The sequence below is a fragment of the Ochotona curzoniae genome, unplaced genomic scaffold (assembly GCF_017591425.1).
Source record: "Ochotona curzoniae isolate NIBS_2020 unplaced genomic scaffold, NIBS_Ocur_1.0 scaffold_4506, whole genome shotgun sequence".
Classification (NCBI taxonomy): domain Eukaryota; kingdom Metazoa; phylum Chordata; class Mammalia; order Lagomorpha; family Ochotonidae; genus Ochotona; species Ochotona curzoniae.
Genome location: NW_024467119.1, coordinates 48375732 through 48519910, shown reverse-complemented (window position 1 = coordinate 48519910; position 144179 = coordinate 48375732). Strand labels below are relative to the sequence as shown.

General features: G+C 37.8%; 1 protein-coding gene across 1 annotated transcript; it reads right to left on the bottom strand.

Moving 5' to 3' along the window:
* Positions 1–31774: 31774 nt before the first annotated feature.
* On the bottom strand, positions 31775–108544 carry ARSJ (arylsulfatase family member J). Its single transcript, XM_040967379.1, has 2 exons — positions 107886–108544; positions 31775–33200 (listed from the first exon to the last, which is right to left on the bottom strand). Exons 1-2 carry the CDS (start codon positions 108284–108286, stop codon positions 31775–31777), a joined length of 1827 nt encoding a protein of 608 aa, XP_040823313.1. The 5' UTR covers positions 108287–108544.
* Positions 108545–144179: the final 35635 nt, after the last annotated feature.

Below are 144179 nucleotides of genomic sequence, written 5' to 3'. Positions count from 1 at the left end.
TGCCATTAGCAGGATTTGTGCCATTGGAATCCAAACACTCTAATATGGGATGCAGGAGTCCCTAGCAGCATTTTGTTTTGTTTTACTTTATTATTTTATGATATGGGATTTCCTCCCCTCCCCTAATAACCCTCCCAGTGATTTCCCTTATATTATTACAATAGTATAGTCCCATGTCAAATACCTACTCTCCAAGCTTATTTAATGAAAATCCTACGAATAAATACTTATGGTCTATGCAAGATATTTTATAATTTTCTAATGGGTTGTGGAAATAATTACAAGTGTAAACAATTTTCAACTGAGTCAAAGAGTCAGTAATCTAAAATATATTATGAAACTTAAAAACGAGACATACGTAGATGGCATAGGACAGGACATATTTACCTGCCAATGAGGGCTATTCACGAGTACCAGAAGAACTTGGAATAGGAAAAAATTGTTTCATGCCATAAGGAATGATGGAAGGTTTGTTAACAAGACTAGAGCATGGAAGAATAAATATTTTTAAAGATACACATTTGCGCACATAAAGAATGTCCAAAGAGATAGAGTATGTAAAGACAATACAGGGGCTATAATTGTGTGCAAATCTGAAGGAAGATTTGCCAGCTGTAGATAAATGGATATTGTGTAAGCAACAATTAGTCCTTCTTACAAGATTCTGTTTAACATGCTTTTAGGAATTTCTCACATACCACACACACACACACACACACACACACACACACACACACTAAATGAGACTGTGATTGTCCCTATTAGAATCAGTTAACATAAATAAAATGCATAAAAGAAGCCTGGTACTGAGTAAGTGTTATATGCAAGCATTTGTACATAACTATAGAAAAACATAAAACTACTACATATGATAAGAGCTAGCATTTATATTATTATATATAACATGTATACTACAATAATTTATATAAAGCATGACAAATATTTCTTGTGAAATACTAATTATCGCCACTCCTCGGTTATATTTAATAATATTTTTCATCATATGGTGGTCAGTACTGAAGATTCACTGTCTAAGCTTGCTGAGTGATAGAGACAAAGATGAAAACCCGAAGCTTTGGTGCCTTAGAAAAAGGCAAAATTTACAGTGGTTCAGCAACACTTTCAGTATTGGTCCTGTAAATCACAGTGCAGGTTTCATTTTTTTTTTTTCTCAAAGTCTTGAATTTCTGAAAGTCAGCTCTGCAGCTGGGGAGATTACTTAACATTCAGGTCACCTCATGAGGCAGCATGAGCTGAGGAGTCTCTAGTTTTGTTCAGAGATGCCTTAAAAATTTAGTGGATTGAAGGAACTTTGTCATCTTTTCGTAACTGTTTTCTTCTCATTTGCATTGCTCTGTGTTTAATGAAGCAATAGCCATTTACAATGATACTTCTTTTTTTTTTTTTTTGGTCAGGCTTGCATGCAATGTTTAAAGAGAAAGAATGTTAAACATGCACTGTATATGCATTTGTCTACTAAAGTGTGAAGCAAAGCTTTTATATTTTATTTATAATTTGTCTTGATGACAGGGTGGATTCAAAATACAAAAGCAGCACCAGCGCCATGGCTCATAAAATATATCTGATTTCCTGTGATGTTTGATTCTATAAAAGAAGGCTGGCACGTTTCAAAAATACTCCTTTTGTTTTCCCTTCTTTTTAAAACCCTGATGCCTACTGAACAAGATGTTTAATTTATTGGTGAGACTTAGTTATTATTTGCACACTTTTTCACTGCCTAGTTTCTCTGGGATGGCTAACATATTATAAAACTCTTCATTCGTTCTCTCCATGTTGTCCCCGTGTATATTCACAGGAAAACCACACCTCATTTAAACCTGCAATTGCCTCATCTATTCCTCCATGTTCCTCTTATTATGCAGTACAGCATCAGTGTAGAGTTTCCACATCATTTTTGAATGTTAAATTAATGATAGCACAGTGAAGTAACCATGTGTTAATTAACTAGAATTAATGAAAATAACAAAAAGATTTCTTTCTGTGCTTCTGAGACAATTTGCATGTTAGAGATGTGTCAGAATCTTTTAGTCCAAATGCACAGGATTCATTATTTTATCTTAAATACGAAATCAAACAATTTGTTTGATTTTATTATCTCATTATTTCTGATTGTGCAAGGTTTACTTTGCCAATTATAGAAAATTTATCTTCTAGTACTAGCCAATAAGAATCTTCTGATGTTTTCTATTTAACATATTAATTTTTTCTAATGAAGTAAATTAAAAGAATAACTGGAGCCCAAACTCTTAAGTTACTTAGAGTATATTCATAAAAAATTTGACAATTTTTTGAATAAATTGAATACTATTGAAAAACAATATTTTCCTCTTGTTTCAGCATTACCACCTTGAAACCACGCTTTAGAAAAAGACTACTGGGGCCACCACAACAGCTCAGTTGGCTTATCCTGTAGGCACTGGAATCCAATATGGGCACCGTTCCCTGCTCCGCTTCCCATCCAGCTCCCTGCTTATGGCCTGAGAATGCCACAGAGATAGGTTAAAGCCTTGGGACCCTGTACCCACATGGAAGACCAGGAAGAAGTTCCTGGCTCCTGGCTTCAAATTGGCTCAGCTCCAGCTACTGTGGCTATTTGGGAAGTGAACCAGTGGATGGAAGATCTTTAACTCTGTCCCTCTTTCTCTATGTAACACTGCCTTTTAATAAAAGTAAGTCTTTAAAAGAAGAAAGAAAAGGAAGACCAACAAAATCTGATGTACAGCTTGGATAGATTGAGAAATAGGTACAAACATAGATGTATGAATTATTTGTAGAGCAAATAAATTTGTTAATGGTAAAAGTAGTTTGTGGTAATAGTTTTAATGGAATCCATGGAACTTTGTTCTTTTAAGACATCTATCAATCCACACATTGAGATTTACCTTGAAAACCAATGATCTACATTAGAAAATCCATTATTTTTCCTCCACCAACATCAAATACACGTTTATATTCAGAAATATTAAAGAAAACTTCAATGTATATTTAAAACTAGTTAAGATAGTGAATTGTTATAAATAGTTTTAAGTCTCCTGACTATATTTTGAGATCAAGATCTTACATGGAGGCTTGCACTGTTGCATGTTAAACTGTTGCTTGTGACAATACCAGCATCCCGTGTGAGCACTGGTTTCAGTCCTGAGTGCTCTAGTTCCAATCCAGCTTCCTGCTAATGCACCTGAGTAAGCCCTGCAGGATGGCCGAAGCATATGGGCCCCATGGGAGAATATGGAAGACCTGTATGAAATTCCTTGCTTCTGATTTCTGCCTCACCCAGTACAGGCCATTGTGGATATTTGGGGAGTGAATCAGAAGTAAACTATTTCCCTCCCTCTTTTTCTATCTCCTTAAAATATTCCCTCCTCTTTTGCTCTCTTTTAATTAAATAAAATATATATTTTTAAAAACAAGGAATTAAATGATAGGTGCACTATTAATATGTATGGAGTATCTTTAAAACATTTGTGAGAAATGCATTATAAAAATTGCATGAAATTAGAAAGCTTTTTTTGCACCAAAGTAAACATATTTTTAATTTTATTTTTCCACGTATTTTTACAAAATTCCTTTGTACAACCCTAAAAGTAATTTGGGGGTGGTTATTGGAAATAAAGTTTAAACTCTTTATGAGAGTTGATTCAACTACTATGATTCTATTAATATACATTTTTAACCTCTCCTAATGTGGTAAACATGTTTTTAATGGTAATTAGAATGCTAATTCATTTTCAGAAATTTTCAATTAAGTTTGCCTAAATTCGCCAAAGAATTACTATTGATGACATCTATAATCTTATGGAATCTACTTCTTACATAAAATTTGAATATTGAAACTATACCTTAATCCATGGGCCACAGAATGGCTGTTTTATTAGCAGGTAAGAAAATAACTTTTATCTCATTATACATCTCCATCAGAGTACAGTTGCACTGTTAATTTGCAGTGATATTTCAAAAGACTTTTTTCCTAAGTAACAGATCATAAGTGTTAGGTTCAAATACATAGTAACCCATGCCGTAAAAAGCTACACTATCACCCGACCTTTGTTGTTTTATCTAAAGAGCACAGTTATAGTAGATTTAGTATATTTTGTGCTGGTTCGCTTCCCAAGTGGCCTCAACAGCCAGAGCTGAGCCAGCCTAAAGCCAGGAGCCAGGAGTTTCTTCCAGGTCTCCCATGTGGGTGCAGGATCTTTTCTTGGATCTTTTTTTTTACTGCTTTCCAAGGACACAAGCAGAGAAATGAATGCAGGTAGGACACAAAGCAGCACCCATATAGAATCCTGGCAGGTGTAAGGCAAGTATTTAGCTAGTGAAGCATTGCACTAGACCAGGTTTAATATAATTCTTAATATTCTAGGATATGAAGATTAGAAACAGCATACATGCATGGTCGAAAGAGGAAAGGATAAAATGAACTGTTGTGGAGAGCAGAAAGATGGTGGTATAAGGTGAGAGCAGGTTTAAACCAACAGAGAATAATTACCCAAAGCAAAGCACAGAGGACAGGGTTCAGGAAATAGGAGCGGAAAGGCCAACACCAAAGGGGTACCTGGAGACTTAAGGACATGGGGAAGCAGTGGAGACAATGGAGAAATGTTTCAGTGGCCAGATAGCCCCTAGAGATCATCTATCAGGGATCAGTAACCAGAGCTTTACCAGTGACCAGGTGGGAAGGGGGTTTCACCAGAAGATCAGGAGGTGAACTCAGGCAAAGAACTGCTCGTCCTGCTGATTTGCTTGATCTGACTATGAGCAGAGACAGAGCAGCAGACCCAAACCTGTGGTGCAGAAACAGGGTGGCTTTCAAGGCAAAGACCCCACCAATGCAACATCAATTGCCATTTTGAGTACAGAGGCAAAGGCTGTAGTACCGGAGGGACAACAGAGAGCTGTGCATGCACTAAGCCAGGAGTGATCTCACATCTAGCTCAGCATATTTTACTGGTCCCACAGGGAAAACAGTACCAACTTGGCGTCTTACGGGTTCCAAACCAAACAGGTCCAAGTAACCCAAAAACCTACTGGCCAGCAGATTCTGGCAAGACCAGCACCTAGTGATTTAGGACAGCTCGCATCTCCTTATCTCAGGCATTACCAGGAGCAGGAGAAAGGCTGTGTGGGATCACAGAGGGTAAAGAGTGTTGAGTCAGAGCAGGGGCTACAGAAACCATAGTAGAAAGTAGGACAAGTGATTGCAAATGAAGAACCAGGTACCAAACACAATCAGTAAAATTGACCTGTGGAGCTGTGGGCAACACAGCTTATAAGCCTGTCCTAAGGAGAAGAATCTGCTAACTGGAAGTTCAGTGACCAGGAGCAAAAGAAGAGACAGAAGCATGCTGAGTATCACTGAAGTGTCTCCTGAAAAAGAGCAAAAGCTTTTGCCAAACTCAGAGTTAACTTAATACATCAAGGAAATGGGGAATAAAGAATGAAAAAAAAAAACTTGTTACAATGCTTATGAAATCTTTGCACACTACACAAATGACAGGGAACTGATATCCAAGATTTACAAATGGCTTCAAAAACTCAATAAAAAGAAAACAAACAATTGTGTAAAGATATGGGTAAAGGAAATGAGCAGACATTTTTCAAAAGAACAAATTCAAATGGCTAATAGACATGAAAAAATGTCTAGTTTCTCTAGCTCTCAGGGAAATACAAATGAAAACCACATCGGAGTTCTACCTACATCCAATGAGATTGGCCTATGTCAAAAGTCTAGCAACAGCACCTTCTGGCATGGAGGTAATGATAAAAGCACTCTCCTTCATTGTGGCAGTGTAGGTTAGTATAATCAGTATGGAACTCAGTCTGCAGCATGCTAAAAGAACTGAAAATTAATCTGCCATATGACCCAGCTATCACATTGCTGGAAATATACCCAAGGAAATGAAATCTACATATGAGAAAGCTATTTGTAACCCTATATTTATAGCAGCACAATCTGCAACAGCAAAAACATGGAAACAAACCAGATGCCTATCAAAGTGGAGAGATTAAACAAACTGTGACACATCAGCTCTATGGAATAGTACTCAGTCATTAAAATGAATGGAAGTCTACCATTTACAGCCAAATTGTCCCTACTAGAGATGATTCTGCTCAGTGAAATGTGTCATTCTTGGAAGGACAAATATCCTATGTTCTTTCTGTTATAAGGCAATATTCATGCAAAATACAAGATCAGTAGCCCTACCAATACTTCTTGCACTACATTTCAGGTGTTTCACTATTTTTGCTTTTATTTTCATTCATTCAAAATTTTTTTATTTTTTAAATTTTTTAAAGATTTATTTTATTTTTATTGCTAACTCAGACATATATAGAGAGGAGGAGACACAGAGAGGAAGATCTTGTGTCTGATGATTCACTCCCTAAGTGACCACAACTGCCGGAGCTGTGCTGATCCAAAGCCAAGAGCCAGGAGCTCTTCTGGGTCTCCCACATGGAAGCAGGATTCCAAGGCACTAGGCCGTCCTTGACTGCTTTCCCAGGCCACAGCAGGGAATTGGATGGGAAGCAGGGCTACCGGGATTAGAACCAGTACCCATATGGGATTCCAGTGCACTCAAAACGAGGACTTTGGCCACTACGCTATTGAGCCGGGCCCAAAAGTTTTAATTTTTTAATTGATTTCCTCATTTACTTATAAATTACACAACAGCATCATTTGCTTTAAGATTTTTTTTTTTCATTTTCCAGTGACACATTGATTGTTCAATAGCATGTTATTTAACTTCATGCTGCTGATAATTTTTCCATCTTTCCTTCCTGTTGTTGATTTTGTTTTATGGCTTTTCACTTAAGTGGATATATAGTAACTGTGTAATAGAAATTATCAGATCCAGATGTGACAATACAATGCAGAATGCATCTCTACTTCCAAATCAAAGATGGGCTCCCAATAAAAATTGCTAAATAAGTCTTAACACATGAATAGCAGAAAGATGGACTTCTGTTTGTGAAGGGATATACTATTGTAATAAATAGGGGGTATCAGTCAGAGGGTGGTGACTTGGGAAGGGGGAAAGGGAAATCCCAGAGCCTATGGAATTGTATCATAAAATAATAAAAATAAATCAATTTAATAAAATATCAATGAAAGTTTAAAAATACTATGCACACAGACATAAACCCACAAAGAAAGTATGGTATAACCCCTCCATGGAATACTACTTAGACATTAGAAAGAATGAAATTCTACCATTTGCAACAAAAGGTCCCAATTAAAGATCATTATGCTCAGTGAAATAAGTCAATCCAAAAAGGACAAATATCATATGTTCTCAGCCTTCATGCAAAATATAAGATAAATAGATAAACATGTATACATGTATATTCACCTGGAGTAACTGTCTAATTCATACTAGCATATCAGGAAGCAAAGATATATTGCAGTGTACAGCTCTACTCCTGAATAAAGGGAGGGCTCCCAATTAAGTATACTTTGACAGTAGTGATACTAAACTATCTACTATTGTCTATATATGCAATGTGACGTACACTAAACAGCAGAATGTTGGACTTGTGGCTACTGGTAAAGCACCACAGCATTGTAATTATATGGGGGAAAACAGTGTGGAGGGGATGAGGATATAGGAGGAATTTTGGGATCTATGGAATTGTTTCATAAAAAATATTTTTAAAAAAAATTACAAAAAGAAAAAGAAAATGAGCGCTGACTTCACTTTAAAATCTCCAGCTGCATGTAACTTTAGAAAAAGAGCCACCCTAACCCCTGATGCTTTGGGACAAGAATTGACTTCTAGCTATGAAAATCCTAGTAGGCATCTTGTTCCAATGCAAGGCTGTTTCATCTATATGGAATATCTGTTGTTTAAAGTATTCTTGTTCATCCACTGTATTAGCTGTTTTTCTGTACCCTTACTGCAACTTCTACATCAGCACTGGCTGCATTGCCTCACACCTTATACTATGGAACCTACCTCTGCAGTCATCAAACAGTTCCTCTACAGCTTCTTCACCTGAGTTCAAAAAACTGAAGAGAGTTAGGACTTTGTGGTGGGTCAGGATTTGGCTTAAGAGAATGTTGTGGCAGGCTGATCTTCTATCCAGACAACTAACATTTTCTTCCCCTCTTTCTTTCTCTCTTTCCCTATAACTCTACATTTCAAATAAAGAAAGAAATAAACAAACTTTTTTTGAAAAGCCATTTTTTGGAGCTACAATGGATCTTTTATGCTATGCTCACCAACATATCAGTAATTAAACTTGTCTACTTTGAAATTATCATAAAACTCTACCTATCAAAAGTTGTGGAGTCCTTGGCTGCTGGCTGTGACCTGGCAGGAGCCAGAAGCCAGGAGCTTCTTCTGGGTCTCCCATATGGGTGTCAGGGCCTAAGCACTCAGATCATCTTCCACGCTTTCCTAGGTTCATCAGCAGGGAGCTGGCCTGGAAGAGCAGAAGCCAGAACAGGGGCTGGCACTTTGATATGGGACTCCAGTGCTGCAAGTATTGGATTAACCTGTTGCATTGCAAAGGAAGTCCTAGTTACCCAAAGTATTATGGTTATCATTTTAATATTTTGTTTGACATTAAAAATCAAAACTCCAGGCTGGTGATTTGGTATAGAAGAGTAAGCATATGGTCATGGCTTATATCCCCTAGGTCCTGGTTTTGGATTGGTCCAGCTCTGGCTATTGTGACCATTCTATTGGATGAAAGCATTCTCTCTGTCTCTCTGCAACTCTACCTTTCAAGTAAAAAAACAAATCTTAAAATATGGAAAAAGTATAAACCATTTTTGTGGTAAAGTACATCTTTTATGTTCACCTACATATCTGTCACTAAATTGTATGCTTGGAAATTATCCAAAACCCTGCCCAGTAAAGGATGCAGTGTTTCTCGATGGGTGTTCACAATATCAAATTGAAATTGTCAAAGATTTGCCTGTGCATATGGCAAAGAGGTGGGAACTGATGCTGTCACTTGCTTACATTCACTGGTTTTGCACAAGTTGATATATTTCTGGAACTTTAATATCACTCAAAGTAGGGAAAACAGCACAAGAAATCTGATCATTTTTGATTGGCAGTTGATCCCCAGTGTTGACGGAAATCTGGCAATTATAACTTAGCAACATGGTCTAATATATTTGGATTTTTGAATTTTAATCATTCCCTAACTCAAAGGTGGATGCTCCAGTTTCAGTTCTGCAACTGACTTGCTGACTATTATTATTATAATACTGTCCTGGTTTTGTAAAGTGCAAAATTAGGTTACAATGCTCATCTTTTCTTTGTTTCTCCCTCTTTCACAGCATTTCTTATTTCCAAATTTGTTAGGTTGGAGTGTGCTCATGCAAATTATGTACCCAGAAGCAACAAAAACACTTAACTAAGAAAATCACAATCAGGAATATATTAAAAAGTAAAACAAGGAGTAGTAAACTGTTTGCCAGGAATTACTGCATTGGATATGGGCCATGGTTTTTCACTCTATTCTCTAGCCAGCAACAAGGAAAAAAGGATGGATTACACAGAAGATCATTAAGATAAAACTGACTAAATCAATAGCTATGAAAACTAAACAATGCAGCTGTTCCAGCAGGACTTAGACTCCCAGGAATTGCTTCCCAGAAAAATCTAATATAACTTATCACAGAGACATTTCTGATAAAATTCCTCAAAGTAGACCAATGAAAAAACACTATCAAACTAATCACTGATTAAGCTAAAAATGCCGGCTAGAAGTACTGACCTTTTCCCTTGAAAGTTGAATTTCAGAAAGCCAGTGCTGGACTAATTCCTCATTTACACTTCTGAATGAGATCATTAAGACTAAAAATAGTTTAAAAAACATGCAAAGTTATATTATTTTTATTATATATAAAAATGTAAGGGGATCATCTATGTAACCTAGCGGTGAAGGCGCTCATAGCCTTTATAAGAGTATCTGGATTTAATTACTCAGTTTGACTTCTACCAATACAGACCATGGGAAAATGGTGAAAGCTCAGGTAATTGGGGCACTATCACCTACATGGAAGCTCTGGATTGAGTTTTCAGCTGTTGGTTCTGACCCTGGCTCAGCTCTAAATATCGTGGGTATTTAGGATGAGCAGGTAGAAATCCTGTTTATGTCTTTGCTTCCTAAGCAAGTTAAGTCTAAAATGTTTAATTGCATGAATAAGTATTTAAGTTAAAAGAAGATGAGGAGATAGAAATCCTAAAATATAAAAACAAAGTAATGAATTTAGAGTAAAAGTGGGACTGGTATTGTGACTCTGTAGCATTACAGGTAAAGCTGCTGCCTGTGACATTGGTATCTCATATGTGCATTAGCTTGAGTCCCAGCTGTTCTGCTTCCAATTATGCTCAAACAGAAAATAAACCTATACATTGTAAAATAAATTTTTAAATATTTTAAAAATAGTTTAGTATTGAAAAGACAAGATAGATAGCCTTATATTTTAAAATCAAATTTCAGGGGCCAGCATTGTGGAGCCAGTACCATTAAGTTGCCAACTGCAAAGTGGCATCTCATATTGGAATACTGTTTTAGTCCTTCTTTCACTTCCAATCAACTCTCTACTAATGCACTTGGGAAAGCAACAGAAGATTTTCCAGGTACTTGGGCCCCCATTATTCTCAGACTAGACCTGGATATAAGCTTCTAGCTTTGTCTGGTCCAGTTCTAGCCATTTAGGCCATTTGGAAAGTGAGCCAGCAGGTGGAAGAACTATCTCTCTGTTTCTCCCCTCATGTCCATCATGCTGCCTTCCAAAACAATTTAAAAATAGATGTCAGTAACAAAATATAAAATTACAATAAAATATTAAAATGTCTCAAACAAATGAAAATTATAAAAACATTTAGTCATAAGGTTTTTTTTTCATTTTAAAAGATGTATTTAATTGACTGTCGGTGTTACAAAGAGATAGGAAAATACAGAGGGAGAGAGAAAGCAAGAGAGAGATCTTATATTCACTGGTTCACTCTCCAGATGGCTACAGTAGCCAGGGCTGGGCCAGGCCAAAGTCAGGAGCCAAGAGTTTCTTCCAGGTTGCTGGAGGCCTGCTCTGGCTGACTCGAGAGCTTGCAAAGGATGCGTGGATCAGCAAGATGATAAGAAGAGATAAAAAAAAAAGGAGGCAGAGGAAGCATGGACCATTATGGCATGATGCTCATAATGGACAACTCAGAAAAGTTGCCTTCTTTATTTATACACAAATCATCACAAGCTTTTGTACAACATCCAATTGTTTCATTTTTACTTCATTACAAAAGAATGATTACAAAATCAATCCTAAGAAACATTATTATTATTTTACTTTAGAGAAAATATTTTCAGCAAGCTATTACTCATTCAAACCTGCAGTAACCTGGCAGAAGCCAGGAAAGCCACGGTTGGCAGCACAGGTGGTTACATGGTGACAAGTGGTTTACATATATTCAAAATCAATTTTTACTAAATGCAAACTAACTAATTATGCTTAAAATATTAAGAGTACAGAGTTAAAAGTAAAGATCATAAAGGAATTTATAAAAGCATATAACATAGATTCTTTGCTAAATCTTATAATCAAATCATGCATTAATTACCGTCACCTTCATCTAGTGCTGATTCAATTGTTTTTTGTTCATAGTGTTGATTTAATTGTTTTCTTTTGTTGTTGTTGTTGTTCTTTTGTTAAAGGGCAGTGAAAGGGATCGAGGCAACTCAGCCAATCTACAAACAGAGGGTCCTTACAAGAAACTTTCTTTTATCTTTATAAACTGTTTTCTTTTCCTAAATATGAGTGCCAATATAAGGCTAAGATTTTAAGCCATTTGGGGGGGGGGTTTCACATTTGTTTCCCTTTAGAAGATGCCCCATATATTTTCCAGTTTCCGTGGTGAGAAACCAAAATGCATCATATCATGTGTTGTAACAGTTTGAAGTGCATGGTAAACAAACTCTTTGTACCGCCATGATTGTCATCTGTTCCAAGATATTATCAAGCCATTTCTTAAGGAAAACATTACTTATATTAAGACAAACTTCAGGACAAAGGTGGGCACATAACAGGATGTTTGGAGTCATTGTGGGCTCAATTGTGCTATTGTATACTTTTAGCTGTGTGTCACTGCCTTACATCGCTAAAGATGTTTTTATCATAACATGATTGATCAGTTTGAGGTGTCATACCAGTTACAGGAATCACTTCACATTAGCAGAACAACAACAACAATACTCTCAGAAGAATTCCATGAAACATCAGAGAGGTGACTGAGTGTCCATACAATGGGGTGAGGCAGCAATGAGGTGAACAGAGACATTCTGCCGGGCCTTGCCTTGCAGCCAGAAACTCGTAGCCTTGCTAACCAAGGAGCAGTGCCCATCACACACCCGTGCCATCCAACCCAACTCCACGGCTCCCCACACCAGGTCTCCTATGTGGGTGTGAAGGGCCCAAGCACTTGTCTTGTGGGTCACATTTAAACTCCTATTCTCTGTCCCTGTCATTTAATTAGAGAAGCATTCAAGTAAAGGTGCATATGTAGCACATAAAGTAAAGAAGTTATTTAAAAGGAAAACACACACACATGGATATAGTTCAGAAATAGAATGAATCAGGAAAAGGATGGAGGTGGAAGGTAGAGAGACAGTGCCTTAGTGCCCTGTGTTATCCTCTTTTGAGAAGAAGTGGGAATGGTGGAGAGAGAGAGAGAGAGAGAGAGAGAGAGAGAGAGAGAGAGAGAGAGAGAGAACGGTCCTTCTAGTTTCCAGTTTCTTTTGAGATTGCGAGCGCTATGGTTATGTGGTACCTTCTTCAGGTTCAAAATAAGGTTCTTGTTGTTGTTTTGAAGAATGATTACATGATTTATCAGGGAGGGAAGGCTGAAGGTTTAAAGAAAAATGGGTGAATTCATCACTTCCAAATTTGCTATTTCTTCTTGTTGTTCCTCGAGAAGGGGAGAGACAAAGGGAAAAACCACACAAGACTTTCCACATGTTGCAGGACTCAGAGATTATATCAGCACAGGGTCTCAATGTGTACATATTCTGAGGGTTCTGTCCAAGTGATTTGGATGGTTCTGAAATGCTGGCATTTTCACTGATCCAAGGATGATGTCACCCTCCCAATGACCAATGGCTCCATTCACCGAGATTTTTTTTGCCGTCATTGTTTGCTTGGGGTAGTTGTCCAGTTTGTTCTGTTGTCCTTCTGCTCCAGCACCAAATGTGCTGCCATATTCTGCTTTTACAACAGGGCCTGTGTGCACTGCTTCACCTTTTTTTCATTAAGTAGGACATGTTCTTACAGGCAAGTCCAAGAAACTGGGCCAGGCATTGCTGGATCCCTTTCCCCTGGGAATCACAAACCTGGCACCCACGTAGTAGGTGGGCCCCAGGACCCGAGACAGGAGATCCAAGCCACGTTGGATTTCCTACTCCTGAGGCTCATAAACCCAGCACCCACCTAGCAGGCTGGCTCCTTGGGCTAAGCAAGGTGACCTGAGTCATGCCATATCTCCCACCCCTGGGGCTCATAAATCTGGCACCCACCTAGTAGGTGGGCCCTGGGACACAGGCCAGGCAACCCAAGCCCCACCACATTCCCCACCCCTAGGGTTCACAAAACCAACATCTACCTACAAGGGAGGCCCCAGGATCTGGGCCAAGCAACTAAAACTGCACCAGTTCCCCTGTCCCTAGGGCTCAGGAACCCAGCCCTCACCACACAAGTGGGCCCTAGGACCTGAACCAAGCTATCTGAGCCCTGACAGATTCCCTGTCCCTTGGAATCACGTACCCAGCCCCTGCTGGGTCCAGGCTGGCATGACTCACCTCATCTCAGCGTTCACAATCTTATTGCACAGCCTGGCCTAGTCTAGTGTGCCCCATGTTCCAGCTCCTCTGGTGGGTGTTGCAGCTTATCTTAGCCCAGCCTGATTGCTGTCCCTGTCCTAATGTGAACTGGCTGGTATTGTGGCACAATCTGGCTCCTTTTGCCCCCTATTCTGGTTCTCAGATCTGCCAGTGGGTGTTATGTGCTGGCCCAGAATAGTCTGTCCCCAGACCTATATGCCGGCGGTTGCTGTAACCTAGCATGGTTTCAGCTACTCCTTGCCTTGCTTCTTGGGCTTACCTGCAGGGACAGCATCTCAATGAAGGAGTTCCCCAAGCTCTACCATCATGTCCCCTCCCAGTGGCAGTTCTTACACACACCAGTGCATCCTTGGCTCAGGGTAACTTTGTCCACCATCTGTCCTGACAAGAACAGTGGCGTTGCTCAACTGACCACACTCATTTGGTTCTTGTTGTTGGGTGTTGCAGCCAATGATACCTGATCCGCACTCAGACACAACTTTTACATAGTTCAGCTGGAGTCAAGACCTAGTCAAGCCAGTTCTACACCCAACCTAGCTCTAATGAGTACCAGTGGGGGTTGGAGACAAACCCAATCTGTCGCTCCACAGTCCCAGTGTACACTCGTGTGGGTGCAGTCTGTAGCCATGTACAGCTACACCTGCTGCCCTCAATCCTACTCTTGTTCTCACTAATGAGAACAGCAACTCAGCTGAAGTGCCTGCTTAACTCCCCAGCAAGGCCTAACCCCATCTACAGTTCTTGGGTGAGGCAGTAGAGATTGCAGTTCCACAGGGGTGAGCCCCACAGATTCTGTTATCAGACCCACTTCTCTGACTGTTGGTCTCCCCTCCAAAACCAATTTGGTATCAGTCCCCTACTTATATACACATGTCATAGACTTATCTATGGAAGTCCCTCAGCTGTAATTCCTAACCTGGGCATAAAAACCACAGATCATCTCTCACCACCTGTGCGATTCCATCATTCCCCTGTAAAGCAAGACCCTCTAACCCTGAGGTGTGCTGCCAGGTGTCCTGAGGGGCTTGGCTCAGTAACTTTGGCACCTGAGCCACCCGGGCTACCTGGGGCCCTCCCGGGGGAACCACATAGCCCGACGGATCAAAAAACCTAACCTCCAGGATGGAGTAGTCCTTAAGGCCCACTGAGCTTCCCTCTCCACCAAGGAGCCAGTGTGCCCAGCTGTACATACCCACACGTGATGGCTGCCCTGCAGTTTTTTCTTAAGCACCTTTTTGGTTCTTAAGAAAAAGGATATTCAGGGGACAGATAGGCAGTTTTACATGGGGTGGGAATTGGGGATATGGAGGAGCATGTAGCTCCAGCTCTTGGCCGTTGTCTAGCTAACAGCCTCATCCATATCACTTGGGTCATCTTATGCAGCCTTTTCCAGGCCATTAGCAGGATCTGTATTGGAAGTGGAACTGGCATCACAGGCAGTGGTTTTATTGACTATGCCATCATGTTAGTTCCAAAAATTTTAATGTATACATTAATGATAACTGAAATATATCATACAGTTTAAAATGTCTAGAAAATCCAATACTGACATTTGAACAGATAATACTTTAGGATTTTCTTCTTGCTTTTAATGAAGTTAACTGAAACTAATTTTTCATAAGCAAAGACATTAAACATGTATATCCAAGACTATTTCAGCAAAACGATTGTCCAGCTTAGTGAAGAAACGCCTGCAGCCTAGGGCAGAATGTCTGAAGTAATGGTTTAATTCGAAAATATTTTTAAAAATCATGGTAATTATGGCAGTAAATTAAGAAAAAGAATCAGAAAGAAAAAATAAAATGAAAACATGGCTTCAGAGGAATAAATGTGATTCATGTCAGTGTTTGCCTGGAGAGAATTTACCAGTTATTGAGCCTTGAACTTGTATTTTAATGTTGAGATGCTTCTGTTAGGGCCGCAGGCAAGCTGTTGACTCAGGGTCTACAAAAGACAAGATGAGATAACCCTAATAATTTGAGACTCTTAGAATGCAGCACCCTTAGGGACTGAATTTATGGGGAAACCCCTTTGTGATAACGACAGGTGCCAGGAATCAATATTAGAAAGATATGTCTTGCATATCAAGTAGGCTTTTATAGTTTATGATACTTTGGCCTTTTGGTGCCTCAGTAGACATGGAATAGAATAGAAAATTCCTGCGAACAGCAAGTAACTTGGCTCCTATGGGTACACATTTCATACCTAAGGCAAACAATCCCATTTCCCCCATCATTTCCTTTCCCTAATTCTTACGTGATATACCAGCATTCTCCTTGCCCTAAATCACTCCAGAACCAGGAAGCAAACATCTAGGGATTATCCCTAGGATCCAGAGTTTGCCAAACTATATTGAACTGTCCAATATGAAATGTGCATGGCCTATACTTGGTCACAGCTTTTCCTCCTGTGAAAAATGCACTAAAGACTCTGACCCATGCCTTTCTCTCACCCCATCGGCTTCCAATTGACACACGCATCCTCATAAGGTCAGTGTGGTTGGCCTAGCCTATTCTCTATTTGTGAGTAACAAACTCTGCTTTCAACCAATCCCATCCATGTCTGAAATCTTAAACATAACTGACAAAACAGTATCTTGTCTTTAGGTTGAGCAGAAAGTAAAAGGTAAAAAGGAAGTAAAAAACCAGATAACATAATGACAATAACATTACAAAGAGTTTCTAGTCAGAAGACCTTTCCTTGCTTAAATGATCAAGAAGCACATCATTGCATGACTCCAAAACCAAGACAATAATTAGTTTGATTCCAATCAATCCTGTCTCAAGATGCTGGTAAAAAGAAAACCAAATATGCTACATGGGAGGAATCTCTAAAAAATGACAGAAAAACATTTAGTATTTTAATGACTAACTTTCATAATAACATATCCATAAAAACGTGAAGAAATAAGCCAAAACTCTGGTTGGCAGAAAGAAAGCATCATGAACTAAAGACTTTAGATGCTGCAATAATCAGAAAAAGATCAAGACCTTAAGGAGAGAAAAAAAAAAGAGGGATCAATAATATGAACAAAGGTTAATATACTTTTGGCAAAAAAATAAATAGTACTAAAAGTTAAAATATAAAATTATGTAAAACACCTGATTGGTTAATAAAATAACATGTTATACTTTTGAAGAAAGAACTACTAAATGCAGAACTGATGCAAACAAATAGCCTAAAAAGAAGCAAAGAGAGAAAAGGATACACAAATAGGAAAGAATATAGGGTAGACTTTCCAGGTACACAATAATAGTTCCAGAAAATTAAAATGGAAGAAATGGATAAAGGAAAGTTTGTAGACATAATTGCTACTTCAGATATTATGAAAGTGTCAATACTAAATTCAGGAACCGCAATGAATCCAAACAAGGAAAATAAAAACAGATACAGTGAAACATAGTAGATTTGAGGCGTTAAAGATATCTATTTGTCTAAAGCATCAAAGAAAAATAGCAAGGTTACTGGCACAAAGAGATAAATCAAATTAACAGCTGATTTTTCAACAGCAGCAACTGTAGGTAGGACACCATAGAATGATTTAGTCAAAACACTGAGACAATTATTTTCACATAATTACAAATTAAGCCAGATTTTTCTTCAAAAACGAGGGGCAGACATTTGGTTTAGTGATTAAATCCTTATCTGGGACACTTGTATCCCAGAGCCTGGTGCCTGGCTTTGAGTAGACAGGAGTCTACTCTCCATAGTAGATTCCTGATAATGAATACCCTAGGAGGCAGCAGCTAGTGGCTCAAATACTTGGGTTCCTACCTGTCACCAGGGAGATACAACTTGAGTTCTAGGGTCTTATTATCACTGTCTTCTTATCTGGACACTGTGAAAATTTGGGCAAGTGAATTAGCAGACAAGAACACATTCTAATTTCCCACTCTTCCTCTGTGTGTGTGTGTGTGTGTGTATGTCTCCAGTAGCTAAGATAAGCAAGAAATTTTGAAGATTTTTTTATTTGAAAGAGTTTAAGAGAGAGAGAGAGAGAGAGAGAGAAATAATCTTCCACCTGTTGGCTCACATGCTCTGGCTGTGATGTGTTGAAGCAAGGAGCCAGGAGCATCTTCCAGGTTTTCAGGTAGGTGCAATCTGACGTGGGATGAGGGCACCTTAAGCTAAATTTAAACCACTATGCCAAAAGGTTGGCATTTTGTCCATTTTTAAATTTTCATGTCTATTATGGGAGGGGTATTCCACTTCCTCATGTGGTAAAGAATTTTCTATACTGGTACCTTGCTTCAAGAGTATTAGCAAGATACCTTTTGTTCCCTTTAAAGATTTATTTTATTTACTTGAAAGAAAGAAAGAGAGAAAGAGAGACTCTTCCACCCACTAGTTCACTTCCTAAATGGCTGCAAGGGTTGGGGCTGGGTCAGGCCAAAGCTGTGAGTCCAGAGTTCCATCTGGGTGTTACATGCCAGAGGCCAGGACCCAAGCATTTTGATCATACTCTGTGCTCCCGTTTGCATTAGCAGTGAGGTGTATCCCAGGTGGTTGCAGCCAGAACTCAAATTTGTGCTCACATGTGATGCTGGCATTGCAGGTGGCACCTTAACTCATGGCACCACAACACTGGCTCCAGATAACTAACTTAATCTGTAACCAACACACATGTTGTTCATGGAAAACATACACCCTCACCACATAACACAGTGGTTATTGAGGCAGTAGTCCCTTGCCTTTGCTCCCCCTTATCATGTCTCTTGCCCCTCTCTTCTGTTATGAAGAATTTAAGTCTAGATTCCAAGCTAAGCAATAACGCTGCATTTTGTAATGTGTCACACAAAGAATTGACATTAGTCATGATTTAGTAGATAGAGTAATGGTTCTGTCAACCTAGCTCCTGTGGGAGGAAAGAAGCTACATTGAATATTACTCCTCATTCCTCATATATGGGAGGAGTAGGAGAAGCTGTTTCACAAACTAATTCATTTTAGCAGTGACTTTCTACCTCTTGGTAATTTACATAATCCCCAAAGTGGACACATGAAGGGGTGGGAATTTGATGCTTCCAACTGTTCTGAAGCAGTGCCTCTCAGCATGTATCCGAGTAAAATGGTTGAACACAAGCTGAAGGTTTTTGATTTTGAAAATGTGACATTATACTGTGGATTCTGGCATTAAACCTGATTAAAAAAAGACATTCCCTTTGGTACTGTACATTGTCATGCTAGAGTGACATAAGCTGTCATCCAAAACAAAAAGTAATGTTTGCATAAATGTTATGTAACACCAATGAATCTCTTGTAACATATTCAGAATTAGTGTTTGTAATGAAGCAATTCAAATGTCATGGTATGGAAAACTATTATTGGAAGTAACATCAACATTTAAAAAGAAATTAGACATAAACTCTGATGGCAAACTGTATGCCACAATATATCGGTAGCAGGGTATTCTGCTTTGCACAACTGTTCTTAATGCACAGTAAATAGAAATAGTAGAATATTAATTTCCTTTACAAATTCAATATAAATGTCTGAGACTTATCCGATTCTAAACTATATTGGACTTTAAAGGAAACCTCATTCTCCTAGTCTTATTTCTATTTCCTCCTTTCTATAATCCAATCAACACAGCAATAATATAAATATTGTATGACTGTACAAAATATTATAATCGAATATTTCTGCATATTAGTATAAAAAATGGTAAGTTCTTCCCACACAACATATTGAGTTCAAAGCATAATTAAATGAAAAATCAACTGAAATTCTTCCTCCTCTGATGGCAAAATCTTAAAAGACTTATTTTCTTTAATGTTTATTTATTTATGAATTCCTGCTAATTCATACTAACAATTTATATTTGGTTTTTTGTCCATCATTATATATTGATGATGACTTGTTCAGATATCCATTAAATTTTTCAACTATAAAACCATAATATTAAAAAACAATTAAATTCTGTCAATACTCTGGCCTTTTGAGAAGTTTCTCAATATTTATAAACAAGTGAGTATTAATAACGAAATGAGGATTGATTCTGATGTAATGCTCACCAGAGAGCATATATTTATGAATGAGTTCAGTAGATTTGTAGTTAACATAATGGGAGAAACAGCAGCTCTTGGAAACAATGGCTAATGTTTACGAATGACTTGTCTGATGTAACACCTTAACTAGCTCTCTGGGGAGGAAATATATAAAAAATATCCACATCATATGAATGGCTAGTAGACAAAGTCACAGCGGTTTGTCTGTCCTTGAACTTTCTACATGAACTTAAAAGAATGGGCACTGCTTTTCAGACACACACAAAATCATACTCTGAAAAAGAGAAGTACTTCTTTTAAAGGCTATTGAATAAATGAATATTCAGGATGCATTATAGAACTTCATTTTGAAAATGCTTGCTAACTTACATATTATTCAGAAGCAAGTGTGCATCTAAATCTTTCCAGATCACTTTGACCTTTCACTTTTCCATTGAATACTTATCTAGAAAACTGATGTGACAGAAGCTTAGATTTTAGGTATTAGAGGATGATAAAAACAAAACTAGTTATTTGTTTTGTTGTAGTATGTTAATTAAAGACATAAAATTTTAGATTGTCATGTATGATCTTGGCTCCCTGACTGCCTAATTTTTACATAGCTAATTAACATGCATATAAGAAAGAAAAGGATCTCTGATTTTTCCCTAACTTACCCACTTAAAATTCTATTGTCCATAGAAAGAAACTGATTTTAACTGAAGTTCTACAAATTGATTATTCTAACTTGAATGTAGAAGAGTGCAGAGTTGTTTTTGGCAAGCACTATTGCTAACTGATTTCTTGTTCTTTTCTGAAAGTCTCTAATACCAGCAAATGACTTTTTTCATATAATAGGAAAATCACTATCATAAAATTTAACATTTTCTTAAACTACTTTTAGCCTTTTAAACATTATACTCACTTTTTAAAACCCTGAAATACTGCACACCATTGTGTCATCTATGGACATAAATTCCTAATGTTCACCATGCTTTAGTTATTCAAGCAAAATGTGTTGAGTGTGTTGCCACTGTTTCTATCTCCTAGAGTCACATGGAATAGCATAATGTGTGACCAGACAATATCTTGGCTTCCCTGTTCCTTATTTATGAAACTGACCATGGTTCCTTAAAAGTGCAGCTAAGCTTATGTTTTAAGAACAAAAGGATAAGAAAGGGTTGAAAGATGTTGCTGTTATCACAGCCAAGGATGCTTCTAGAAATATCTCAGGATATATGAAAAACAACAAAGGTACAAGTCTCTGGGACGACTTTCAGAGGCCCATTATATTTATTGTGATGTCAAAAGGGGGGAAAAGTGACATCCAATTTTCGTAGATTACGCATGTTAAAGCACATACTTTTAAGCAGTGAACCAACGGCTTACTGAAGAAGTTTCTCTTTCTGTCTCTCTTTCTGTGTGTGTGTGTATGTTTCTGTCTTCCTGCTTTCTAAAGAAACAATTTTTCAAAAATCTACTCTATGGAATACTGCTCAGCCATTATAAAGAATGAAATCCTACCATTTGCAATAAAACAGTCCCAACTAGAGACCAGTATGCTCAGTGAAAGAAGTCAATCCCAAAAGGACAAATATCATATGTTCTCTGTGATATAAGACAAACTTTATGCAAGATACAAGATCAAGAGGTATATAGGTAAACATGCATGTACGTATAGTCACGTAAAGGAACAGGATAATAGAGACTATCATATCCAGACGTAAAGATACAAAGCCATATGTATCTCTACTTTAAAATCAGAGATGGGTTCCCAATGAAATGCTAAATATATATTGCCACTGAAGTGCTGGACTTTATACTATGCTTTGTATCTACAGTGTTAGAATACATGTAAATAGCAGAATGATTGACTTATGACTATTTTTGAAGGACTCCCCTATTGTAATATGGGGGGAAATCAGTGGTTGGAGGGGACAAGTGGAGAGGTGGAGAGGAAATCCCAGAGCCTATGGAACTGTATCATAAAATTATTATTTTAAAAGGCTTGTTTTTACAGGAAAAAAAGTGGTTGCAAAGCTTATTTAGGTTTCTAGTCTTTATTGTAAATGCAATACATGGACTAGCCCATAGTGAAACTTACACTGAAGTTTTGAGTAATTTTAGATTTTAAATTATATAAAATTATTGCCATTTTTAATTGAAATGGATTGGTTAATAAAGTGTCAGTAAATACAAAGGAAAAAAAAGGTAGACCAAAAATGTCTTTTCAAAAACAGACAATATTTATAGAACTGTACCTATGAACTACCTGGAATCTGTTTTTGTATTGATATCACAACATGAAAATTGATGAGAATTGTGTTGTGTATCATGCATTTGCTATTACATTGAAAATCAAATATATTCTTTAAAATTAATTTAAAATGATATCTAAACAAAAATTATAGCAAAAGAGGAAGAAGATGTAAAATTTGTCATATTTTATTGACAGAAAGTGAGTTCAGCCAAGACTACAGAGGAAATCTGATTAAGTAGAATTATGTTGTAAGAAAACAATTGTGCATTTAATTTGTGCTGACAACAGGGCTCCCGCCTTGTATCAGGGCATTAAAATTAGAAAAGGTACATGACAATAGAATAAATTTTAACTAAAGATGGTTTTATTTCCTCTGGAAATAAGGTCTGCAATTCTCGAGACAGTGTATATTATTCAAAAATTAAATAAGAGAAAATTTGAATCAGATTAAGTTCGGTCTTAGTCTCTTGAGATTCTGAATAGGGAATTTGTTTTTAGCACTACTTTGATTTGAAGCTAGGAAAGATAAACAAAATATGTGCTTTGATATTGATCCACTTTGTCTCAACTGTTTTATGTGGACACTTCAAAAAGTACATGACAAAATGGAATTATAAGGTAAGTTTATTTTTGGTGCAAAATTGCAGGTAAAAAATGATGCCTAGTTCTTTCCAAAGTACATATATGTCATCAATTTTTTGAGGACTACTTATATGCAGAGACCTGCAAAATATTTTTTGCTCACAAATAACCCTGTCTTCTAAATTCAATTTTCCACACAGCCTTTCAAGGAACTTTATTGACTAGTTAGAACCGGTGCTAAGAACGTGTCTTGGATTTCCATATTGCAGGAGCTCATTTTGCTGGTTGAGAGTGTGTGGATTTGAGCTGGTAGAATGGCCTGTCATGGGGATGACTAACTCTTCTTAATTCATGAGGTCTGGGTATGTCCTCTGTATATGGAGATTTCATTCAATGACATGTTTTTCAATAACAGAAAATTAACAGCTTCAGAAGTTGTCAAGTTATAATGAAAGCATCACTAGTTGTTCAAAAATTCTTGCTTAGACTGAGGTAAAACTTTTCTTTTGAGTAATTTCAATTGACTAGTTTTAGGTTTACTTTAAAAAGTCACCTACAGGTTTAATAACATTTTAATCTATTCATGATTATTCATGACTGAATACTAATGCCTTATAATGTATTTCACAATGATATATATTTAACCTTGATAGATTATCTATTTCAATTATTAACAATAATAACATTGTATTATTATTATGTACTTATTATGTACATAAGTAAACAACTCTTTCCTGGCTATGAGTTTTCCCTGGCAACAGAATAAGTGGGAAGTATATATGAAAAATAATGGTGAGGTGAACTCATGATTAGTTTAATTTCAGTTCAGGGATTCTATTGTTTGTTGCTCTGTTATCCACCTGCAGCCAAAAATGAGGTGAGACTACTACTGCACGTGGGAAGCCCCAGAAGATTTTTAAATACTATGACTTGTAAAAATATAACTTTGCCTTTTGCTATCTTGCTTTGATTGTCCAACCATGTTTGTTTTTTGTTTGTTTTGCTTTGTTTTGTTTTTTGTTTATAGAAAACGAAGCTCCTGTTCAAATGGCAGGTCTAAAAACAGTTTTTTTCCCTCCAATTCTTATTATTTTCATGTCAACAAAACCCCAACATATATCTGAGCAGCCAAACATTCATGTTTTTTTCTTTCCCTGGAGATGATATTTGCCAGCAATATGAAACGTCTAGCTAGCCATTTTTTTCCTTCCTCTTATGGATCAAGACTGGTTGTGAAATTTACAGAAAGGGAGCAAAATAAACGCATTTATTGATTTTTTTTATGCAGTTGAATTCTCTCTCTGGCAACACTATTCGTCTGGCGACACTGTTTAATTTCTAACTACAGAGGACTTTTAAGTCAATGTAAGATGGGATTGTAAGGAGAGAACTAGATGAATGATTTCAGCATGGTGAATTTCCACAGTTAACTGTGTAAGAGCACAACAGACCCATATCTTGAAAGAGATTTCAAGGTTCTTAAGAAAAGTCTTAAATATTAATAGTTATATTATTAACAGTACATTTTGTGGGCACAAAGGATGTTAAACCATTTAACCCATAGTTGAAATCTATGTGCTCATGGTCTTTCGTTCTATAATACCAAGATCCTAAACTTTAGAAATCAGATGTCAGAAATGTGTATCCTACAAGGAAGTAGTCTGCACAATATTTGTTATGTAAAAGATAAAGCAAGCAACTATGGGAAGTATTTTGAAGAATCTTCTTGGCAGTGGTTCATGAGCATGCATAGCATCGGAATTCATTACCAAGATGCCTGAGCTCTGTCTGATTACAAAGGGGATCAATGTCAAGAGAAAAAGATGGTTTAAAAGTCAAGTAAACTATCTTTCAAATCAGTAATAGCAATCAGTTATAAGGAAAGCAAGGTACTACTCCATTGATTAAAATAAAGCTTTCTTGGAATGATCAAAATCAGAAAATTTCATGGTTGAAAAATGTTCAGTTGATGCATACGGGAAAAAGGAAGAACAATGACTAATAAGTTGAAATTTGTTGACATTATAATATGATTTTAGTAGGCATCTGTGGATGAAATTTAAAGGTGCATCCAGGTAACTCCTAAAATAGTTCAAATTTTTTCAAATTTATCCATCAATAATAATTCAAAATTATTTTTGAGAAAAATTCTTTAACAACATAATGTAAAGTAGGAACTGTTGCAAATGCTTCAACTAAAATTTAATAAAACATTTTTTAATATAAATGTAGTTTGAGAGTGATTTTTCTTGTTACTCATAAATGTTTAAATTTTATTTTATACAAAAATGATTGTGTATCAAAACAGAGACATCTTAAACAATCCGAAAATAACATGCATGAAGATTAGCAATTTAGAATCCACAAAGCAAAATATTATTTATTGTAAAATTGTATAAGTTGATAATGTAAAATTAACATCCTGCCAATATGTTTTTTTCCACTAGGAGATATAACAAAACAAATTTCTTAGATATAATCATGTTAGTAATTTAACAGCTTTAACAGGTACAATTCTGAAAATAATCTGACTAAATATGGTCATAATTTAGCTTGAATATTCATCCAAACATGAATATTATAACCTTTCTGGCAATGGAGGCACATAATCACTTACTGCCCAAATTGTCACTATCTTAGACCATTAATATTAACTCATCTTTGGTAAAATATCCATTTTGGATGATAGTATTTTTCACTTTTAAATTAGGTAGGAATATTAGCTATGGAAAAATGCATCCCAGGATAAATGTTTACTCAAAGTTTTTTTTTTTAAAGATATATGTACATACTTAGAATGTTGAAAGTTTGTGTTTGTTTCTAAAGATATTAAACAGTTTCAACAGTTTCTAGTTAGGGAAGCAGGGGAAATTAAAAATAAGGTAAGGGAAAGAGTGTGAAGAATGGAGAATGGTGAGACATGAATAGACGGAAGAAACAGTGGGATGAAAGGAGGCTGTGCAGAGAAATGCAAGCACAATCACTGAAAACATAAGAACAATACGGAGGGATCCACGGAGGATCCTGTTAACAGCTATGGTTCCTGAGCCAGAGGAAGCAGGGATCTTTTCCACCCTTAAGATGGTGTAAATGATTATGCAAAATGGACAGTTCTTGACATAGCACAAAGTAAGTGGCCCAAATCCAGGTCTTGGGCTTCCCATGGGGGTAGAAGTCTTAGTATTAAAATGAAGTAAAAGGTGATAAACGTTCAGCCACCTGAAATCCGCTTTTTCAATAGTGTCCAGACCAGCTTGAGGATTGCAGCTTCAAAGTGCCTGAGGATTGCATCTCTCCCTAGAATGAAAGTGAACACTTCAAAGCAACTTTGGAGGACACCAAGTGCATTGGGACCTTTAGAGTCTTGAAGTAGAAGTTAACCACATTAAATACTAAGTTGCATAACATTCCATTATGTAAGTATATCCATATACACTTTTTCTCTTCCTGGTTATTTGGTGGACTTTCCAGTGTTGACATACTATGATAAATGTTGCTGTGATTTATACTTTCTGTGATTTTGGTACATTTATAGTGGTGTGAAAGTTCTGGGTCAAATGATCAACTTTTAAGAACAGAATAATGCAATTGTCTTAATTTATATTCTCACTAACCCTCACTGATTTGTTTCACATATTTATAAACCCTTGGTATTGTGGCAGATTTTTACATATTTATATTACCTATTTGTTTAACATCTTTTGTGAAGCACCTATTATTTTCTCTTACTGAGTTGTAAGAAACTGATATTTTATTGTTATAACTGAGACAGTCCAAACATGCTGAAATCTTGGCTATACCTTCAAGTGGGTGGCACAAGCATTACCCACTCATTTCCTGATTAAGAGACCACCAATGGAGAACATTTTAGTTGTAGGATGCCTGTGTCAGAGACCCCAATCCAGCTTCCTGTTTATGTGTATCCTGGGAGGCAGATGATAATGGCCCAAGTACTTGCATCTCTACTGCCTATGCAGAAAACCCAGCCTTATCTATTGAGAATATTTTGGGTAATGAATCAACAAATGCAAGTTTTCACACACCCACACACACACACACACACACACTTTTCTCTGCATTTAAGATAAATGAAAAAAAAATTCATGCCATTCCAAAGAATCAACCACATACAGATGCTACAACTAATAAAATAAAACTAAGAAGTATATCTTTAGTCTGCCAAATTGGGGTTTTATCATGAAATACCAAACCTGTGAAGCATAATCCATCTGATTTCACAGTTCTATTAAGACATAATGGCTTGTTTGTTACTCATATTTTTTGTTTTCATTACTTGGTATCAGAATTATTCATAAAAATTATCTGCCTGTCTAGAAAACTCTCATTTAGGCTGATGTGTTCTATACTATTCAAAGTAGACTAGAAAAATCATGTTCTACTGTTCAGTAAGAAAGATGATATAGATCAAATTTGCTCTCAATTTTGTGTGATTGTTCGTTGGTTTCAGCTGCAAAACTTGGTTCCTGTAATGGTAGATTATTAGAGTTATTTTTTTATAACAACTGAAATTTCTTCAATTTGATCTTTGCTGTTATTAGGAGGGAAAGTATTAGAGATAATTTGTTCCATTCTTCAATTGTGAAACCTCTATACAATGGGAAACTAGAAACTCAAGGAAATGTAGGTGAATATATGACTATATGTGATTATGTTATCTATTCATTTAAAGAAATACAGAGTGACTACTGCATTGCTTCATACACTGGCAATGCAGTTGTAAATAATACATAAAAAAATTTTATGTATTTATTTCCAAGGCAGAGAGAGAATGGAAAGAGGAGAAAAAGGGGGCAGAATGGGGTCAAACTAATTGCTGGTTTGTCCCCCAAACACCCAAAACAATAGGGGCTGGATTGAAAGCAGGAGCTGGGAATGCAATCCAGGGTGCCAGGGATTCCACTACTGGAGTCCTCATTGCTACCTCCTAGGCTCCGGATTATCAGGAAGATGAACTGGGAGCTGGAGTCATAAACAGACCCTGTTAATCTGCTACCAAAAGCACGCAGTTTGGTTGGCATTTTAACCACTATGTTAAATGTCAGTCCTCAGTAAGTAAAATATGAATTATAAATAGTGTTACATGCTATGGGGAAAGATCAAGAAAGGGAGAGGCAGAGAGGGGAAAAGGCAGAGAAGGTATTTAGTTATTTGGTCCATACCTGTTCTCTTGTCTGCTTGAAGTAAGGACTTGGTTTGATGTTGCTCATCAGGGCATACAACACATTTGGCATTTTATATGGGTGGATAAACACAGTATTGAATGAATCCTCTCCTCATCTTCTGTTTGTGTGTTTTTTTAAAGACTCCCCATAGTATGTAATGTACTGATTAGTCATGTTTATTATTTGTTGTCTGCCTCACTCATCTAGAAGATAACTTGCACAAAGGTAACAGTATTGATCCATTTTGTTCACTGATATATACCAAAAACCTAGAACACGGCCTGATAGAAGCATTTATTAAATGTTTGTTGAAAGAAAGAATGAACTTTGTTCACAACCTTTTCCTAAAAGGAAATAACATAACTACTAACTTTTTGATACTTTAATTTTGCTACTTTGGGCAAGGCAGATTTTTCTAACCAACACATCTTCTGAGGCTACTGATGAAACCACAAATTTGTATGCTCGAAGATGAATGCCATGACTAAAGTACTTAAGAAGTTAATCTTGAAGCCAAATTAGCATACCTTCAAAAATTCCAATCTGAAAATGTATTAACTCTATAATCATTCAACTGTAAATGGAACTTTCCATTGCATCTTCAAAACTTTTGAAGGGAGACTGACCAAGGAAACTGTAATACTCACTTAAGTCATTGACTTTTTGGAAAAGTAAGGAAGGGGTGCATAAGGAGGTATTTAGAAAGTCTTGACAATATGAGGTAGATGAGAAACCACAAACTCCGATGTTACTTTTTAAGAAAATATTTTAAAATATTTTTATATCCCTTTTCGTCTCAGACACATAGGCAACTGCACAAACTATTTTGTGATAAAGATAATGGGAGCTTCCTTTGTTATTCTTGGAGAAGGGTCAGAGCTGTGAAACAGGTACAATTTATACTTCCAGGGGCTACAGAGAGCCTTGTAACTTATATTGAGGAGAAGAGCATGGCATAAATGATGGCCACCTGGGAATACAGCTCTAGCATGAACAGATATGAGCATGAGGGCATGGCAGTCAAATGCATAATGCTTCCTGTATAGCCATTTAAAAATATCTGACAATTTACTGACAGCATTTTGGAAGCATCTTTGTTCATTTCTATGCAGAACTTCAATGCTAGATTTTAGGTTTTAAGGGCAGGGTAATAAGGCTGCTCTTCAAGGACAGCTTATTCAACTCCACATGCCGGTGGAAGGCATTCTTTTTGAATAGTCATCAACATCTGGGACGTCATTTCCAGTTAGAAAACTTTTCACTGAGGAAATTGACAATCAGATATAGAGTAAGCAACATGATTTTATAACAGGTAAATCTCACTGCACTCCAGTATGAATTGTGCTTTCTCTTCTTTTTTTCTTTTTTTTTACTTTTTTGTCTTGCTAGGAATTTCTAGATGATTCTATGCTTACATCAGCATTTTTAAAAATTTATGCCTCAGAATACTAATTGAATTCAATGAAGTAGTGTTTTATGGTGAATTAAATGGCACAATATCACACATTTTTTCTTAGATAGTTGAAATACAAATTAGGATTACATAAAGAGATTCACTTAACTTTAATTTAGCATTTTTCAAACTTTTTAAATCAGAATTATTTTGTCCTGTAGCAATCATCATATTCTTTTTAATTTACAGGATGCTATCTAACCTAAGTCATACTATTATTTTATAATTTTGTTTCACAAGACAGGAAAACGTTGAGAGTATACTTCTGATTTTTAAGACTAATAAAAAGACACAGTAGACAAAACCAAATTCTAGTAAACACTACTTTGTATATGTGGTAGTATATAAAATTACTATATTATTATATAATTGCGCACTACCTAGTATGATTATGGTATATGAAGACCTACTGTTATAAGTAAAAAATCTGTAGTACATATTCATGGAATCATACATGATATACTACATATACATATACTACATATTCTAGAAATAAAATTTCAAGTTAAAAGTGTTAATTACATACTTAGCTAATTTCAATTTTAGTTTATAGATTCTACTACATAATTCCAAAAACCATGAGGGATAATTCTTTGAATTCTGATGTAAATGAGCTTAGCAGTATGCTACTTACATCATCTTATCACAGTTGTCACTTTCACAGATCACAGATACAGCTGTGACTTTTCTCACAGGGGTATCTGCATTATAGAAGACACTTCAATGTAGATGTTAGAGTCTACAGGAACCTCATTACTTTATGCTCAACGGAAGTCTTAAGGTAACTTCATTGCTGATAACAATCCCTGTGTCTTCCCTAGATGTAGAAAACAAGATTTATTTATTTTTACTTTTAAGTCAGAGAGACTGACTTAGAGATTTTCCATCTGCTACACTAGTTCACGCTCCAAATGTCTCAACTTCTGGGGCTGGGCCAGGCAGAAGCTGGTAAACAGGACCCAATCCGAGAATTCCATGTGAGTGGCAGGGACTCAAGAGACTGAGTCATTGCCTGTTGCCTTTCACGGTGTGCATTAGAAGGAAACTGGAATTGAATGTAAAGCAAGGACTCAAACCAAATACTCTGTTTCAGAATGGGATGTGGGTTCTCCAGTGGCATCTAAACCCTATTATATCAAATGCTTACCCCCCAAACTAGACCTTTATGTCAGACAGGACCCATTCCTTTCATTTCTCTGTTGGGTCTGCAGCATCCACTTCATATTAGAGCAGATCATTGCAAATGTTATTTTTTAAGCAGTGAACATCTCTGTCATAGCCAAATGGAAAAATTTTTTTATTTGGAGAATCTATATTATATTATTAACGTTGTTGGAAACCCTACCTTTAGTTGTCTATTTATAAAAATTTTTTGAAGATGAAATATAATTTTTACTAGAAGTTAGGTCAGAAAAACCACACTAAATTTGCTAGTGCCATAAAATAAATCATTTTAATAATTAAGATACATAAATAGTTTATAATAGGGACAATAAAATTGTCTCAACTCTGCACAAAACTGAATTGCCATGTAATGCATACAGAGTATATTCCTCTTATTACATTCAAAATAATGGTTGATAATGATTATTATTTCTCTGAATAACATTCCTTTTATGAATTCACATGGTATTACAGTCACTTACAGTTTACAGTGCTTGGTACTCTTCAAGAAAAGGAGTAAAATTCTACAGTTGTGTAGAAAAATAAACATTAAATAATTAAAAGTTATTTGCATAACTTCTAATGAGAAACTAATACTTTTTTCCCGCAAAAATAAATTAGGGCCTTTACACAGAAACGCTATTCTATTAAAGTATTTTAAAAAAATTAGTTACATTCATTTTTGGCTGTGTGTTCAGACCTACTTATTTGCCATCCCCTCATGCGTAAGAAAATGAGGTGCAAGCTGTTCATATGTGAGAAAAACAGCTTATTTTTCTAGGCAAGGAAATGATACAAGAAATAGGATTGATTAAAAATCCCAAGTATCATACAGATGATAGAGATAGAAAATATCTACTAAGAAAATCCATCTCCTCAAGGCCTTTGAGGTGTCACCTGTTTTGGCTATACTTTGTCAAAGGCAGTTTTGATAATCAAGCTACCCTGTAACTTCCATCCCCCATTGACTGCAGGTTACAGTCCTGTTTAACAATTTAAAGTGTAGTGCTGGGTCAATTAACTGACACAAAAGTGAACGCATGACTGACCACCTTTTATAAGAGAGCACGAGAACTGAGTGTCTGTTCTCTAGGAGTGACGGGCAAGAACAGCACCTTTGGCATGGAGCACAGCAACCCACGATGTAGTCTGAAGCGGCACAACATGAAAACGAGCCCCACGCTTATGGCAGTGCTGTTAAGGAGCCAAGCTTGCTGGTTGACCAGGGAAGCAGGTGAAAATCTAGGAACTGAGTGAAACCAAACAGGAATAACGTGCCCCTATCCACCAGTAACAGCCGAACGGCAATTCGCAGATGCGCGTGCCTTCTGCTTTTTCCTCTTCATCTTCTTGTTTTTCTTGTGTTTTCTCTCAACCTTATTTTTGCCTGGCTTCTTTTTCTTATTTTCGCCTGGCTTCTTTTTCTTATTTTCCTCTTGATACCATGGTCCCCAGACTCCTCCGTTGAGCCGAGGGTTACTTCTGGGGTCTTTGGGTGGGTACCTGACGGGTACTGCTGTTTTGTTGAACTGGGAGAGCCTCCGGAGGAGTTGCTTCACGATGCCTGGATACCTGCCAGATAAGTCCACCCTCTCGTAGGGGTCTGCCGTGATGTTGAAAAGCCATATGCTTTTGCCAGTGGACAATGTGATGCGTTCATTGTGCCACCGGTTTGGCCCCAGATTGCTGAAAGCCTGAGGGGGGACCCAGTCACTGTAGCCGGGATTTCCCGTAAGCAGTTTCCAGTGCTGCACCCTGATGGCGGATTGGATAGCAGTATTCCAGATCCCGTAGCCTGCTGCCAAGGAGCCATTTTTGGCCTTGGTGTAAATAGGGTCAATGTTGTGCAAGATATCCACTCGGGGTGAGCGAAGACCTTCACTTATGGTCTCCCAGATGTCGTAACCATCCAGTTGAATGTCCTCGTCAATCTGTCCTTCAGCCAGGGAAATCAGAGTGGGGTACCAATCAGTGATGTGCACGAGTTCCTTGCACACTGTCCCCTTGTTTTTCAGAAGTGGGCTATGCACAAAGCCAACAGCCCGAATCCCCCCTTCCCAGTAGGTTCCTTTGCTGCCTCTGAGAGGCCAGTTACTTCCTCCTGCTGTGGGCTGACCTCCATTATCTGATGAGTAAATGATAATGCTGTTGTTATAGTACCCGTAGGTCTTTAGAGCCAGGGTCACGTTGTTGATTGCTTCATCCAAGCAGGAAAGCATGGCAGCATACCTCCGCCTGTTTATGTTGATAATGGATCGGTAGTGCTCAAAATACCTTCCAGGTGCCTGCAGCGGTGAGTGAACGGCTTGGTAAGCAATATATAAGAAGATGGGCTTTGTGGGGTTATGGGAAGCTAAAATTTGCTGCACTCTCTGAGTGTACATTTGTGTGGAATATATGCCATTATCATGGTCCCAGGCAGCACTGTCATTTTCATACAAGTCATAGCCACACATCCCAGGACTGTCACATTTGTAGTGTGTATAGTAGTCACCACTTCCCAAAAGGGATCCAAAAAAGGTATCAAATCCTCTCTTAGTGGGCATGCACTCTTTTCTGTAAAAGCCCAGGTGCCATTTCCCAACCATATGTGTGGCATATCCAACCTCCTTCAGCTTCTGAGGTAGGGTTGCGTTGTCCAGAGGTAAACAGTTGGGTTGGGTAGGTCTTATGATAGAATGTTGAAGTCCCGTGTGTATCTGATACCTTGGAAAAAGGTATAAATTTTGTCAGGCAGTATACAAGATACATTCTATGTAAAACAATGATGACTGAATTGAACAATTTATATGAAGATCAGTTTACTCCAGATAATATATGACCAGATCAGCATTTTCTACTCTTGACTCAAAAGTCTTAACATAATTAAGTTCGTGTTTGACTTCTGAAATGCATTTGACTCTAAATTAGTAATCCTCAAAGATTCTATCACTTATCTCAATTTTTTGAAGTTCTTATAAAAAAAGAATTCATTTAAGTGAATTTTTAGCTTCTTAATTATCTGACATGAAATGAATGTGTTAAGAGAAAATATGTACAGCATCAGAGTATTAATGTTGTTTTTTGTCTTACATAGTTCTCATTAACTCCTAAAACGCACTTGAGTGAATGAAATATCTGTTCCATTCACTGAAAGGCTATTTCAAGCCTTTCTAATCAAACTGGTCATTTTCTCATCTAGTGGCAAAAACAAAAGGTATTGTGACTTACTAACAACAGAAGATACAGGAAGCAGGAAATGGAGTAAAAGAGGGAAACAGAATTTTGCTGTTATCATAAACTGGTCTAGCATTAGCAGATAAATGAGACAGTTCAAAACTGTTAATCAACTACATGGTTTCTGTTTTCTGCAGAAAGTAGTATGGCTTCCATATTGGAAAACTTAGAACCAACAAAATAAAACTTGGAAGCATCTCATAACACTTGAGAAGCATTCAAGGAAATTGTTGCTTAGCTGAAATGGAACTTCTAGGGCCAAACAGGAGCAAGTATGGGTAAAATTTGGGTGTGGGTACAGGCTTTGGAACAAGGTAAACCTCAGTCTAAATTTGCTCCATTGCTTATTTTCTGTGCTGCTTTGGGCAGTACTTAATTTCTCTGATCCTCACTTTCCTGTAATATAGGGATGATGATCTTACTGGGTTTCTGTAAGCACTAGAAGAGGGTAGAGTCTAGTAAGAAGAAAATATGCAATAAATGATAGCTTTTATAATTACCTCAGAGTGCTGGATCTCACACTTCTAACATGGTTGTGTAATGTTTTATGATTTCTACGTTTTTTTCTCACAGGTATTATTCTGTTTAATGCTCACTGTAAGAGTGAAAAGTCAAACTCTTTATGTTCATGTTAAAGATGGGAAAATAGAAATGCAAAGAAATTTTATACTTGTCAGGCTCTCCTTTAACCCCACCAGGCTGTAAAACTGGTTCCTGAACATCTGGTGCTAAGTCTGGTGCTTTCTCAGTACCTTCTACGAGTTAACAGTATTTTTGGAAGAAACAAGGAGCAAAGGAAAGATGCCAAAGGCCTTGGGAGTAGGTTGTTCAATCTTTCCAATTAAAAGAAGGAAGGATGTGTAAATTGGGGAATGAAGCTTATTGGTCACAGAAAAGGATGAGAAAAGCTTACTGTTTTAGTGGATGCTTTGAGCATTGGAAAAGGCGAGAACTAAAGTCTGAAAGAAAAGTCCAGGCAAGTTAGCTTCATTTTATTTTCAAAATGCTTTATTAGTATTTTAATTAGTGTGTATTGTGAGTTTGCATGTAGCATAGTGCAATATTAGATTCCCCTCCCCCCCCACACACAGAGTATACATTGATCCAGCCAAGAAACCAGCTCTGTTATTTCCTTGCCCTTTGTTCTTTTGTGTATGAAGCTTATCAGCTCCATTCTTCAAATTCTTGATACAGAATGTAATAGACTTAGGGTCAGCATTGATAAAATAGCTTAGGAATGATGTCACATTTGAAGTATATGCTTTTGATTTTTTTCTTATAAAATAATGGGAAATTAACTCTATGACAGCACTGCATTTGGGGACAAGTGTGATAATCTTATAGCTTAACACCAGTTAATACAACACAGAAGAATTTTTGAGTCCCCTCTCTGGCCTACACCACTCCCTATGTTCTTAGAGCAGGTGGTGGTATTCATTTTATCTATATCAAAGCACAGCTAAGCAAACAGAATAATTCCATGCCCATGCCTTAGTTGTGAGTCCTGAGGTTCTACACTGGAACTCAGATTTTTGCTTTGTGCATTCTTCCATGACGTATTCACAGTTAGTTGAATAGCTACCCCAGTTTAAAGTCTGCATTAATCCTAAATATTCACTAATTGCTCAGTTAAAGAACATCACTGTAAAATGTGGGGTAAAAACTAAGTTGCCTCTTCACTATAGATTAAATATCATAAAGAAAACTGTAAATAAAGACTACTAGCTATGAGAGTGACTTAAAGGTACAAATTCTCTGAACCTTTAGATCAGGTAGGAATGGAGACAATGTCTGCCCATCGTCATGTGAAGAACAGAGCTACTGGTTCTTTCCATCCTTTCTTCCCATCAAAAGTCCTAATGACTTACTTCAGGAGGGATACAATTAAAATCTAGGGAGGAATTTGCTGGAGTCTGGGGATTATATTGATTTTGACTTGGAAGCAGAAAGCAGCTTAAAGATTAATCATACAATTATATTACTATCACATATAATTACATGTTTTGTATAATTGTATATATTTTCAGACCCTGCACCCCTGTGGGAGACCCAGTGAGGAACTCCTGGCTCCTGGCTTTGAATCAGCTCAGCTCTGGCAGTTATGACCATCTGGGGAGTGAACCAGTGAAAGGAAGATCTTTCTCTCTATGACTTTACTTCCCCCTCTGTAAAATCTGCCTTCCAAATAAAAATAAATAAATCTTCTACAAAATGAATCAGAAAAGGTGCTCTATTATCTGGGAGGTATAGTTGATAAGTGACAGAAACAATATTCAATGTAATTTCAATAATCACAAATGTTCTTGAAGCAAAGATTAAATCTAGATGAAAGTAAAGAAAGAATCAGATTGAAGGGAATATGTCAAAGATATTTGAAGTTGATTAGAGTGGCTCTCAGTGACAGAATCAGGATAATTTAAACATTGAAATAAACAATGGAGTAGGTGTTTGGCAAAGTGGTTAAAACATAGTTTGGGATGCCTGTCTCCCATAATTGGAGTACCTCCATTTGATTTTCAGCCCCTCTATTTCTGATTCTAAACTCCTGCTGATGAATTCCTAGAGAAGAAGATGATGGCTCAACTAATTGGGTCTAGGCACCCATGTGAGATCTGGATTGAACCCCTTGTTCTTGGCTTTGCCCGTGTTTGTCTGTGGTGGACGTTTGGGTAGGGAATCAAAGAATGGAAGATCTCTCTTTGCCTCTCTGTATTTCAAACACATTTAAAATGAAGAGTAATAAAGAAAGCTATATTCAACTAAATAAGAAATATTGAATACATACTTCTATAAATAAGTAAATAATCAAAGGTTGACACAGAATGAGATGAAATATTGGTTCACTACACAGGGAGGATTCTAACTGACATTTTAATTAAGTGATCAAAGCATCATTAGCAGAGGAAAAATCATAATTATGTAGGATGATATTGTGCAGGAAGGATCCAATGAGAACAGAATAGTATTGTTTCTCTAATGTTCTAGCTAAAAATAGGAACAGTAAATTATCTTATTGAAACATCTAAGAAATTCAACTTGAGAGACATTTTAGATAACTGGTCCAAAATCTTTAAATATCAAGTTTATATAATTCACAATAGGATGAAACATTAAGTGAAATATGTGATCCAAATAAAAAGTTACAATAAAGGACACTTTTAGAGAATTATCAAAGTAAAATCAGTTTTCAGGATTAAATGAGAATTATTATGTTAACTTCCTAAAAAATTTTTTGCATATGTATATATGGCTCATACAAAAGGATATCTTTGTTTCCCAATAAATATTGGGAGAAATAGCGGATCATGTTGACAACTAATTCAAATAACTCAAGAAATATGTTATTTGTGTGGTATTTGCAACTATTCTACAAGTGTGAGATTGTTCCAAATTTTACCCAAAACACACAAAATTGTAATAGGATAAATGGAAGGTGCTTCAATTTTAAAAATTGGTTACATGCTTAGTTATATAAAAGACTAAATAAAAAAAGGTCTGAGATTTGATATATTAGACCATGAATTTAATAAGAAATAAGAGCAAAGATGCTAATAAGATGTTAAATTATATATAGACAGCATCTAAACCCTGAGTATGTCACTCTGCTAATCACAGCATATCTGAAATTTTATTCAGCATTTATTTTCATGTACCATGTTATACACATTTAAAAATTATATAAGACACTGTTCTAATTTATAAATACTGTACAATACATACAAAATCTAAATTCAAAAGGATAAGATAAAATAAATATTAATAGATATTTTTGGCATTTCTTCTTGCATCTTGGTGATTCATCTATGTTGTTCTTTGGTACATTTATTTCCATTTAGACACCTCTGGCACAGAAAGTGGACTGCGGCATGAGAACTGAAACACAGATTCTTTAGAAAGCTATTACCACAGGCTGGGTCAAAGATGATGGTGGCTTGGACTACCATCTAGTGGCAGTAGAAATGGAAAAAAACTGGGTGGATCAAATGTATATATTGAATTTAGATCTCTTAAGACTAACTGGAGAGACAGAAGGAGGGATAGAGGGAAACATAAAATGATAGCATTCAGAATGATTTCTAAATATTATGATGGTGTAAAGGTTGAGGCCACCTTGAAACAGACAGACACATTAGCCAGGGTGAAGCAGAAAGGGCTCATTCTAGGAAAAGGAGAGGACAGATCGACAGCAGAGGGGCACCTAGAGACAGGACACAGGAAAGAAAATGGTGTGGTATTGCAGTCACCAGATACCCCAGTGGCATTCAGCAAGTAGCAATCTGAACTGCACAGGGGGCCAGAACTCTACCAGCAAGTGGGGACTGGAGTTTACTGGGAGCTCAGTAGGTAAACCCAGAAAAAAAAAAAAAGTCCTGCTGGTCTGTTTAATTTGACCAAGAGCAGAGACAGAGCAGCAAATCCCAAACAGGTGGTGTGGGAACAGGGTGGATTTCACAGCCCAAACTCCAAGTAGAGTCAAGTCAGGCACCATCCTGTGTAGAAGGCAAAAACTATCAGATAGGGACTGCACATGCACTAAGCTGGGAGCGTACTCATTTCAGGCTCAGTGAATTGCAACTATATGGCATCCTACAAGTTCCAAACAATATAGGTCTGGGTAGCCCCCAGACTTAACTGCCAGCAAATCAAGATCTCCACAAATGGCTTATCAGGAGCCATTTTGTTCAGTGTGGAAAAACTTTAAGACTGCAGGAAAAATAGTGAGCTGCGCATTTGCTTAGCTGGGAATGAATTCACTGAGCTCAGTGCATTGCTCTGGTCCCACAGAGAAAATAATAACAACCTCTGCATCACAGGGATCAAATTAGGTTTGTGTGGCCCTCAGACTTAATGGTCAACAGGTTCTGGCAAGACCAGTATCACCAACAGGCTAGCTGTATGGTACTCCTGGTGTCTACCTAATCCTGGACTATTTGAACCAGAAGTGGGAGAAAGGTTGTACAGGCAATGGTACAGCCTCAGCACAGAGTCACAGGAGGTAGAGAGTGTTGAGCTAGGAGCTGGGGCTGTGGAGACCACGGTGGAAATCTAATATAAGAAACCAGACCTGGAACTCACTGGAGGAGTGGCACAAGTAACTGCAAACAAAGAGCCATTTATCAACCACAAGAAGTAAAATTGAACTGTAGACCTGTGGGTGACACAATTTAGAAACCTACCCCAAGGAGTAGAATCTGCTAACCAGAAGTATAATAACCAAGAACAAAAGAGACAGAGGCACGGTGAATATTACTGACGACCTCCCTATAAAGGAAAAAAAAGCCTTTGCCAACCTCAGCGTTCACTGAGGAAGACATTGAAAAAATGGGAGATAGAGAATTAAAAACACTGATTATAAAGCTACTTATCAATGAAGAGAAGCTTGTAATGTAGGAGTTTTAGGAATTTAAGGAATATGTGACACTGGAAATAGCAACACTGACACAAAATTAAGCTGGATTATTGGGAATGAAGGACACCACAGAGCAAATTAAAAATTCAGTAGGAAGTTTCAATAATAGAATGAAGGAAGCAGAAGAAAGAATATCAGAATTGGAAGATATTTCTTACCACCATGGGGAAACAAACAAAAAGCTGGAAGCAGAGGTGGGTCAAGTTAGAAAAAGCATTTAAGAATTGAAAGACATTATTAAAAGGTTAAATATAAGAGTTCTTGGTATTCCAGAAGGTGCAGAAAGAGAAGCTGGGTTTAAAAAATGTATTTAATGAATTAATAAAAGAAAATTACCCTACTCTAGAGAAAGAATTGTGAAACACGATCCAGGAGGGGCACAGAACTCCCAACAGACTTGACCAAAAACATTCTTCACCACAACACATGATAATCAAGCTCTCTTCAATCAAACAAAAGGAAAAGATCCTTAAATGTGAACGTGAAAAAAATCAACTGACATATAAAGGAATGGTAGGAACAGCATCCACCAAAAGCAAAGGCAAATATGAATATCCTAATAAAATAACAGCAGAAGACTAAATCAATGAACAACCCATTGCTAAAAGACAGGAACAAATTACCACCTATTTATATTTACCCTGAATGTGAATGGCTTAAACTCAACAATCAAACATCATAGATTAGTATACTGAATTAAAAACACAAAATCCACCTATTAATTCCCTACAAGAGATATATCTCACCAACAAAAATCAGCAGAAACTGCATCGTGTGGACTTTGATGTTTCTGTTATTTTCATTTCTTCACATCAATTTTTCCCTCATTAAAATCATCAGTTACTCATAGATAATATAGAACCATCATAAAAGTTCTTAGCTTCATTTTTCATTTTTTTCCAGTGATACATTAGTCATTAATAGCATATTATTTAACTTTATGGTATTGTAAGTTTCTATTTTTTTCTTGTTGTTGATTCTATTTTGTAGCTTTTCATTTAAGGGGATACATAGTAACTGTGTAATGTAGACTATCATATCCAGTGGTAATGTTGTTTAACATCACGGCATTATAAATTTCTGTTTTTCTTTCTGTTGTTGATTTGTTGTGGCTTTTCACTTTGGGGAATTTACAGTGACTGTATTGTGGAGAGTGACAATCCAGATGTGAGGATACTGTGCAGTGTGCATCTCTACTTCTGGATCAAGGAGAGACACCCAATGCAACTGCTGGATGTATCTTGACAACAGGATGCTAGACTCTGCCATTGTTCATGCCCGCAATGATGGACTTATGACTAATTATGAGGATCTTTGCTGTTGTAATGATATGGGAGAACTCAGTGGGGAAGGGGGGAAGTAGGGAAGAGATTGGGGAAATCCCAGGGCCTAAGGAACTGTATCATGAAATGATAATAATAATAATAAATGAAAATAAAAGAATTTCAAGTTTTTTAAAATGCTTACTTGAAAGGCAGAGTAAGAGTCACACACACACACACACACACACACACACACACACACACACACACAGATCTTCTGTTTTCTGGTTTACTGTCTACATGCCTACACCATCGGCATTTCACTTGATCTTAGCCAAAAGGCTGAGAAGCGATACCATCGACATTTCACACAAGTGGAGTGGCTTCCAGGTATCCAAGTTTCTTGAGCCATCTTCTGCTGCCTTCCACGGTTAATATAAGTGATTAGAAGTAAAGACAGAACTCCAATCCAGCCACTCCTAGATAATATGTTGGCACCTTAAGGCGTGGCCTAAACTGCTGCTTCCTAACAGGCGCCCCCTGATGTCTAGGTTTGTGGCTTTGTAAATAGTGCACATTCCAAAGAATAGAACTAATTAACATTATAAGAATGTGGATTTCAATTCAATGTAAAAATAATATAAATTTAAAACGGAAAAACATGAAACCATAAAGCAGGCAGGATGATCACATCCTAAAGGATTTCTGAAGTGGAAAAGAAAAGCTAGCTGGCCATTATGAGCACTTTTAACTATAAGAATCCATGGTTCAATGACTACTGCTCAATGTTTCAGTGAAGCTATCCGTATGACTTCAGAACAACTTCACCAAACCTACTGCATGATGTTATTTGCAGATTTTTGAGAAAAAAAGTTTCTACAGTACACTGATAGAAATTTAACTTTTTTTTCTTTGAAAAATGTAAAATGAGCTTCAAAACAATTTTGAGAGGCAGTAAATTTTTGTTACCATCTTGCACAAAGTTCTATATGAGTAATAGTAAATCTGCAGCTGACACCAAACTGGTTAAAAACAGTAATTATCATTTTCACTTTCCTGCTAAGTTTTATGAAACATGTTATGTGGGTCTTTCAGTTTGGCATTATAGCTTTATCTATCATATGACTCAGCCATTCTATTCCTGGAAATTTACCCCAACAAGATGAAATTAGCAATATGAAAAAGGTATTTGCACAGCCATTTTATTGCAGCTGAATTTATAATAGCTAATATATGCAATTAACCTAGATGTCTACTATTGGATGACTGGATAAAGAAAATTGGTATATATTTACCATAGGATACTACTCAGCCATAAAAAATAATGAAATCTTTGGCAACAAAAAAGACTCAACTGCAAATGATGTTGAAACAAAATAGATGCAGCTAGAAGCCATTATGCCCAGTGAAATAGGCTAGTCTCAAAAAGAAATTCATCATATTTTCCCTGATATGGGGTAGCTAATACAGACAACACAAAAATGTAGGTTTGAAATGGTCTCTCTGGGATCAGATTGTCATTTTTAGCCCAAGTTTATGCTCCTGTGGAAATGTGGTCTTGAGGTCTTTTTACTTTTGAATGTTATAATGAGTGGCATATTAAGCCTGTGAATATGAAGTGAATTAAAATTATGACTCAACAAATACTGTTGAAGAGAGCAAAAGGAGGGGTTAGTTTTAGGGAGAAGCAAAGAAGTAAGGGAGGTGTGGTTGTCTCCTTGCAAATATACATATAAATGCAAAAAATCTATTGTCTTTATTAACAAAGCGTTTTTAAAATAAGACATTTTAAATAGAATAAAACAAATGAAATTCTATCATTTGCAGCAATATGGACATAAATAGAGGTCATGTGGAGTGAAACAGCTGAACAAGTACTTTATGCTATCCTTTTATAAGTGAGCTATAATTAAATTAAAGAAAGGAAGGATAGAATGAAAGAATGGACAAAGAAAGGAAAGAAGGAAGAATCAAGGATTGCTGCAAATAGTGTAGTAAAATAGTTTTATACCTTTGTCAAAACAATGGTTAAGAATGTTATGGTACTTCAGTTTAAATGGTTTTTGATCACTTTAAAATGTACAGTTTATGGGTGAACTAGTCATTTTCCCATTCAATTCTTGTCTATAGTCCTTGTTTATGTTCTCACCAAAGTAGAATGTTTTTGCTTTTCATTTGTTAAACTTTTTATCTGGTGAAAAATACAGCCTTTTGTTATAATGTAAATTTAAGGTGTTATCTCAAAAACTAAAAGATAAAAAGGAGAAGAAAGAAAGGGTGGTAGGGGAAGGAAAATGGTAGAGTAAGAGAGAAGAAGGCATTATTATTATCTTCTTATAATTGTATCTATAAACCATTTTGAACCTTAAAAAGTAATTAGGACCAGTGATATGGCATATTGGGTTAAGCTGCCACCTGCAATGTAGGCATCCCATATGGGCTCCAATTTGAAACCTCACTGCTTCCCATCCACTGATATGGTTCCCTGCTAATGTGCCTGGAAAACCACTGGAGAATGGCCCAAATGCTCAGATCTTTGCAGCCATGTGTGAGATCTGGAATATGCTCCTGGCTCCTGGCTTTGGCCTGGCCTAGCCCTGGGCCTTAAGGCCATTTGGAGAGTGACCCAGGAGATGGAAGACCTCCCTTTTTGTTTCTCCCTTTCTCTTAACAGATACAGAAAAAATATATAATTAAAAATTCTAAAGTAAAATTTAAAAGTTTTAATTGGTTAAAATTTTAAAAATAATACAAATTTTAAAACAATGTATAATTTAACCTATGTATCAATTTGTGCTATAAGTTATTGTTTTAAAATATGTATATTGTAATACACCCTTTAAACTGGGATAACAGCTCAACCTGACAGTTATTTACAGACTATAAAGTCAAGAGTATTTAGAGAATACAGAATAAACCAACAATGAAGTAACAATATCTTGAAGCAAAGAAAACAGATACAAGAACTAGTTTACAAAAAATCCACACAGATGTTTATGATGCATAAAAATAGAACTCATTTCTGTTTTAAACATGCTTATTTATTACCTCCTTCCAACAGGCTCTTGTCTCAAAGACTGTAGTTCTATTTATAGATCTCAATTTCAGTTAATTATATCTTTTCGAGAGCAGGAAGAAAAGTGTCCCAGTGTACCTATACTTAATTTTTCATCTCACGGAATACTGGATAATGAATTGTTCATTTAACATTCACTAATCTACTATGTGCCAGATACTGTTTCGCCTTTCGGGGGGGTGCCAGAAGAGACTGACATGATTTTGGTTTTTTATGATCACTCTGGTTACAAAGAATGGATGGAAGTCAAATGACACATATGTACAAGTATGTGTTCTAATCTAAGAAATAAATGCTGATAGTCAAAATTGAGATTAGTATCAGTGAGAATGAGACATGCAGAATAGAGATTATACAGAGGGACATTCAAAAGGCTTATCGACTGCACGCAGAGTACATGGCAGAAGAAATGTTAAAACGAGTCTAACATATCTAGTTTCAATGATTAGTTTAAATGAAGCTTCTTGCATTGAGCTAGGAAATTAACAAGAGGCAGAAGAATGGAAGTGAAAGTAGGTCCTGCTCTACTTAGCTATAGGTATCTGTGCATTGTCTGTCTGTCTTCTTGGAGACGTAAAGGATGAAGTAAAATGAAGATGTGAGACTTATTAGCTCAAGGGTGGTAGATTATTTCCTTACACTATCTCAAAATGGAGTGAAAACTGAAGGAGTTGGGCATTGTAGTGCAATGAATTAAGCTGCTACTTGGGATACATGTATCCTATATACAGGATATGTATCCTATATCAAAGTTCCTGCTTTGCATATACTGCTTCTGATCCAGCTTCTTGATAATGTACCTGGGAAGGCAGCTGATGATAGCAAAAGCACTTAAATTCCTGCAACTCATGTAGAAGATCCAGATGGAGTTTCTGGCTCCTGATCAGCTTGACCCAGCCCTGGCTGTTAGAATTCAGGAGTGAATCAGCTGATGGAAGATCTCTGTCTCTTTGTCTCTCTCTCTCTTTCTCTAATTTTTGATCTCTATCTCCCTTCCCCCTTAACAAAAATAAGTATATCTTTTATTAAAAGGAAGAAAATTAAGAAGACATAGATACAATGTGAACTAGAGTTTGTGGAAGAGAACTATAGAAAGCAGTTTGCATCACATACTATAGGGAATCCAGGGAGGTGAGAAAAAGAAAGCTCTGAACTTGGCAATAAGCATGTACAACCTTATAAATACATCTTAGTAGAATGGGGTGGGAGGAAGTCCAAAACATAGTGAGCTATGACTGGAAAGTGAAAAAGTATAATTTTGTGAACATACTAGAGAGAAAATTTCCATTTTACATATGGAATCAAATAATGTGGGATTTAAGTGCTGATATGAAGTGCTTATGACATACTGCTGAATGAAAGAACATCTGGCTATGACAGACTAGTGAACTATTACTTTTTTATTATAAAAAATGTGAAGTTCATGAAGGCAGGGATTATATTCACTGCTATATCCATTTAACTACAACAATATCTAGTTCATAATAGGACTGAATGCCTTACAATCATATGTTCATACGGAGAAAAAAAGAAGTTAAGATAAACACCAAACTGTTGAATATGGCCATTTCCAGGTAGATACTGATTATAAAAAGAGAAGCTTTGGTTTTCTGGTATACAAAATGTACCAGTAAAACCTAAAATTTAATATTGGTCTCCCCTACAAAATTAGTCTATTCTACTCGGATTAATATGGGACTAATTTTATCAGGCAATAGACTAATTCAAAACATGAAAGCTTAGATCTGTGTCTGATAGACTGGTATAACAGGAAAAAAAAATGATTGTGTCACAGACACACCATACTGGAGTTCTGGTTGAAGTTCTGGCTCCTCCACTTTTAATCCAGCTTCTTACTAATGTGCCTGGGAAGACAGTGGTAGATGGTCCAAGTACTTGGGTCTCTCCTACCCATGTGGGAGATGAGGATGGAATTTCTAGCTTTAGCCTAGTCCAGACCTAGCTGTTGCAGTGACTTGAAGAGTGAACTAATGGATGGAAGATATCATCCAATCCCCCACCCCCAGCCTGACCCCATCTTTATCTCTGTATTTCAAGCAAGCAAACAAACAAGCAAACAAATACATCTTTTAGAAAACCAGAAATGATTAAATTTTAAGTGCAAAATAGAGGGTTGCTCCTGTTTAACTCATCTCTTCATAGTAGAGATGTCTGCCAGGAGACCACCTTTAGATCTGAAGAAAGGAAAAACAGAATAAACTAAATGAATTCTTCAAATAAGTGCTCAACACCAGAGAAAATGTTTTCCTTCATTAAATAATCCAGTAACAATAACTTGCCAGGAGACATTTTTCTGCCTTTCTTGGTCATCATAAACTACAGTTTGATCTTTAAGTTGCCTTGTTCATCCATAACATGTCATCATCTATGACATCAAAGCTTTCATGATCTCCATGGAAATATAATTTCAAATCATATGTTATGTGGTCCTTTTTCTGGAAATAGTTTCCATTCAGAAGGCGATTTTACCTCCATTAGAGGTTCTTCTCTCTGTTTCATTTTTTCCCACATTCTCTTTCATTTTCACAGAATTCTTTCTTTGACGATCCATGCTTTTTAAATATAAGATTTAACATATAAATGGCAAACTATTCGTCCTCTATCAAAATGAATATTCACTCACATAGTAACGGATTCCTCATTTGTGAAATGACTTCCAGAATAACATTAAAAACTTAAAGAATGCATTTAAAATTATCTAATGTACAGAGGCCATTTCAAGGACACAAATGTTCCATAACATTGCTATTTTCTAAATGACCAGTGAATATTAAATCATTTTTAAAGCACAGGTTTTAATTTACTATATTCTCTATAGAATGTGGAATTAAAAGGGTTGGCCAGAGTAGCATAAATATTAAATCATTCCTGGTGCCACCAGCTGTGTCCTAGTAACAGGCTTTACCAAGGAAGATATCACTAATATCTGAATAGTAATTGGATTCTCAAAGTTAAAAGTTAAATTTTATAAGAGAAAATTTAAAATCTTTTAAAATTATTTTAAAAAAATTATTTTGAAAATACATTTTCTTAGTTTTCTTTATGTCCATTATCCCAATATTATGTTCCTAGAGATAGGACAGTTATGTTTGAGAAGTCAAGTATTATTTTTATGGATCTGACTTTGAAGAAAGGAAATTGTGAATAGCTTTACACGCATGTTCTCAACAGCTGGTTTCCCTAGAAATTTGTTTTACAAGAAAGTGATGACATTTTTGCATTCTTGAACAGAATTATTTCCTCCTAACTATGACCAGGAAGAATCTGCCAAGTAACTGATACTCTGTGTACCTGAAATGAGCCACACAATTGTAGAAGCAGTTGCCTCAGTCAACACGGAACAGACTGTCTCAGCTGCCAGCCACATAAAAACAAACTGAAGCTTAAGATGGCTTAGCAGTGAAAACACGGCAGTCTCCCTCACCCTAAATCCCAAGTTTAATTTAACAAAAACTATACTGATAAAACACCCACAATCTGCCAAATACTGAACTGTGAAACGAACTTAAAATGTAAGAATTTATGACAAATAACCCCTTAAGAAATGTGATGATACATTCAGTATCAAAGTCAAATAGAATTTTTTTTTATTTAGAGGAAGCTGAGTATATGTTTATTTTTATCCTCAAGATAGCTGGCTTTAAATAATTGCAGTTCACTATTTTCAAAGGACATGAGTAAGACCCAAGAACTGTACTTGATGTCTCCAGAATATTTGCCATATTATTCTCTAAACTTTTTAGTATTGAAAGTTTCTCCATAGTAACAATTTTTAGAACCAGATAATAAATTAGAAAAAATTGCACCCTAAGGATCTCTAGTAGATAAAGTCTTTTGCCTTGAAACCCATTCAGGGATGAAGTTCTCCCCATCTTGCCTATCAGTACATTTTTATCTCAGTGACCTTTAGCCCACACCACAGTGAAGTAGTTTCCTCTGTTATCACTGAACATGAAAAGCAGATGGCCAGTGCTCTGTATAACAGAGATCATGCTTCCCACTCCCCAACAGAAAATACACTCCCCTAACTTATTAGTAAAGTATAAAGCAATCATTACACAGGCAGATTCCTTCCTTCAGGAGAGAGTTCACTGCTTCTAAAGTGGGAAGAGCACCAAATGAAGAACTCACAGTTTTTCATCTAAGAAAACTGCCAACTCTGTTTTCTGGGGGAAAAATATGCTGTGTTGTCAGAATTGGATCCACAGCCCATGTTCTCCTCTGTGGGTGACACACAAGAAGACTATTGTTGGAACTGAGGCGGCCGGATGGATTGGTAGGAGGTCTTATTTTGCCTCTAGACATTCTGGTTGGCAGACTTTTTTCAGCATATATTTTGTATACTGTCTAACTTTCAGGAAAACCTACAATACTATAAATTACAACACTCAACTTTGAATCCTACCCTTCCATGCTGTGCAACTCAGATCAAGCTCAAATCTCAGTCTCTCCTCCTGTAAAGGGACACTGACAACAATGCACCACTCCATAGGATTTATTGTTGATTTTCTTTTTGCTTAAGGATAGGGAGGTGGAGGATTAGATGGAATAAATTACATAAAGCATATTGTGAAATATAAACTTTCATGCCAATGTTAATAACAACTGTTAGTTCGTTTTTTCATAGTTTGCCAAACTGTCCATCATTTCCTTCCATCCCACAGCTTTGTGCTCCTCATGCTCCTTTGTATGAAAGTGATAAAATTAAAGCCAAATGCAACCAAAACACAGTTAACATGGCTTGTGGCCGTGGTATCTTGCCTATTGTCTAATGATAGACTGACATTTCCAGTTATCAAACTGAAACACAAAGAAATAATTCATATTTTTCTTTTGGGAAAGCCAAATGATTTATCAAATATTTGACATGATGCATGTAGAATAATAATAATAATCTGAATGAGAATAATTTTAAAGAGACTAGATATTGAATCTATAGGGATATTTATGAAATGTTGAGTAGTAATTATCTATACAGAACAGTTGCTTGTTCTATTAGTTGTCTGCTTCCGATATTTCAGTTTTAATTTAATATATGTGATATATTCCAGAAATTAAGATAAACTTATTATCAAAAATCGTTCTTAAATGCTTTAATATGAGTAGATACTATTTATTTCATCTACAAGAGGAGTCAACAGAAGAATCTAGTTGAGATATTCCATCTGTTTTTTGCTTACTGTTGACTCATGTAACCCGTTTCCAAAATATGACAAAAACATTATATGTATGGCCCTAGGAAAGTGTTCCCATTATTGACCATATCTTGGGAAGCTACCAGAAAGTGCTATGAAGAGTCAGTGCAGTGAAAATGGTTCTTTCTGTTGTTTCTATCCATGCCAGTGCCCTTCTTTCCTGGAGCAGCAACAGGAATACTGTGTCCAGACGCTATCCCTGGCAACCTTCTTTCAAAATGTATTCTAACATCACAAACCATCAAGAATCCTAAACTTCTGCCATCTTGAAAAGCAAAATGCTTTAGTTGCCTCTCTAATAGGAGCCAAGACACAGATTTTTAGTGAGGTTAGTAATATTTTGTAATATGTATATATGAAATATATTGATTGGATAAATGTTAGAAGAGATATTCATGTAGCTCTTATAACTTTCACAAATTACATTAGAAACAAATTAACAAAAGTAGATCACTCTGGAGAGCACAAAAACCAGGACAGGGGCAGGGGTGCCTAGACAGAAAGGCACCTGCCAGTATGTGTGTGGGCTGGATAGTAGGGTTGGTTGGGTTGAACTAGGTTTCAATGCCCAATGACATGTACCAGAGCTAAATGGGATGTGGGACAGACTGAACAACCCTGCAGTACATACTGGCAAGCATGGGAACCAGGGTAGGGTGCAGCACTGTTGAGGGTTATGGGGAGTCACCCCAACCAGGCTGCAGCTCCCACTGATTTGTGTGAGGACCGAGTATGAAGTGGGAAGAATCGAGCTGGACTACAACACCCATTGGTTCACATGGAAGACAAGGCTGGAAACAGAACTGACCCGGTAATAGCAACTACCAGCATGTGCATAAGCTGATTGGAGAGATGGATGGTGTAGGACCCTGAACTGGCAAACTCACACAAGAATCAGGTTTGGGATCATCTCAGATGAAGTTACTTTGGAGATCCCTCCAACTGAACTGCTGATCTCAGAACCCCAACCATGAAGAGACTATGTCAGCCAGTGGACTCTGGGTTTCATCGTGATTGGAACGGCGAGATTGGCAGAAATCCAGAACTGCTGAACTATCAAAACTGCTTGAGCAGGACCCTCGGAGCGTGCCTCAAATTGGGGATCTGGGATGGGTGGGAGGCTGAGTGGGGCTTTTCCTTTTGTTTCTCCCCTGACCCCAGATACAGGGAAAAATGATAATATAAAAATGGTATTACCCACTTTCATCCTGTAGCCCTTGACCCTCTGTACCCTAATCAACTAAGTAAGATTATTAAAAAAAATAATAATGATAAGAAAGTAGATCACTCAAATATTAAGTGGATAATAAGCGATTTGACCTCTTTTGGGGAATGATGTTATTTTTCTTATAATTTTTAATGTATTGTTAGACTTTTCAATATGATAGATGCTTACCAATAACTCTGTGATTATAATATATACCCTTTTAATTGTGCTTGCTTTACTTTAGAATTTTATCCTGGAAAGTTATGTAGCTATAGACAAAAATGGCAAACTCATTTGAAAGAATTTATATGCCTATTTTTTAATTTGTATGAATGGTGTTAATAACAGAACCTTTCTGATTGTTATCACAAGGATGAAGGGAGTTTGTATTTGTAAAGTGGGTAGATAGAGTCTGGTACACAAAGTATTAAAAAAAATGTAGAACTAAATAGTATTACTTGAATTTTTGCTGAAAACATTTTCTAATCATTATGTCTTTAATTTCTCTAAGTTATGCTATGATTAAATTTTTGTGTATATATATATTTTATATATATATATCTGTAATAATATACTAGTTTTGGCTCCAATTTCAAAAGTCTCTATTACCAAATCTATATAACAAATATTTTAATATTTATTTATTTTAATTGGAAAGGCAGATTTACAGAGAGGAGAGACAGAGAGAAAGATTTTCCATCTGTTGGTTCACTCCTCAAATGGCTGTAACAGGCAGTCCTGAGCTGATTTGAAGCTAAAAGCTTCCTCTGGCTCTCCCACACAGGTGCAGGGTTCCAAGGCTTTGGGTCGTCCTCCACTGGTTTCCCAGGTCATGAGAAGGGAACTGGATAGGAAATGAAGCAGCCAGGACACAAACCTGTGCCTGCTTGGAACGCTGGCATTGGCAGGTAGAGGATTAACTAATTAAACCATTATACGAGCATCATAACCAAATAGTATTTTGTTATTGAAAATACTCACAGAATTTGGAGCAAAAAATTTAATTACTGAGTTTATTACTAATTCCACAGCAGGATAATTTCCCTCTAGGCCAAAAAGAGTCATTGATTTGGTAATAATCCGTATCAGTGATGAGGCTTTACTAAAATATTCCCTTCAGCTTACAGAGTAGTGAGCTATAGTTTTAACAAAACGTTAAAATAAATAAGTGAGGCTCACTTATTTGGTTCCGACGTTGAGAGATGTGGTCATTGAGCACAAGAGGAGTTAGCTGAGATGAAGGGCCCAGCTCTAGAAAGAGGCGACTCTGACACTAATAATGAATTGTTAGAATCCTGAGTCCTCAGAGTGATCACAAATCTTTGAGAGGCTATTGGTCTACTGTGAGTTGAAGTCAATTTTATATAACTGGAAATGCAAAGAAAAGACGAAGAGCAAAGTTACAGACACTGTCCTAGGGGAGTCACTTCTTTGTATCCACATGTGCTTCTTAAAGTAGTAGTTTTCTTTTTTTTTTTTTTAAATTGCTTTTTTTTATGACAATCTTTACATAGTTGATTAGGCACAAAGGGTCAAGGGCTACAGGAAAGTGGGTAAGACTATTGTTTCCACATTATTGCTTTTTTTTCTGTATCTGGGGTAAAGGGGGAGACAAAGGGAGAGGCTCCACCCAGCCTCCCACCCTTCCCAGGTCGCCAGTGTGGGGCATGCTCTGAGGGTCCTGCCCAAGTGATTTTGATAATTCAACAGCTCTGAATTGCTGCCAATGTTGCCAGTCCAAGCACGATGAAATTGCTGCAGAAGTCCCTGGTTGACATAGTCTACCTTAGAATCTCCGTTTGCCCAGATTTTCACTACCAGCACGTAGCTGGAGTAGTTGATTGATTTGTTCTGTCCTCTGTCCTCTGTCCTCTGCCCTCTGTTGTGGTACCAGGTGTCCTCTACAGGTTCCGATGGACTGCCATATCCTCCAGGTGCACCTGGGTATGCTGTCCAGTGCTCTGTCTAAGTCTCTGAGGAGGCTTAGTTTTGACACTTTGCACTCCATGGTCAGACCATGGAACCTGCACTTCTCTTCATGGTTGGGGTTCTGAGTCTGGCAGTATTCTTAAAGCAATACTTACCCTATATGGTTACCTAAAAAGAGCACATGAGTTAAATGTAAAGAAAGTATGTATACAAATTAGAAATTGGTTAATGAAATACTTATTGTTGATATTGTTAAAGGCACTAAAGACGTCCTAGATGTGTCAGACCAAGTAGTTCTCAAGTTATTCTGCCTTCTTTACATACTTTTCTCAACTTAGCTTTCCCCATTTGAATGAGGTAGGAAAGACATGCATGATGGGTGGGGGATGTCAGAGGCATTGTGTGGGAGACTGGGATGATGGCAGGTACCGAGAAAAGCAACAGACTCTAGAAAAGTTACGATTATCTCACAAAAGCACTGAGAGTCTTACAAAGAAAGCCAGAGATTTGCGACACGGCATGACAGGGGGAAAATCTGAACAACGAATAGACAAGGCCAAGAAACAAAGATCATGGGTGGACACAGCTCCATATGCACCAGGAATCATGTTCTATAAATCCAAAATGACAAAATATTATTGAAAAGTACTGCAGCCTTTGGAAAGAAGTTGCTTCCATGGGAAGGAAGCACTTCCTTTTGTGTAATTGTCCCACACCCCTCTCAGTTTAACTAAGAAAGCACCTAGTTGGTACTTTTTATGTATAGTTTTTGGAATAGAACTTTAGAGTCAAGAGCTAGTTACTGAGTTAGAAAAATCCAAGCTAACATTCTGCCAAAGATCATGATTCTTTAGATAGTACAATGAGTTTCCATGAAGATAAAATACTGACACAGCATATTTCACGTTTGTGTAAATGTTCAAACATTATAAAACATTTAAAAGAAAGCATTCAATAGCTATTAGGTACAGATGAGCAATATTGAAACACACAACCATAAAAAAAAAAAACACACACACACACACACACAGTAAAGCTATACAGTGTCAAAGATCCCTTGGCAAAATCTCAAACACCGTGGACTGGCAGAAGCAAATCAAAGTTAACTCTAAGACACACGTAGAGACATACACCAGTCATCATCCAGGAAACTCAGCAAGGGCCAAAAAAGTTTCTGCTATAAAATAAGGAGACTGGAATTTAGGGAGTTTCCAGGAAAAATTTTTATTTGTGACATTCTACAAATTGGTAACTTTTATTAGCCATAAAACGTTGAAAGGTGGACTTAATTCTCTGAAAATGAAAATTTTGCTTAAAGAAATAAGTCAGCAAGCATTCGGAGTCATTTAGAAGGCTAGTGAAGAAGTGTGATGTGTTTTTATAATTAAGTAAAAGGTAAGGAAGGAAATGAATTATGAACACTGTCTGTTTTGAATGCCTTCTATGACAATCTGATAATCCCTTGTGTGAACTATCGCATTTTAAAGTAAAAATAAAGTTTTGAAATTTTCAAATAGTTGTGCAATTTGGGAAACCACACATGTCACGTTTATATCATTGAACAACTTAATCTGGCCTGTTTGACAAACTTAAGAAGCATCAAACAAGCAGCAATGGCACTAACAATGGAGTAGTAAATCTGGGTTTAATACAAGCCAGGGGATGGCTGGACTATAAAGATAATCTGTGGAGTTGATAATAACTTATTGAACAGCTGAGAGAAAGCAAGCTGTTGTTTAAAATTTTAAAATACTGTTTTATAATGTTTGAACATTTACACAAACGTGAAAATTCTAAAATTCTAAAAAGCTTTCTGTTTTTATCTTCTCATTCTTTCTCTCATAAGTATGAAACTACTGTGAAATCACAGTTTGGAAATAAAATCTATTTTTCAAACTTTAAGTCAACTTTGGTTAAAATTACAAAACACAATGGACCACTGAGCAATTGGGTGTGGAGCCTTGAAAGAAAAGAAATCTTGTTGACAAAAATGCTTTGCAACTTCCATAAACTGTGAGGAGTTACTCATCTCATTAGCAGCTGGGGTGTGGCTGGGGTGTGTATTTGTCAAGGACTTAGTCAAGAATCTTGCAGAGTATCTGTACTCTTTCTTCTTATCTTGGATGATAGTGTTGGTGGTCAATGTTCACTGAGAAGGGACAAGGGGTTCTCTGAGTTATTCATCTGAAACTGCAAAATGGAAAAATTTAATCTACTAGCAAAATAACTTTTAGCCAAGAGGCTTAGGGTTCAGACACTACAGAACTAATTACATAGACTTATTTTGAGGAATTGTCTTCAGGTAGGTTGTAGCTGAAGCCACCAGCTTAGCGATGATGAACCCACCACTACTGGAATAATGTCATCAGGCTTGAGTAAATTACTCATCATACACTACAGTTTTTTCTATTCAGAAAGCTTTCTCTTTTGCAAATTAGTGAAATGGAGGTGGCAATTAGGAATCTCTGATTCAAATACAATGTAAAATTTCATCTATTGCAACAGATACAGAACAAAATATCATACAATACTCATCGAATGGAGTGTCTTGGAGAAAATATCAGGTAGACAAGAGATTAACAAACAGAAAAATAAAAAACGAATTCTCTGACTGTGCTAGGAATAAATCAAATAACAACTGTTAGTTGGACAACATGGACAGTGCAATTTTTTTTCCCACCCTACCCATTCAAACACAAAAAGAGTGATACTGATATTAGTTTGTGAGGAAAGTAGTCTTGAATACAAGAAAGAACATTATGAACTCAGGCAATATCTCTGCCTCTAAATTTCTTCCTATGAGCCATGCTATGTTTAAGTAAAACCTCATACCTAAGTAAAAGATGTTAGCTTAGAAAAGATGGATTTGAAATTCTTTGTGTGAAATTAGAATTCAGCCCAGATTAAATATTATTGGTTAACTACAAGTCATTTTAATTTTAGGAGGTGGTAATCACTGAAAAAAAGTCAGCTTGTACTAAATTTTCATATTTGGGATGTAGACAGGAGGATTATTAATACATATTCTAATTATTCTCTCATGATTAGCTATTGTCCAATGTTTAATTACAGCATGTACAATGTCATATCTTCCCGTCAGTTTTGCTCTACTTAACCTCCTCCACCAAATATACTAGACTTGCTCTTAATTGTATGAAGGAAGTCACAGTAAATTCAACTGTGATCAATTACTATTATATTTCACTGTGCAGAAATGATAATTACAGCAGCCTTCACACTTTTACTCATACATTACAGAAAGCAGGAAAGTACTACTTAATAATCATTAGCAACAGATTTTTTGAATACCATGAAACAATGTAACACTAATTTACAATGTGCTCTCCTTTGATTAATTAAATATGTCAGTTTGGTTTGATGGCATGAAAGCAATTTGTTTTAGTACTAATCAAATTCTTTTCCAGGTTGCTACATGGAACAGTGCAATTTGCTGTACTGCATACAAAAATGTTAACTCTCCAATGATTAAACAATTTAGCAAGGACTAAGTATTTTGACAAACAGATATTTACTTGATCAAATGTTATCTAGATATTTCTGTGTAGATATTTTTGAGATGAGGTTAACATTTACATTATTAACTTGGAGGAAAGCGTATTAACTTTTATGTCAGTGGGCCTCATTCAAGCATCTAAGGCCTTTATAGAGTAAGACAGATCTCTCCTGAAGAAGAAGTTCGTCCAGCAAACTGCCTTTGGACCGTAATGCAGCACCGGCTCTTTCTTCCTTGAGTCTCCTGGCTGCCAGCCTCTCTGGCAGACTTGAACTTGCTTATCTCCACAATCACATGCAGCAAATTTCTTAACATGAATTTTTTTTCTCGATACACATCTACATACCTTGTAGACTGTTTGTCTAGATCTCAAACACAATTTAACACCCAGAAGAACCAAACATGTCTTTAAAATCTCACAGAAATATATTCTTGAATGGCATGGATTGAATTTTTAGGAATCAGTAAGCAGTATAATCTTTTGAAGGAAGTGGCTCTTAAATATCTAACCTATGTAGATCGCAGCAAATGAATTCTACTTCGCTTACAAATTATTAGAACAGGAATCAAGAACGTGTTGAAAATTTCATTTCAAAATGAAGTTGCACACAAGATTATCTTAATATCAAATCTCTTCATCACTCTAAAGGAGAGTAAACAGAAAAACTTTTATTTTAACTCGAATTCATTTAAAACTCATTTTAGCAGACAAATGAACACCTAAACTTAACCAGAAGCAGAACTAACACAATGCCCATTGTGTATATCTTTTCAACTTACTATTTACATGCCATTGTCCCTGTGTAAAACTAGAACAGTGATGGAGAATTGGTTCCAGGGTTGCACTGTCCAACATGGTATTTCTCAGCTTCATGTAACGATGTATATTAAAAGTAAAGATAATTTAAAATACAGTTTCTCAGTTACCCTAGTTACATTTCAAGTGTTCAACACTCACATGTGGTTGGCGACTACTACATTGGATAGCAAAAATATAGATCATTTTTATTTATCACTAAGTAAGAGTTAGTTCCCTGAGGCCACACTTGTCTAGTATTAGATTGTGTATGTTCAAATTTTTGTTTCAGGAATGGGTACTTGACCTAGCAGTTAAGATACTGGTTACGATGTCCATGTTAGAGTGCCTGGCTTTGAGTTCTGATTCCAGCTCCTGACTCTCATTCTTTAATATAGCCATTGGGAAGCAGCAGTAATGGCTCAAGAAGCTGGGTTCTTATCACCCACATGGGAAACATGGGTTGAGTTCTAGCTCTCAACTTTTGCCTGGGCCCAGTCCTAGCCATTTATGCATTTGGAGAGTGAACTAGTAGATAGCAAGTTTTTGTTTCTTACCTAGATAGAGACAGGGGGCAGGGGAGAAAGAGAGATAGATGAATTTTTAAAAAGTCAGATTTTTGTGCCAGGGTGTACTGACCACCCTATGAATTGATATGGACCTCTCCGTGTTTCAGTTTCTAACATCTATTACAATAACAGTGGGATCTACTGTTTTGTGTTGTTTGGGAATTTAATTATTAAATTAAAGCATTTCATGTTTTGTAAGAATTCAATAATTGTTAATTCTTACACTTACAGTATTATTATAGCCCAATTTGCAAATGAACATGTTTTAAAATTTTAAACTGTGATGTATTTCTAAATTAATTTAAATATTTAATGTGGTTTTATTTAATGCATTATGTGTATGAACAGCATCTTTCACTCAATAAACTAATATATATATCCAGAATAATTTGTATGTCCTGAATGTACATATCAAAGAGAAATAAAATTCTAAAAGCATCATAGGAAAAAGTTATGCAAAAAGAGTGAGACAAATAGTTCGCAACAAATATAATTCATTTTTATTTTATGTCATCATTATAAAAGTTCAAATTTAAGTTCCTATTTACTTGATCTACTATTATTATAGATATATCTGTGTACATATCTTTCAGATGAGATAAAATGTTTCCCTGGAAAAATTTATTTCTGTTTGCTTAAAAGAAAAAGGAAAGACCCAATACGGTAGGGTGGTGGCTAAAGTCCTCACCTTGCATGTAGGCACTGGCTCATGTCCCAGCTGCTCCACTTCCCATCCAGCTCCTTGCTTGTGGTCTGGGAAACCAGTCAAGGATGGCCCAAAGCCTTGGGACCCTGAATCCCCATGGGAGACCAGGATGAACATCCTGGATCCTGGCTTTGGATCAGCTCAGTTTTGGCCATTGTGGCTAACTGGGGAGTGAACCAGTGGATGGAAGATCTTTCTCTCTGACTTTTCAAAAAAAAAAAATAAAATAAATTCAAACAATAAAAGAGGAAGGAAAACCCATAGCCTTCATTCTTTCTTAGTTTTATTAAAAATTTCTTAGTGTTCTTTCCTCCTTCCTTCCATCTCTTCTCCCTCTCCTTCCTTCCTTCTTTCCTTCCTTCTTTCCTTCCTTCCTTCCTTCCTTCCTTCCTTCCTTCCTTCCTTCCTTCCTTCCTTCCTTCCTTCCTTCCTTCCTTCCTTCTCCATTTCTTTCTCTCCCCAGAAATGGTACAAAACACTGGTGAACAACCCATAAATACCTTATCTAAGGGAGGGTAAGACAAATAATGAAAAATAAGATAAATGTCCAGGTAAATTTCAATTCAATTTACCAAAAGCCTAAATAGTACTGATGGGAGGGGAAAATCTCAAATGTTTCTAGGTCAAGGAGTTCAAGCAGGTGCTCTCTAAAGTGTACTTAATCCAAGGCCCGAGTGTAGGTGGGAAGGGTGAACAGAAGTGGAAAACAACCTTCCCAGCAGATGCTGAATCTGCTTTTAAATATGTTCTATACCTCGTGCTTGTTTCTGCTAGTGTAACTGTATCCAGCAAGTAAAAATATAAATGAACACGGATATATTGATAAGTGTTATCAATAACTTAGTCTCATTTTACAACGGTTCCCAGTAAGCAGGAGCAAAACATATGAATGGATTTATCTCGCTCTTCATTAACAGCGCTCTTCTCCTGGTCCTGCAGTGATCCAAGACTAAGTGAAAAGAAAGAGGACTGTAATAGATGAGAAAATGTCAAAAAGGATGGAGAAGATGAAGACTAACTGAAGGAAAGGAGAATTTTATGGGTAGTCACTGTTTCTACCTTTTTAGAAGAAAACAAAGCTACCCTTAATAAAATATATAGTGCCTAAAATCCTTGCCTTGAACGTGCACCCGGATCCCATAGGTGTGTCAGTCCTAATCCTGGATAATTCACGCCAGCTCCCTGCTTGTGGCTTGGGAAAGCAATTGAAGACGGCCTAAATCTTGGGACCCTGCACCCATGTGGGAGACTTGGAAGAGGCTCTAGGCTCCTAGTTTCAGATCAGTTCAGCTCTGGCCATTGTGGCCACTTGGGGAGTAAATCATCGGACAGAATCATCTGTCTCTCCTCCTCTCTGTATATCTGAATTTCTAATAAAAATAAATGAATCTTAAAACACAAAAACACACACAACTGCTATGTCCACGAGGTGGCTGGCTTCACACAAGTCAAATGTGGGAAGCTGAGTCTATGGTGTCTTGTACTTAGTAGATACAAACCAACTGGGTGATTGTCAACAGAAGTAATGTTCAATGTTATATAGGCTTTTCTAATACACCAATTTGTTTATTTCCAGACAAGAATAATCTGATGTTACCTTACTCACCGCCGCCTAAAACATAAAATTCACTCAGGCAGGGACTTTTTCTTACGTTTCAAGTGGTGTTCAGAAGGTTCATGGAAGATACATACTATGAAAGAACTTTATGGGTTTCACCTTTTTTGTATCAAAAATAAACTTAGCATTTAATTCCAGTTTTAATGTGCCCTCAAATTGACACTACCTTATATATTACTGAGTGCACGGTATATGCACCTGGGATTGTTATCATGAGTCTAATAGAAAGCTAGCTTGACAGAATGGAGGAAGGAATGAGTTAACTATGGGAAAATGTTGCTTTGAAAACAGGATCATCACTTAAAGCTGGCATCTGTGTAACATTCACTGCTTCTGTGTTATTAAGCAGGATGGTAGGCACTGAAAGTTAAGAAGGGAATATTAAAAATTTATAATTTTAGTTAATGCATATTCATTAGAATATGATTTTCCCCACTATAACCTACCAACACAGAAAAATATTTTTTCATTAAATATTTTTGAATTGATTATAGACTATTTCTATATAAACAAAGTAATTTTTAAACAGCTAGAATAAAAAATACTGGGGACTTATTTTTAAGATTAATTTGGTTTTCTTTTTATACTAAGCTTAGGGAAATAATCTAATCATAACATTCATTTTTAAAAATTAATAAATGCTAGTATGCAGTTCTTTTTGAATCAAGAATCAGATTCACTCTAGGCTTTCTCCAATATAAAAATAATGGGAAGCAGATAGTCATCAATCATAGAAATAAATATTTTATTCCTAATGCCAAGCTGTTTCTATTTTTCAGCTTAGAAAATCACAGTAACAAAGTAACAACAAGGCAAAAATGTAGAGAGAAAAACCCAAATTCTATGACTACAAAAAGCATCTGTTTATCTGAGATGAAATGTTAGTATGCATTTAAAGTCTTCTGTTGAAATATTCACATCTCCAGTTGCATTTACATTGCATTATTGCATCTAGGGCATATAATCTGGAAAAAACAGCCAGACAAAATCATTTTCAAAGAAAACTGACAATGCAAAATGTATACAAATCATTCACTGGCAAATAAGTGTGTTCAGTTAATAAATAACATTCATTATTGTCTACATAATCTGGTTACACAGAAATGTCACTGCACTGGGAAGATTCATTTCTTCCAATATCTGGTCCAAGCAAGGTGTAAAGATCTTGAGGTTTACACAGATATTCTGGGGTTATATCTCCCTTCCCTGCCTGCTAGTAACCATTCAAACTGTGACAGCAATCTTGTAGTGACACACAAAGACACAAAAACCTTAGTGAGAATCAGGTCTTTCAGGATCAAGGAGGAAAGCCCTGACTATTTCAAAAGTATGGATCGAGAGAGGAGGTGGAAACACCAAGAAGGGCCTCACCCCTTTAAAACTCATGCCTAGAGTTGACATTCAGAATGTCAAATTCACGAGTGAATTTACAATGGTTGAACATTTTAAAAATAGAGAAAAATAATTTTCCACCTTGAATCTAAACATTGATCGAGAACACACACACTTAAATGTGGGCACATATGTTGCCGACAGGCTACACTGATTTCCTGTCCTTCTTCCTACAACGTGCTCCCTGACATAAACCTGCAGGTTGCCAGGAAAAGCAAGGTAGTCTGCCTGCTGAGCAACCTTCACAGGTTGATCCTTGGGAGCAGACAGAGCTGTCCATTTGGTTTTACATCTGCGCTTCACTTTGCCTCACAGAGGCAGGGCATTTGGTAGGGGGATAAATATTCCTAGCAGGGGCGAATGAATTAATTCTGGATATAAACACATCACGTGCAGCCACATGAGCACATTCCCCAAATTCTGACAACGAAATGCACTGCTCAGAGTTTCTGAAGACACTGTCAGCTGTAAATGGCAGCAAACACTTTTCAGACCAATAAATGAGCAAGTCAAAGTGGAGACTTTTAAAGGAATCAGGAGTTACTTCCTTTGTAGTCACACTTTGGTTAGCAAATGTTTATTTGGTTCCTACCATATGGAAGAAAATCTACTAGGAGTTGACTAAGATAACAGACATGAACTGTGTGGTCTGGATGCCTTCAGCTGACTTGCATCTGGCACTGGCGGATTGCCAAGAAAGCCTCAACTAATCCTCATTAAAGACAGATGTGCTTTGAAAAGTATAAAATGTTGCTTAATTAAAATGAAAAACATGATTTCAGTGTTTAATGTGGAAGGCACCACAATAAACTCTTTGGTGCAAATAGAAATAATTACTTGTATATTATTTCCACTTTCAATTAAATTATACCCTAGATTAAGTAATAATTCATGTATACAAATTAACATCAGTCAGACAAAATGCTAAGTTAATATTTCCAAGTAAAAACAGATGCAATTAAAATATGAATGTTTAAAAACCCAGTCATTCATGATCTATTTTAACACTTTTCTGAAGTAGATACTATTATTAACATTGTTATGAATTTGAAGTGACAGGAGAGGCAAGAATCGCATGAAAGGCTACCCTTTCCAAAAGGGGAGCTGCAGTGAAGGTAGGGTGAGTACCTTAGGAAAGAAATGAAGGATCTGAACTCCTTGAGATAAAATCAGACTGTTCAAATATGCTAGGTGGATCAATCGAGTCCAGTTACAAGAGCTTTAATCAATAGGTAATTACACTGAATATGAAGAGAAAACACTCAAGTTTAGCTGGAAGATAAAGGATGAGAAGTAAATGATAGAAGTTGGAAAGGTAGAGAGGTTGCATCATGGGGTGAATTGAAGATGTCATTAGACTGTAATGTCAGTATCTGAACTGATGCTTCCACTCCCTTTTTCTAATGAATTTGTCAAGCAGTTTCCAGAATAATAGTCTGTTTATTTATTTGAGAAACAGCACAAGAGAAAGAAAGACAGAAAGAATTCTCACCGAATGGTGCATTCTTTAAATGTCCTCCACAGCCAGAGCTGGGCATTGAAGCAGGGAGCTGGGAGCACAATCAGGTCTCGCACGTGGGACTCAGGGACATATCTATTAGAGTCATCATTTCTGCTTCCCAAGGGCCCCATTATCAAGAGGCTAGACTTGGGAGTGGAGCCATGAATAGAACCCTCTCACTTGAATATGGGACACAGGCCTTCCGGTGTCTTAACCACTAGGCCAAACACTTTACCGTGTCTCAATATTTTACAAGCTGCAACCCCTGCCACACCCCAAAACATCAATAACCCACAAAAAAAAGAATATAGACATCTCCAAAAGTCAGGCCCTGAACATTGTGGTTCTAACACTTCATAATCCCCAGTCACAAGGGCTCATTTCTTCACTACTCCAAAGAATCCAAACAAGATCATTCCTCTGAACTCACTCAAAGTAAATTTTTGTTTTGGAACTGGAACTATATCCACATTTAAAGACCCACTTTAAATGTGTCACTTTAAATATCCACATTTAAAGACCTGCTTTAAATTGCCACTTCTGTTAGGGACTTTTCTCTCTCCCTTGAGTACAAGGCAGAATTCAATCAACATAGCTAGAAAATTTTCTTAAAACATTTTTTTTTTCAGATTTTCATTTAAATTTGGCACATTGGGCCGTGCTGATAGAATTTCAGAGCATTTTTTTTTTCACATACAGAAGTCATAAAACATGAAAATTTACTACATGTCTTAGTAAACCATACTGAAAATGCATGTTTCCTCACAGCCTAGACTTTGGTGCAGCTAAATGACACTAGTGGAGACAACTTCACCAGGCGTGCTTACGATTTTTCTAGAATTAGGATATTTAGACTTTGAAACTCTTTGGTGGATCTCACTACATCTCTTTAAAACTAAAAAAGAATGCTCAACTCTTTATGGGTCAAGTTTATCTCTGTGGGTTGAAGCTTCCAAGACACCTTTAAAAAGTTCAAAGAGAAGAGTTAACTTCTGCCACAGGCTCCACTCTCAGCTCTGCTCTTGTTTCTCTTCTGGGGCTCTATGATCCTGAATAAGTGCTTCCCGATCAGACCAGTCTCAGGACTTTGCTCACATCTTCTATTCCCACAGAAAACCTACCTCTCTCCTGCTCTGCTGTGATGGGCAGCATTGCTGTCCTAAACATCATAGTGTGAGATCCCATTGCCTTATAGCAACAATTTGGATTCCTAAACTAGGCAGACAGTCTGCTACACATATCTACATATCTCAGACATTTTTCCCAAAATTGACATCTATTTCGCCACAAAAGAATAAAAGTAGAAATTGACAGCAGCAATACAAAATTTGCAAGCATATGGAAATTAAGCATTTTCTTGAATGGATAATGGATTATTGAAGAAATTATAAAGGAAATAAAGAAAATTTTATTTTAACAAATGAAGAAAATACCATATACCAAAATTCATAGTATTATGAGGGAAGTTTATAGAAATATTAAGAAAAGTTATAGCAGTAACTGCTTATGTTAAAAATACCAGTTCTTCAATAAATGATCCAATAATGCAGTTTAAAGACTTAGAAACATAAGAACAAACCAATTTTCAAATTAGCAGGACATAAGTAATAAAAGAAACAGAGCAAAAATATATGAGATTGAAACTGAAAAACTATGAAAAATCGACAAAATGAAGAGCTGTTTTTAAGAAGATAAACTTCTGCCATACTAATAAATAAAAATTTTAAAACCCAAGTAAATAAAATTAGAGATAAATCTACAGAAATATAAAAATTCATTAGAAATTATTACAAATAACTGTATTCTAACAAACTGGAAAACCTCAAAGAAACTATTCTTCCAAGATTAAGTCAATAATAATAATATTAATAATAATTTAAATATATCCATAGCAAGGAATGAGGCTGAAGTAGTAATTAATGGTCTCCCATCAAAGAAAAACACAGGACCTGATGGCTTTCCTACTGAATTCTACAAAATGCTAAAAAGTTGAGCTGCCACCATGGTGTGGCAAGTTAAGCCTCCTCCTGGGATGCCAGTATGCTGTATGAATCATGGTTTAAGCTCTAGCTGCTTTTCTTTCAATTCAGCTCCCTGCTAATGGTCTGGGAATGTAAGAGATTATGGCCCACATGCTTGGAGGGTTGATATGGGAAACCAAAGGATGAGATCCAGAAGAAGCTCCTGACTCAACTGGCCCAGTTCCAGTCACTGTGGGTATTCAGAGAGTCAACCAATGGATGGGAGATCTCTTTCTGTTTTTGTCTCTCCTTTTCTGTCTGTAACTTGGCCTTTCAAATAAATAAGTAAATTTTTTCTTAAGATTTACTTATTTTTATTTGAAAGATTTACAGAGGAGAGACACAAAGATCATTTATCTGTTGGTTTACTCTCCAAATGGCTGTAATGGCTAGAGCTGAGCTGGTTGAAAGCCAGGAGCCTGGAGAATCTAGCTGGTCTCTAAAATGGTAAAGGGGCTCTCAGATTCGGGCCAATCTCTGATGCTTTCCCAGAGCATAAATAGGGAGCTCCATCAGAAATGGAGCAGCCAGATCATGGAGCAGTGATAATATAGGATGGCAGCACTTTCAGGTGGAGATTAACCTCTTGAGCCACCACACAATCCCTGTAAGTAGGTCCTTATAATATAATTTTTAAAAGGATCTAACTTAACCATAGTATTTTTCAAACTATTTCAAATTTTGCAAAGGATGGACTCTGCCAAAATCTTTTTACAAGGCCAGCATCACCTTTATATCAAAACCAAAGACATAACAGAAAAACAAAATTTTACATCAATATTTTTCAATGAATACAGATGAAAAGATGCCAACAAAATATTAGCAAATAAAATTCAAGACTAAGTAAAAAAGATCATACTCTATATCCAAATAAGATTAGCCCCAGAGATGCAAGGATGGTTCATCAGTCACAAAACAATAAATGTTACAAACTGCATCAAGAGAATGAAAAACAAAAACCACATAATCTTTCCAAAACACTAAAAGAAAGTATTTAGGAAGGTTCAATCTTCCTTAATAATAAAGACTCAAGCTACTGGATATTTAAGAAACATATTTCAAAATTATACTGCCAACAGGCATTATCACATAGAATGAATGGGAAAAAGCTGAATTTCCCTTGAGATCTGGAGCAAGACAAGGATGTCTACTTTTACACTTGCCAGTTACAATACTGTTGAGTGTTTTAGGATTACAGTTTTGGAGAAGTCAATAAAGAGTATTAAAATTGGAAACAGAAAATTCTCAAAATAAAAAAAATATACAAATGCCAATAAAGACACGAAAAAATGTTCACTATCACTAGATTGATGTAAGTGCAGATTAAAACTGCAGTGAGATATGACCTCACCCCAAAATCAGAGGCCATTATTAATCACACAGAAGCTAACAAAGTGTGATGAAGATGTGGAGAATGCAGAACTCCTATAACTATCAGTAGGAGTGCAAATTAATACTAATACTGTTGGAAACAGTAGGAAGGTGTCTTTAAAAGCCAGAAACGGGACTTCCATACAATTCAATAATCCTACAACTAGGTATATACCCAAAAGATATAAGCCCATTGCATCAAATGTTATAGCTACTATCAGATGCATGGACAAAGAAAATATGGTATACATGGAATAACAGTCAACTATTAAAAAGAAGGAAATAGTGCCATTTGCATCAAATTAATGGAAATGGAGGATGAACATTCTCCTATACATGAGCTAAATTTAAAAAAAAAAATCTGGGGCCCGGCGCGGTGGCACAAGTGGTTAAGGTCCTCGCCTAGCACACCCGGGATCCCATATGGGCGCCGGTTCTAATCCCGGCAGCCCCGCTTCCCTTCCAGCTCCCTGCTTGTGGCCCAGGAAAGCAGTCGGGGACGGCCCAAAGCTTTGGGACCCTGCACCCGCGTGGGAGACCCGGAAGAGGCTCCTGGCTTCGGATTGGCATAGCATCGACCGTTGCGCTCACTTGGGGAGTGAAACATCGGATGGAAGATCTTCCTCTCTGTCTCTCCTCTCTGTATATCTGCCTTTCCAGTGAAAAAATAATAAAAATAAATCTTTAAAAAAAAAAAAATCTGAACACAGAACACTGATTTCTATAGGCTTGGAGGGGTCAGAGTAATGAAAGGAGTTTGGGTTAAAAAAAAAAACAAGACAAAGCTGTGTGTGGCTCTTTGATTCTGATCCCAATATCAGATATAAATAGGGGAAGTTGGGTGCCCAGTATACGGAACTCTATTATTATTACATCATAATTGTTTTTGCTAACTTTAAATTATTTTAAAATTAAAGAAAAATGTTTAAAAAGTGTTCTGTTAACTAAAGTCAGGTTAGAAATAAACATGTCCAGTAAATGTCAGGATAGCCAAGATTGGGAAGCTGGCAGAAGAGGTTCCTGGGTGTTCTTTCAGGGGAGCTACACGTGTAGCAGACATCCTGGAGAGCATCATTTCTGTATAGGTGTGAGCGTAGGAGCAACTGACTGGGTTATTTTCAGCTCTGGAAGGGTTGAAGTTAAGTGGTAGAATACCAGGAATAATAAAAATTACATCTCCTATAACAAGGTAAATGCTCTGTAAAAATGTAATTTGTTTCTACCTTACAGGGAATGACTCCAAACCATATATATTTTATTGTCTGTGAATATTAGTCAGCTTTGCTCTTGCAAAAAAATCATTTGAACACTCCTTATGACATATATAATCTCTTCAAATTCTCATTTGAGTTACTATTGACATTTTAATTGTTCTCTCCTTCATAAATAAGTTTAATAAAATTGCAACTTTTTATTCTACATTCAAATGGAAATATTTTGTTTTTGAAATTACATGTTAATAAGAATACTGAAAATATATTAAAAATAAAAATATTAAAAAGTAAGGTATTTTCTGAACTCCAAATAGAAAACTCATAATATGATTAGTTATTTGTTGGTCTCTCTTCAAATGCTCATTTACTGAGTTTTTGTAATTATTTTTATTCTTTTCCATGATACAGCTTTATAGATATAAGGATCCCGTGCTTTCAATTCTCATCTCCCTCCCCACTCTCCTTTACACTATTTCCTCCCCTCATATGATTACAGCAGTGCAGCGTTCCAGCAACAAGTTCAACATTCTGCTACCCACATGGTAGATGTAGACGAAGGCAGAAAACTTAGCTTCATGTTACTAAGGTATATTTAATTGTTGATTTACTGTTATTTGATTCATTTGAAAGGCAAAAAGACAAAGAAAGTGACACAAAAAGATATTTCCCAAATGCTAGTTGGTTCCCCAAGGACTATAACAGCCAGGCTGGGTCATGAAGCCAGGAAGAAGCAGCTAACTCCAAGGTCTCCCACATAGATTGTAAGGACCTAAGATTTGAGTCATCACCGTCTGCATCCTATGTAAAAATGAGAATAGAGACCAGAGCCAGGATGCAAGTGTCCTGAGTGGAGCCTGAACCACTGAGCCCAAAGTCTACCCCTTGAATGTTAGGCAGAGCAAGAGACCACAGAAGTAAATGAAATTTAAAATAAGAGTCATAATTGACTAGCAGGGTCATGGATAATATCACTCTAGTAATTGAGTACATGTGGAATTGATCCAAAGAAAATTAGAGGCATTTTGTTGTTGTTTTTCATGCCTTTTTTTTTTAGGGGAAAGTTAGAGAAAGGCATCATAAATAATTCAGGAAAAGAAGCTTTTTGCTGCCATAAATGTCACTGTTACTTTTATACATTACAATTCTTTATGCACCTTACCATTATTTAGAATTACCTTGCGTGTGGGCATTTTGTTTCTATGGATTTCTTCTTACTGTTTTCCTGATGAAAAGAAGAATGATTTTCCCAAGTAATTTCTACATAGCTTCTTTTCTGATTTGAATGAACAATTTTGGTTGTCTACAGGATCCTGGGAGATTTAAAAGCATCAATGTTTTTATATTTACAGGTAGAGTGATCTTAAGTAATTTCTCAAAAAATACTTCCCTTCTACTCCTTTAAGTCTGCCCTTCCCCTTTAGAGAAAGCCACTTTGTTCCGTGGCAAGTTGTGGCACAGCAGGCTACGTTGATATCTGCAACACAAGTATCTCCTGAGAGTCAGTTCTTTTCTGGCTCCTTCACTTCTTACCCATCTCCCTGCTAACGTGCCTGCGAGAGCAGTGGAGAACTTGGGTCCCTGCTGCCCAAGTGGGATGAAGTTCCTATCTCTCATTGCATCACTTGAGGGAATAAAACAGCAGAGGAAGGATCTTGCTCTCTGTAACAGTGCTTTTTAAATGAATGAATAGGTTTTTTTTTTTAAAAAAAAACAAGTTACTTTGTGGTTATTGAAATTAGTGATTAAAATGAAGTATAAGTCAATAATCACCAAGTTTTCCCTAGATGGGTGAATGGAAACAAACAGGTAGCCAGAATTTATTCTGTCACATTCTTCTAAATGCCCTTACCATTTGATTATCTACCTGCTTCTTTGTTTTCTCCGAACTAGAAATAAAAAGTGCCTATGTTTGCCACCAAGATTAAAGTGAAAAGAAATCCTAGGTGTAGCTATCACCTTTTAATGAGTTGAAAATCACTATTCATAAAATGCATGAATAATAACAGTGTAGGCACACTTAGAAATTTCACACAGGCAAAGTCCCTATGCACACCAAGTAATATTTCTAAGAGTGTAAAAACATGGTACCTAAGAGTCAACGTTGTGGTGTAGCAGGCACCAGTGCTTATGATGTCGACAGCCCATACAGGCCCAATTCATGTCCTCGTTGTGAAATTTCCAAACTAGATCCCTGAAGAAGATAGCCCAAGTGTTTGTGCCCCTGCACCCACGTGGGAGACACAGATGAAGCTCCTGGTTCCTGACTTCAGCCTGGCCCAGACCTGGCTTTTGCAGTCATTTCGGGAGTGAACTACTACATGAAAGATTTTTCTCTGTGACTCTCTTAAATAAAATGAATTTTTTGTAAAAATAATAAATTCATTTTATTTTGATGATGTTTACATAATTGAGAGGGATGCATGCTTCAGTGGACCTACAATTAGGGTGGGGAAGGTCAAGAAATGGAGGAGAATTTTGAAAAAAAATTATATGCAAAGGGAAAAATATTGAAATACTGAAGATCATTTAAATGTCATGGCTTACAACAAACCAATCACTGATCATTTTACAGTAATAATAAGTTTTAGCTTTTTGGAGACAAAATATTTTATATAACATTGACATACCCAAGTGTAGTCAAGTATTTCAAATTGTAGCAAGTACTCTAATGGTTATAAATTACAACAGCTCATTCCCTCATTTATTTCATAATAAACTATTAAATATTAAATGAAAGAAATTATAAGACTATTTTGCAAGCTACTTGATAAAAATTTCCTTTTGCTTCTTTAATTTGAGAAAACAAAGTTCTCTGAGTAACTATTATATGGCAAAACAGATTACCACATTTGTATTTAATTACAGAATTTTAGAAAGTTAGACTTTAAACTTTCCAGGTAATGCAAATATATTAACATATCCTATTTTGCTTATCATATTATGAAATAATGGTGTTTTGCATTATTTATAGCTTCTATGTACTATCTTATTTACATGAGACTGAGTGGAAAGTTTCTTAGTGAAATTTATAGTCTGTCACAATATAGATCAGCAAATCCAAGTAGTTTACTGACATCTGCTAAGAATAGGAACCAGGAAAATATTTTATTATATTTTGAGAACCCTTTTTAGAATTAACAAAAATTTGAGCATTCCCTGTAACTCTGAACCTATATTAATTGTCATATTTCATAATATGCAGGCAGTTTTATTTATTTTAAAACAAAACCATTTGTACTTTATTACATTCTGATAATAATGGCAAACATGTTATAGCTTGGATTTTTTCCAAAGCAAATTGTTAATGTTATCCTTACAGTCCTGAGTAGTTATTTATAACGCTCTGCTGATTTTAGAAATACGTGTCTGAACAATCATACTTCAGTTCCAAATTCCAAAGCACAGGTTGCAAAACTAGTAAAACTAACTATTTGCTTTTTAACCTTGTAAAAGAGTTATGGAGAGAGGGGAAGACACACACAAACACATAGAGGCAGAGAGAGAGAGAGAGAGAGAGAGAGAGAGAAAACGAGAGTACTATCTTCCATCCATTGTTTCACTCCACAAAAGCATCAACAGACAAGTCTGTGTCAACAGCTTCTTCCAGGTCTTCCATATGAGTGCAGGCACCCAATCATTTGAGCCATCTTCTCTTGCTTTTACAGGCATATTAGCAGGGAACTGAATCAGAAGTGGAGCAGTGGGGCCTCTAAACCATATGGGATGCTGGCATCAAACATGGTGGCTTTCCGTGCTATGCCATAACACCAGCTCCAAAACTAGCAATCCATACTGTAGGAGATCAGAGCAGTATGGGAAAATCAGCTGTAGCCATTCCTGGGATATTCAGGGTTTTTGAATGATATTTTACTTTGTCTTAGACTTTTGTTTCTATTTAATTTCTATTTGGGGTAGCCATTTTGGCACAGTGGATTAAACTGCCACTTATGACACTTGCATGCTAAATTTCAATTCATAGGATGCAATCCACTTTTCCTTCCAATCCAGTTTCTTGATATGCACATTCTGGAAGGCAACCAATGATGACTCAAGGACTAGGACTCTGTCTCCTACATTGGGAGACGTGGATGAATTTTCTAGCTACTAGCTTCAGCCTGGCCCAGCCTTGCTATTGTGGGAAATCAAGTGTGAATCACCAGACAACAGGTAACTCTGTTTTGCTCAAATAAACAAACAAAAAAAAAGACTTAAAAATGACCATTTTTATTTGAAACACACAGAGACACAGATCTTCCACATGCTGGTTCACTGTACAAATGCCCCCAACATCTTGGGCGGGGCCATCCTGAAACCAAGAACTGGGATGTCAGACCAGAGATGCAAATGTCTGAGCCATTGCCTACTGCCTTCCAGGGAGCGCATTAACGGGAAGCTGGAGTCAGGAGAGTATTTGGTCTTAAATCGAGGAATCTGAGTTCAGAATGCTGGCATCTGAAGCAGTGTCTTGACTACTGTGCCAGATTCCTGTCACCAAAATTTGTCTGTCTGCATTACAACAGATGCTCCAAGCTGCTTCAAGTCCTCCTTCAAGAAATGTGTTACCTTTTCCCTAGCACTTTTTTTTTTTTCTGGCTGGAACTGAAGATATGGTGAATGCCAGTGGCTATCATCTTCCTCTATGCATGAGTTTCATCAAAGGGGGTAAAACACATAGAATTTGAGGTGATTCAGGCCAGGTACGGCATTGCTAAAAGAAGTGAACATCAGCACACTTGCAACATGATTCTATCAATAACCTGTCATCACTGCACAGGCACTGATGGCTCCCTAAAGTTCTACCATAAAAAGAGACAGAAATGACATTGAAAACTGAGTACCAATGGGCATCTACTCCAGGCCAGTCCACTAAGTGCTTTAGATCACTCTTCTTACTTCTTCCCCTTAATAACTGCCTTCTTAAATAAGAAGAAACAGGAAATTGAAGACATAACCAATGATCTCCTCACTGATAATTCATTTTTGAAACCTATATGCTTCCCAAAATGTATTTTGTTGGCTCTGTTTGCCACCTCCCACTCCCCTCCACTGTGAAGTGGAAGCTCCAGAGCCTCTCTTCCACTTGAGTTTTAAAGTTCTTGCTATGGAGCTAGGCACAGTCCATGCTCTTCCTCTCAGGTTTCCCCATTTTAAACCAGAGATTGGAGTCAGAAACAAAGGCTCTAGAGATGTACCGACGTGCACACCACACGGATGTTCACAATATGATTTCTCTAGGGAAAAAAATGAAGTTCTGACAGAGTGAACTGAAGGTGATTGACACAACAGCTTGAGTGGGGCTAAGCCAGAGGTAACAGCCTATAACTCCACGTGGATCTCTTATGTATTCAGGCGGTCTTTTGCTGTGTTCCTCACTTGTTTTAGCAGGAAGCTGGAGCACATACAGAGAACCCTGGATGCTAACAGGTGTTTTAACACGGGATGCTGCTGTCACAGTGGCAGTTAATGTGCTGTGCCACAACACTGGCACCCTGCAGCTTTTTTACCGATTCAACTACAGGCTGCCAGGGCTCAAACATTCAGAGTCTATGCTTTCCTGACAGTGCCTTAGGAAGGCACAGAAATGAAAGCTATTTTCTAATAATTCTGCTCTGAGCGAGCATCCTGTTCTTAAAAGAATTCTGCATGCTGATGAAGCCCTAACCACCCAGTATGCCACAATGCCCTGTAAATCTGTTTATGGCATGAAACAGTGCAAGACTCTACAAGACTAGGAATTCATAGAATAGATTAGCAGCCAGGTAGCATTTTATGTTTAAGAAACAAATATGAAAGATGAAAGGAAGTAGAATCATACAAGTTAAAGATTCATGAGAAGAGCTTTAAAAGCCAGGACATAAAGAGCCCTGCTTTTTACTGGGTCCTACAGCTAGACCTCATTGTTTCCAATGACAGGAAATGCAATGGGGGTCACCACACAGCTCACTTTAGTTCTGAAGTGTTTATAATGGAGGGTTATCACTTGACTTAATATAGGTCCTACTTGTCTGGAATATCAATGAATACAGAACTGCATTCAGGTCTCACATATGGGCAGCATGTTTACAATATTTTTGAGTTGTCTGTTATTTGAGCCAATCCTTACACTTTGTGCTGCCAGATTTCCTTGGTGCTAATTCAGTTTGTGACCCCTTTCTTAGTATCTGGCACTTTAAATCGAACATAACACTGCAGGTGCAGTCTGAACCATGCAATTCAGCAGGACCGCCACCTTCCTTGGTCTGAGGCTGACACGTTCTTAGCATCCACATTAGCAAGACATCACACAGTGAGCTTGCAGGCAGCTGAAGCCATAGCTATTTTCTCCATCTACATGGTCTTCAGCCTTATTTTCTGCACTTTGCAGAACAACAGCTCATTTTGTGAATCAACAAATTTCATTTCTTGAGGCTTTTCCTCATATTTAATGATCTAGAAGATCATTTATTTTGTCATAAAATAAGCATGCTATTTCCTGATGATTTGAGCAAATATGTGTCTTAATTTTAGTTATAAAAAGTTATGCATCGATTGGGGCAGAATTAAGTCAGAACAAACACCTGCTCTTTGATTAACTGAATTATTACTCCATTCATTTTGGATGAAATAGTGGCATAGTTACTTACTTGCCATTCAGTGTATGTTTTTTTATTTAAAGTGATCATATTTTTGTAAGTCTTATTGAAACTGAGATATAACACATTTGTATCTTATCCTGATGTCATTCTATTGAATGCTATTTAAATATTAGGGGGACTTCTATGTTTTGTTTTTTTGTTTTCTCAGAGATGTAAGGCAGCTTGAATGGTCACCAAATCCTATATGAAACTACACAATAACAATACGCTAGTCAATTAGAATGTTTTTAAATCACTGCAATATTGTCAACCTATTAATTCACTGTTCTTGTTTCTAAAAATCCAGGTTTCTCTTCTCAATACCAAGACAATATATATCTTCAATATTCTGATATCCTTGATTTCCATGAGTCTTTAATGTCTTCTTTTAAATATTTTGAGACATACATTACTGTCCAAATGACAGCGTGTAAGTTAATCCTACTCTAAATTTAGCTGTTTTCTTTTCTTTTTTTTCTTTTTAATTTTTTTAATTGTTATTAACATTGTATTATGTGATACAGTTTTATAGGCACTGGGGATTCCCCCCACCCCTACCACACCCCTCCCCCCATAGTGGAATCCTCCACCTTGCTGCATAACCACAGTTCAAGTTCAGTTGAGATTCCTTCATTGTAAGCATTTGTGAACCCAGGATACCGAGTGCATCCTGGCAAGAATAAATCCTTGGTGAATCAGTGCTGAAATCAGTCACTAGAGGGCAATAGAGAGCTGAAAAACCAGGTCCAGGACTGAATGACCTCTACTAGGACCAATGGGAGACACAGGCTAGCCCACTAATGGATGAAAATCTCAGGCTTTTCCCAACACTCCACTGTATATACAATTCACGTAAGAGCCAGTGGATCCAGTGTAAAACTGGAACATGATCAAGCAGTTGGACATTCCAGCAATTATACAATGTTCTTAGGAAGTTTGATATCAGTGCTGGAAAACAGCCTGAATATCAGGAGTCTCCATGTGGTAGTAGAAGTCTGCTTTTGATATAGATTAAGCAGTTACATCTGCAATTTACTGAACATGTAACAATGAACCTACATTACCTCCTACCTGTACCAAGGAACCACTAGTATCTCCTATTCTTGGAGGGAAACTGAAAAGCAAGGCTTCAGGATTTTTAGTGCAAGACCTGGGATCCAGGCAGTCAGCTGAGCTATAAAACAGTCCTCTTTATACTACTAGACTTCACAGCATTCAGACTCAAACAACAGGAGCCTTGGGAAGACAAGAATGTTAAAAAGCATGTGGCAGTTTGCTGCAAAGAGCTGGTCCTCTGTCTAAAGAGTAGTGAAGGTGGAGCCATTTCACTTATCATGCGTCTCTGCTTTTTCATTACTGCTTCAGAGTCTGGAGTTCAACCTATCTTTAAGGATGATGCAAACACTACGTTCTATTAATACACACTATTATCCTAAAAAAACTTGAGATCAGTGTTTACTTTGTAAACATAACACACGGCATGTAAAAGTTCTAATTATTTAAGACAAAAATTTTACGACAAAAATTTTCAATAATAACTTGAATTTCTAAAAGGACATCTTTTGGCCCAAATTTTGGCCAAAAATGAGAAACCGCATGGAGCGAATAAGAATGCAAATTAAGGGATGAAATGTTTAAGGGAAGCTAAAAAAAAAAAAAAAGAGCACTTAATTTTAGCATCTAAAAATCTCACGTTACTGCAGATTGGTAAGTGAATTTTGGGATAAAATGATCAGCAGCATAATAAAAGACTGGAAAAATGCTAAGTTTTAAATAATTTCCAGAAGTGACCAGAGAAAGGGGAGACAAGACGATTCAAGAAGAGCTCAAGTAACGATCGTGTTGGTGTTAAGGATGAATCATGCTTGTCTGAGCAAAGTTGGTTCAGAAATCTGAGATTCCAAAAGGCCGTATTTATAGATTCATTAGAAGGATTCTAGAGCAAACTATAAATCGTGTAACAAGCACGGTTCTTTACAGTTTTCTTGTTCTGGCTTCTAATGACTTGTCCTAGCAAAGATGTAACTAAAATGAGAAATTACTAGCAAGATCTCTTGTGGGTTTTCTGAAGTGACTTCCTCTGGTCTCTTAGGATTACTGACATCTCATTAAATATATGGATTCCTGAATGAAATCACTAACCATGAACTTCTGCCACCATGCCTCTCTTTCCCAACATGCATGAGTAAGAGTCCCTGCTTTGAGGGCATTTTTCCTTGAAATAAATAGATCATGTTTCCATGGCCATTTTCTCTGATCTCAAATATTTAATTTTTGAAGAATAGGAAATAAAAAAAATCAGGCTTGTGATCTGTAAACCCATAATTAACAAAGTTTTGGTTTTTTTGTTTTTTAATGAAGATACGCACTTCAAACATTTGTTAAAATAAAATGTTTCAGGGCCTGGTGTGGGATCTTAGCAGCTAAGGTTGTCGCCTTGCATGTGCTGGGAACCCATATGGGGAACGGTTCTAATCCCGCCTGTACACTTTCATATAGCTCCCAGTTTGTGGCATGGGAAGGCAGTCAAGGATGGCCTTGGAACTCTGTATCTGAATGGGAGACCTGGAAAAGGCTCCTGGCTCCTGGCTGTGGATCAAATCAGCTTTGGCTATTGTGGTCACTTGTGGGGTGAATGAAGGGACAGAGGATCTTCCTCTCTGTCTGTCCATCTGACTTTCCAATAAAGATAAATAAGATCTTTAAAAATAAATAAATAGGGCCCGGCGCGGTGGCGCAGTGGTTAAGGTCCTCGCCATGCATGCCCGGGATCCCTATGGGCGCCGGTTCTATCCTGGCAGCCCCGCTTCCCTTCCAGCTCCCTGCCTGTGGCCCAGGAAAGCAGTCGAGGATGGCCCAAAGCTTTGGGACCCTGCACCCGCGTGGGAGACCCGGGAGAGGCTCCTGGCTTCGGATCGGCATAGTATCGGCCCGTTGCGCTCACTTGGGGAGTGAATCATGGGAGGGAAGATCTTCCTCTCTGTCTCTCATCTCTGTATATCCGCCTTTCCAATAAAAAAAAATAAAAAAAATAAATCTTTAAAAATAAATAAATAAATAAAATTTCTCAAATTTTCACTCAAATGAAATATTTAGGAAGCTCTGTGTTTCAAAATCTAAAATTTAGGGCCCAGTGCCATAGCCTTGTGGCTAAAGTTCTCACCTTGAACGTGCAGGGATCTCCTGTGGTCACCAGTTCTAATTCCAGCAGCCCTGCTTCCCATCCACTCCCTGCTTGTGGCCTGGGAAAACCGTTGAGGACGGCTAAAGGCCTTGAGACCCTGCACCCACAGAGGAGACCCGGAAGAGTATCTGGACTCCTGGCTTTAGATCAGTGTAACACCTGCCACTGTAGTCACTTGGGGAGTGAACCATAGGATGGAAGATCTTCCTCTCTACCTTTCCTTCTCTCTGTGTATATTTGACTTTGCAATAAAAAATAAATAAATCTTTTTTTTTTAACTCTAAAATTTAGTTTAAGTATAGAAATGTGCTTTAAAAGCTGAGACTGGAGAAGGCCACTAAAATCTTGGCCACACCTTCAAGCGTGTGCCACAAACACTGCCCAGCCATTTCCTAACTGGGTGAGAGACTAACAGTGGGGAACCATTTCCCTACAGCTTCCCACCCAGACAAGAAAGTGTCAGAGAATGCTGAACACCCGGAGACCCTTCCAGAAGCTTCTGGTCTCTCTCACTGTTTCCTCTGAGAACCTCATCTTCTGGCTCTCTCCTGGGAGGTGCTTTCCCTTTCTTCTGCTCTCTGCATTCACTTGGTCACTTTGCAAACAAAACTTCTCTGTCTGCAACTGATTCCTGGCTTTTTTCCTGAGGGAAAAAAACCACTGGGATTTTCTAGTAACAAAATTCCATATGCATCTTCCTTGATTTTCAATGAACACGGCCATAAAGATGAAGAGGCCCTCAGTTACAGTTAGCATTCTATGTACATTTTTAATAATTATCAGTGTGTCTCATAAACACATACAGGTGAATCTAACTTGTCCCACCTGCTGGAAACAGAACCAAGCGTTTGAAAATTGGGCTGTTTCTAAAATGTGCCGTGGACCACTAACACCTACACCACAAGACTCAAATATCCGGAACCTCTTAGAAATGGTTTTCAGTTCCTTGTCATTGGAAGTGCATTTTCCTTTGCGATTCCCTGCGCGCTATCTGCCTTGTGTTATTTTGGTCCCCTCTTTCCTCCGATAAACAGAGCTATGTTCTTTTCTCTCTTCTAAACTTCTTGACTGTTTTCTTTGCCATATGTGAGCATATGGTAGCTGCTTCTGATCTTCTGCCAGATGGATGAAATTAATTACTGGAGGAATTTGAGGAAAGGCAGATCAAGGTGCTTTTAACACAGAAGATAATGGGAGAGAACAACAACTGAAAGAAGGAGACACTCCTTGCCAGCAATTAACCAGTCACTTGTTAGTCACTTAGAATTTCACCAAATCCAATAGCATCACATTAATCTAAGTTGAGAAAGTTCTTGAGCAGTTGCTGCATATACAAATAAATTAGAGTTACCATGCCCTTTCAACACAGTCCTGACTTAAACCAATCAAAATAAATAGGGAAACTCTTACTTAAATATTGTGCAAGGCCAATTAGCCCATTTCATTGAGGTCCAATTCTATATTGAATCATGGTAATGTAAATGATTGCATGACTCAACAGCAAATCAAGGGACAATAAAAATCAGTGAAAATACCAGCAGGCCACATGCCCCATGCCATCCTGCAGAGCCTCTGCTACATTTTTGACTATGGAAAAAAAAAAAAAAGATCAGCTAAAAGCAGTTGGCCTGATATTTCCAATCACTAGATTCATGAGTCCGGATCAAGAACATACGATACACCATGCAAACAATAATGACTAACATCATTGGTCTTCCCAATTGCTCAGTCTAACCTATGCAACAGTTATAATCCTCATTTATAACTCAGGAAACCAAGGCTTCGGGAGATAAAGTGGTCTAGTTGTGAGAACAAAGTAAATAAATAAATAAATAAATAAATAAATAAATAAACAAAACCTCACTTAAATCTTAACTTTTAACTCTGAAGGTATCTGAGCCCAAATCTAGTGTTATTGCTACTGCACTGTGCTGCCTCTTCAAAAAATTTCAAACATATTCCACCCTACAGGAATAAAGATGTCAGCTTTTCATGTAATTTTTCAAAAATGTTTTCCTTTAAAAGATCTTCCAGCAATAGGAGCTATGATCTGATATTTCATGAAGAACCATTTTCATATGTAAAGTGAACATTTGAAAATGGTATTAAAATCTACTTAAAACACTTGAATTTGATTCTATTTATGATTGAATTTATTTTTCCCATTTATACCAAAGCTTTTAATTTGGGTAGCCTATAGTGATAGGAAAAAATGTTGGGAAGCAGGAGATACCACCAAACTTGACTGTTAGCCACAGGAAAGTCTGTAACTCACTCCTCTATCTCAGGTAAGCTGGGCCACTGCAGGACTTTGCCATTGCTCACAGCCCTGTGGGGTACAATCTGTTGGAAGTTGTGCCACATCAGAAGGAGGCAGCTCATGGGTATTTTCTGGGCCCTCTCTGAGGCATATCAGAGGTTTGGTGAGGAGCAAAGCACTTTATTTTGGCAACTGGACAAGTTCAAAATGTATAAAGAAGAGCATCACTAATTTCCTAGTTTCTTTTAAAATTGCAAAAATTGCCATTTTGTAGTGTTTGAAAAGTAACATTTGGGCTATTCAGAACTAAATAAGCTGTTCCTATTTTAAACCAAATATTTTCATGTTTTGTCCCAAGCTAGAGGGGGAATACTTTGTTTGCAAACTGAAAGAATTGGTTTCCATTTTGCATGAAATGCTTCCACTATGGAAGGGCTTCAGGCCTTTAACAAAACAAGTGTGAGCTCCTAAACTTTCCCAACATGAGAAGGTGTTAAACACTTTAAGTTACACTGGCTAATGAAAAACACAGTTTCCTCATCTAAATGAATGCATGTCAGTAAGTTTTAGTTAAAAAAAAGAAACGATTGCTGGGGAAGTACTATAGGCAAAAGTGATACAAATGATGGTGCTTGGAATTTTCTTAATATATTTCATTTAAACCACGTGGTCTTCATTTTGAGGCATTACATTCTTTGTGACTTCATAGTCCTTTTGTGGAAATCATGTGTGGATAACGATGATATGGGTAGAGATACCACCGAGCTGGTTCAGGGTTTATGTGACCATGTAAAGCGAAAGCGAACTGAACTCTTCTTTATCCTAAGTGTCTGTAACCTTCTGCCTCATTAAGTCTGACTGAAATATTAAGAGCTAGAAAAACTACTTCATGGAAAAAAAATTTACCTGGAATGAAAGAAAAGAATTTAATTTATTTATAATAATAAAGGACCTTCCCCTTCCTATAGAGTATACTTAATGTATAATATTTTTTATTTTTTTAAGATTTTATTTTATTTTTATTGGAAAGGCAGATTTACAAAGAGAAGGTAAGACAGAGAAATATCTTCCATCGACTGCTTTATTCTCTAAGGGGTCACAATGGCTGGAGCTAAACCGATTCAAAGCCAGAAGGTAGGAACCTCTTTTGGGGTCTCCTACACAGGTTCAGGGTTCCAAAGTTTTGGGCAAACCTCAACCAATTTCCCATGTCACATGCAGAGATCTGGATGGGAATGAGAACAGCTGAGACACAAACCATTGCCCATATGGGATCCAAGCGCAGGATTTAGCCACTAGATCACTGCGCTGGGCCCAACATATCACATTCATTTTTTTAACATTTTATTATTATTATTCTCATTTTTATGATACAGCTCCATATTCCCTAATCTCTTCCCTAATTCCATCCACCCTTGCTAGTTCCTTTATATCATTATAAAACTATAGCTCTTCATACACACTCACATGTCCAGCATTGCAGGCATGGACAATGGCAGAGAATCCAGCATCCTATTGTCAAGTAAACAGTAAGTCCATCTTTGTCTGGAAGCAGAAATGCATACTACACTGCATCCTCACATCTGGATGTTTGTCTCCATTTCACACCTATTGTACATCCCTTTAAATGAAAAGTCATAACAAAATCAACAATAAAAAGAAAAATAGAAATTTAAAATGCCGTGGAGTTAAATGACCTGTTACTAGATACGACAGTCTCCATTACACAGCTACTATACATCCCCTTCATTGAAAAGCTATAAAACAAAATCAACATCAGGGAGAAAAAAGAAATTAAAAACACAATGACTAAACACCATAATAAATACTATGACTGAATGACTAACGTGTAGCTGAAGAAATGAAAATCAAGAACCTTCTTGAAGAAAATGATGCTACTGTATGATCTATGAGTCACTGAATGATTTAATCAGAAGAAAGTGTTTTGAAGAGATGAAACTAACAGAAAAAAACAAAACCCATGCGATATAGTATCCGCTGATCTTTGCTGGTGAAGTGTGTCTCCTCCCGACAATAAACAGAAGGCTTCTTTTTAAATCCAATCTTTTAATCTATGACGTTTGATTGAGTTTAAGTCATTTACATTCAGAGTTCAATATTTATGGACTGTACTTTGGTCCTGTCATTTTAAGAATGGGTTGTTCATTGGTTTAGTCTTCTGTTGTCATTTTACTGGGATGTTCTTCCCGTTTGCCTTTGGTTTTGTTGGGTGCTATTCCTCTTCTCTGTCAAGAGGACATCTTGAAGTATCATTTGTAGGGCAGGTTTGGAAGAGGCAAATTCTTTTAACTTTGTTTTACTGTGGAAGAATTTTATTTCATTTTCAAAGACAAAAGAAAACTTTGCTGGATATGTTATCCTAGGCCGACATTTTTTTTCTTTTAGAATCTGGAATATGTTGCTCCATTCTCTTCTTGCCTGTAGAGTTTCCTGTGAGAGATCACCTGTGAGTATAATTGGCATTCCTTTAAATGTCAATTGATTTTTTTTCATGTGCACATTTAAGGATCTTTTCCTTATGTTCAATTGAAGAGAGCTTGATGATCATGTGTCTTGGTGAAAATTGCTTTTGATCAAGCCTGTTGGGAGTTCTGTGCCCCTCCTGGATGTTGTTTCACAATTCTTTCTCTAGATTAGGGAAATTTTCCTTTATTATTTCACTAAATACATTTACAAACTCAGCTTCTCTTTCTGCACCTTCTGGGACTTCCAAAACTCTTATATTTGGCCTCTTAATAGTGTCTTTCAATTCTTGAATACTTGTTTTGGCCTGATCCAGCTCTGTTTCCAGCTTTTTGTTTGCTTCCCCCTGATGACAGGAAATATATTCCAACTTTGAGATTCTTTCTCCTGCTTCCTTCATTCTATTTTGGAGACTCTCTATTGTACTTTTAATTTGCTCTACTGTGTTCTTAATTTCTGATATATCAGCCTTGATTTGCTTTCTTGCTTCCTTAAATTCTTCGAACTCTTGCATGAGCTTCTCATTTTTTATCAGAAGCTTTAAAATGAGTCTTATGGATTCTGTATCACTCATTTTCTCGATATCTTCCTCAGTGAACGCTGAGGTTGGCATAGGGTTTTGCTCCTTTGCAGGGGAGTTTTCTGTAATATTCATTGTACCTTTGTCTCTTCTTTTGCTCTTGGTCATTGTACTTCTGGTTAGCAGAGTCTTCCCCTTGGGGCAGATTTCTAAGCTGTGTCACCCACAGGTCTCCAATGCGATTTTACTTGTTGCAGTTGGTACACAACTCTTTGCTTGCAGCCACTTGTGCCACAACCTCCAGCAAGTTCCAGGTCTGGGTTCTTATGTTAGATTTCCACCATGGTCTTCACAGCCCCAGCTCCAGCTCCTGGCTCACCACTCTATACCTTCTGTGATACCTTGCTGAAGCTGTACCATGGCCTATGCAAACTTTCTCCCACTTCCGGTTGGAGTAGGTCCCAGGATTAGAGAGACACCAGGTGTCCTATATAGTTAGGTTGTTTGGTGTTGCTGATCTTGCTGGAACCTGTTGGACGTTAGGTCTGGGTGCCACATGGACCTATTTTGACCAGTACTATGCCACAGTTGGTATTATTTTCCTGTGGGGCCAGTGCAATCCACTGAAGTCAGCGAGTTCTCCAGAGCTCAGCACATGCGCAGTTCACTGTTGTCCCCTGCAGTCCTACATCTATTGCCACAGTGTACAAAATGGCACCTGAAATACCACTGCTAGAGTTCTTGATCTGCTGGTCATCAGATTTAAGAGCTACCCAGACCTGTCTTGGGTGGAACCTGTAGAATGCCACGTCGTTGCAGTTCACTGAGTCAGAAACGAGTTCATTCCCAGCTCAGCACATGCTCAGTCCTTTCCCTTGCCTTTGCCTCCTTATGCAAAATGGTGCCCAATTCGGCTGTAGGGTGCTGTGTGGGCTGTGAAATCCTCCCTGTTCTTGCACTGCCCATCTGGGATCTGCTGCTCTGTCTCTGCTCCTGGTCAAATCAAACAGATGAGCAGGATGGACAGTTCTTTGTCTGGCTTTACCTCCAACCTGCCAGTGAAAGTCCCTTCCCACCTGGTTGCTGGTTGAGTTCCATCTGCTTGTGGAGTTCAGTTTGCCATTAGCTGAATGCCGCTGGAATATCAGTCACTGCAACAACACACCGTTGTGGCAACTGCTTTCCTGTGTCTGTTTGTCTCCAGGTACCCTTCTGCTGTTGTTCTGTCCTTTCTTATTTCCTGGAATGTGTCCTTTCTGCTTCGTCCTGATTAAATGTTTTTCTGTCCATTTAAACGTGTCCTTACCCTATTCCGCCATCTTGATTCTCCCCAACATATCACATTCTTAAAACAAAGTTATTTATTAATTCCTTAGCAGAAGGAAGGTGATGGAAAGTATTAAAAGCTAAAATATTAAGAAATATTATAATAAAACTCAGATGGACCATACATATATGGTCCTTCTTAATATATTTATGTTATTATTATTATATCCAATATAGTGATAAACAGTTTTGCTGTATCTTAGTATATGTGCTGCGGAAGCGAGCAGTTTTGCTCTAATACTTGAGTTCGGAAGCATAAATCAGATACACTCAGGATGAGAAATGGGTAAAAGGCACCTATAAAGGAATAGCTGCTCAAAGGCATAGACGAATGAGAAAGAAATAAGCTACAAAAATGGTTACACAATCTTTGCAAATAGAGTAAGGGCCTCTTGAATAGTGGTGAGGAAGCAGTCTGGGCAAAGCAGAAGCTGGTTTGTTAGGCATCTTTTATGTCAAAACAAGGTACTGTGACTCTGGAGTCCACAGTGCCAATGGCCTTGTTTTCCAGGTAGGCAACAGCACCACATGATGGGCAATTTATAAAAACTTAGAGAGAAAATTGTGGAAGGAAAAGACTACTGACAATGGTTATGTCCCAAGCTTCTGGAATTGTACCAACCAAGAGGACTGATAGAACTATGTGTGTTGTCATGAATTAGAGGATTCGTGTTTATTAACTGTGAGGAGATCATCATACGAAGTGCTTGCAGAAAAGGCTAAGTGTGGGGAGGGCCACAAGGATTCACTGAACAGGAGTTGACAGCCACAAAGGTTTTAATGTGATGTTTGATGTCTTGAAGTGACAGTTTAGCTCTCCAAAACAAATAACCATCATTTCATTTAAATATCTTCATCACTATCCCTACACATGTCATGTTTCTCTTTCTTTTAAAAAAGTAAACCTCAGAAATCTCACCTGAGACCTCACAAACCTGATATTTGCAAATTTAATAGGATAGAAATTTAATAGTAATATAAATTATAGTAATAGAAATGTAATAGAAACATTCAAGCAATAGAAACATTTTGCATCTTAGAAAACAGGATGCAAAAACAAGTAGCATAATCATTTATTTATACCTCCAGGCCCTCCATCTACTGTTGAGCATAAAACCACAAAATCACAAGTGGACAGAGTTGATGGACACTATTTTTTTCCTGTAGGTAGAGCATAATGATTTGCTGCTTTTCAAAAAAGTAAAAACAATTTTCAAAAAGACTACAAATTATTTATATGGGACAAACTCAAATGTGAAATAGAATGTCATCTATAATGATTAAATGCATGTCTTAATTTTATGATGCAATGGTCTTCTTAAATTTTTTAATGACTAAATAACAAATCAGTGAAACGCATAGACCTAAGGCATCCTATGTGGATAGCATCTTTTACACTGGGACTCAGTGATTGCCACTCTGTGTTCCATGGCAAGGTGCTCACACGAACAACGTAATATTGAGAGACAAACAAGCATAGCACATCTTTTCAAATGTGAATGTTGTTGGGGGAAGCTTAGAAAATACTCAAGTCAGCATGTGGAAAATTACAAATGCAGGCCTAGGCACCCTGGCATCTAATTAGACAAATCTTCCAGCTGTTGCCCCTGCCTGTATTTCCTCCTACTCTCTCCTTGTGAACACACCATGGAAAACAAAGTGTACCACTAGTTTGAGAAAGAGAGAGAGAGAGAGACCAACACCGTCCTAAATGTCACTGTAGATAAAGTATTGTACTAATAAAATCCAGTTAAATTAGGAAGAAAAGTAAAAAAGCAAAATGATATGAGCTAATATTAAAAATGCATGTGTTTCATCACTAGTACATATAGTATATAAAAACTTAGTAGGTAAAAACTAAGACCGAATACGGCCTAATGATTGCCTATGTATGGAAAAAAATAGGGAATTCCTTAGTTCTTTTTGTTTGTATTATGTTCACAAAGCATACATCAGTAACATTAAAAAAGTCTCTAAACCCTTAGTTCTGATAAAGATCAGTTCCTTGATTGAATTATTTGGATTTTTCTCTACATTTTGACTAGTCATACATATTTTGTCTTTAGGTATTATATATACCTAGCACACATGACTCAAGGTTTGGAGGATTTACAGAAAGATACAGTAGTGATCTAACATTGTGAAGATAAAATATCAAAGAAGATCATGAATGTTATACAAATTTACTTCTCTCCTTTCTTTATTTTTACATTGCTACAAGTTCCTTACATCTGCTGCTCTGTCTTTTCCTGCACTTTCAAGCACATGACTTTCTATCTTAAAAACATTCCCCCTTTGAACCTGCTGCATTTTTAATTACCATAATATTTCTACTTCCTTTGTTTCAAGGCCAAAACCCCTCACACAGGTTACACCCACTTTCCATTTCTGCTGCAACAGCCCTTGAACAAATTGCTCCAGAATCAAAGCCATTTGTGTTTTACAAGTAGTGGGATAAAAATGATGTCTTGCTTCTTAAAAATAGCAATTTTAAAAGCACTATAAAATTTTAATAATAATCGGAACTGTCTGAAGAGAACATTTCTTCATAGAAAAATGTTGTGAAATTCAGTGACCTGCCTTGAGTTGCTGTAGACATTTTTCTGAGTGGCTCACACAGAACACAAAGTTCACAGGTCAATACTACACTGTGGAGGAAAATCTGGTTACCATCAGTCCAGTGTTTGCCTCTAAATAAATACAACACACATTTTAAAAATTTCTTTTCTGTTGAACATTTTAAATGTACAGACTATTTCAGATATAGTGAACTAATTCACTAATATTGAAGCCCCTGGCCAAAAACGAGTCAGTGTAATAAAGCTGAGATGTTAAACTATCTGAACATTAGAAACACATGTAAACCTGTGAACAATTATAGTCCCAGAGGAGACAGGAATGTTAGCTGTTGTGAGAGGCTGAGATATGAGTGAAAGAACATTTCAGTGTTTCCATGTCCTATCTCTTCTGAACTTAGATTTATTGAGGACCTCAATAATATCAATTCTATCATCTTTTCCTGAAATGATTACAGTGTTGATGAACGGTATTTAAACAAAAATTTTCACAAAACTATGATTACTTTGTTTAGTGAAAAAAACTTTTATATTACTTGGCAACTGCAATGAACATGAAATTAACTGCTTCACTAGAATGCAATTGTGTGGTGGCATATTATCAAATGGTATTTTGCTTCTGAAAAAATCGAATAAAAATATGAATCAAAGAGTATATTGTAATTATAGTCAGAATATTCTAGGTCTTGGGTTTTTGTTACTGTTTGATTTGGCTAATGTTACCATGACCCAGTCACTCAAGTAAAAATCTGAAATTCTAGTCTCTCTCCTCTCCCTGTTTCAAGTCTATGTTCGATTGGAGCATTAGGCCATTTGCCTTCTATCACTGGCTCACTGACTATCTAACTCTTGTTATTAAAGACTTATTTATTTGAAAAGTAGAATTAGAGAGACCAGGAGAGAGGAAGTGACTCTTTTCATCTACTGGTTCACTCCCCAAATGGCTGCAATAGCCAGTGCTGGGACAAACAAGCCAGGAGCTTCATCCAGGTCTCCTTTGTGGTTGCAGGGGCACAAAAACTGTCACCTTCCAATGCTTTTGTGAGGTACATATGCAGCGGTTCGAAGTGGAGCTGTCTGAACATAAACTGGGATGTTAAAATCATAAGGCATAGCCACAGAATAACACCAGTCCCACTGATTATCTCTTGAGCTTTGGTTTTTTGTTTCTAATTCTTACCGCTACCATCTTACTATCTCTAAAAATTTTCTTATTCCTCACACAAAACACTTCCTACTGACATCCTAATTGTGGAGTTAGAGAAATAATAATGAAACACTAATAAAATAATATGCAAAAATAAAATGATTAAGAGTGAGGTATTTGGGCCCATCATGATGACCTAATGGCTAAAGTCCTCACCTTGCACAAGCTGGGATCCAATATTGGAGCCAGTTCATGTCCTGGCAGCCCTATTTCCTTTCCAGCTTCCTTCTTACAGCCTAGGAAAACAGTCGAGGCTGGCCCAAACCCTTAGTACCCTGCACCCGCATGCTAGACCTAGAAGAAGTTACTGACTCCTGGCTTCGGATTGGCTCAGCTCCAGCTGTCACAGACACTTGGGGAGTAAATCAGCAGACAGAAGATCTTCCTTTCTGTCTATCTTCCTCTCTGTATATCTGACTTTCCAATAAAAATAAATCTTTAAAAAGAGAGGTATTAATAATATTTTTAGTTTACAAAATATATCTTGATAAAGAACATTTTACAAATGTAATTCCTTACACTTATTGTGTAATATGCATGGTTAAATGTGGTTATTGGATAGCAACTTTTTTGTGGCCATCTCTCTCTACTGGGCTATTAAAACGGTATTTGATGACAAGAGAAAAATCTGAGAATGTCATAATATCTGTAAAATCATCTGTGTTTGACAAACACTGCTGTTTCATTGTTATGTTCTACCTACCTCCACCTATTCCTGCTTGAATGTTAAAAGTGTTTCATCAATAAAAAATTAAAGAAACATTTCAACCTACCTCCACTATAAAATTCAGCATCACATGTTTGTTCCTGAGCTGCCTCATCTCCAGCAGCTATAACTGATTTTGACAAACGCATCTACATGGATGTCATTCTTTGTAAAAATGCAATCAAATCCTTTTGTAACAGAACTGAGTTTAAGAAGTAGGTGGCTTTGCTGTTTCTGCTGCAGCTTATTACCACCACCTTTTGTCTTTATGGCTGCATTTCTTGAGAATGACTACATTTCTGGCATGTTACATATTGGTGGCACTGGCAATAATTTTTCTGCATTTATACCTGGAGGAATATTCTATAATAACTAGCTAAGAGTGTTTTAAACAAGGACCCAGGTGTCCTGGAGATTAGGAAGAACTGCCCTGTGTCTGCCAGGGAGGTGAGGTTGGCACTGGAAAGCATGTTCAGTAGCTCTGCTTTCATGCATTTTACACCTTGGATTTTTCCAACAAATAATTCATTTGAAAGAAAAAGTTTACAATGTAAAAAAAGAATTTGTGAATCACATTAAATGTCTCAAAGTCCAAAAAGGAAATACTACTATTTATCCCTGGCATATAAACTTGTATGTCAGCTATATCATCTCTTCTAGGAAAAAAAAAAGTCCTAGCAGAAGAAGACGATGGTCAGATCCTGCACAGGCAGGAGGTGGTCCTGCCTCTCAGAGCCCTCTCTGAGCCTGAGGCGGCTTGTAGCACGCGTGAAGCAAACAACACCCGCATCACAAGACTCCATGACAAAAAACGCTTGTTTTGAAAGGGGGGATTAAAATTATAAGTTTTTTTTTAATTCTTATTTTCAAATCACAATTTTCATGTATAAGGCTTCTTCCCTCCCCTCGTCCTTCCCCCTTCTTTAAGAAACAAAAAAGTTAATTTTTTTTTGAATATGTAACAGTGGTTGGTTGCTTTAAAGTAGAACTTTATTAATATGTATTGGAAAGGCAAAGTTAGAAATAGAGGAGAGACAGAGAAATTCTTCATCTGCTGGTTCACTTCCAAGTGGCCACAGGGGCTGGTGGTGGGCCGTTCCAAAGCTGGGATCCAGGAGCTTCTTCTAGGTCTTCCAAGTGGGTGCAGGAACCCAAGAACTTGGGTCATTTTCTGCTGCTTTCCCCGACAAAAAAAAAAAAGGATATGGATGGGAAGTAGGGCAGCCAGGACTTTAACAGGGGCCCCAAGCAGAGGTTTAGTGTGCTTCAGTGCTACCCCAAACTCCATTTGCTTCTTAATAGTACTTGGTCTTGAAAATCCAGGAAAGTAAATATTTGGGTTAACATGTTATATCTTATGGAGATTGAAGATTGCTATTAAATGACTAACGTGTAGCTGAAGAAATGAAAATCAAGAATCTTCTTGAAGAAAATGATGCTACTGTATGAGCTATGAGTCACTCAATGACTTAATCAGAAGAAAGTGTTTTGAAGAGATGAAACTAACAGAAAAAAACAAAACCCATGTGATACAGTTTCCGCTGATCTTTGCTGGTGAAGTGTGTCTCCTCCCGACAATAAACATAAGGTTTCTTTTTTAATCCAATCTTTTAATCTATGACGTTTGATTGAGTTTAAGTCATTTACATTCAGAGTTCAATAATGCATGGGTGGTACTTTGGTCCTGTCATTTTAGGAATGGGTTGTTGGGTTGTTCATTGGTTTAGTCTTCTGTTGTCATTTTACTGGGATGTTCTTCCCGTTTGCCTTTGGTTTTGTTGGGTGCTATTCCTCTTCTCTGTCAAGAAGACATCTTGAAGTATCATTTGTAGGGCAGGTTTGGAAGAGGCAAATTCTTTTAACTTTGTTTTACTGTGGAAGAATTTTATTTCATTTTCAAAGACAAAAGAAAACTTTGCTGGATACGTTATCCTAGGCCGACATTTTTTTTCTTTTAGAATCTGGAATATGTTGCTCCATTCTCTTCTGGCCTGTAGAGTTTCCTGTGAGAGATCTCCTGTGAGTATAATTGGCATTCCTTTATATGTCAATTGATTTTTTTTCATGTGCATATTTAAGGATCTTTTCCTTATGTTCAATTGAAGAGAGCTTGATGATCATGTGTCTTGGTGAAAATTGCTTTTGATCAAGCCTATTGGGAGTTCTGTGTCCCTCCTGGATGTTGTTTCACAATTCTTTCTCTAGATTAGGGAAATTTTCCTTTATTATTTCACTAAATACATTTACAAACTCAGCTTCTCTTTCTGCACCTTCTGGGACTTCCATAACTCTTATATTTGGCCTCTTAATAGTGTCTTTCAATTCTTGAATACTTGTTTTGGCCTGATCCAGCTCTGTTTCCAGCTTTTTGTTTGCTTCCCCCTGATGACAGGAAATATATTCCAACTTTGAGATTCTTTCTCCTGCTTCCTTCATTCTATTTTGGAGACTCTCCATTGTACTTTTAATTTGCTCTACTGTGTTCTTAATTTCTGATATATCAGCCTTGATTTGTTTTATTGCTTCCTTAAATTCTTTGAACTCTTGGATGAGCAATGAGTCTTATGGATTCTGTGTCTCCCATTTTCTCGATGTCTTCCTCAGTGAACGCTGAGGTTGGCATAGGGTTTTGCTCCTTTGCAGGGGAGTATTCAGTAATATTCATTGTACCTTTGTCTCTTCTTTTGCTCTTGGTCATTGTACTTCTGGTTAGCAGAGTCTTCCCCTTGGGGCAGATTTCTAAGCTGTGTCACCCACAGGTCTCCAATGCGATTTTACTTGTTGCAGTTGGTACACAACTCTTTGCTTGCAGCCACTTGTGCCACAACCTCCAGCAAGTTCCAGGTCTGGGTTCTTATGTTAGATTTCCACCATGGTCTTCACAGCTCCAGCTCCTGGCATACCACTCTATACCTTCTGTGATACCGTGCTGAAGCTGTACCATGGCCTGTGCAAACTTTCTCCCACTTCTGGTTGGAGTAGGTCCCAGGATTAGAGAGACACCAGGTGTCCTATATAGTTAGGTTGTTGGTGTTGCTGATCTTGTTGGAACCTGTTGGACGTTAGGTCTGGGTGCCACATGACCCTATTTTGACCAGTACTATGCCACATTTGGTATTATTTTCCCGTGGGACCAGTGCAATCCACTGAAGTCAGCGAGTTCTCCAGAGCTCAGCACATGCGCAGTTCACTGTTGTCCCCTGCAGTCCTACATCTATTGCCACAGTGTACAAAATGGCACCTGAAATACCACTGCTAGAGTTCTTGATCTGCTGGTCATCAGATTTAAGAGCTACCCAGACCTGTCTTGGGTGGAACCTGTAGAATGCCACGTCGTTGCAGTTCACTGAGTCAGAAATGAGTTCACTCCCAGCTCAGCGCATGCGCAGTCCTTTCCCTTGCCTTTGCCTCCTTACGCAAAATGGTGCCCAATTCGGCTGTAGGGTGCTGTGTGGGCTGTGAAATCCTCCCTGTTCTCGCACTGCCCATCTGGGATCTGCTGCTCTGTCTCTGCTCCTGGTCAAATCAAACAGATGAGCAGGATGGACAGTTCTTTGTCTGGCTTTACCTCCCAAGCTGCCAGTGAAAGTCCCTTCCCACCTGGTTGCTGGTGGAGTTCCCATCGCCATTAGCTGAACGCCACTGGAGTATCAGTCATTGCAAAACCACACAGCTGTGTCCACTGTTTCCCTCTGTCTTTCTGTCTCCAGGTACCCCTCCGGTGTTGTTCTGTCCTTTCCTATTTCCTGGAATGTGTCCTTTCTGCTTCATCCTGATTAAATGTTTTTCTGTCCATTTAAACGTGTCCTTACCCTTCCACCATCTTGATTCCGAAAGTGTTAAATATATCTGGACACCTCAATGATGGACTTTATACCATTCTCTATATTTAATGGTAGGATACACTTAAATAGAAGAATGATAGGCCTGTGAGTGTTGTTGAGGGACTAAAGTATTGTTTTCAGATAGGAGAAAACAGTGAGGGTCATGAGCAGAGTAGGACGGGGAATCTCTGAGCCTAAGGAAATGTATCTTTAAAAATAAAGAATTAAAAAATAAATAAAGCATAGTAAAATAAACATTGCCCTCAGTAAAACCTTTCACCTTGTCTATGCAGCTATTTACTTGCTGATCCAGAAAGGCACATCAAAAGAAAATAGTTACTCAGAGTGCTGCACGAAATAGTTAGAGAGTGTTTTTGCTTCTGGAGACAGACAGAAAAGATCCCCAGTGTGGAAAAGTTTACAGTGACTACTTTCTAAAAATAACATAAAATTTGTGGACTTTTAGCCATTGGAAACAAAATGTTGCAACTCAAGTGTTTAGAAACTCTTGCCAAATCAAATGTTTAAAAAAATCATTCATCTAGAGTCAACCACCAACCAACACTTAAAAGCTATTGTCTTTATATTAATCTAACCTTAATTGTGTGTGTGTGTGTGTGTGTGTGTGTGTGTGTGTGTGTGTGAGAGAGAGAGAGAGAGAGAGAAAGCCCTTGGCATTTAATATGAGCAGGAGTCTAAAGTCACAGCATTTCATTTTGATGAAAATAGAGAGTAATGTTAAGTCATATCTTGGCTGCTATTGTTGGTTTCATTTTCTCATCAATCATCAGAGCAACTGGATATGCTACAAGCAGCAGCACTTCTGTCTTCAAGCCCAAGGTAGCAAAGTGATGCAGAGTGGCAGTCATCCTGTGAATGCCGTCAGGCATCTTGTCTGACATAGTGCCCTTTTCCATATTTACCTCACGCCTTGTTTTTCTTCTACAATGGTTCAATAGTAAGTGAATCAGCCAGAACTTCAGGGCAAACCTTTTGACCTCGTCTACCATGCTACATGGAAAAACTCTAACTTTTATCCTTCAAGCCGTAAAACCTCAAGGAGTAGGTTAAAAACGAAAAAAAGAAATAAGCCTATTTTTAATGTTGAACTTTGAAACATGAAGTATAGCTGCTGAAGAGATTGTGAGAATAGGTCATCAGTAATAACTTTACCTGCTTGAGTAAGCAATTTAAACCTTTTTGGTAATCTGAATGCCTGACTAAAATTGTTCTGAGATTCTCCCTTTATTCACATCTCATTTGTAGTCTATCAAGAAATCTTTTCTCCTTTCCCATCAACTCTCCCTCTTTTTGTCACACAGGTAAATGCAACAGTCTCTTGAATGGTCACTTCCTGCTGCAAAATTTACCTCTAAAATCTAACTTCTATATAGCCACAAAAGAACCTCTATTCAGATCTAACTTAACAGCTTCCAATGTTCCAATGATTCTTATTCCACTCTGAGTGAAACTGAGTGTCCATGTTTGTCCTGCATCACACCATGGGATTTGGCTTCCTCAACACAGTACCCTCTCTGTCTCTCTGATCCATCCTTCTTGCTCTAGACTGCACATGGAAGCTGAACACACTGGAAGCATAAAAAAGGCAGAAAATGCAGGTACTGTTACTTCTGCATGGATCAATACAACACACTCTCTCTCATCTCTTTTTGTGTTGAACCCTTTCCTAACTCCCATGATGTAGTCCTGGCAACCATTTGACTCTCTATTATACTCTTTCCTAGCATAATTTCCTCTCATAGATCACACTGCCCTAAAAAAGAAGAACGCTACACATTTTATTGCTAATATTTAAAATATCCCCTAGGAAACAGCAGGTTCCTAATACTGGATGAATGAGTGGTGAAAGATTGATGATTTCAGGAAAAGGAAAACAAGGAACAAGAATTCTTACACACTGCTGGTGGGAATATCAATTAGTACAGCCACTATGTAAAACAGTACTGAAAAGTCCTTAGAGACTATAAGCATAACCGTCATGTAATCCAGCAAGTTCACCAGTGGATATTTAAACAAAAGGTAGAAAATAATCATATTCCATCAATTTCTCTTCCATACTGTTTACTGCAGTACCATTCACAATAGCCAAGATATAGAAATAGACCGAGGCGTCTATTATCAGATGAACTGATAGGGGAAATGTGGAAATACACTTGAATTCTATATGCTTCTGAAAATTTTAGACAGAGCCATCAGCTAAACAAAACAAATAAACATGACAGAAAATTGAAAGTAGAAAATTAAATTACCTTTGCAGATGATTCTTTTATGCAGAGGAACTGAAAGACTCTTAACAAGAGATTAATAGAATTGATTAGAGAATTGAGAAATTTTCAGGATACAAAATCAGCCCACAAAATCAATAGTACTTTTACATTCCAAAAACAATCCAGTTGAAAGAACTTATAAAATAATCCCAGGGACCAGCGCAATAGCCTAGGGGCTAAAGTCTTTGCCTTGCATGCACCAGGATTCCATATGGGCACCAATTCTAATCCTAGTAGGCCCCACTTCCCATCCAGCTCCCTGCTGTGGTCTGGGAGAGCAGTTGAGGACGGCCCAAAGCCTTGGGACCCTGCACCCGCACAGGAGACCCAGAAGAAGTTACTGGCTCCTAGCTTCAGACTGGCTCAGCACCGGCCATTGTGGTTACTAGGGGAGTGAATCAGCAGACAGAAGATCTTCCTCTCTGTCTGTCCTCCTCTCTATAATCTGACTTTCCAATAAAGATAAATAAATCTTTAAAAAAAATCCCATTCACAATGGCTACAAAAAATTAAACACCACACATGTGAAAGACAGCTACAATGAAAATTACAATACACTAATGAGAGGAACAGAAAGCACACATGAAAAGAAGAAATCTTCTATGTTCATGGATTAAATATTATTAAAATGTCCATTCTACCTAAAGCAATTTACAGATTCAAAGCAATCCCCATCAAAATTCCAAGGGCGTTTTTCGCAAAATCAGACAAAACAAGCTAAAATTTATATGGAAACACTAATGACCACAGTAACCAAATCAATCATGAACAATTAAAAAAATGTGAGACATTGTTGTAATACCAGATGTGAAGACACACTGCAGGGCTATTATAACCAAAAGGCATGGTACTGGTTTAAAGTAATCCATGCAGACCAATGGAGCAGAATAGAAACTACAGGAATAAGTCTACACATGTACAACTAACTAATCTTTGGTAAATGTGCTAAAAATATTCAGTGGAAAAAGGATGGTCTCTCCAACAAATCGTGTTGGGATAACTGGATTTCCACATACAGAAATTGCTCTAAGACTCCTCTAACACCCTATACTAAAATCAACTCAAACGGATCAAGGATCTAAATTTAATACCTGAGATTATCTAAGTAGGAAAATATAGGGGAATGTCTGCAAGACATTGACCAATGTAAAGACTTTTTGAATAAGATTTCCAAAGCAACAGCAATCACAGCAAAATTAACAAATGGGATTACATCATGTGAAGAAGCTCCTGGACCAGGAAAGACAACAAGCAACAACGTGTATAGGAAATCAACAGCATGGGAGAAAATATTTGCCAACTATACAACTGAAAAAAAATAAATCTCCCAAACTAACTATACAGTTAAGAAATGTGTAAGAAATGTATAAAATAGACATTTTTTAAAAGAAGGAATATAAATGACCAACAGTTGATGCTCAGCATCACTAGCCATGAGGAAATGCATCTTTCTACTCCAGTTAGGATGGCTACTGTGCAAAAATCTAAAGAGAACAAACGGCACCAAAATTCTGGAGAAAGGGGTATCCTACGATGCTGTTAGCGGAAATTCAAGAATTAAAAATGGAGCACTTTTAGAGATATTTCCAATAGAAATAAGTACATGAAAGATACATGCATTTCTAAGTTAATACAGCCCAATTCATAATAGCAAAGCTGTGAATCAACTTAGACATCCATTAACTGATAATTGGATAAAGAAAAAATATATATAAACACTCTGTTTTATTAGCCATAAAAAATGAAATCTTGCCCTTTTCAACAATGGTTGGAACTGGAAATCATTACATTAAGTGAAGTTAGACAAAACAAATACTACATATTCTTTCATTTACAGACTTTTACATATAGAAATGACAAAAACATGCAAATGTCAAGTTATCTTTTATATAGTTACAGTCTTCACTGAATTGTATTTGCATATAATAGTTTATCCTTTTTCCTCACTTTATGATTATTATTATTAATCCTATGCTATGTAATATTAATTTTCCTGTTTTCAAAGAAAACCATATATGCATTTATAATTTCTGCTGATAAAGTGAATATAGCAAACATTGCAATTACTAAACCTTAAAGTTCAAAAAGAAAAAATATTTTAATTTAAAAATCAGAAAATGCGGTTTATGTACACAATGAGATATTATCCAACCATAAAAGAATGAAATCCTATTATTACCAACAAAAAGGATGAAATTGGAAGATACCATTTTATGTGAAATAAGCCAGACACACAAAGAAAACATTGCATGCCCCCCCAAACATGTAAGCTAAGAAAAGGGAAAAAAAGTTGCCCCTTAATCTGTACACAGAACTGTGATTACCAGAGGCTAAGAGGAGTGGCAGGGGACAGAAGGAGCTTGGATACTTGGTATGAAATCAAAGTTGAATTAATTCTAACATTACAAAGCATAGTGAGGGGACTTCAGTCCACAATCATCTAGTCAATTCTACATGAACAGAAAGAACAGAAAGCCTGCTTTGCTGAGCATGGAAAAATCTGGCATTCCCAGAGTTCAGTCACTTTCCTCAGCCTCGTGCTCACCACTTCTAGTGCCCTCACTCTGTCACATCTGAAAGTAAGTTTTAGAAAAGGATACAGATCTTCTTAGCAATAGGACAATGACCTAAGGATTATTTTTTCCACTTGTCTCCTCACTGGGGCCAGCCAGTTGAATGATTTGGTGTTATTGATAAAGCAGATATTCTCTTTTACCATTATAAAGTTAAGGGATTAGAAAAACAGAAATGTAATGTCTCATTGAGCCCTAATAATTCTATCACTCTATCTTGAGTGCTAGATCTCATCACACTCAAGAAAGGTATGTATAAGTGTTTGTTGTCCTGCAGCAAACGATTTGGTGCATAGAAACGATAATAACACGAGTGGACAACTGACTGATGGTCAGTACCCAAAGTTTATTATCAGCATCAGACTTTTTTAAAATAATATTTTACTTCCAAATTTTATTGCATAAAAAAGGAAAACCAAAATGAGAAAATCTAACATGAATGAGATGATACATGAACTGATACATGAACATGATACATGAACACATTATATGTGTCATACCATAATATCGGCAAAGACATATGTCTAAGAACTAAAAGTACTGGAGATAGTGTTGTGGTGTAGAGGGTAAAGCTGTAACCTTTGATGCTGATTGCATTTGGGCAACCAATCACATCCTGGAAGCTCCACTGTAAATCTTGCTCCCTGCTAATGGCCTGGGAAACAGCACCAGACTTTTCAAAACATGGTTGTCCCCTGGAGACTTGTGGATCCTCACCAAGGACTATTAGTATGGGCACCAAGTACTTTCCCAACTTCCAAGGAGACCACTGAGAATTGGACTGCCCTTGTAAGCCAAGAACTCTGAGATCATCCACTCCCTTTCGGATCTCCCACAAGGGGTGGAAGATGCCCAGATCCTTCCTCACAGGATCTAATGTCATCGGAACAACAGACAGGAGCCCTGAGTGGTCCTCAGGAACGGAAGAGCAGTAAACTTCCCTTGGAACACAGGAGGGAGCTTTCTCTGGTCCTTGCTTAGTTCCAACTTTGGATTCCCACCCTCTCTTGCAATGACCATCATGGTCGCTCCAGAGGCAACCCGCCCCCCCGAAAAAAAATTAGATTAGATAGACAGAGACCAATAAGGAAAGCTTAGAAAGAGCCAGGAAACGGTCAGCTTGGACTCACATATACCTTACTAGGCAAGACACAAAGATTAGTTACTCTTCACTAAAGTACTGAAGATTTCTTTGCTCACCCCTCCTAAAATTGTTCTGTGCCTCAATTGTTGACATATGCATTGTTATAAGCCAGTTTGGACTATCCTAAAATTCACCAATTTCAGTAAAAATTATGCTTCAATACTATAAACTGCTTAATATAAAAATTAAAATAGACAAGAGACAACTGAATAGTACCCTATAGCCATTTTAAGGTAAACAGCAGCCAGTTGTATATAAACTAAAATTGAAATGTGAATGAAGTAGTTGCAGGAAGTGGTTAAGAATTTGCATTTTCTAACATATTGGTCACTCAATGCCATGTCAATTAACTCCGTAATGTTGTAAATTGTTGTTGATGTTATGTTGTGGCTTTCCATTGTACGGGATGATATTCTGTCAGCTCTGCTTTCAGACCAGAGATGGTCTCCCCAAGAAACTGCTGAATTTATCTGGACAATAAGATGCTGAACTCTATGCATGGTACATGCTTGCAATGAAGGAATCATGACTGGATTTGAACTATAATACTGCAACAATGTGGACGAATCCACCATGGGGGGACAACACAGGGAGGGGTTGGGGGAATCCCAGAGCCTATGAAACTGTGTCATAAAATAAAATTAAATAATAATAATAATAATAATAAAGGTTGTCACATAGACATCCAAGGAGGGACTTGAGCCATTTACATCTCAACAGCAAGGTACAGTTTCCCAAAACATGGCTTGTTTCTCTAGCAGGTCCTTTATCTGTGCATTTTGAATATTTTTTCAACTGGTTCAATATAACTACTAAACAAATATTCACCCCTGCTTATCAACAAACATTTAGTAATTATTAATGGTATAGCTTAAAGTTGTCCAGCCTGGAAATAACCAAGATTTCCAAGGTTATACAGGTTTCCATGTGACAGGTCCTGCTCTGTACACAATCTTACTACTTTCTCACACTAAATCCCATGAGTTAAGTAATATAATTATCCCCAATTTCCCCATGAGAAAACAAGCACACTTTAACTAGTTGATGCCACACAAGTTCTCAGTGGTTAACAACATGATACTGCTTGTTCACATTTGCTTGCTTGCTCTTCCCCACCCCTTGCTTAGATAATTTATAATTTAGTGTATATTTGTGTGTTTGAGGACTGAAAAGAAAGAGGTAAATAGCTGTATTATGTAAACATATTAAAGATTTGAGAAGCAGAGTTGGAAGGACAGAATGGGACAGAGAGAGTTACAGAGATAGCTGTGGCGGGAGAGGGCAGAGGGGGATAAAGACATCTTTCATCTACCAGTTAATTCTCCAGATGGCTGCAGCAGGCAGGGCCGGGCCAGCAGGAGTCAGGAGCTGCTGCTTCTCTCACTCCCACATGTGTGGCATGGGCCCAAAATGGCTCACCTTCCACTGCTTTCCCAGGTACAACAGCAGCTGGATAGGAAGTGGGACAACTGGGACTGGTGAGATAGGATGGCAGATACCTTATAACTCTGTTAACCCCTCCGAATGTCCGCAACAGCTGGGGTGGGTCAAGTCAAAGTGAGAAATTCAAAACTCAATCCTCGTTTCCACCATCACTTTCTATACCTCTCAGTGTTCACATTAGCTAAAAGTGGAGTCAGGACTTCAGACACTCACCTTACGGGATGTGGGCATCTCAGTTTTCAACCTATTAGGACGAGCTTCTAAAAATTTTAAGTAGAGAAGTGTACACAATAAATTGCTTTGAACTGATACATCATTCTTTGGCTTCCTAGAGATCAGAACTTCATGTACTCTCTGATCACTATTTCACTAAGACCCCAAGCAATTGCCTGCACTATACTCCAGACATAGACTTGGACGAAATTTCCATTGCACAAGCTATAGCATGCCAATTCCCTGCTTGTATGTCTGTCTCTCTATAAACAAATAAATGCAAAAAATGAATTTTTCATAAGCTACATATTATATAAAATTTCTCAAGAATATTTTCACATGTATTACCTGAATTAGTGGAATGACTTTTGATGCCAGTACACGTATTATTATTTTTGTGTAGATGAAAACGACACATCTGAAAAGGCTTAAAAGCCTTGTTCAATGTTTTTGCTGAGTCAACACTACAGCTCAGATTTCTCCCTTATAGATTCTATGCTATTTTTGCTCTATCACATTGCCTGCCAGAAGGAAATAAATAAATCTTTTCTTTGCCAATCCATTAACTCATTCTGCACACATTCACTTAAAGCTTATTAGTTCAAAGCACTGGATTTGTGTACTGTGAGATTTATGGAAATTATAAATCAGTTTCACTCTGCAGGGAACCAAGGAGGGAGGCAAGAGTTTCACTAAAAGCTGTGAACAAGTGGAAAATCATGCCCAAGACAGAGAAAGAATTATGAAAGGTCACATTTAGCTAAATTATTTCTGGCTAAGGAATCATGGAAATTTGTGTGGGGAAGGCGGTATCCTAGCAGACTCTTAATGTGTGGTTTCCATTTTGTTAATGAGAGTTAAGAAGCAAATTTCAAGGAGTGGAAACAGTATGAGCAAAAGAGAAAGTCAAGGGCCCTGTGCCATAGCCTGGTGGCTAAACTCCTTGTCTTGCATGCACCAGAGACTTTTTGTGGGCACTGGTTCATGTCCCAGCTGCTCCATTTCCCTCTGACTCCCTACTTGTGGCCTTGGGATACTGCACCCGTGTGTGGGACCTTGGGAAGACTCCTGGCTCCTGGTTTTGGGGCTCAGCTCGGGCTGCTGTGTTCATTTAGGAGGTGGACCAGTGGATGGAAGATCTTTTTGTCTCTCCTACTGTCTGTGGATCTGGCTTTCCAAGAGATAAATCTTTAGGAAAAGAGAGAGAGAGAGAGAGAGAGAGAGAGAGAAAGTCAAGTGTACCCAAAATAATAAGTCAGTCATTTACTTCTCTGGAGTTGAGTTTGAGAGAAGAGAATCTTTAAAATGAGTCTAAGACGGCTCTGTGGAATTGTAACAATGGTACATGGTAGAATGAAGTGATGAAAACAAGAATGAATTTGTTACAAACAAGTATAAAGGTTAAAATATATTCCTCATAGCTTCAAAGTAGTGTGACTGTGACCAACTTATATCATTTCTCTAAAAATCCCACAGGTCACAAGTAAACCAAGAATATCTGTTAAATATTTATTAATGTTTTTTAAAGTAGTAAAAAACATTTTACTCCATGGTGGAAGTGATGCTCACCGGCAGGATGTCTGAGAAGCAGCTAATAAGCAAACATTAATTCTCATCCCATTCTTTAGAAGTTAGTGGGAAGCCAGGGATGGTATTTGCTGAAGATGGTGATATGATGGGTGTCATGTGTTAGTTAAGACAACGTGCTGGAGGGATAAGAGAGGGAGTCAGCTGAGAGGCAGTTGGATTTATTTTTTAACAAATCACATAAGAGAAATAAATACCTCAGTGCGGTAACACTACCAGGAAAATCTAATATCTAAAGTGATAAAAGAACACTGTAACAAGCCTTAATCATATCAAGGCAAAATCAGAACAGGAAGTGATTGAATCAAAACTAATCCAGGAATTCTACTACACAGGAAACCAATATGGGAATAAAATTAAACCTTGAAATAAAAGAAGTTTCATTCTGATCTATTGAAAGCAGAGGTTCCAAGGCTTTTTGGTCCTTCTGTCTTTGATCTCTGAGAAGGTCATCTGAAGGAAACAAGATGTTCTCAGCACTCTATACCAGGATAAATTTCCACCTTTCACAACGGCTACTCAGGAAACCCAAGAGTATTACCTGAATAGAGATTCACTTCAAAGCGTGTCTTTTTAAAAAGACTCATTGAAAAGTAGACTTTGATCATAAAAAAAGTGCTAATAGCTGAGGTGACCGGACCACGACTGTGGTGAGAAAACCCACACAGTTGAACAGAAACAGCCTGCAATTTGGCAAAGGGTCTTGACGACTAAGCCATTCTTTTTGAAATATGTGTATGCGGGTTTAAAGCCATGCTCTCTACTTGCTCTATTAATTTTTCAAAGTCAAAGTGAGGTTTGAAAGAAGTTCTTGTTTCTTTTGAATTTCTAAACATAAACCCTTACATTTTTCTGAAGGTTAGCAGTAACTAAATACATAGAGGGTAAGAAATGAACTCATAGTAACTGATATTTTCTGGTTGTAGAACAGTATGTATAACTAGGTGTTGAATAAAAGAAGTAAAAGAAAGCATTTGTGGCCTCGATAGTTATAGAATCTGCATGCATTCCAAATCTTTTGCATCAAAATACAACCTATATTCTCATTCAAAGTTTCTGCAAACTTTACGAATTGCCTTGCTATAAACTGCAGGAGCTGGTGGGAGAACGTTCCTGTTTCATCCCTACAATATCAAATAAAATCCTATTGACTATCCTGTGAAACTAACTGAAAGAGTTCAGCTTTTTTTCTCAGGTTTCCAACAGTTTGGCAGCTCCAAATTAAGTTTATTATCTAAAAAGCAGTAGTGTATAAACTCCTGGAAGACACACCAAGTTATCCCAATAGCCCACTGCAGTCCTGGCTGAAGGAGCCCAACCTTACAGTCTACTTCTGGGACAAAGTAAAACCCCAGGGCTCCTGGCTACACACCTCATTGTACATAATGTGACTGCCATAGCTAGAGATGGACAGTCTGTTCAATCTTTGGAAAGAGGTAATGCTTAAAACTGAAGACTCACTACCTCCTAAGAGACCACCTGGGAACAATTCAACCTTGTTCCTTCCCATTCTGTTTAGGTCTTTACCATACTTACATCTTCCTAACATAACTGTTTTCACTCAAATTCTAATCTCTGTCTCTGTACGTCCTTTCATCTAGTCCCTTTCCATTCTAAATGACAACCTTATTCAGGAAATCCTCTGTAATCAAAAGTCTATTATTTAGAAAGTCCCCTTTGATCATATCATCTTCTTGGACATCCCCTCTACCTTTTGGCTCCAAACGACTATTGGTAGTTTCTGCCGTATTCTCACCTCAGGGCCGGCCTTTATCCATACCCTAGTCATCACACAACCAGAAGCCGGGATGGGTGCCCTCTTATTTCCTTCCTGGCACTATTGGGCAGCGCTGGTTTTCATCTCCTTTTAAGATCTCAACTCCAATGAAAAGGAGGTCAATAAACAGAAATTCACTTTTCTGCTGGAGTCCTTTCACCAATCCCAGGCCTCCCTCCACGCCCGTCTCCTTTCATTGACCTCTTTGTTCTCCACGACTTTATCCGCAGAAATGGTCCATCTTCACCCCACCTTTCCAGTACCTTGCCCTCTCATTTCCAAAGATCTTTTCTGTCATCTCACCTTAGTCTAATACTCATTCACTATCATCTTCAAAAACTGCACTATTTGCAAAATATCAGAATGAAGCATACACTTCCTTAACTACCAAAATCTATCAGTTCCATTTTCTAAATTTACTGATCCCACCTAGCATGTTTTTAACGAATGCAACCCTCCTGGGGCCGTCTCTTCACTGCCAAATTCACACTCTACAATTGACCATGGTATTTATTTGGAAAATCCAAAAACATAGTTAAACCCACCTTTTCAACTTGACTGTTCTACTCACGAGAACCTAACCCTGGAATAAGAAAATCAACTGATGACTGACCTTGGCTAAAATTTTAGGACCACAAATCTCAAATAGGCTCTCATTTCTTTGCTTTTTCCTACTCAGTTCCCACTGTTATTCCTAAAGGAATTTTCTGTATTTCTCTTTAAGCTTCCTTATTTTTATTCTCAGCTAGTGATCTCATCTATTACTTCACTTGGGACAGAGAAAATCAAAAGGGAACTTCCTCACATTCCCCAGACAACATCTGGGAACTGATTTGCATCTTTAACTCTCTACATTCTTCTTTCCTATTAAGATGAATGAATGAATAAAGAACTGCCAAAGGCATTCTGAAGAATAAATGTGGGTTTATATTCTAAATATCAATATTTATAACAAGCTATATTAAATATAAACTGCTATGGGTGCAAAAAGACCAAGAGAACAGTGGAATATAATAGAAGTCAGGAAGAAATCAAGCATTTTTTTAGGTGATTTAAGAAAAAAAAATAATGCTTCAGTACATTGGGGAGAGGATGTATTTTTTAAATCAGTAAAATATGGCAAAAGGATGCACACACATATTTTAAGTCCTTATTTACACCCTATTGAAATTTTAATCCAGATACATTTTAGGTCTCAATTGAAAAGTAAAAACTTTTAAGAAAAAGCTGGCCATTGTCTTGATTTTGGGACTATCTTAAGTAGGGCGTTAAAAAAAAAAAGCTATAAATTGGATTACAGTGCAATTAAAACCATCTGTTCACCAAAAACATTATTCAAGAAAATGAAAAACCAACAGAAGATACAGTACAACACAAAACCTGAAAAAAAAAAACAGAACATATAAATATATAAATAACCACCACAAATCACCTGAAGAGAAAACAAGCAAAAGGCTTGGATCAATAATACTTCTTAATGGGGAATATACAGATGATCCATAAACATATGAAAAGATGACCAACTTCCATTATTCATAAAGGAAGTGCAAAAATAGACCATAATGATGCACAGTGCATCACAAGCTAAGACAAAAAGGGACACAAACAAATAACAACAAAAAAACCCACCATACCAAATGCCAGCTCAAGTGTGAAGCAATTAAATCTGCATACAACTGCCATAGTTTCAACTAAATCAGTCACTTTGGGAAACTACTAGGCATTTTTAATGAAAAAACTGAACACACACACTCCTATAACTCTGTAATTCTACTTGTTGACAGACATTTAAGAGAAATGAATATAAATATTCACCACAAAATGTAGGCCAAGTTTATCTATGGTAGCACCATTCACAGTAGCCCAGCACAGGAAAAAACTCTAATGTCTCTCAACAGTAGAATGCATAAATACATTGAGCATATTTATGAATTAGTACTATTAGTCATGACAGTGACTGGACTATGGCTATAGCTAACATGGAAAGAAGCTACAAATGTAATGACATTAAAAGTTAAGAATCTGGTGTCCACACTGTGACACAGTGGGTTAAAGTGGTGGCTTGAGATATTAATAACCTCGTACCAAAGTGCTAGCCCAAGTTCTGGCTACTTGGTTTCCAATTTAGCTTTGTGCTAATGTACTTGAGAAAGTGACACGTAAAGTTTAAGGGCTTGAGTCTTTGCCAGCACAGGAGAGACCTGGTTCTATGCTCCTGGCTTAGGCTTGTGCCAGCAGCAGCTGTTTTCATTATTCAGAGTAGAATAGTAGAGGGAAGATCGCTCTCTTTTTCATTCTCTTTCTTTCCCTCTTTCTCTCCTTCTCCCTTTCCCTGTAACTCAGCATAAATATACAAATGATAAATAAACCTTAAAAACTTAAGAGTGTTTTCACTGTAATTCAATCTATATAAAGTTTAAGAATACGAAATAATTAATCTATGAAGTTTGATTACCCGGTGTGAGACAGTATTTGGTTAAGGGCTTTGCATATTGAGGTTATCAAGCATCCTATTACAACAGTCCACTATCACAGTTAGCTTTGCATGTGCTAACAATACTCACCATAATTTTCAAGTGAGATTAAGTAAGCAAAATGCAAAATTGTCAAAGATCTGAATTCAGTTCAGATTGCTAATTGTTCCTATTATGAAGTCTGCATAAAATACACATCCACTTCCAATCCACCTCCCTGCCTGTGGGCTGGGAAGGCAACAAGGATAGTCCAAGTCATTGGAACCTTATACCTACAGGGGAGACCCAGAAGAGGCTCCTGGATCTTTCAGATCAGCTCAGCTCCTGCCATTGCTGCTGTTTGGGGAATAAACGAGCGGATGGAAGATCTTTCCTTTTCTATCTCTCCTTCTCTCAGCAAAAATGTACCTTTCTACACTTGATCTTAGCCCAAAGGCCGAGAAGCGATAATACCTACCTTTCTAATGGAAATAAATAAATCTTTTTTTAAAACCATATTGTCATTTCCCCCATGTCTTTATTTGCAAAAATATGAAAAAGGAAAGTGAAAATTTTACTTTGAACTAGAATTAAATTAAATGCAGGCAACCGTTTTTTCTGATCAATCTTGTATCTCACCAGGGCAACTCAGAATACTTTAAGGGCTGTTTCTCAGTCTGACAATCTGCTGTCACACCTACACAAACTAGGGGTAATGATGGTAACAACCTCATAGTTATTGTAAGGATTAACTGTGATCATGTATATGAGAATAGAGTACAATCACTAGAATTCAGTAATACAATCACTGCTCACTAGCATGTAGCATATAATAGTAATACTTTTAATATTAATAGTACTACCATCAGAATAACCTAACATGCTGTGTAAATCAGTACTGATTCCTGGTCTTTATCTGAGAACTGATTGGCTGGTTGGCCCAGAAATAAGAATTTTAACTATTATTTGTATTGATTCTTCCTGCATACTCAAATTTGAGAACTCCTATTTATAAATCTCTTACTTGTGCCTCACAGCTACAGTACAGAATTTTTATTTATTTATTTTAGATATTTATTTATTTTTATTGGGAAGGCAGATTTACAGAGAGACATAGAGAGAAAGATCTTACATCTGCTGGTTCACTACACAAATGGCTATAAAGGCTGCAGCTAAGCCCATCCAAAGCCAGGAGCCAGAAACCTTCTTTGGGTCCCCAAGGCATTTGCAGGATCCCAAAGCTTCAGGCCATCTTCTACTGCTTTCCTAGGCCACAGGCAGGGAACTTGTGGGAAGTGGAGCAGTCGGGACATGAACCAGTGCTCATATGGGATCCTGTCGGATACAAGGCCAGGGTTTTAGCCACTAAGCTCTTGCGCAGGGCCCAGTACAGAAATTTTAACTCAATAAATGCATGTTGACAGCTTGGCATGAAATAAATCATTAAAGGAATCCAGAATTAATTGTAGCTTTCTATAGCAGAAACAGAATTTTACATTCTGACATCAGCAAAACATAATGTGAAGCTGTTTGTTCTGTCTGTATTATCAAAACTCACTTCCTTGTGCATGCTTTACAGTCCCTCTTTGTCGTGTGATAACATTTGAGGCTTTCACACTTCATATAAAATATTTTTTCACTTAAAATAATTCAGTTCATTTGGGTTTTTATTATCTACTTCTAACTCTGGAGGACCCAGAAGGAAAGCGTGAACTCACCGAACCAATGACAGGTACTCTTGGTTCTGCCTTATTAATAATGGAAGCCTGGATGCGGCTTCCACAACCACTGTCTTCATCATCTCTGGATTCCAGAAGTGGGAAACTGCTTCTCTGACAAGAGCCATTTGGGTAATTATAACATTACATTCTACAAGATTATGAACTTAAATATTAGCCTGATTTGATTTATTGATTTTTGAGTTCTACCTAAGGTTGAGTGTGAGACTTACTTGGCCCGTGGGTTAACTGCCTCCCATCCCTGAAGGTTTAATAAAAGGAGAACTGCAAGTGAAAAAATCTTCAAATGTTTAAATTCAAATATAAATTTAAAATCACAGTAGCTATTAAAAGTTCTAGTCTACAAAACAAAAACATACTAAATAGGAAACCTTAAATGGAAAGAAATCTCAGATGTTTACACTGACAGTACCAAAGACCCGATCTTTGGCCCAAGAGAAAGATTACAGTTCATTTCCAGCTAGTTTCTGCTTCATCTAGTTAAGTAAACATAAAAGTCAAGAGGCAAAACATAGACACAGGTGTTTTATCGCTGCAAGATAAGGTTTGAGAACCAAATTTTCTCCTTTTGGGAAGAAAACAAAACATACACAAAATTGTGATGGATAAATGCATATACTCTAGCCATATGGTGTCAACTACTATTGGTATTGAGATGTACATCTAAATTTTATGCTAGTTGAAGAGGTCAAGCAGGATTTTGTGACACATTTACGGAATGAGACGAATATAAGAGTGACTGGGATTAGAGGTGAGCTTGACCCACAGGCCACCAGCTGGACATGAGATTTTCCAGCCAACAATCTGTTGCTTTTAAGGGTCCTACACTTTCTGAGAGTAGAATTAATATTTAGAATGACTCCTGAAATACAATGACTTTTCCCTCTCTCTCTCTCTCTCTCTCTCTCTCTCTCCTCCACCCCCTCCTTCTGGAGGAAAAGATGTTTCTTTTTCTTCGCTGGCAGTGATGCTAACTTATGACAGTTCGCTAAGCAATGGGAATCTTGCTGTAAGCAGAAGTCCCTGCAGGGCAGAGATTCCGAGAAAACACATATTCTTTATTTTTCCAAAGACTACTGCCACTCTCGGAGGATCCAATTTAAAGAACAACTTCACTAAAGCAAGTGCTCCCAGTGCCGCAACTGAAACCACAAGAGAGAAGCTACTAAAACTCGAGGGTTTGGTCAACCTCTGTCCAGTGGCAGACCAATCCCGACCTTCCTGGTTTGTTTTCATCCCACAGGCTGAACTCACAGCTACAGAATAAGGACGAAACAATTAACAGTCTGTCAAGATCTTTAACAATGCAACCATTTTAATACTCACCATCATTCAGTACCATTCATCCATCCATCACTGATTCCCCTATTTCCCATACTTTCTGTCACTCCCTTAAGTTAGAGCTGGATCTTCGCTATTTAAGATTTTCCCAAGAAGAAAAGTAGTGACACTTACTTTCCAGTAATAAACTGACTCCTGGACGGTGTGCAAATCGGCTGGACATAGTAGTTCTCCAGTTTAACTCCTTCAGCAGCGAGCTTGTCAAGAGTGGGCGTCTTTATCTCAGATCCGTGGTAACCCACGTCTCGAAATCCCTGATCATCCGCGAGGATGAAAATGAGATGTGGCTGGGACGTGGAGGATGTGCCGGGCTCAAGTCTCTCTCCAGCGGGAGCTCCGAACGCCCCTTCTGGCTCTTCACCTTCTAAGCCCTGGCCCCACGTCAGGTAACCATAGGCGAGGAGGCTGAGAACCCAGAAGCCTGCCAACGCCCCCATTGCTAGCGTCTTTCCAGGCCAGACCCAGGCCTGGGGGGACGGCGGAGGCGGAGGCCCCGCGGCGCCCCTGGGGGCCATGCACCCCGTGCCCGCTTCCACTCCCAGCACAGAATCCCGCGCCCCGCGCCCAAGCCGGCGCACACATGCGCACGGAGCGCCAGGCGCCACCGACGGCCGGGGACTACCCCTGAAGAGAAAGCCGGCTTTCCCCTCAGCCGTCCGCACTTCCGACAACTGGATGTTCTTCCAAAAGCACTGGCTTAGCAGACGGGACGTCAGAGAAAGGCGAAAGAGCGGCTCTCCACCATCAAATTTTGCCTACTCGTCCTCGCTTGCTCCCCACAGCAGCTTCCACACAAAGTTAGTATCTCCGCCCCCAAAGTTCTGGGAAGAGGTGGAGGTGGGGGAAACGTGAAGTGGGGAACTGAGGCTTTCTCGGGGGCTGGAGGGGCAGAGACTGGCCCACGGCCGGAGCGCCCTGGACGCCGGGGGCGGTCGCACTGTTGGCGTCCGTGCCTTGAGGACCCTGGCCGACCGTGCACCCGCCACACCTGGGGCTCTCGGCCGCACCCGGCCTCGGCGTCTTGCTCTTCCCCGGCTGGCGACGGGCGGCCCGGGGGTGGAGCCTCTTCCCAGTCACCTCCTGCACTTGGCCCGGGCGCTCCCTGGGTTGTGGTCCATTCCTAGACGTCTGCCGCTCGCCCCGACGCTCAGCGGGCGGCGAAGTGAGGAAAAGGCCATTTCCTGATCTCCCTACACCGCGCGCCACCCCCTTCTCCGCCGGAACTCCAGGCGGCGACTCTCTCGCCGGGTGGTGGGGCAGTGTGGGGAGCCGGACGCTTTTCAGGGCCCTTGGCCGGTGCCCTCCGCAGCTCCGCCGGGCGCTGCAGCCTGCGTTGTGTCCTCTGAACGAACTTAACCGGAGCTCGTGGCGTTCCTCGTCGCCTCCCGCCCTCTCGCCTGGGAATGTGCAGGACTGAGCTTTCTGCCTCAGCACCCCCAGACAGAGCGGGGGAGGGCCAAGGTGGTTGTCCAGGCGCGATCTTTCCTGGTTGTTTTCCGGGAGGAGGGAGGGGAAGGGCGTGCGGGGCGAGCATCACGGGAACCAGGGGCACTGGCCAGGGCCAGGGTGAACTGAGCTCAGGTCTTAGCGAGCCTGTAGAGGGGGGAAGCGCGCCCTCGCCCTTCCCGAAAGCTGCGCTGGCAAACTTTTCCCAACTGCCGCAGCCGGGGAGAGGAAGAGGAGCAACACTCTTTCCCGACTTTCCTTTACCAGTGCCTTTTCTCTCGGCCTGCCTTCCCGTCTTTCCTACTCTCTCTGCTGCCTCTTTCCTCTCTTTTTAATACAGTTCGACTACAACTTTTAAAAGTAGAATTCTTCTCCCAAGGCTGCGTTTGTAGCCTGACTTTCTTATTCGCCTCACCCGACATGAAGATTAGTGAAATGTCCCGCTCCTTACCTCTTCCCAAACCTCCACAGGGTGACTCTAGCTCCCCCAAAACAGAGAAAGACAGGACCGTCAGGGACTATGAAGCCAGGCTGCCTCCATACCCTTAAATAAGCCGCTGCCCTAGCGGGTTAGGAAGAGCAAAGGCATAGTATATCTTTATTTGAAGGCAACCAATGCCGGCACCCACTGAAGTGGTTTTTTTTTTTTTTTTTTTTTTAATTCCTCCACATTTATTTTACAGTTTTTAACCAAGAACCTACTGTGGAGCTAGTGCGAGATTCAGAGTCTCTCAATCTACTGCAGCTTAAAAATGGGTTTCCTGTAGTTGTTGATTTGTTCTCTCCTGTTGGAAAGAATCCGCTTGTGTTCCTAAGCAAAACTTTGGAAAATGGGAACTTTAACTTTGAAACTCCTGATGGTGTTTGATGCAGTTAATTTTGCTAACATCTGTGAGCCTTCTCCTGGTCTTTTCCATTCTCAGACGATTCCAGGCAGGCTAACAAAGATGGCAATTTATAAAAGATGTTTGGAACATTATCATGAGTGTGTAATGAGGATGTTTAATATTGGGATATTGAAAAGCACTAAGAGGTACTGCTCTGGATTTGTAGACCCTAGGAGGTGTATGAATGGAAAAAAATACAAACACATTCGGATCATCCAAAGTACTTTGAGTTGGAGGCTAGTCGATGGCTTTTAGGACATAACACACACAGTGTCCATGTTGTCATACAACAAAGAAAGAGGAACCTGCTTGGTTCAGATTTTTTTCCCTAAGATTTATCTGAAAGATTTATTTATTGATTGGTTTGTTTATTTGAAAGACAATGTTACAGAAAGAGGAAAGACAAGTCTTCCATCTGCTAGTTCATTTCCAAACGGCCCCAGTGGCCAGAGTTCAAAATCCAACGCCAGAAGCCAGGGACCTTTCAAGGTCTCCCATGTGACAATGGAAACTTAGGCGCTTCTGCCTCTTTCTCAGACCATTAGCAGGGAACAGGATGGAAAATGAAGCAGCCAGGACTCAACTGGTCCGCATTTGGGATGCTGGGCTACAGTCTGAGGATTAGCTTGCTACACCACAGTGCCCTAGCCCCATCAGCACCAGTACCCCTAACCCCACCCCTGTCCCAGTTCAAATTTCAAGCTGCCTGTGCCTGTGCTTCATGATGTTACATAGTGATATATATACTTTATCTCTTTTCCTTCTCCACTAACTTTATGAGGTATTCATCCATCCAAGAAATATTTGAAACTTGGGCCAAAGCTTGAGATGAATAATGGTGAATGAAAGATAGAGTCTGCTCTAGTGGAATGTACAGCATCCATTCGGAAGAACAATTTCAATGAACCAGTCACCTTCACATTACAGCAATTACCTACAAGAAAAGGCACACAATTCAAAGCAAAGAAACCTGACTTTGAGTGGGTGTGTTTAGTCACTCAAAGAAGTGATCTTTAAACTGAGGGCATGCTACTAGTCTGATATTCTCTTGTTACATAAAATGCAGACTTAGAAATTTGACACTAAAGCCTGCATTTTTTTTAAATAATCCTCTTACATTGGGTTATAAAATCTTTGTGCCAGCTGCCAGAATTAGAATTCAAATCCCCATAAAAGGTTGGCAGACACTCTGTGTTTAACATAGAAGACCAAAATGCTGGCGTTCAGAGGCTGTTTCTGAAGTTGATAGCTCTAACACTATGAGAGACTAATTATTAGTAGTAATAAGAACCATGAAGCAAGAATGATTGTGACACAGTAAAAAAAAAAATGAGATATGGTTCAAGGAAGAAGAGGAGGGCCAGCTGGGTGTTCCCCTACACAGTATGTAGTTTTTCAACAGCACTGAGGTAGGCAAGGAGAGAGAGACCAAAGGCTGTCATTTGGACAATGCTACCAAATGCCATATGCTCTGGTGCATGTACGTTGGAGTTATAATTATGCAAACTGAATTTCTCATCATAAGGTATTATTCCACACATTCTAAGCAATAGTTTTCATGTCTTTTATAAAGTCTCAAGTGAAAAACCCTCCATACCTTAACAATTATTTCCTTATTTTGGAAATCATACTCTGATGTTTATGTACTACCTGCCCTTATAGAATTTCATCCTATTTTTATTTCCTTTTGGATATGCAAATTATGATTGTCACGAAATACAAATATATAAAAATAAGATGCTATTTAATTCAGTACAATAAAATTAGAATATAGTATTACCTAGAGATATGACTTGCCAAATATGAGTAAAAACTTGGGAAATATGGGGCTTACTTAAGAGGTAGAACTTAAAATATAATAAAAATTGAGGACAAAGGAAAGGAAGATAAAAGAAAGGCATCCACGGTGAAAGAAAAGAGCAGACGAGTTGGCTGAAGATATGTTCCCATTGGAAATGCATGAAACTATTCTTAAGAAATCCAACTGGCACCAGATAATGAAGTACTGGGAAAAGGAACTGAAGAGCCTTGACTTGGTCTCCAGGGTATTAGAAGCAATGACTTTTTTTTTATTGGGACATAGCACAACAAAATGCTTTTTTTAAGATTTGTTTCTTTTATTGAAAGGCAGATTTATACAGAGAGGAAGATCTTCTGTCTGCTAATTCACATCCCAAGTGGCTGCAACAGCCAGAGATGAGCCAATCCAAGGCCAGGAGCCAGGAGCATTTTCTGCATCTCCCACACTGGTGCAGGGTCCCAAGGCTTTAGTCAATCCTCTACTGCTTTCCCAGGTCACAAGCAAGAAACTGGAGGTGCAGTGGAGCAGTTGGGACACAAACTGGCAACCATATAGGATCCCAGTACAGGAAAGGTAAGAATTTATCCACTAGGGTATTGTGCCAGACCACACAAAATATTTCAATATAGTCATTTCTGGGATGAGCCTATAAAGAAAGAAGTTACAAATGCACTCTTCTTTCCATTGAAGTTTAAAGAATTGTAATTTTACTGAGAAGTCTTGTTTTGTCTTTTGAATAGAGCAAGATACGAAAAATATAGAAAAAGAAATTCAAAGACATTTAGATGGAGAGATTTGAGGGAAGAAAACCTTAAATCATACAACTGCTGCAATGTAAAATATCTGTAGCCACATGGGCTAGGGAGCTTTGCTATGGTTATGATATCTCATGGAGAGAATGTGCATCAAAAGATAAGGAAGACTTACCCCATTAGGCAGAAAAAAAAAGGCAGGAGGAACAGAAGAATAAGTAGGTCAACATAGGACTTGTTTAATTGTACAATGCAAAGAAAAAAACGGGGGAAGTTGGGAGAATGGTCACTTATTTAATAACAGGGTGGTCCAAATAATACCTGTGCCTGTCTTAGCAGAGGCCCAGAGGTGGAAGGTAGAGTGAGGAATCCATCAGTGAAGAGAAAAACTAAGAAAGTCATTGCAGAGAAAGGGCTAGATTGATATTATTTCTTGGGAACCTCTATGTCAAATTTTCTCACAAAACTGGAGTGCCCCTTTAATCTGGTTTCTTCCTGACACTATGAAAAATTAAGAGATGGTGAACTACCTCCATCCCTGCAAAATGGTTTTGTATTTCTTTAAGTCCTTATTTTCCTAGGAGAACTGTGGAATTCTCTCAAGAAGGCAGAGAGAATTCAGAACAGGAAACAAGTCATGCAACTTTGGGTGTGTGTAGAAAAAGGGGAAAAATCTTATCTGTTGAACCAATGATATGGAAGCACAGCCAAACATTGAAAACCAGAGCCCTTTCAGAAGGGAAGGGTTTGTTATCAAGGAAATCCAGTGCTGAAGCACATGTTGTAGCTTCTACTATAAATGGCCTGATTCCCAGTACCTCCAATCAACACTTGCCTCATCAGCACTTTCCTGTATCAACGTGTCCTATTGGACCCGTAAGATTTGCCCAGACCCTGATGGAGACACAGGTTTTATCTCAACCTTTTGGCTTCATTTCTAGCAAGCCAGACACATCAAGCCTTTATCTTCTCAATAGGCCACTGTAGCAAATTATTTTTGTGTGCCCAGGGCAGAGCACCCACTTTATTTTGTAGTAACTACACCAATACACATAGAGTGAATTTCTCTAGTTTACCAATTTCATATGTCTAAAATTATTTTTGGAAAGGAGGACTGGTAAGGCAACCTGCCTGGTACATTATTCTCTCTTTTGCATATTTTTTAACTATATTACGTTCAGGTGATTAAAAGTTATAGGTAATTTTGTAAATGTAGGGTTTTAAAAGTTCTGAAAATAACTATGTTGGATTTATAGACTGCTAGAAAAGTTTATAACTCAATTTCTTCTTTATTGGGTTTATAAGCATATTCTGTACTTAAAAATGACGGAAAGCCACCAAGTTGAAATTAATGGATAATAGTCTCATATAGATGACTGTGTCAATAAAATAATCTTGACATGGAGCCCATGTAATGAGCTGTTATTAAACATGGTCAGTTATTTAGTAGGCTGTGAAACCATGGCTGCTTTGAGCCATTAAATCATCACAAGAAAAGTAAGCTCCATGCATAATAGGTTGGTTTAGTTATTGTTAAGTTGTTCTTTTACTGAGAAGTTTCTACTGAGTACAAGCTGTAATTTATAGATGAAAAGATGAAAGATGTAGGATACATTAACTTTTCAACCATAAATCAATGTAGCTACTCCAAAGAATCAAGGTTTTTGATGTTAGAAATCTGGGAAACCGGAGCCGTTAAAGAAAAAGAATTTTTTTTTCCATTTAATAAGCATCTTTACCTGAAAGACTTTCAGACAAAAATGTTATAATAGGAAAACTGATAGTTTTTTACAATCTTTAATCTGATCCCATGTTTAAACATTATATAAAATTCCAGGTTATTTACCCAAAACATTTCCAGGTAGGCTTGTAATTCCTAATCATGGCTATCGGTTAGATCTTCTCTTCAAAAATTTGTGGCTCTACTCAAGATGTGAGTTAAAATACTCTTAATGTTGAATTGCTGATGTTACAAAAGGCTGTTTTGGCAATTCCGTGTTTGTTGAGTTGTGAAGATCACTAATTTCGAACACAAAGTGTTGAAAAGTTTGAATGGGATGGCTTAATGGGTGAGATCAGTGGCATTTTTCAAAAACAATGTGGCGATTATGACCAAAAAATGAATGAATAAGTCTAGAGTTAGAACATGCAACAGCAAAGTTTATGTATGGTGGTAGAAGAAGCCGTGCAGAGACATGGCCAAGCTCGAGAATCAGGAGGGAGGGAGGTCATTAAAGCCTGGGTGGGTGAGCATCATTTTGAGCAGATATTTCTGGATTCAAAAGAAGATCTGATGTCTGAGTCTAGCTTCTCGCAGGGATATCCCCATGAATGATTCCTGGTATTGTCCCTGGAGCATGAAGCAGTCACCTCCAGAGATTGAAATGGGCTAATATCTCATCTCAGTGGAGCTAGACTGATGGAGAATCCAGGGTCAAGGCTTATCAGTGAATGTAATAAGTACCTAATGTTGCATTCAGGAAGCATTGGGAAGGAATATGAATTTGTAAAATACTAAGTAGTTAAAATCAATAAAGGTTGATGTTTAGAAAATAAAAATGAGGAATAAATAAAGATTATTCCTCATTTCTGGTTTGAGGTGGCTGACTACATATATATGAAACATGTAGTGACAGAAGTTGTGAAAGGACTTGTAGGCTTGGAAAATAGAGACAATATGCTTTGGTGCTGTTGAATCAGGTTTGTGAGGTGTCCCACTGGATGAGTTTAAAAGGTGGATGAATAGGACCTAGCACTGTGGCCTAGGGGCTAACATCCTTGCCTTAAAAGCACCGGGATCCCATATGGGTGCCAATTCTAATTCTGGCAGCCCTGCTTCCCATCCAGCTCCCTGCTTGTGACCTGGGAAAGCAGTCCAGGATAACCCAAAACCTTGGAACCCTGCACTATGTGGGAGACTTGGAAGAAGTTACAGGCTCCTGGCTTTGGAACAGTGCAGCACCAACTGTTGTGGTCAGCTGGAGAGTGAATCATCAGATGGAAGATCTTCCTCTTTACTCTCCTCTCTGTGTATATCTGACTTTGCAATAAAAATAAACACATCTTTAAAAAAAAGTGGGTGCATAATTGGAGATGGACCTCAACAACAGGGAGAAGTGAGAAATTCGGTTGGCATCCAAATTAGGCAGCAAAAGGGAAATATGGAGAACAAAAAAATAATAGATTTTGGAGTGAAAATAAGGATAAGGATAAAGATGCAGTGGAGTACTCAAAAAGATGTAAAAAGTAGTAAGAAAAATATAACGGCGAAGTTCTCAACAGTTACTCAGTACTGGTATGTTTGTGGTACTAACTGAAGTGGTTCTGCGGCAGTTATCTTGATGCCCTTCATAACTCTGCTATGCATGTAGGCATTTCTTAGAACAACAAAACTGAATTTGTTTATACGAAGGGATGGGGAAACAAAAAGAATGTAACAACAGAATAGGATAGCAAATGACCCTAGGTCAAAAACAATAGCATACCAGGAAGTAAGTGAGGTTACAAGTGTGAAAAGAAGGAAAGAGGACCAGTGCTGTAAGGCACATAGCAAATATTAATATATTATTATTAACATTAACAGAGAGAGCTATAAAGTATATGATGATAACGCAGGCTTGAAAACAAGGCTTCATCCTGAAATCTATTTAAAAAGTGATAAAATCTAAATAGTATACATTAGAATAAACTAGACGAAACACATGGCACTTGTTAATATATTAACTAAGCTCTGTCTCATTTTTCTCACACCTTAAATTGGGGCAGTTAGCAGTGCCTACTCTAACATTAATTAGCTAATACTTAAAGGGACAATAATTTACTCTTAGCAACAACATTCTATCTTCTCTTCCCCAAATGCAAATGGGCCCGCCAGGGTTAAGAATGAGACAACAAATGGGAACTCTGAGCTTATCTTAGGAAGCAGCCAAGAGAAAACTGGCTGAAACCAGTCAGAACTATGGCGGGGGGGGGGGGGGTTGACAAATGATCTTATAACACTGAGCCCAGATTTTACCTTATATCCCCTTATACCATTTTTGAACAAACAATATCTGAGGAGACAGGATCCATGCTGGCAGAAGAACCAACAATTTCCCTATTCTCACTAATCAATTAATGTCTGATGCCCTCTACATGGGATCCCTGTGCCCCTATTCCGGTAACTTTTATCAAAGCACAGGGAGTCAGTTCTGAACATTGTTCCTTGCTTGGCTGCTTGGTAATTAGCTCCTTTTCCCAAGAAAAAACATGATTTTAGTGTTTGGCTTACTGTTTGGAGGTGGACAAATGAACTCATCTTTGTTCAGTGAGATAAAGCATTTCACAAATTTTGGGGAATCAACGAGACAGATAACACTGTTACCCAGTGGATGAAGTACAGTAGAGAAGGCCAAATGGAAGATGCATATATCAAGACAGTTCATTGACTTATTCCCATTTCTGATAGAAAACATTTGACCACACTAAAAACCAACAGGTGAAAAGTAAAGAATTGACAGGATAAGGCCAAAACAGAGATGTGTATTACAGAAGGGGTTGTTACCTAAGTCTGCCACAGATATTTTAAAAATTAAATGAGTTAGGCCCGGTGCGATGGCTCATGGCTGGGTCCTCACTTCCCAAGCGCCAGGATCAACTCAGCTATGGCCATTGAGTTTGCTTTGGGAGTGAACAGTGGATGGAAGATCTTTCTCCTCTCCATAAATCTGATCTTCCTTTCCAATAAAAATGAATGAGTCTTTTAAAAAAAGTTAAATGAGTTAACATTTAAATAGAACCCAAAAAATGTTGGCTACATTGTAAACACTATTAATGTGCCTTTTAATTTTCTGTTCTTGTTATCATTCTTTCCAAATTAACTTATTCCTTAAAATGATTCCAACCAAAACCTCAGTCTAATAACAGTAATTCAGAACTCAGGATGATACTTTCTGTGGTAACCTGAAAAGTATTAAGATTCCCATGACTTCAGTACATAGTAGAATGCAACATTATACAACTATAAAATATGATGATTAATGAAAGTGGAGACCAAAAGGACAGGATTACATGGAAACAATAGAATATCAGCTTTCAAAATAAAATGGCAAATATTCTCAGTGATGAGCATAATATATAAATAGTCATGAAACTATATAGAAATTCGCATCTAAACTTTACAGTACATGTTTAAAAATTTACTTCAGGGCCTGACATGATAGCTTAGCAGCTGAAGTTCTCACCTTGCATGTGTTGGGATCTCATGTGGGTGATGGTTCTAATCCTGGCAGCTCTGCTTCCCATCCATTTTCCCTGCTTGTGCCTTGGGGAAGCAGTTGAGGACAACCCAAAGCCTTAGGATCCTGTAATCCCATGGGAGACTCAGAAGAAGCTCCTGGCTTCTGGCTTCATATTGGCTCAGCTCTGTCCATTGCAGCCACTTGGGGAGTGAATCAATGGACTGAAGATCTTCCTCTGTCTCTCCTCTTCTCTGTATATCTGACTTTCCAATAAAAATAAATCTTTAAAAAAATGAAAAGAAACTTCATAAAAAATTTAATTGACCAATATATCAGCATACTATATTGTTTTCAGCTTTTAAATTTTATACAGAAATTTTTATGGTAAATGATGGATTATGATGTAAATGTAATAGATTTATTAAATTTTTTTATTAAATTCAGTTTTCAAAAGAATCTGTTAAAATCAGTTGAAGAGCTTTGAAACTTCTTGCCTATATGAATGTGCTAAAGGCTCAGAATGTGTAGATATTGGAGTGGATTTGTGAAGAGACATTTTAAATAAGTTATTGGTGTGCACAGAGTGTACAATGCAGTGATTGAAAGAAGTGATTATTTTGAGGGATGGCCCCATGAATAGTAGGTAAAACTGCCACCTGTTATGCCATCGTACCGTATAGTCAGCAGTTTGAGTCTTGGCTGCTTAACTTCCAATCTAGCTCCCTGCTAGTGTGCCTGGAAAAGCAACAGGAGAAAACCCAAGTGCTTGTGGCCTGCGCCCATGTGGGAGGCCCACAAGAAGCTCCTGGCTCCTGCCTTTGAAGTGGTTCAGTTCCAGAAATCATTGCTATTTAGGAAGGGAACTAGTAGTGGATGATACCTCTCTATATATGTAATTCTGCTTTTCAAATGAAATAAATCTTTAAAAAAAAGAGGTGATCATTTTGAATTTAGTAAAGAAGAAAAAGATATGCCTGTAATAATGCGTAGAGAAAATGGCATGTTATTTTGTATATTGGAACTTTGCCTATGTTATTATATAACATGTATATATGTGTGTATTAGATGGTTAACATATATCTTGTACATAGTTTCAAAATGAGAATTTAGAATAATTATATAAAGAAAGTGTTAAACAGAGAAAACACAATGAGAAATAGAGAAGAAAGAACAAAATTAACTGAAAGGCATAAAGATTGTTTCATAGAACACAAAGGAAAGGGATGCCTGGAAATTCTAAATCTGATGTGGTTTCATGGCCTCGCTTTTTCATTTCTTTGTAATTTAGGGCAACTCACTTAACTTCTCTGAGTTTCAGTGACCTAAAGTAAATAACAAGAGGCAGATGAATTCCAGCCCTAAAATTATATCCTTTGTTTCCTGTCTGTCTCCTTAATAAAAGAAAGTTCAGGATTTCTAGGCCAAAAGTCTGTTGGATGCCAGCTACAGGAAAAAGCTAGATATTTCAGACAGAAGCCAACTAGAAAAGTTTGTACCATTCAGAGGCCATCACACCTTCTTCTCATGTATGTGCTGTAGGTTTGTATATTTTTGTGAAAATGATATTGAAATTGTGTATATATATATGCATATCACTCATTTATAGTTGAGTAAAGCATTTTTAAAGATTAGATTCATGTTCTAATATTTAAAAATTTTGTTTTTGATGATGTTTACATAGCTGATTATGGTGGAAAGGGTCAAGGATTAGGGAAAAGTGGGTGAGAGCATTGTTTCTAAATTCTCTTTTCCTTCTTCCTGTATCTGAGAGATGGGGGAGACAAAGGGAGAAGGCACACCCAGGCTTCCAGTCATCTCAGTAGCCAGAAATGGGGGACAGCCACCTGATGTCGTCCCAGGGACCCTGATGTGGAGATACTCTAAGGGCTCTGCCCAGTGATTTCCATAGTTCTGAAGTGATCTTGCCAATCCAAGGATGAGGAAATTCTTCCAAGGTCCATTGGCTGAAATACTCCACCTTAGAGTCTGCATTTGCCCAGATATTTGCTGTCAAGACTAGGCTGGGGTGGTTGACCAATTTGTTCTGCCCACTTTCCTCTGCTGTGGTACCAAATGTCCTGTGCAGACCCCATTAGACTGCTGTATCCTCCATGTGCATCTTAGCATGCCAACAACTACTCCATCTAAGTCACTGAGGAGGCCTCATTCTGACACATGGATTCCATAGTAAGACCACCACAGCTCCTGCAATTCTCCTTATAGTAGAGTTTTGAGTCCAGCAGTTCAGTTGGGGGGGTCTCCAAGCAAACCTCATCTGAGGTGATCTCAGACCTGACTCCTGTGTGTGCCTGCCAATACAGGGTCCCGCTCAGTCTGTCACCCACATCAGTCTATGCATGCACTGGTAGGCGCAATTGCTACGTCAGTTCTGTCTCCAGCCCCATCTTTTACCTAAACCAGTACATGCTGCAGCCAAGCCCACACATGCCCATCCGACACTCCACCCTCATGTAAAACAGTGGGAGCTGTAGCCTAGTCAACGTAACCCCTCGTAGCTCCCATGAGGCCCTCCCCTAGGCCTGGTTCCTGTGTTTGCCAATATTTGTAGCAGATTGGTCCAGCCCAGTCTGTCTCACATCCCATTAAGTTCTCATTCGTGTCAATGGATATTGAAGCCTAGCTCAGGCCAGCTGACCCCACTATCTAGCCCAAACTCATCCTGGCAGGTGCTACCACTTATCTAGCGAGGCACACCCCAAGTCCTTACTGTTACCACTCCTAGTCCTGGATCTTGTGCTCTCCAGGTGATTCTGTAGTCTTGCTTGACAGGATTTGTTCCCAATCTTAGCACCTGCCAGCTGATGCTGCAACAAAACCAAACCAGCCTGCACTTATTCTGGCTCATGCATGCATCAGTGGATACAGTCAGTTAGCCTGGCCTCTCTCTACCCCTAACCCAGTTCACATGAAGGCCAACAGATGTTGTAGCCCTGCCTGGCCTGGTCTAACCACAGTCCCACTTCATATGCTCACCAGTGAGAACAATGGTCCAGAAAGGGAGCCCTCTGCATCACCCCGACCCCTCTCACCGGTCTCATCTGTGCTGGTGGGTGTTGCATCCCATTCTGGCATGGTACGCCTCACCTCCCAATTGACCGATGGTGCTGTAGCCTGGCCCCGCCTGGTCTGCTTCAATTCAGCCCATGCTGATGGGTGCTGCAGCTTAGCCCAACCAACCAGCCCCAAGTACCGGTCCTAATGTGTTGTAGTCTGATCTGGCCTGTCCTGCAGGCCATGCTGATTCTCTGATCTTCCAGTGAGTGTTATAAACTTGGCCCAGACTGGTCTGCCCCCAGACTTGACCCCATGTATGCTAGTGGGTACTGTACCCTGGCCTGATCTGGGTACTCCTAACCTCGGTTCTTGTGCTTGCTTGCAGGGACTACATCCTAACAAAGGAATTCCCCAAACTCCTGTATCAGGTTTCTTCCCAGTGGCAGATCTCGCACACATCAGTGGGTCCTTGACCCAGATTGACTTAATCCACCTCTTGTCCTGGCAGGAACAATGGCCTTGCCCAACTGGCCACACATATTCTGGCTCTTGTTGGTGTTAAACTCAACCACACCTAGTCCACACCAAGAGGCAGCTCTTGCATGATTCAGTGGGTTTCAAGACCTAGTCCAACCTGCCCTACACCCACCCTGGCTCTCATGTTGGAGAGCCAGTTTTGCCCTTTGCTCTTTGTGTTTTTTTGGAACTCTGAGACCATTGTGAACTATGATCTAGTGGAGAATGAGAGACAGAATGAAGCCAAGTTAAGCAGTTCATTGTCTTAGTTTGGAGGTCTGCAAAGGCTAGTCAGTGGATGACAGTTATAGGCTGTCAATGAGGCCTTTGTAGATCCTAAGACTCAAAGGTGTTGCCAGATGACAACAAGAGATCTGTTATTATGGCCCAGACCAGAAGAATGCTGAGTACACCCACAGAATCAGAAGCATTTAATGAAGTGGTTATTCTATTCTGTTTATTTTGGGTGTGGTTTGTTTTACAGTATATAGTACTCATGTTCAGTGGGACATGTGGCTCTACCTGCACCCACAAAAAAAAAAAATCATTGAAGGAAGTAGAAGCTAGGTGGCTTATTTGCTAAGGCTTTTACAAGTAAATGTGAAGTCATTTAATTCTCATCTTTTCTTTCCAACGTATTATTGCTATCTACATTTCATAGCAGGTGTTCAAATTGCGATGCTCATTTCATGTCCCTCTCTTTTCTTTTAGTCTCATTCATACTTCTGTGATCTCTGCATTTGATACTGTACTGACTGCAAGAGGGATTGTCCCCCAGAGCTTCCATTCATCCCTCAGTCTTGCACCTGAGCTACCTGGCTCTGTCCAGTCTGACTTTGGCCTAGGCTTGCATGTCCACTTTGGCAACATATAGCCCAAGCCACGCCTAACAGGAGAGTATTTGTATATGCTACAAAGACCTCACCCAAACTCATTAAACTTGGAAGTAGCTGGTGATGATTACAATAAATCTACTTCACAGATTAGTAAAGGCAAGTTTTGAGTTTGACTTTGGGAAGCTATTTGACTTTGACAAGGTCAACAAGCAATCAGTGTCTCAGGGGCAGTGAAAGTAAAAGCCTTTCACTAAGCTTCCTAGCTTTGTTTTTTCTCAACCCTTGATTTACTCCCTCAAATACCTGCAACAGCTAGAGTTGGGCCAGGCCCAAGATAGGAGCTGGAAATGTAATCTGCATCGCCCCCATGGGTGGCAGGGACCCAAGTATTTGAGCCATCGCCAGCTGCCTCATAGGGTGTGTGTGAGGACAAAGCTGGAATCAGTAGCAGAGCTGGAACTTGAATGAATGCATGAACTCTCATCTAGGATGTAGGTGTCCTAACCACTGTACCAAATGTCTGCCCCAAACTTTCTTTTTACAATGCATCATGTCTCTTCACATCATGTCTCTTCATGTCTCTTCATGCATTTTTCAGTTTTGTTTATACATTACATACCAGACAATCTTAATTTAGAAAAGATAATTTCAAAGCAGAGCATAAGTAAATTATTACTGAGATCAAATTTTACTCTTAGTTCAGAAAAAGTTGAATTTTTGAAAACTAGATTGAATTACATAAGAGTATGCTCTTGTGTTCAATGAAAGTCTCTGTGAGGCCCTCCTCTGGCATGCTCAGTACCCCCTCCCAGTCTGTTGAGAAGCACTTGATTTGAAATCATTGGGTTCATTGAAGCAATGCTTAAACTGTCGTTTGGCAACACTGAAACAAACACAGCTGTTTGGAATATTCTTGTCCAAAATTGGGAAATGCTGATTTTGATGATAAGGCTTTAAGAATTACATTTAAAGCAGAATTTTACTTTTTAAAAAATGTCAGAATTTTGTATCAAAATAATACAATAAAATGTGCTGAACATTTCATTGAGTTAAATGGTATATAATTGATATAATTTTCTTTTGATTTCAACTATATAGCTCATAAAATTGCTTTTGATAAATATTTTCCCTTATGATTATTCTAGGTGGGTTTTTGTCACAGTAAATAAGAATACGGATTTTCTGTGGATGTTTCTGTTTGAGTGTTGAATATTCTGAGCCAATGATTGTCTTAAGTTTAACTAAAACTCTCCTCTCTTGATAACCCTTGTAATTAAAATGTGTTACATTTCTTTCAATTGTTTGTCAATTGTGCTAATATTTCAAGTGAGAAAATGTCTTACTTACATTCACTTTATTAAGTAGCAAAGGGCCCAGGAGCAAAAAAAGGAAATAAATTCTTTGAATACTATAAACCTCCTGAAAAAGAGCTATAGACTGGTAAGCAAATATTGTTATAAATTATTCTAGATTAAATAGAATGGATATTAGAATAGAAATAGAATTTTTTAGATAGTACGTAGACACAAATAGAGAAATAAAAAGTTAAAAGTGAGGGCTCATTGCACATTTTACAATGTTTATTTATCACTTTCACCAAAAGTGCGACGTTTTCTTATACAGTTCTAATTTTAACTTATACATGTCATATCTGTTGGCTCAAATACTTATACAACTATGATTTTTCTAGAAATAATGAGAGATATCTGCTATGGTGAGGCAAATTTGTGTTGTGTCGTCTTTTAAGGATTCATGTTATTGACCTAATACTTTGCTTTAGAAATAAGAAGGAGCTAGTTGAAAAAGATCCCACTGGCTACCGTGCTTTAAAGTGAAACGACCTGAGCAAGTTTTAACAAGGAGTAACTGTGTGCCACTCATTCAGGCCCTCTGCAGTCATAACATGCATGGAAACAATAAACAAGAAAACATCAGAAGGGCAATGAACACAGAGAAACTTCCTGAGCATTGCCTGGCCTGTATGCTATCCAAATAGAATTTAAGATTTCTTTTATAAAGTTCCAGACTTATGTCTATAAATTGAGGGTTTTTTACCATGCACCTTTTTTATTAACTTAATATAAACAGTTTCATTCCAAAATGACCAGACAGTATTTTGTTGCTTATCATCCTAGTAATTATTTTTCTTTCTTCCAATTAATTTCATAACTCAACAATTATGTATATATAATCACGTACCTAACAGTGTTTCAATTCTGTCCTTCTACCTTGGGTCCATTCATTTATTTATTTTCATTTTTAAAGAGCAGGTATTTGATTAATTCTCACTTTCCATACATATATACACATTAGAATAGTGACTAGATCAATTCCTGTTTACACTTCAATCCAAGGGTTAATGCAGTGCCTGTTGTGCCACAAGGACCCCATAAATACTTTGTGGATGCAGATGGACCATGGAAAATTGATATGGATGGGTCAAAGGCTTTGCTACATTGTCTCTAATTATCTTTAATGAAACTAAAATCCTAGTGTTCTCACATTACTTAGCTTCTAAAAATTCTTCACAAACAAGCTCCCCGCCCACTCTTGGGAGATTGTATACTGACTTATTTGAGATCAGACGAGATCAGGCAGGCTCAGGGTGGTATGGCCATAGACGTATACTGACTTACTTGAGTATGACATGGAGGAATGGGAATAGATCATGGAGACAGGGCAGTTCAGAATCAGACTTATGTACAAATATTACTCCGTAAATTACAAGACTTGAATAATATCCATATTATAGACTGAATATTATGTCTCCCCCAGATTCATATGTTGAATCCCTAACTTCTTGCAAACCTGGCTGCATCCTCTCAAATATCCTGTTCTGTTGGAATTTTATTTCTGAACATCACAATGAGGTTGGTAGACTTGGTGAGCAGATGTGGGCCCAAGTTTTATCTAAGGCTCTTCAATCTCAACTTTCCAATACTTAAAATTTTTGGTGATTTTTTCTGACCTATTTTGTGTTTTACAACTCTTCTTCCTATGCTTTGCCAGAGGTAGACAGTTCATCTGTCTTATTTTTCTTGGGAGGTGTCACATCCTTTGGAATTTAGTTCATCTGGTTGTCTTGAAACCTAAGATTCTAAAATTAAAAGATTATTTTTAGTATTTTTTCAGGTTTTTCTGTTGTTCAGTGGAATGCCATATCATTTTGTACATTTGTACATATAAGTAGAAATGCAACTATATTCCTCTATCCCTTTTAATAAACAATTCCTTGACATTCATTTCATTTTAGATTCAGAGGAACACAGAAAGGGATAGAGAAGAGAATGCTTCTTCCATCCACTCATCGACTTCTCAAATGCCTGCAGTGGCCTTAGATGGGCCAGGTTGAGCCAGGAGCCAGGAACACAATCTATGTCTCCCATGAGGTTTCAGAAATTCAACTGCTTTCTCCACTACCAGCTACTTCCCAGGGTATATATATATATTAGCTGGAGTTAAAAATAGAACGGGGATATAAACCAGGGTGTATATATATTAGCTAGAGTTAAAAATAGAACAGGGATATGAAGCCAGACTCTCCGATATGGAATGTGGGTGTCATAAGCAGTATCTTCCACCAAGTGCTTGCTCCTTCTATTGTTATTTGACAGCAACTTACTCTTGGGCAAAACATATTGTCAGGTAGTCTATCTCCAATTTAAAATGAAAATGCTATCAGAAGATACTGGTACTCACTGCTTCGAATTCTGTATTTTGTACATCTTCAAAGAATGTAAAGATAATATATATCAGAATTTCTTTGTTTTAAGTAAAGAAAATGGCCCACTGGTATAGTCTGTTAGTCATGTAGTCTGGGAACTGTTCTACTTCCTTCTTTACTTCTTATGGAAAAAAAATGACTGGGAAAGCCAGGAGACTTTCATGATTTAATACAACCAAAGGCTAGTAACCACTATAAAAATGAGTTACTGAGTATGATAAAATTTTGTTATTCATGAACTAACTTTGTGTGTTTACTAGAGTTCACTGAATAATCTAATTCTGTGTTTGATAAAGATATCTGAAGGCTTTGTGATATAGCTGTATTATAAAAAGATTGCCAAAAGATGTCTGCCTTAAAACAATAAACATATATTATCTTATAATTTCCACAAGAAATCCAAGTATGCTTTGACTGGTTCCCCCTAGAGCAAGGTCACTCAAGAAGCTAAAAACTTCAAGGTTTTGTGAAAGGTAAAAAATGAGAGGATCTTGTTTCTAACCTCATTCAATTGGTGTTGCTCACTTTTGGCTCCTTTCCATATGGGCACATCTTGCATTTGAAGCTGCCTTCTTCCTAAGAGAATGACCTTAGCGAGAACAAGAAATAAAGTACACCACAGCCAGAAATTGCAGATTTTTGAAGACTGAATACCAAAATTGACAGTTACCATTTCTGTCATATCCCACGAGTTAGCAAGAGCTGATGGTGCAGCAGCCCTCCTCCAAGGGTGTGAATAACAAGAGAAGGGGCTCATTAGGGACTTTACTTGGGGCTGCCTACACACTAGCTCAATTTCTACAGACCCATGCTGATGGCTGATATTTTCACTAAGAAACACAACCTTGAACTAATTATGATTTGTACCTGCTGATATATATATATATATTTGTACACATGATATTATTTTATGTACTTCCTGTTTTTGTATATCTACTGGCTCATTTAAAACAATATTTTTTTTTGTAAAAATTAGTTGTTATCATTGGGATTTTTCATTTTCTTTGAAAAAAATGTTAATACGTTTGAGAACCAAAGAAGAATACATAAGTGTGAATAGTTTGAGGCTCAAATATCTCTTCCTTTAATTTGATACAACACTTTATCCTGATTAAAGATCCCTCTTCCTTAATTTTAAAGCTATCATTTTGTACCAGCTCCTGGATCCTGGATTCAGTCCCGCCCAGACCCCTCTCTCCCACTTGTGACTTAAAAGATAAATAAATCTTTTCAAAAAGTTTTTTTAAAACTTCGATATTGTAATCTGGCAATTTATTAGAACAAGGAATCCAATTGCTGAATTTCTCCTAACATTGAATGTGATAAAATGAGATAAAGTGGATAGCTAAAAGGAATCTCTTAAAAATGATTTCCTCAATCTCTCATTTCATAGATACAGAAATTGAGTTCCTAAAAACGTTAATTCTAGGTTTTGGCACAGTAGTCTAGTGGTTAAAGTCCTTGTCTATCATGCACCAGGATCCTATATGGGTGCTGGCTCATGTCCCGGTAGCCCTGCTTCTCATCCAGCTCCCTGCTTGTGTCCTGGGAAAGCAGTTGAGGACGGCCCAAAGCTCTGGGACCTTCACCTGTGTGGGAGACCTGAAATAAGCTTCTGGCTCCTGGCTTCAGATTGGCTCATCTCTGGCTATTGCGGCCCCGTGGTTAGTGAACCAACAGGTAGAAGATCTTTCTCTTTGTCTCTCCTTCTCTCTGTAAATCTGCCTTTCCTATAAAAATAAATAAATCTTTAACTATTTATTGTTTATTGTAATCAATTTGAAAGGAAAAGCAAGGGGCATTGGGGTGAAATAGAGACAGACAAGAGATCCTCCATCCTCTAGTTTATTTCGCAAATGCACATCTCCAGACTGAGCACGCTCACACCAGGATCCAGGGAGTCAGTGTAGGAGGCAGGAATCGGACTGTTTGAGACAATACCTGATCCTAGCAATGGTGTGCATTGACGGGGAACTGGAGCTGAGATTTTAATCCAGGCACTGTGCTAATGGGACACAGGCAACCCAAGCACCACTTTCACTGTTTCATTGAACACTTGCTTCTGCTAGCACTCTCATTCCCTGTATACAGTCCGTTATGAAGTTGTATTGATGTACTTCCTGAAGAAAGTGTGTTTTGAATCTGTTAACTCTGCTATCTTACTGTCACCTTTTTTATCCTTTCTGGGTTGCTGCATTGTCTCTCCTGTTTATGGATTTCAGTTAGGTCCTGAAAGATCTGATTTTTTTTCCTGTCTAATATGGAACTTCTGTTCTTCCCTTGAGATCTGTTTTTCCTTAGTTCAAATTATGTTATTATTTCAAAGTCTCTCCTTAAGCTCTCCTTTCTGGCTGATACAGTCTCCCCTGCTCCTTGTTTCTATCCTATATTCCTTTCCATACGAACATTCTTATTTATTTACTTATTTATTTTTGTTGCAAAGTCAGATATACAAAGAGGAGGAAAGACAAAGATCTTCAGTCCACTGGTTCATTCCCCAAGTACTGCAATGGCCAGAGCTGAGCCGATTCGAAGCCAAGAGCCAGGAATTTCTTACGGATCTCTCACACAGGTAGAGTCCCAAGGCTTTGGGCTGTCTTTGTCTGCTTTCCTAGGCCACAAGCAGGGAGCTGGATGGGAATTTGAACCAGCACACATATGGGATTGGCGAGCAGAAGGCGAGGATCTTAGCCACTACGCTACCACCCCAGGCCACCACAGGAACATTCTTTAGTTTTTCTAATAGAACTTCATTCCTCTACTTCCTAATACACTTATCATATTTTGTAATTATTTTTCATTTACATGATTATTTGATCATCTCTTGCGTTCTCCACCAGACTTGTAGTGTCAGGAGTGCAAATATAATGGGTGTATTGTGCACTGTATTATTTCAGTATTTGAGATCTAGAAACACTTGTGTATTGCCAAAATGAGTGACTTGATTGTCTGAATATTGACAGAGCATACTCCCTGAACTAAGAAGGAATACTGAGATCAACGCATGAAAAGAAAGTTCCATGTAAGAATAAATATATGTGTATTAGGACAGCTTACACACAGGGTTACTGATCCAGCAAATGGTAGCAAATCAAAAGCCTATAACAGTATTTTTCTGGGCAATGCAGCCAATGGAGAAATACATTATATATTTGTAAATTTAATGGGGAGTTGGGATAGGAGTCTGTATGGCAGTGTTCCTTCATGCATGCTTTAGAAATGAGCCATTTGGATAGTTTGCTGGTCTTCCCGACCTAATTAGAAAGACATGTGATAGCACATAAGAATTATGACCAGAGGACCCAGCGCTGTGGCCTAGCGGCTAAAGTCCTTGCCTTGTACTCGCTGATCCCATATGGGTGCTGGTTCATGTTCCAGTAGACCCTCTTCCCACCCAGCTCCCTGCTTGTGGCCTAAGAAAGCAGTCGAGGATGGCCCAAAACCTTGGGAGCCTGCACCACATGGGAAACCTGGAGGAAGTTCCTGACTCCTGGCTTCGGATCAATGCAGCACCGGTCATTGCACTCTCTTGGGGAGTGAATTATTGAAAGGAAGACCTTTCTCTCTCTTCCTTTCTGTATATCTGAATTTGCAATAAAAATAAATAAGTCTTAAAAAAAAAAAAATTATGACCTGGGAGGGGAACTAGCTAGGCCAGCACTTGGTCAGTGTCCTTCTGAGAGGGAGGTCAACATGTAAAGCTGAGAATATATGTGATGTTATTATACTTTGTGACCACCAACTTGGTCATTTCAGGTTTAGGCTAGTCTCCTTTTTGCCTAGTTTGAACTTATAATATGTTGCCACTTTTTCTCTTCTTAAACACTTCTGTCTTGCATTTGAAAGTGAATGGACATGTACAGACCCAGCACAGTGGCTCAGTTGGCTAAGTCCTCGCCTTTTAAGTGCTAGGATACCATATGGGGCCAGTTCATGTCCTGGATGCTCTGCTTCCCATCCAGCTCTCGCTTGTACCCTGGGGAAGCAGCAGAGGATGGGCCAGGGCATTGGGACAGTGTACTCATGTGGGAAACATGGAAGAAGCTTCTGACTCTTGGTTTTGAATTAGCTCAGCTTTACTCAGGTCTGGCCATAGCAGCCATTTGAGGAATGAAACAGTGGATAAAAGGTCTTTCTTTTCATAAGGTCTTTCTTTTTTTCATAAAATCTGATCTGCCTTTTCAACAAAAATAAGTAAATCTTAAGAAAAAAATGAAACTAGATGAATATAAGAATGGTAACTTTATATGTTTACAACTGAAGGTGAATAATTGAAATGAAAAACAAAATGAATTGTTCCAACAAAATGTGCAAAAAAGTTAAGCTATACAATTCTGAAATACACAGAAAGAATAGAAACACCAAAAGAAAATTAGGGAAATTGTGATGATAAACTAGAAATAGAGATTTATGTTTATCTATTGTCTATATCATTCCTGGAAAAGAACAAGTCAAAAAGAGAAAGCAAGCAGATAAAACCATTATAACATTGATCTTGAAAACCTGAAGAATGAAAAATTAGGAACTCAGCTGCGGGTTTCTTCGTGTAAAGTACTTGAGCCACCGCTTGCTGCCTCCCAGGATGCTCATCAACCAGAAGTTGAAATCAGAGCACAGTTTGGACTTGAACCCAGTTATTTCACTGCAGCATAAGTAGCATCATCATAATTCCTTTTTTTTTTTAAGAGTCAGAAATAGTTTTAGGTTACTCAAGCCCATTTTGACAACTCAATAGTAATCTTAAAAAAAAAAAAAGAAGAAGAAGAAGAAAGAAAAAAGAAAAAAAGAAAAAAAAACCTGAGTGAAAATGGCTTCTTCCCTGGGTTCGAATTCCCAAGACAGATTTTAAAGGATCTAATCAGGGGCAGTGGACCTTGCAACACAGCAGGCTAAACTGCCTCTTTGGATACTTAAATCCCATTTTAGAATGCCTGGTTTCAAGTCTATTTCCACTCCTTTTTACATTTTTAAAAATTTTACTTTTTTTTAAAGGTATATTTATTTTTATTAGAAAGGTAGATTTGCAGAAATGGGAGACAGAGAGATCTTCCATGTGCTGCTTCACGCTCCAAAGTGGCTGTAACAGCCAGAGATGACCCAATCCAAAGCCACAGACCATGGAACTTCTTCCAGGTTTATCACATGGGTATAGGATGCCAAGGTCTTGGGTATTCCTCTACTGCTTTCTCAGGCCATAAGCAGGGAGCTAGATGGGAAATGGAGCACCTGGGACACAAACCCACTCCCATATGGGATTCTGGTGCATACAAGGTAAGGATTTAGCCACTGAACTGTTATGCTGGGTCCTAGTTTTTACTTTTCTTGATACAATTCCTTAGAGTCAGGGATGTTGCTTCCCACTCTTTCCCACCCCCTCCACTGCTTCCCCTCTTAAGTATAACAATAGTATAGTCCTTTAACAATAGTCGTAAGTCCATCACCCTGCTACTGAAGTGTAGCCTAACATTGTAAGTATAGGCAATGGTAGAAAGTCCAGCATCTTATTGTCAAGATACATTTAACAGTTTCATTTGGAAGTCCATCTTTTATTTAGGATTAGAGACTCATAGTATACTTCACAATATACTTGTCTCCATTCTATAGTTTCTCTAGATAAATATGTGTATATACATGTTTACATATAATATATACATGTATCTCTTGTATTTTGCAAGAAGATTGCCTTATGTAAGAGAGAACATGTGATATTTGCAGCCTGCAGATGTAAGAAGCAAGGCCCCGACCTCTCACATTATATCAAAAACCAGCTCTAAGTGGGTCAAGGACCAGATTCTGCTCCCAGAAACCATCAGACTGTCAGGGGTAGATATAGGAAGCACTCTACAAGATAATTGGTAAAGATTGCTTAGAAAAATCACCAAAAGCATAGGCAGTCAAAGCTAGGAACCTGGAACCCAGTCTTTGTCTTCTATGTGGTTGACAGAGATCCAAGTCCTTGGGCCATCATCTGCTGTCACCCATAGTGCACACGAGCGGCAGACTGAAACCACGAGCAGACCAGGACTTGAGCTCAGAGTCTGTGGTATGTGATGCCAGCATCCCAAGTAGTTTCCTACACAGTGTACCAAAATCCCAGCCCCCTACCACCTTCTTCATAGCTTCTGCAGATTTATTCTAGAAATAGGGTGAAAACAAGGAGTAACCTTCACCTTTTGGGAAGTGGTGGTGTAGGTGACAAGGGAAGCTAAAGCAGATCTGTGCACCTCCTGAAAAGTATCCACAAGGATCACAGCCCTGCCGTTGTGCAGAATCAGGTTTCCACAGACATCTTAAAATAATTATGCAGCATTTTCAAATATTTTTGTGTGCTAAAATGAATTTTTCCTATAATTCCAACTTGCAAAAATTTGTGTAAATACCAACTTATATAACATCATTGAAATAAAGAGAAAAAAAATTGTGAAGAAATGGTAAAGAAGGAGACACAAACAGGTATAGAATAAAAAAACCACCAAAAGAAATTTTCTGGGTCTCCACACTTTTTGTTAAAGAAGTATACAAGTTTTCTCTTTTTTCAAAAGTGCTTTTGGAGCTATTACTTTATTGAAACATTTAATAAAAAAAGAGTAATGATAGATGTCTATTGACAAGGCTTAAATTGATCTGGTTCCCCTCTCTTTCTGGAAGAAACATTTTCCCATCTACAGAAACCTTTCTCTAATGAGTTATGAAGTACTGCCTGGATATCCTCTGCCCTCGCTTCTTCAGCACCATTCACAGTGATAAAGCTTGTAACTCATTACAGAGAAAACCCAACAATGCTTTTTGTGACTGGAAAAGCTTTGTAATGTTGAGATTGATCATAAAGATTTGCAGAGAAACTTTAGACAATTCACCAAATACAATTTTGTGGTTTATAACATAATTAACAAGAAGTATGAAATATTTCTTTTAAAGGACCTTGTCAAATTTTCAAACTACAAATGTAAGATTTATAGACTCACAACATACAAAGCCATGGTGTCTATCCAAACAAAACAAATTATGCGTTCTTGCTTAGGTCTCAAGATTTAAGCACGTGACTTAATTGGTCTGTGTTTTTATTTCTTAGGTTTATATTGAGTAACTTTCTCTGACCAATATTAATATGAGCAGAGAGCTGGAAAACTTTTGTTCCTTCTAAATTTATATTGCCCAATATCAAGGCCATGATCATTTGGTAATATGCTCAGTCTTTAACTTCTGTCACTATCCTGCCTTGTGAAGAATAGAAAATGTGTGGTTAAAATTGTGTCTTATTGGGCCCAGCGTGGTGGCGCCGTGGTTAAGGTCCTCGCCTTGCACACCCCGGGATCCCATATGGGCGCCGGTTCTAATCCTGGGAGCCCTGCTTTCTGCCTGTGGCCTGGGAAAACAGTCCAAGACGGCCCAAAGCTTTGGGTCTCCCTGCACCCGCGTGGGAGACCTGCAAGAGGCTCCTGGCTTTGGATCGGCATAGCATCAGCTGTTGCGCTTACTTGGGGAGTGAATCATCGGAGGAAAGATCTTCCTCTCTGTTTCTCCTCTCTGTATATCCACCTTTCCAATAAAAATTTAAAAAAATAAATCTTTAAAATAGAAAAAAAATTGTCTTATTGGGTTAGCTTGCAACACTGTCATCTGATAGGGGTGCCAGTACGAGTCTGGCCTGTTCCACTTCTGATCCAGCTCCGTGTTAATGGCCTGGAAAAGCTACCCTGTATCCACTGGAGAGACTTAGAAGCTCATGGCTCTTGGCTTTGGCCGGCTTCAGTTCTTAACATGTAGCTATCTTGGGAGAGGGTGTAAATCAGCTGAAAGAAAATTATATCTCCTTGTCTTTCTCTTTTTCAAAATAAATAAAATCTTTTAGAAAGTGCATTAATGGATATGTGGGTACCAGAAATTCAACATTAACATACATACATGTCATATTTATTAAATCTTGATCTTTTGCTTTTATCCTATTTTTAAGTTCACAGAACACCAAACAGATGTAGGGACAGAATTTAGAAAACAGTTTATTTAATGAAAGTAACATTTTAAGAGAATAAGTATGTTTTGCTCCTTGGAAATTTTCCTGGCTTGATATATATCATGGATTAAAAGAACAATGGGGTAGATTCATTAACCAAGCAATATATCAACTCATCAGACCTTATTTGAATGGGTATTTCTCTGGTTTCCTGACTATCTGAGCTTCTTGAATTAGTGGTGCATTGGATTCTCTGCATTCATGGCCACCCTGATTCATTTCTGGGCTCTTTAAAACAGTATTTTTGGCATAATCCTTTCTTGAATTTCTTTCTCATCAGTAGACCCCTATTCCTTCTTTGGATTTATTTCAAAGGCAACTATATTTTCAGACTTTGCCCTGAAATCTTGACCTGTTAAGGCCTAGATCAATTTACTTTTACCTCTACTACAGGAACTATTACTTAGCCACAAGTAGTGCAGTTCTTCTTTTTGGAATTTTAAGTTCAGTTTTCAAATCATTTTATTAGCTTTGCTAGAAAACTCAATTGTTGATGTTGACTAAGGTGATGATGTAATATGGGAAAGCAATCTGCAACGTTAATAGCGTCACAAGACTTTGCTATTTCCATTAAACAGGCTTTCATAACACATCCTGCCATTTTTCCTTGTCTTTTTCCACAAACCCTTAGTTGGATCATTAGACTACCAGATATATACAGAATTCATTTCCATCGCTTATATAAATGTGGTAAAGACATGTTTAGTTGCATATTTAGTAAAAATAGTATTCTTATCTGCCATGAGGGAAATGTATAGAAAATAACTACAATTCTTTGCTACTGTTTCTTTTAATATGAATCAAAACATTAAAACTCAGACATTTTAAAATACCGAGCTGGTTACTCTTTTAGGTTTTAGACTCTTTTAGGTTGTAGCAAACAGGCAGGAGTCCTTTTCCTTCTGAAGTAAGATTTATAATGTGGCAGTGGGAATGTAGCTTAGTGAATGATATGCTGGTTGGTATACATATGTCCTAAGTTTGTGTACCTATGTGCTTTATTTGCACTGGTGCCTGAATCCAGCTTCCTGGTAATGCAGACTTTGAGAGCCAGTGGTGATGGTTCAAGTAATTGCAGACTAACCCATCAAATGTCATGTCTGTTTTTCCTCTCAAATAAACATATTAATAGTTTTAAAGTTCAAGATAATGTTAATATATAAAATATTCCACTTATCAAAATTAATAGAATTTAGTAATTAGCTTCCAGAGCTGGTACTATTTCTATTTATGTCTTCCTTCCTAATTAATCTTATACACTTGTTCAAAGTACAAATTTCTTTTTAATGCTTTGTTTTATCCTCAAGAGTAATCCAGTCACTTTGGCTCAGTAAAAGCATATGGAATGATTGCTGCTTCACATTCCATTCACCTCATTTTTGTAGAAAAAAATTTAGCTTACTAAATTTTTGCCTATCATTATGAATAAAGTTTGTATGTTGGCGCCAGCTGGCAAAGATTATGAGAATGTATTGCCTAGAGATTGGTTGCACAGAATTTAAGAATTAATATTGCCTTCCTGTGTTTTGGTCATTAGAAAAATGCTAAAAGGTCAGAATGTAGATTTTTGTATGAAAAGGAACTGTCTCAAAGTTGACATCTGTGCATAGGTTATGTAATGTTAGTACTGAATTCAGCATATAAATTGAAGAACATATGCTACTTTGTAGATTTGCCAATAGAAGTAATACAAATTAACTGGCTAAGTATTTACTAATATAAAGAACATTTAGCTTATAAACCTAATAAGTGGCAAGTAAACTGTTGAGAAAACTCATTTTCAGTGCCACACCTGAGCCTGAGAACTTGCTTTCATGTGGGTTGAGGTGCAAACATGAAGTAGTTCTCAGGAAGCCTGTTGTGACAAGGTCATGGAACCACTCATGTTTAGGGATGCAGAACAGACTGAGACAGTTTCCAAAAATTGCTTATGTTATTCTATGTATGTTTGGATCAAAACATAATTTATGATATGATGGCAGAACAGAATGAATAAAAAGAGCATAAATGTTGGAAATTAGTATTTATATAGTAGAACTTAATCACATTTTTGTTTGTGAAATGGAATTAGTTTTTCTACATTCAATTGTTGTTAATATGTGCTATTTTGAGAAGAAGATATACTACCTATTGAAATTCCAATCATTTGAAGAAAGATAGAAGATATGCTACAGATATCATAAAAGGAGGGGGATTAATTTAAAAACCATTATTGTGTGGCATTTAGAAGCGGAAGAACAATAAAGTCATTTAACAGTTTTGAATTTGCATGAATAATGAGATAAAATAGCAAATGTATTAAATCATTAGAGATTCTTACCTTTATTACTAAAAATGAAACAAAAGCCAATAAAAATTATAGGGTATGAACTGTACCATTTTCATTGTAGCCTTCAATATATTTTCCTAACAATTTTTTTTCAGTAAATTAAATGCTTCAGAATAGGAACAAAATAGCTTATTAGATTTTTGCATGAGTGTGTGAAGGAAAGTAATTTTTTTCTTGTTGTTGCTTTATTCCTTAGAGAAAAGTGAAAGGAATGAAATAGGGGAGAGTAAGGAGAAGCAGGAATAAAGACATCTGTGTGGTCTGATGAAATAACATGACGTGGGGCTGCAGAGAGATCCCTAAGGATATAAGAATATCCTGAACTCCTGAAGAGAGCCTACTCAAAGTGAAATCAAGTTTTCCCAATGTTGAGGCCACAGGAAAAGGTCCCACAGTATATTTATTGAACTTAATTGGATAGCTTATACTGTATTTGAATATCTGGTTCGTGTTACAGCTAAAAAAAAAAAAATCTGTAGTTACTGCTCTTCTGTTGCCTTGGAAACCACATTCCAGTTCCAAGTAAGTGTGAGTGTTTTGGCCTCTAGTGGTTAGGGCTCTCTTGTATATTTTCAAGATGGTGACTTTTCTCCCTCAGCCATAAGCCAAACAAACTCTAATGCACAAAATCCTTTGACAAAAAACAAATGCTCATCCATTTCCCCAGGATGAAGTGCCCAGCCCTTCTGAGCATAGGGGAAAGGTTTGCAGCTGAAAATTAACTTAATTTGATCAACCATTTTCTGCATTGAAGCTTGTATGGATGTTCTCCTTGGCTCATGGGAACATGCCTTGAAACCATAATTGGGGCCTTTCTAGCAGCAGACTGTAAAGACCCAAACAGTATGGGTGTGTTGCATCTTTTTTGACACATCCTTCCCTGGAGAAACAACTTCAGAGAAGACGCTCTGGTTTTTCTATTCCTTGGTTATGAAAGTTAATCAAGATACCCGAGGTCTTAAAACTGGTTGCATGGACATGAAAATCCTTCATGTTGAATGTAGCTATGATTAAGTAAAACAATATTTTAAATGATAAATGCAATAATGATGGCAGTATTATTAATAACTGTTAGGATACTAAATTTTTTTTTCTCAGAAATTGTATTGATGCCCAAGCCATAGTGCCTCAGAATAAACTAGAAACATATACTTTATAGTGATGATTAAAGTAACTTTAATGCTTTTGTTCTAATCTAAATGACTTGGTCTTTGATATTTTGTTACTGTTGCTCTAAAAGAACCAATGCAGTAACACAGAGTTTCCTCTAAATTTTATAATTAGAACCATTTCTGGACCAAATTGCTGAATTAACTTAGAAGGTGGGTGAGAATGCTAAAGATCACTTCTCCAGCTTAGATTTTCATCTCTCAATAAGACAGTTGTGGCTTAATCAGTGTATCACAACTGTATTATTATTGGAAGAATGAAGAGAAACCGTCTCCACCAGCAGCTGAACGTCTTTCAGTTCATTTTTGTCATATAACTTAGTTCTGGATGGTATCTAATTAACTGTAAAATAAAATAAGGGTTTTTTTTTTGGTAATTTTTTTTTCCACAGGAAATCTTTTTAATTACAATCCATTCCCCAGAGGGAAGTTTTTTGACTGTGTTCTCACAAGACATTTTTTTTTATATTGGCTCAACCTTGAAAGATCTACCAGTCTTCCCTTACCTGTAATAAATTTAGCCAGTTGTACTTCCTCTCATTTTTCATAAATTTCTTTATTCTGGTGAATATGGATACATCTATTCATTTTCTGAAAATGAAAAGAAGTCAGACTCAGAATTCAAAATGTAACTTTACTTTTAGTTTTAAAAAGAAGATCACTAAAAAGATAGACCAAAGTGTTGTTTTCTCAAATGCCATGAATGCTTTCATTGGTTAAGATTTCTTTGTGCGTATATTTATTACATATGTTTCTTATTACAATTCCATGGGCTCTGGGATTTCTTCCCCCTTTTCCCAAGTCCCCTCTCATTCCATTAAATTACCCTCTAGTATTATAATGGGTGATCTTTCATAAACAGTCATAAGTTCATCATGCTGTTATTGAAATGTTTCCCAACATTGTAGGCATGGACAGTGTCGGAGAGCCCAGCATCTACTGTCAGGGTATTATTAACTATTTCACTGGGAGTCCATCTTTGGTCTGGATGCAGAGATGCATACTGCACTATGTCTCCACATCTGGACATGTCCGTCTTCGCTACACTTTTATTATACATCTGCTTAAATACAGAGCCAGAAAACACAGTCCACAACAAGCAGAAAAACAAAATTTTCATCAACGTGAAGCTAAACAACATGCTGCAGAATTACCAATGCATCGCTAAAGTCATGGTACACAGAAAGAAAAACAGACAGAGGGAGAGAGGGCATCTTCCATTGCTAGTTCAACCCCCCAGATGACTGTAACTGCTAGTGCTGGCAGGTTTGAAGCCAGTAGCCATGAGTCTCCCACACTGTTGCAGAGGCCTGAGGACTTGAGCCATCCTTGGCTGCTTTCCCAGGTCCTAAACAGGGAGTTGGTCTGGAAGTGAAATGGCTGGACACAAACTAGTACCCCTACAGGATGCTAGCATTACATTTATCGACTTTACCCACTATGCCATAATGCTAGACCTGTGTAAATTAAGTTTTAAATAGTTATTTGACTGATATTTTGCCTCATTTACCTGAGAGAGAAGAGAGCAAGAAATGAAAAAAAAAACCTCATTTAATATTGACTGAAAACTGTGGAAATACTTGCATCCCTAACAAAAATCTACTGTGTAAATAAGGTGTGTTACATGAGTTAATAATGCCTAGGGACAGCTTAAATTTCTAGTATATATATATACTAGTTGGAACTTTCGTTATATAAAGCATGCTTTGTAACTTGCTTGATTTGGTTTTCACTAGTTTCTTCATGACTCTTCAGATTTTTTTTTCCCATGGTATACTAGTTTTATAATTTTTGTTAAAACATATGTTTAGTCTCAAAATTACATCATTTAAACTCAGGAATTACCGTCTTTCACAGAGTATTCTGCTACTACTAAAATTGCTATTTTTGTATTTATTAATTTTTATATTTTACATTTTATATTTTATTTTTTCATGTTACATTTTATTTATTATTTTTAAAACAAAATACTTAATAAGCTTATTGGTTTTCTGTATCCTGCATTTCTAATATTAAAATTGGATACTATGACCTATACATAAGAGTATATATCAGAATAGAAGAAATGTTAACTAGTTTTTTTTTCTGTATTGGAAAAAAATTTTTTTTTTGCCGATAGAATCAGCACAAACAAGTTTTTAAAGTGTTTTAATGGCAAGCATTGTGGTAGAGGGAGTTAAGCTTGAAATGCCTGCATGCCCTATTGGAGTACTACTTCAAGTCCAGCTGCTCTGCTTCTGATGCAGCCTCTTGCTAATACACCTAGGCAGACAACAGTTGATGGTCCAAGTGCCTGAGTGTCTGCCAACCGTATGAAGAATCCAGATGTAGTTCTGGGCTTCTGTCAGTCCAAGCTGTTCCAAGTGTTTGGGGAGTGAACCATCATATCATAGATACTTCTTTCTCTTCCTCTCTTTCTCTTCCTTTCTGTTGCTCTTTCTGATAAAAGAACAAAAATAGAAATAAAAAATGAAAACCATTGTGTTTCACCACAGAGAAAAAGTCCCATGGAAATAATTCTTTATGTCTTCAGTGAACTGCAGAATTGTTAAAGTATTGTTGGGTGAATAAATGAATAATACTTTTTAACATAAATCTTAATTTTTGGTTTTTTTTTAGAGCATCAACATGGGGACAACAGTTGTAGCCATACTTTAGATGACAGATTCTTTTCTCAATAGTTCATCTTTATTGTGAGAGTAGTGGTTTGCTGAAAAGTCTTAGCAGTTCTTAACAGTAATCATGCCCTGTGATTTGTGCACACATTTCACATGAGATCACATTACCTTAACTATTACTGAAGGTGCCTGATTGTGAAGTAGAAGTACAGGGAATGGTTCTTTTTTAAAATTTATTTATTTTTATTGAAAAGACATAATTGCAGAAAGAAGAAGAAAGATCTTCCATCTGCTGATGCGCTCCCCAAATGGCTGCAATGGCCAGAGCTGATTGATTCGGAAGCAGGAGGGTCCCAAGACTTTGAGTCATCCTCCACTGTTTTCCCAGGCCATAAGCAGGTAGCTGGATGGGAAGTGGGGCAGCTGGAACAGGAACCCGTGCCCATATGGGATCCCAGAACATTCAAGGGTAGGATTAGTCTATTGAGCCATTTTGCCAGGCCCAAGATGTTTTAAATTTGCTCCTTTCTTTCTTAAGCTTGTGTAATTTTGGTCTGTAAAATAAGAGAGATTAAAAAAAAGAACATACACATTTTGTTATATTTGTAAGATTCAGAAAGGGGAGCAAGAGAGAGTAATCTTATGTGGAACTTTACAAAAGGGGAAAGGAGGTGATGCAGGAAGGTGGCAGGAGGCAGGGTATGCAAGAAAAACTGTCTTTCTATGTATGATGTTTCCTACATGACAGCCACATGTGGTTGTCTCTTTACGGGCCAGGTGTTAGGCCCCCAATCTCTTCTTCCTGTGGAAGAAACTCTGGGAAAAGCAGGCAAGAGTTAGAAAGAAAACCCTTTATCTTCATCTACCATCTATTCTGGTAGTAGATAACTCTCCTTTTAGAAAAAAAAAAACTAAAAAACATTTTTTTCAGAGCTATTTACATTTATATAGGAGTCTGCAATTACTTAGAATAACCAATATGAACTGCATTTACTTAGAATAACCAAGGAACTACATTTGGGATGGGATAACTTACTCTCCCTCCAGAATGTAAGGCCTTTCGTGTCTCTTCTGCAACTGGCTATCAAGGAATGGCAGTAATTCTGCAGGCCACATGGAAGGGGACACTCACTGTCATCCATAAAATTTGAAGGGTTGCTCCAAATTTCTACTTTCCTCCCGTCTTCCTTATTACTTCTCTTTTTTTCTTCTAAATAGAATATACTGCACTGTTTTATAGGCTATCATAGTTATACATGTATATACAAGATACACACTGTTTTAAGAAACACCATATTTGTATAAATACGTTAAGATTTTTGAGATAAGCAGACATACTCAACTTTATCTCTTATTCTTGCCCATTATGGACTCTGGGATCTAGAGCAGTGCTAAATATCTGCTGAACCAATGACTGGCCTGAATACATATCTGGAAAGAAGTATTTCATTATTACCCACATGAGGTAATGTTTAACTTCTAAATTTATGCTTTCAAGTTTTAATACCTAGCTTCTTACTCAGTATAAAGGATTGGTAAACATAACCTTACAGGTACCATTTTGTGTAGTTTTAGTAAACCCATAAGTTAAATTTCTTGTGTGAAGAGAAATGGACGCTGTGTTCAGTGGTGGAAATATTGATATAATATTTGTAGACTTGAATTTGTGTTTTGATTATCCCTTAGCTCAGGATGAAAGATAACATCAGTAGTTTATGGACTTACTAAGTGTTCAGACCAATCAGGTACATTTGGTTGAAATAATTTCTAGGACAAGTGAATCTGTAGCTAACTGATAAGAGTGGGACAGAGTAAAAGCCATAGGTGTACAAACACTGTGATCTGAAGCGGTGAGAATAGCATCATGTCAGGAAAGACCAGAGAAGGGCTGTGAACATGCTTGGAAGCTGATGGGACATTGCAGAATTTTAAATTGTGGGAAGCTGCAACCCACCTTTGAGTGTTATTAAGGTTTCCGGCCTTGGGGAACTATTACTTATTCATCATTACATTAATTTAAATCACTCAGGACTTCTAAAAATCCTGTATATAAGCAACAGAATATTGCTGTATTTTATGTCATATCCTTCTTGAGTTCCGTTGTAAGTAGAAATTTGTCTTCCGTAAAATGCTTACCCCATTCTGTTCAGCTCAGCCCTTAATTTGAGCTTTCCAGTCCCATCCTATTTCATCAGAAACTACCTCCATGCATTTTTTCTTCCCCAGGAGCACTCTTTCATATTTTAAATTAACAACAACAACAACATTGCCTGTCCTTTTCAGGAATGGGGAAACTATTTTCTTTCAAGGCCTTTTGGGTTATTTTAATACCCTGTATGGGTCTTATATCAACCTAAAAATTATCCTGCTTTAAATACTGAACTTCAAGATCCATGTGTAGTTTCCTTGACAGCTCCAGAAGAACTATTTGTCAGCCTTTTCTGGCCTCCAGTGCAGGCATCCCCCATCCCTGCTACCACCTGCTATTATCTCCTGTGTCAGAGAAAGTTGTTTGCTCCTTTGGAGACATATCACATCATTGCCAAGAGGGTTGCACCAATGCCTTCACTGATCCTTGTTTCCACCAGTAGCTCCTTATTCCTTGTAATAGCCTGCTACTTTTCTTAAGGATCATGTCACCAAGTTGCATGTCCTTCTCCATTTTGTTACTGTTTTCTATTTACTCACTCATTTGTGTTTAGTTGTAGTTGTGTATTTTTATTTGAAAGGCAGAGTGACACAGATAGGACTGAACTCCTTTCAGGTTCCTCAAAGGCATGTTAGAAATAAAGTACTTGAGGAGGCTGTGTATTCCCAAAAAGCTGAATGAGAAGGCGAGTAGCTGGCACTCAAATTAACACTCCAATATGGATTGCAGGCATCATAAGTGGTAGTTTAACCCTTTGCCCTACAACATTTGCGTGAAGGATTGATATTCTTTTTTTGGTAAGATTTATTTCCTTTTATTGCAAAGTCAGATATGGACAGAGAGGAGGAGAGACAGAGAGAAATATCTTCCATCTGATGATTCACTCCCGAAATGACTGCAACGGCCGGTGCTGCACTGATGTGAAGCCAAGAGCCCAGAACCTCGTCCGAGTCTCCCACGTGGGTGTAGGGTCTCAAGGCTTTGGGCCGTCCTTGACTGTTTTCCCAGGCCACAAGCAGAAAACTGGATGGGAAGTGGGGCTGCCGGGATTAGAACCAGTGCCCATACGGGATCCTGACACGTGCAAAGTGAGGACTTTAGCCACTAGGCCAAGCCACCAGGTGCAGGATTGATATTCTTAAATAAAAAGACCTTGCAGTATGCATCTCTATTCCCAAATAAAAGATGGACTCCCAATGAAACTGTTAAATACATCTTGGCAATAGAGTGCTGGACTTTATACCATTCTCTATACTTATAATGTCATGACACACTTAAAAGACTGATGCACTTGAGACAGCTATTAAGGAACTAAACTATTGCTACAAAATAGGGGAAAATAGGAATGGGGTAAGGGCAATCCTTAAGCCTAAGGATCTGTATCATGTATCATGAAAAGTAAATAATTAAAGAAAGAGAGGGCTTTAATAAGTAGATCAGGGTAGGCACTGTGGTGCAGCGGGTTGAGCTGTCATTGAGATGGCCACACCCCATGTCAGAGTGCCTGGTTTGAGTCCTAGCCCTTCTGCTTGTCTTAGAGGTTCCTCCTGATGTTTGTCCCTGGAAACAGCAGATAACGTCTCAGGTATTTGCAGCTCTGTCTCCTGGTTGGGAAACCTGGCTGTTGGCTTCCCCTGGCCCAGGTCTAGTTGCTGTGGACATCTGTGACATAGGAAGATTCTCCATCTCTCTGTAGCATTGCTTTTTCAACAGACAAAGCTGAAGTAAATAAATTTTAAAGAACAATATAGAGTCCTAAATCTTGGATATCTGTTTCTGAATTAGCAGCCATATAAATGTCCTAAATGGAGGTTTTTTGGCTCTATGGTCTTCACTTCATGTTTTTGTTGTTTGTTTGTTTTTTTTTTTTGATAATGATTCTTGATTTAACTACTGTAAAAAAAAAGACTTATTTATTTATTTTTTTTGAAAA

What these genes read in the sequence shown, in the direction of transcription:
- ARSJ (XM_040967379.1), bottom strand. Translation starts at nt 108,286, where the DNA reads ATGGCCCCCAGGGGCGCCGCGGGGCCTCCGCCTCCGCCGTCCCCCCAG. An exon ending in AGTCAGTTTATTACTGGAAA is followed by an intron (nt 33,201 to 107,885) that starts GTAAGTGTCACT and finishes CCTTTTTCCAAG; the next exon opens with GTATCAGATACACACGGGAC.